This window comes from Neophocaena asiaeorientalis, unplaced genomic scaffold, assembly GCF_003031525.2.
Source record: "Neophocaena asiaeorientalis asiaeorientalis breed wild unplaced genomic scaffold, Neophocaena_asiaeorientalis_V1.1 scaffold703, whole genome shotgun sequence".
Lineage (NCBI taxonomy): Eukaryota > Metazoa > Chordata > Mammalia > Artiodactyla > Phocoenidae > Neophocaena > Neophocaena asiaeorientalis.
In genome coordinates this window covers 1,917,562-2,061,740 of record NW_020174434.1, presented here as the reverse complement: position 1 = coordinate 2,061,740, position 144,179 = coordinate 1,917,562, and positions in this window count along the sequence as shown.

Genomic DNA, 144,179 nt, shown 5'->3' with positions numbered 1-144,179 from the left:
CATAATCTCAGACACCAACTGGTATAACGTTGGCCTGACTTCCTGTGTAATAAATGCAGGACCATACTTTTACCAAAATGGCCCTAAATGCTGTCTACACTCCTCAACGTGCTGACATTCTGCTAATTCTTTTAGCTGTAGATCTCACATCACAATCTCATGGTACGTAAACCCTTTGGTCAGTGTATTAACATTAATATCTGGGTTTTTCTTTCCTTTTTGTTAGCATCTCTCAAGAACCTCAGCAAGAATAAGAAAGTGGTTCCGTTTCCCGGTAAGAGAGCAATTATCGTGACCGTTTATGGGGTGTGTGTGAGACAGGCACACGCCTGCTGTGCTCACTCTGTCCTTGTCAGTTACCCCCGAAAACATGTGCAGCGCCTCCACTGGGCCACCACCGGAACTTCCATTTTGGGGGCAGATGGCTACGCGGACTGTCTGGCTTTGAACAAGAGCTTACCCTTTCATAACTGTGCCCTGACATCTGCAAACACTCTTGTGTGGCACTGTTTTTAGGTGGGTTGACAAAGGAAGGCTTTTACTCGGCACAGGTGGCACTGTCCGTCAGCCAGCAGTTCAGTCCAGGCAGAATTTACATTGTTCAACTATACAAGTATTTTAAGATTTTACTGCATTTGTCTTTATTAACATTTTGTAAGAAAAAAGGGGAGAAGAGAAAAAAAACCCTTGAACTTGGGGTAAGAGGGTGCAGGTTTCAGACAGGAGACTTCAGACAAATATGGTAATTCTTAGGTGCCTTGAAGTGACACATTTTTAGCCATATTTAGGGGCTTATTGGATTATGGGTTCAATTCTGAAAGGAAACAATACAGAACAAGTATACAATGCCAGAGACGTCTCATCGGCCATTGCATTTAAAAGGCAAAGTGAACTCAGGGATGTTTGAAATACACTTTATTACATACCAATGCAGCAATATATTATTTTATATTAGTGTTTAATGCAATTTTATATTAAATAGTAGGGTGGTCTATTATTCATATAAACACACTTTAATATCTTAATACCATTTTTAATTTTGCAGTCTAATTTTGTATGTCTTTAGGGATGCTTTATGTGTGGGACTAGGGACTGCTGGTCCATTTATTATTTATTCCCTTTGTTTCACTTATCGGACATTTTCTGAGTACCTTCCACGTGCCAGGCTGAGCTGGGTGCTTGGGAAACAAAGATGAGTAAGACACAGCCCCTGCCCTCAAGCAGCTCGAGGTCTAGTAGGCGAGACAGACTAAGCAGAGGGTCAGCCTGCGTGTGGAGGGAGCCTGTAGGGGGCGCTAGGCCGGCACGTGAGCGGTGAGCAGCTTCAGATCTTCCTGGGGGTTTGCAAAGGGCAGTTTCAACCCCTCTTTTGCCTCTCACCATCTCGGCCTTTCATTTTCATATAATCGTATAATACCCTGTGACAGTTCTCAGTTTTTCTTCTATGATCCCCTTTTTGGGCTCTTTAAACTTTTTGTGATAATAATAAGTGTCATACCATGTGCACAGTTTGCCTTCTGTATTGATGGATTCAAACGACGGCGGATCAACAATATTTGAAAAGACATTCCAGAAATTTCCAAAAAGAAAAACTTTAACCTGCCATGTGCAGATGACCATTCACATAGTATCTAACTGTATCTACAAGTGTTCACGTAGCATTTACATTGTCTTAGGTATCGTAAGTAGTCTAGAGGTGACTTCACGTTTACAGGCGAATGTGCCTAGGTTGTATGCAAACACTACGTTATTTTATATAAGGCACTTGCTGTCCGTGGGGCTCCTGGAACCGGTACCCGCAGACAGTGTGGGACAACAGTGCATCAGTTTTTTCAGTTCGCCGTAATCCTACATTTCTGAAGATCCACACTTTCACCCGTATTTTTCGAGAAAGAAATAACTGAAACCCAGGAAGGGAAGGTGATTTGTCCACGATTATTCCGAAAGTAGGTATGACACTCAAGTGTCATTTTACCGTTCTTTAAAAATGAAACAAAATGGTATGGAGCTGCCGACTCTGAGCTCGGCCTTGATTGTGGAGAGAATACATATGAGTTAGACTCAGTTTTGTTGTTCTCAAGAAGCTTATTTCTATCGGGGCTGGGCCCCAGGTGTATAAACGGACAGAGGTTTGTATTGGATACCCTGGAAATGTCCCGAAGAGAGAATGGCTGAGTGTCCGGGGCCAGGAGAGAGGCTGCAGGGAGTGATAGAAGGTGTTACGAAGGAGAGGGTTGCTCCAATGACTCGTGCCTTCACAACTCGGGAGGAGTTTGCCAAGGAGGCAGTGCTGAGAAGGGATGCGGGGCAAGGGGTCTGCATGTGCAAATGTGTGGAAGAGCGATGGCACGTTGGGGGTTGAGGCTGGAACAAAAAGAGGGTGTCAGGGAACAGTGCGAGGGGAAGATGGAGACACAGATGAGGCTTGGCGCCCAAGGTCTGCTGTATCAGTGACAGGAGGTGAGGCCAAGTTGTAGTAAAGGTGTCCACCCCAAGTCTCATTGACTCGACACAATAAATGTTTATTTCTCGACCACACAAAGGCTGCTTCGGGGTGGAGGCTGTCCTGGGTGTCTCCCCTCCCAGCGGTGACTCAGGGATCTGGATCCTTTGTGATGCTGCCATCTTCCAGAGGAGAGGAGAGACAGGAGGTTCCATCAGACACTTACCAGCTCAGCCCAGAGGAGGACTTCACGTTCACAGCCCTGTGGTCCGGCGAGACATTTGGCCCTGCCTGGGTGCTAGTTGGCTGGGAGCTGTCTGGCAGCTCGACATTAGGGCAGGGGGCACAGTCTTGGTCTGCTTGTCATCGCTGCCACGCCCTTGTGTGTCACTCTAAAGGTCTGGTCTTTATCGTGTAGATAATGTTAAAGCAGGGAGGTGATGTGATCAAACTTATGTTTTAAAAATCATCATTCTGACAGCGGGACGGGGAAGGGAGAGGTAAGAGCGATATGTGCACCCGCCATTCCACCTATTAGATGGTGGCGTCGGGACCATGGCAGTGGGGCTGCGTAGGGAGAGACAGTTTTCTAGAAGTAGACTCAATTGACCAGACTTAGCCACAAAAGGGATGTGAGAGATGAGGAGGAAATTGGAGCCGGGGTTTCTGGATTGGGGTCTGGTGTTACTCCTGAGAACAAGAGGAAGAGCAGATTTGGAGTGAAGGGAAGAACCTTCTCTCAGGTTCTGTGACGCTCCAGCCGAGGATGTCTTTCCATGTGTTGTTTCAGACAGCGGTGTTTTCAGTTTTTAGGAGTATCCTCTGATTTCCTACGACAAATGGCATTTATCTCTGTAGGAATCGTGTGGGCATTGGCGAACATGGTTTGGCTGGTGGAAGGTTCATAAGTACACGATAATCTTCCTGCACTTGATGGGTTGTTCTTCATCTTGTTGGTGCCTCTTCTGGAAAACAGTGGCTCTGGATTCTCTTGCACTGATTCTTTTTTATTTTAATAAAAGTGCCTTCCCTATCTCAGTGACTCATAGCAAAAGTTTCCAGTGGTTTTTAAATATGTAAACAACGAACGGACTGTATTTCTAAATGAGAGTAAAAGTGATAAGACAAGTAAAAGCACATCGTAAGTGTAATATCCTATGTGAAAACTATTTTATTAATATTATTACTGTCATTTTGAAATCAATGATACAGTAGCAATGCTTGTCATTTTATGATTGATTTCACCTGGTTTAGATGGCTACTATGTTTATTGGTGATTTTGGTTTATTTTGTTTACTGAAAACAAGAAAAAGAACCATATGATATTCTAGAGGAAAAAAATACACCTGTACTACTAGACAGCCCAGTAAAAATAGAAGACCAAAGAGAACCACCAGTGGGACAGCAATCACAGGAAGAGTCATCACCAAGTCAACCGGAAGTAAAACCTCACAAACAAGAATTGCTGAAACAGTCATACTTGGGACAGTCATCTGATGGACAGATACCTGAGAAGCAAGAATCATTTGAACAGCCATCCCTGGGACAAGCATCCCAAGAACAGATACCTGACAAACAAGGACCCCCTGCACAGCCATCCTGGGGAGAAGCATCCCAAGAACAGATACCTGACAAACAAGGACCCCCTGCACAGCCATCCTGGGGACAAGCATCTCAAAAACAGATGACTCCGGGAGAACACAAAGAACAACAAATACCATGAAAACAAAATATCAGCCATGGTTGTGAAGAGCAACAGTCTGAAGCTAGAAAGGATTATAAGGCAAATGAAAATGAAATTAAGCCGATTTTTCTCATTATACTGAAGAGGTAATGCTAGTAGAATATTAAGATGAATGGATTTCATATTTTGGTGGCCAGACATAAAGTTTATAACAGTGATTAAGGCTAAATGTACCTGGAATTCCTTCTGTTCCCTGAGTGTAAAGCTGGAAGTGGAGGGGTGTGGTTGATGAGATTTAATGGACATTGTCCCGGGACCCAGATCTTCCCTTTTTCTTAGAACATCACCCATATCTGGCATTCCAGAGTGACTCAGCCATCCTGAAAATTATACGTATTTACATAGTTATCTGTAACTAATGATTCCTATTTAAAAGTGAATTAAGACATAATTATTATACATATTATATATAAATCCCCACACAAACACATCTACTTTATATATACATATACATACACATACATGTCAGAAATAGACAGTAGAACCCCAGGGAATGGTGCATTTTTGGTGATGAAGAGAATGGGCTTCCAAGTCAGACTACACAAGTGTGTGAACTAGGTCTGTGTCTCATCCATAAATTGGGGCTAATAATAGTGCCTAGCTCACAGCTTGTTGGGATAGTTGAACGTGGTAATGTTTATTGCTGGATACATGTGAGGCACACAAAAAAGTTAACTATACTGTTATTTCATTTTGGTGGTTGCCTTTTTCCCATTAAATGAGGGACGACAAGCAGATTATTCTACCCAGAACTTCTGCTAATATTATTGCCAGATTTGACTCTCAGGAGGGTTAACTGTTAAGCTTCTTGACTGCCAGAGCAAAGATGGCCACAGAGATTTCAGGATTGTCAAGGTCTAGTTAAAATCATACCAGTTCTGCACCATCTGTTAATTAGGAATACAGTGTTGGCATATGTGGAAGGAGAAAGGAACGCTATTATTTCACCATATTTATGGTTTCTTGATTTATTGTTAGACTTGACTGGAGCATTTGTTACACCTTACGGAGGACATTGTAATCAAATGGAAACCATCTCCATCTTGTCTTTAGATTTTTTTCAGTTAATTAATACATTTCTGGTGGAGAACCCATCAATTTTGATCTGGCTCCCTTCTTATAACATGTTTTGGTGCGTGAAAAGGAATTTAGAACTGCATTTCTCATTCTTTTTGCCTGAGCCCTCTGTTCCAGTGTCTGGTGCGTGTTATTGTGGGAAAAGGATGGATTCGGGGTAAGAACCTCCGGTCTAGTCCAGATGTCACCCTTTATTGACCCAACAGTCTTGAGCATTCACTGGATATGGTGTCTTCTGTAAAACGAGCAGCATGATATTAGAGATGGGAGCAAATCCAGAGATCACGGTGTTTACAGCAGACGTTGTACCATGAGGTCACCATAGGGGTTAGTTAGTAGGCCCAAAGGCACATGTGACCTGCGGCTTATAGATAACAGGGCAGGACTTGGACTCATGCTTTTCTTTCTTCCTTTCAAATTTACTTTTTTAGTTCCAAATCCACTAAAATACTTAATCTGCCTTAGTGTGGAATTATTGTGTGACAAATGAAATTAAACTCTCTAGAAGTCGTAGTAATATTCTGGTGTAAGATAGATTCTTTTTATTTTAATGGATACATAAATACTGCTTCATTTAAAAGATTGCATCTAGATGATACCCACATTTGGGGCCTAATTTTAGAGTCATCTGGTTTCTGGGGGATGGATTACGTATCAGTATGTAATACTGAATCACTCCCTTAGGGGTTAATTCAGTATTAGTCAAACAAAAAAATTCAGATTCAAGCAATGCCAAAGCATCTCAGCACATTTAAGGATAGGAGCTGGGGGTTGGGAGCAGAGGAGGTGGAGAGGGGGCAGGAGGGACAGAAAGGGGCCTCTTCAGATCAACTGAAATAAGGTGATCACTAACCCTGAACTAATTTCAAAATCAATTTTCAAGGTTGTTTTCTGCATCAGCGCCTGCCTGGCAGCAGACTGCTGCCTGGAAGCGTTGTGATTAGTTTTTATCTAATGCTGTAGATCCTGGACTCTCAACATGACAGAGATTGTGGCCCAGAAAATCGCCCGGAATCCGGACTTTACAGAAATACCAGCTCTTGTGAGAACTGGGAGTAGGATGTGGCCAGATCACAGCTTTAGGAAGTTTTTCCTCCAGCCGGCTTTTTTATGTTTTTTCGGATGGCCTGGGAGTGGAAATGAATAAATTTAAAAAGTCACCCTTATATCCACTTGAAGTCAATCTTTCTTCCATCATGGTGCTTCCATCGCACATATGGACAGTTTAACAGCAAGAAAATCATGTCTGGGGTGAAGCTGAGACCCCCAACCACTAGGGTTTCCTCAAAAGCTAAAGATGAGGGTTTTCCAGTGGATTCCATATTGTTCTGATTCCTTTTCTTGGTGATATTTCTTTTTAGTAAACATTTAAAAGAGTGAAATGTGGTTCTTTATGATTAAGTCTCACAAAGATTGTTCAGAAAACCAGAAGGGTTTGGAATAACCTGTGCACATTTCCCCTAATGACTTTTTTTTCTTGGAATGTGCATTGGAAGGTATGGTTTTATTTTTATGCAACTTGGAAGTTCTCACAAAGAGGTACCTAGAACCTCTTGTATGTGAGGTTCAAAGTATGAAAATATGTTACCTAATGAATGATTAAATCCAAACGAAAAGAAAAAAAATACCAAGGCCACCTGGGAAATGGATTTTAAATTCTATTTGCTTATTTTTATGAGAAAATACCCACGTGGCTAAGTGCAAAGATTTAACAGTTTTCTTTAGCAAAGATTTTAATTTTAGCAAACAATGTATGCTTTCAAATCACTCTGTTCAGAGTTTGGGGATTGTTTTGCTCAGTACACATATAGCTGTTATATGTATTTTGTTTGCATTCTGGTCATATTTAAAGAAGTCGTAGGCTGTTTACCTTTGCATTTTGGTAAAAAAGATCATGTGCTATCAACAAGGTTAAATTTTCACAATTAGAGACTTAAATATCTTCATCTCCAAGATACTGGGCATGTTCGTGTTAAGAATGTAAACATATTTTCTGTAATAAATATTGATAAAATAGTTACAGTCATGGCAGCAGGTTCGACAGTGTCAACTTCTTATATTTATGCTTAGAATGCTTTAGAGGTTGGTCTGCATGACAGTGTGTCAGAACCTCTTGGGGTATACAAGAAAAAGTGAGAAAGTAAGCAAAAGAGGAGAGTTTAAGAAATACCCTGAGAAAACCATAATTCAAAAAGAGTCATGTACCAAAATGTTCATTGCAGCTCTATTTACAATAGCTGGGAGATGGAAGCAACCTAAGTGTCCGTCATCGATGAATGGATAAAGAAGGTGTGGCACATATATACAATGGAATATTACTCAGCCATAAAAAGAAATGAAATTGAGTTATTTGTAGCGAGGTGGATGGACCTAGAGTCTGTCCTACAGACTGAAGTAAGTCAGAAAGAGAAAAACAAATACCGTATGCTAACATATATATATGGAATCTAAGGAAAAAAAAAAAAAGGTCATGAAGCACCTAGGGGTAAGATGGGAATAAAGACACAGACCTACTAGAGAATGGACTTGAGGATATGGGGAGGGGGAAGGGTAAGCTGTGACAAAGTGAGAGAGTGGCATGGACATATATACACTACCAAACGTAAAATAGATAGCTAGTGGGAAGCAGCCGCATAGCACAGGGAGATCAGCTCGGTGCTTTGTGACCACCTAAAGGGGTGGGATGGGAGCGTGGGAGGGAGGGAGACACAAGAGGGAAGAGATATGGGAACATATGTGTATGTACAGCTGATTCACTTTGTTATAAAGCAGAAACTAACACACCACTGTAAAGCAATTATACTCCAATAAAGATGTTAAAAAAGAAAAAAAAAGAATGTCTACTGAGCCTTCTGAACTGAGTGGTGGAAACCAGAAGGAAAACGAACAGTGGAAACATATTTCCCTTTTACAGAAAAAAAATATGGAAAAAGAAACTATTTCTGATTCCATTGAGGTAGCACAGGTTACTTTGTACATGAGGAGTTGCTTTTTTCTTACACTTTTAAGATTCTCTCTTTGCCTTTTGATAGTTCAATTATGATGTGTCTAGGTGCATAAATTTTTGAGTTTATCCACCTTGGAGTTTGTTGAGTTTAGTGTTCAGCTACTAATTGGACAGAGATTCTCTTAAACACCTTGATTCAATAAATCCCCAGCCTTTACTGAGGGGCTTCATATGTGCATTGGGTATACCTTCAATACTCCAGCAGGGAATTTACAACTCTGCTGTAACCTTCACTTCCTGACCAGAGCCTCAAGGTCAGAAAGAGGTGAGGGTTTAGGGTCTTCTCAGGTCTTTCCTGGGCATGCACACAGCTCTGCACATGTATGTGGCATTCTAGATTCTCAGGGGTATGTCAGAGCTTTACAAAGCCCACTATAGATGTCTCATTCCCTAGTGTTTTCTTAAAACTAGAACTTAAAATGTAAAGATTTTTTGGCCAGCCTCTTGTTAGTCCCAGTTAGTGTTGCCACGCCAGGCAGCTGTGATGTTAAACAATTGCCACTGATTGTTTTTGACAAATGCCCAGAGATAGGGCTGTTTATACAGAGTGAGCTCCGAGTCAGGTCAGACAAAGAGAAGCCTTGAGAATGGAGCTTTTTGCAGAGCTGCCAGAACAGTCAGATAATGACAGATTTCTGGGTATGAGTTTTGGGGAGCTCCAGACCCTTTCTGCCTTCTCCAGTGGGTGCTAAGCTGTAGTTTTCAAAACTACCAAGAAACAGTTGTGAGGTGATTCTGTTTCAAGGCTCTTGTTGAGCTGGAGAGAGGGAACTAGGAATAGGTCAAGTTAAAACGTCACAGAGTTTGCTGTTCCTACTGAATACATGCTCCTTGGATAGCTACAACCCTTTGATTAATTTCTAGAGTCGCGAAAAAGTTGACTTTGACCCTTTTTGCTGGTGTTCTCCTTACTTTTATGAAGAAGTGGACTTTTGATGGTCCTTACTCTGCTATTTCAGAAGTGCTTATCTTGAGGCATTTTTTTTTTTCTTTTTTTGAGGTATGCGGGCCTCTCACTGTCGTGGCCTCTCCCGTTGTGGAGCATAGGCTTCGGACGCGCAGGCTCAACGGCCACGGCTCATGGGCCCAGCCGCTCTGCGGCATGTGGGATCTTCCCGGACCGGGGCACGAACCCGTGTTCCCTGCATCGGCAGGCGGACTCTCAACCACTGCGCCACCAGGGAAGCCCTTGAGGCATTCTTGACATGGCAACTGGTGGGAACGCAGATCGTTCCATTTCTGCACCTGCCATATGTTTTAAATTCTGTTCTCTCGGTTTATACAAAAACAGAGAAGCAGATCAGCAATCCCATACGGCCACTGGACTGGGGAATGGCATGTCAAGTTCTCTCTCTTGGAAGTCCTCAATCTCTGTGATTGGTACATATGACAGTCTCCTTTATTTGACTTTGGGTAGATGTGGGGAGAGGAATTATTCTTCCTCCACCGAAAGGGAAGCAGGGAAGGAAAAGCTGAAGCATTCTCCTTTGAGCCAGTGATTAAGATGACCATATAATTCATTATCTGAACTAGGGTACTTTTGATAGTGAGAAGGACTATTAAAAATGATTATCGGCAGGCGGACCCTCAACCACTGCGCCACCAGGGAAGCCCTGAACTAGGGTACTTTTGATAGTGAGAAGGGCTATTAAAAATGACTTAATATATGTATGTGTAAGTAAAGCGAGAGAGAGACACACACACACACACCCAGGCTCACATGTGCACACACGCACATACAGATTTATTGACCACCAGGTTAATATTATCACACTGGTGCGTCTGAAGATGGTTTTATTAAAAAACAAGTTTTGAAACTTTTGAAAGCAAGTTTTTATATAAAATAAATAAGATATGTCCATGTGCATTAAGACAAAATAGGGTTTTTTTGATATTGATGATCTGACCTTAAAAAAAAGCAGAATAACCACTCTTGGTACATATTCATGTGTGTTAATTGCATTCCTAAAGTTATACTTATTTAATACTATGTCCCTGGAATTTTTCAAAAAATATTTACTTTTAATATGGTGTAATTATTGTAAATTTCTTATAAAATTTCCTTTAATATTCTTCAAAGTAATATTTTGTGGTTAATAAATTTGAAATTTCTGACACCTCCAATTTAATCTTCTCTATATACTGTTATATTTTTAATTCAGAAAATACTCTCTCTAGAGGTGCTGAGGGACCTGGTAATCTCATAGCAAGTTTTGCTAAGGTGAAAATTCTCAATGCTATTTTAAAAATATTAAAATTGTAAATATTTCAGGCAAATATTTTTGTAGTTATTGTCTGTTGCTTCCACTCAGGATGTCTTTTGTTGACAAGTATTTTTACAAAACAACTCAGCAAAGGGTTGTTTCTATTGATGATCCTTTTAACGTTTTGTTAAATTTATATGCTGCAAAATCACAGAGGCTCTTAATTTTATGTTATTGTGATAAAAATACAAATTAATCCAATTAAAAATAGGTTCTTCATAAACTTCCTACCGGTTGAGATACTTCCAGGCAAAATTATAGAATTTCCAAATCAAGCTGTCCACTTGAACTCTCATCATTCAATGTGTTGAATGCCTCCTTTGCTTTTTCTTGTTTTTTTTTAAATTTTTTTTGGCTTTGCAGCGTGGCATGGCCTGTGGGATCTTAGTTCCCTGACCAGGGATCTAATCAAACCTGTGCCCCCTGCATTGGAAGTGTGGAGTCTTAACCACTGGACCGCCAGGGAAGTCCCGTCTTTTGCTTTTTTTTAGGATACATTTCGATGCCCTGCTGGTTTTAAGCTTTTCCTCCCAAAACTGCAAACTTGCAATTCTATAAAATATAGTTGCAGTTGTATAAAATAAGATTGAAGGCTTTATTTGGCTCTATTTGTTGGATAATCTGATCAAAGCTTACAAATGAATGCTGGGGCTCTTATCTGTGGAAAATGCATGAGTTTGAAGCACAGACGTTGTGTAGGTGACCCTGGCTTCAAGCTTCTCCTGCTTGCTTCCTGGATCTCGGATGTGTCTGGGTAGGGTAGAGAAGTGGCCCATCTTCCCTCATTCTGAAATAGGCAGCTCCCTTTAGTTGGCTCCCTGGCCATTTCCTGCAGCCCTTCTGGGGCTGTCCAAAGGGGTACCTTGTCATCTAATGAAGTATTAGTGATGTGGCAATCAATTCGAACAGGTGGGCAAAAGTTGTATCCAGAAATGGCATCTTGGCTGGAAGAATGCTGCCTATCACCAAGATGATGGATTTCTTTTAAGCGGTATCCTTGCTTATTATTTATAAGGTGTATCTAGTATAAGTCACTGCTTGTAACTCAACTAAACAATTGAAAAGAAAACTCAGGGAAGGCCCAGCTTTAACTGTACATCATGGACTCATTGGATGTTGTGTTTGTCCCTCAAATTCTGCACTTTAAATGCTAAAATAAAAAAATAATAATAATATTTAAAAAAAGCTAAAATAAAATGCTTATAAAAGAATATGAGACTTAACTGTGAACTTCGAGGTTTAGAATGGTCTACAGAGAGAATTTTTAAAAAGTTAAGTGTAGTGTGTTGTTGGCATTGCTCACTGGTGATACCAACAGACATTAGTTTGAATAAAGTTTGCATCTCGTATTTCTCAGTGGGAAAACAAGCTCACATGCCAATGAGGCTGAATTCTTTCCTGAAAAAATACACATAGGATATTCAAAATTTTAAGAATTTGAAAATCGGCGAGCTTAAATTTTTTTTCTTAATCCTCGAGTGACATATTCTGACGTATTTCTGGAACTCTGCATAGTGGGCAAATTCCAGATTTTAATGGAAGAAGAATCAGGGGACACGCACCTCCCTGGGGCACACGTGCTGGTGAGCTCGCTGGAAAACTGCAGCACCTAGATGCAATTCCTTTTATTTTTATTTTAAAAAATCTGACCAGTGAAAACTTAGAATTTTTCATGCATCGCTGATTTGGGGCATGTTTTCATCACCCCCCCCCTTTTTTAAATACAAGATGTCATTGTGTGATTCTTTCAGCAGATCAGAGCACAGCAAGGAAACGGGCCTCTGGCACCCTTTCCGGGGGCAGGATCCATTGCTTCGTGCTCTCTGAGAGGAAGGATGCGGCAAACTAATCACCTAAACGCTCGTGAAACTCAGGTCCGCCTGCTCCGGAGGACATCCCTCTCTGCACCTTCATGGCACTCAGGTGTGCCTCTTTGAGGACACAGGGCAGAATGTGAGGTGGGCTTCCCTGGTGGAAAGGGTGTCGGGCAGGAGAGCAGCCGCTGGGCTGTGCCAGACCCTGCAGGACTGGACCTCCATGTGGTCTGATCTGCTGATTTTCCGTGGGTTTGTTCTTGGCCAGGGCCACAGGTAAGCCCGCCCCCCCTTACAGGAATGTGAGTTAATTCTAATTTTAGGTGACTTTTTTTCTATCTAGTTTACCGCCTAAGATTGCTAATTCTGACTTTCAATCTGCCATTTGACACCAGTGGTGTTAGTTGTTAATACAAACAATAAATTGACGGCAGGAGGAGGGGCTGGCCCTGGCTGGCTGGCTAACGGCTCTGGAGAAATTTCTCAGACTCCGCTTGCTGTATAGATCAGCACCGAGACCAAACAGCAGGAGACCATAAATCCCGTCATTCCATTTAACCTTTTCTACCTTAGTGCAGTAATTTCAGAAGGCTCCAGAGAGGCAGGCTAAGACTATTTCTAGAGGAAATAACTTACCGGAACAGCTCCCAAGATCTCCTAGATGGAATTTGGAATTATGAGTCTCCCTGGCTTACTCAAGTATTGATGGCTCTGAGGCTGTCTTGTGGTATCGAGCCTCATACGGTATTTCCATGGACACTGTAGTCAAACTGCAGCAAGCAAGAAGCCAACAGGATTTCCCTGGTAGTGGCAAACCAGCCCTTTATTATTGCTGATATTCTGAAATATCACAACATACAAACAGTTAATCTTTTGAGACCCTTAGAAATGTCAGATCAGAAAGTCAAAGATAGAAGTCTACATATACGTCCAGCCTGTGAGCTGCTCTGCACACGTGCCTAGTTGTGCTAATGGAAAAGATTTTAAAAACATTTGCTCTCAAGGTGCCAGCAGTGGTACGAAGTAGGTCATTTACGTCCATTTGCCCCCTGCTCTTTCTTCCTTTGGATGTTCACTGCGTTTCTAACGTCCAGTGAGGGGATGTATTACGCTGCTCTTGTTTTAATGCCAACAGGGTTGCCTCAGCTCGGCCAGAAACAACATTGCTGAGAGCAGTCCAGAGTGCTAGCTGGCTTGTGTTTTGCATTTTCATGAGGTTAGAGTCCTGTGGGCAGAGGCTACATCCAACTATATGTAGCAGGTAATCCAAGAATATCCATTCTCGCCGGCAGATATCCCCCGGTCCCTTGTCAGCTGACTCAGGCAGTGGACAGATTCTCTGGGTTGGTCTTCCGAGGCCCGTGAGTGCCATTCCTCATGGCGGCCCCTGCAGGGGAAGGTGAGCTGCGGTCGTGGTGAAGGAAGGCTGTAGATGACCCACCATGGGATAGATTAACAGGAGAAAATCAAATTTAATTTCATACGTACGGGAACCTCACATCCACGAGAGGGTCTGAGACATTAAGGTAAAATGGGGTCCACACACCATCCTGAGCTAAGGACTGGGATGGGGCCTGGGGCTGCCAGGTCAGGAGGCTCGTTCACAGCACAGTGCGCAGAAGATGTCGGGTCATTAGAGCTTGTCCTGCCACACAGCTGGGGCCACGTGGACAGAATTTCTCTCCAGTAGTAACTCTTTTCTGGGAAAATATCCCCAATTTAAATTCTTCTAGGTAGTTGAGGGAGGGGCAGTAGTTTCTCTTGAACCTGCAGGTCTTGATTGCCTTTAGGTCAAAATAACCCTCATGCCAGAGGGACACATCTTGGGGAGGCCTGTTCTGAACCCTTACAACCTTCCTCACCCAACTGAAGTCTGTGAGCCAACACTTACTCGCTTGAAAAATGAAGACGTTATTTTTCTCTAAGGTTCTTCTGCCGATTAGTAAATCTGTTAACAAAGGCAGGCACCAAACAACCCCTGATTTACATGCAAGACGAAGGCGGTACATTACACACAGAATAATAAATACCTGGTACCCAGGAGGCATCCGCTGTGCCCAGGGCCCGTGCTTCTCCCAGAGTCGCAGAAGCTCAGGCGCCGTCCAGCTCTGTCTGTTCTCTTGAGCGTGGCCTTGTAGGGCACAGAAAGGGCTGCGTCCACACGGATTCATCTTGGGATGGGGTTTGAACTGGATCAAAGGTGAGGTGCTGTGTGCCCGTAAGCTGGAAATGCCAGTAAACTTGGCATGGTCCCTGCTTTTGCTATGGTGTGGCAGCAGCAGGAAGTGATTCCCGGGTGGGGTGTGCAAGGCGGCCGTCTAGGGTCAGTGACAAGGATCCAGAAATTCTGTGACATCTGAGGAAGTCAGTGGGGATTCCTACATTGTGCTTTTTAAGAATCCCTTTGAATTCTAGATAGAGAAAAATCACGGTCACACATGGAAGATGAAAATAATGACTCCAAACATTCAAGAGCCCCGAACCCTCATTTACGGACGCACTTTGTGTGCACGGGATAAAAAGAGAGCCCTGAGTTCCCCATGTGCTGGCTCGTCGGGGGATTACCACTCGGCCCTGTTTGGGGCTGTGGTCCCCTCATGTGTACAGGTCCCTCTCTGTTGAGGAGGTTGACCGGGGTCACCCATGGACACTGAAATTGGACCCTGCTTAGATGAGAACAGCACAGGCTAAGTCCTTTCAGTTCTGAGGTGGAAGAAACTTCTTTTAAATCTGAAGACTGTGTCCTCCTCCACCTGCCTCCCCCTCTCTGGTCCTCACGGTCTGGGTGGCTAGGAGCATCCCCTCCTGAGGCCTTTGATCTGAACTCCTGGTTTCTCGGAGTCTGTGGCAGCTGCCTTGGTGCAGCTGAGGCTGCTCCTGGGGCCCTGATGAGAGAACAGAGGGAAAGCCGAATACGCAGACCTATTTATCTTTTGAGACCTACCCCTGCCATGTTTGCTGTGAGCAAAGTTGATCAAAGGAAAAGTGATTGAAGGAGAGGCTGTAAGCTAAACACTTTTTTCAAATATAGCATTTCACAGAAAAGTCCATTAACTTTTGAAAAATGGTTCAACTGACACAGTTTTTATTTGTAAAACACCTGGCTACACTTGTTTAGAAGTGCGAATACTTTCTAAACGTTTTCCACATTACAGTACCAAGACCAAAAGGTACACTTTTAAAATTTGAATTTTACGTACAAAATCAGTAACTTTGTCTCACAACCACAAAATGTGAAGGTCCTCTGTTTCACTTTACGGCTACTGAGTAATGTAAGTCAATATTAATGTTTATGTGGGAAATGGCCCATTCACTCAAACTTCTGAATTAAAGAATGCCAGAATATAAGGCGAAATGAGAATTGTATTATGGGGAGTCGGATTTGAATCACCAGGCACTTTTCCAGGTTTCAAAGTGGTCAAGTTAATTCAGTACCTGGTGGGGAGCCTTGGGTGTGGAGGGGGTTTTCATCTGTAAGATTATAAAAGTCATTTGCATGTAGTTTGGTTTCCAGGGGATGAATTAGGCACCTGCTTTTGCTCTTGGCATAACTGTAACCTAGGCTGCAGGCACCGCGTGTCCGTTCGACTTCGTCGGGGTCCGGCCTTGGCTGCGGGGCGCCCACGCGGAGCCCTTCCTCCTGGCTCGGTGGTCTCCCCGCCGGGCCCACCGCACCCGCTCCGTGTCTGTTTCAATCCTCCTGGGCTCGGATGACTGGGACCCCTTCCTGGTTTTACAATGTAGCGCTTCCCTTCGACCTCAGCTGCAGCTTTTTATGGCTCCGCTGCTGTCGGCTGCCCTGGGGAAAGTGCCGCGCTGCTCTTTACCTAGAGGGCGGGGGTCGTGAGCAAAGGGCAGATGCTCTGACAGACGACAGGTTTGCCATTTTCTTCAGGTTCAACCACTCCTGGCCAGTTTGGCACGCCACCTAAGCTCTCTGCATCTGAGTGGGGATAAGAAACCGGCTTAGGAGCTTCCCTGGTGGCGCAGTGGTTAAGAATCCGCCTGCCAACGAAGGGGGCACGGGTTCGAGCCCTGGTCCGGGAAGATGCCACAGGCCGTGGAGCAGCCAAGCCCGTGTGCCACAACTACTAAGTCTGCACTCCAGAGCCTGCGTGACACAACCACTGAAGCCCATGCGCCTCGAGCCCGTGCTCTGCAACGAGAGAAGCCACAAAGAGAAGCCACAACAAGGAGAAGCCCGCGCACCCCAAGGAAGAGTTGCCCCTGCCCACCGCAACCAGAGAAAGCCTGCGGGCAGCAACGAAGACCCGACGCAGCCAAAAATAAATAAACAAATAAATACTAAATAAATAAAAGAAACCGGCTTAGTCGCATTGCTAATGATGAATGGCAGGTGCCAGCAGAGCTCCTGCTGCTGCTGGGAGGGTAGCAGCTATTTAATTGTGTTGTTCGCTGCTGCCTCCAGGGCTGAGGACCACGGCCAGCACGTGTGAGCCCTCCAGACATACTTGTTGAATCAAACCCTCCCGGCAACATCCCAGTTCCGTGACAAGACCTAGCTAGAGTCTGTTGCGTGACGTGTTTGCATCTCCCGAGCCCACATCAGTTGAGGGTGAAGAAGGGATACCAGAACCTTGCGGTGTTGCTGCCAGAGATCACGGTCAGCAGGAAGTTTGGAACCATCTTTTTTTTTTTTTTTTTTCGCGTGGTCTCTTCCGTTGCGGAGCACAGGCTCCGGACGCGCAGGCTCAGCGGCCATGGCTCACGGGCCCAGCCGCTCCGCGGCACGTGGGATCCTCCCGGACCGGGGCACGAACCCGCGTCCCCTGCATCGGCAGGCGGACCCCCAACCACTGCGCCACCAGGGAAGCCCCTGGAACCATCTTTTTGGTTGGTAATCCACCACACTGGGTGAGTTATATGTGGAACTAGCCAGGTGTGCATAACTAATAACCAGCACCATGGGACGTTAGGAATTCCTGGAAACGACTCTCTTTCCGTTTAAAACAATAGACTGTTCGCTCACGATTATATTGATGCATCCTGCTTCTCCGCAAGACAGGCACGGGCTAATTGGCCTTGTGACAATTACTCAACAGAGAGATCCCGCTTCTTAAATGGTACCTAGCCCCGAGGAGGGGCTGGGGGGAGGGGCGGCGGCTCCCTCTGTTCTCGCACGCGACCCCCCAGGGACAATCTCCTTTGGCTGGTGTCCTCCGGCTTTTCAAGGAGGTTGGTTTTCCTAAATAAAGTAGGGAACACATGTTTCTTCCCAATTATATTTCATCTCCAGCCAGTTTCTGACAAGACAACTGTTCACCTTCATTCTTCCTCAGTGTAGTGACCTAGTGATGGGAAGAAAACGCCACATTTGATAGTAGTGACTGTGATTCAGATCGCGTTCATTCAAGGGGCTTGGCCTGAGCGACAAGGTAGATGGTCATTTACCAGGATGGATAAAAGCAAAAGGAGATAAAAGATAAAAGGAGGGAAGAGCAGGTTTGGGAGGGGGGAAAGGGAGAATTAAGAGCTCCATACATGTGGACAACACCAGCATACAGATGCTGAATCTCTTCCCTGACCATTTTTCACGTCTACATTGACCTTGACAGAGAAATTTCATTTAATGGTCCCTGTTCTGTTACTCTTCATACAGTGAGGGAATAAAAAAAAGAAGACTGAGCTTACTTTTCTCTCCACCAGACACTGAAACAACGATCTTTTCTGTCACCATCTCGATTGTGATCTTGTTTGTTTTTTATTTTGAAAGATATTAGACGTATCGGAAACGATGCAGCGTCTGAGAGTCGGGCAGCCTCTGCGCGTGGGAGGATCTTTGTGCTCCTGAGCATGAGTTATTTTCTTGCCGTGAAGGGTTAAGATAAAAGCATCAGAGCAGCTCTGTTCAGCCCAAGGATTTCCTTTTGCTTAGATTCTGAAGAACTGCAGGTCACTGAGAGAGGTCTGTCCTTCAGATTCTCTAAGCTGACAGGTGGATGTCTCTAGCCATGCTCAGAAGTCCTGTGAAATGAATATCAGCAGAGGTACAATCCTGGAAAAAGGCTCTCACTCATCTGAAGGAAAGTCTGTGTGGTTCGCAGAGTGAAGTGGGTAACCTGTCTGTTAAGAACTGTTTATCAGAGCCAAAGCTGGGTTAGGTTGGTCCTAGGTACTCAGGTCAGCAAACTGCAGAGGATTTGGCCACTCCTGCCCCGTGGTCTGTAGGCGGGGGTGGGTTGAGAATTTCACTAGTCCTGGTTTCATGGCCAATGTAATGCACTTAAAAACCCAGTATGATATTACTAACACATAGTTTTACTTGAAAGAGCTCAACCTTGTCTGAATTATCTTGAACATCTGACTACAGTATTATACTGCTGACGTACACTTTGTTCAGCATTGGACTTGTACGGCAATAGAATAGGTAAAGTTTCATGTTGACGTGCGTCATCTGTAATTCTGACAGTTTATGGGGCAAACCATCATTCTATCAACTGCCAAGTAACAATTAAGTCCCACCTTCTCCCAGTCTCTAGTTGCAAGATGAAGGGGTGGGGTGTGGAAGAAAAAACAAAGAGAAGCGTGTACAGAATATCATTATTGATCTTGATGGTCACCAGATGTACCCTTTTTGTCCAGACGTTTTCTATTTTTTTCAAAGAACCTCTTTACAGTATTTCTAACTCCGTGCTCACCGGAATTCCTGGATTATGGTGATGTATATGTATCGATGGTGAGTTAGCCCCCAGGCCCTTGTGGAACTCCTTGAGAATGCTTCCATCTTTGACAGCTTTTCTTTTGTCTGAAAGGGGTCAGAATTCTTTTGGCAACAACAAAGGCACGCCCACTACCTGGTAACTCTTTTGTGTATGTGGTCACTTTTTAGCCAAAAGGATGCAAAATCTTTCTGGGGTTTTACGTTAATGATGGATGATGCCATAGTCTCAAGGTACAAGAAAATTGAAACTCTCTTGGGTCATTGAATTTTTATCAAGTTCCGATGATATTTAAAATATTTTCACATCATTTGCTTAATCTATTGCTATGCCAAGAACATTTACGATTAGCCTCTGATTTTTAGCAGTTTTTTTTGGGTGAAGTATTGTGGTTCATTCTTTTCCATAGTGTATCTTAAATAGATATGACCTATCTAGCCAAGATTTTAAAGACTCCTACATTTGATGGTTTGTTTGCATTGCTTATTTCCACCTGCTATTTCAAATGGCTGAAAATCAAATGTGGAAAAATGCTTAGAAAGTGTAAAAGAAATGTTAAGTGGCCTACAGGAATCATTTAATGCGTCGTGTGAAATATTTAAAGGGTGAAAAAAAAGATAACCATAAATATGCTAAAAATGAAACTCTGACCTGAATGCAATTGTTAAAAATGTGTTTTTTGTTAACATTAATCTTTTAATTCCTTTTACTGTGTCTACAGCGCAAAAATATTTCCTTAAATTAAAAATGATAAAATCTCTTATACATTGTGGGCATGACAACTCGGCATGGAACCCAGTTTGAGCAGCTGAACCAGTGGAAGTGGTGTGACTGTTCAACTTTGCTGATGCCAAACCTGGATAAAGATTATTCCATTGGCTTAAAATTTATGGAATAATATCTAGGTTTATTATAATGCCATCTTTTAACTGTTTTCTGTCAACTTGAGTGACACACACAAGGAATTGCATCCATTTGAAGAAGTTTGAAACACAGACCCATGAGCTGGCCACCGATTCCAAGTGCAGACCATTTCCATTAGCCCCCAGAGTTTCCTGGTGCCCTCAGTGGTCCATCTCCATGTGGTCCACGCCTGGCCCCAGGTAACCACTGATGAGGTTTCGGTCACTAGATTGTGTTTTTATAAATGAACTGTACATCATGTATTCTTTATGTTTTGTTTTAGATGTTAAGTTTTACAATTGCTAATAAAATGTGTACTTTTTCAAAAAACAGCTATTTGGTTATGAATCTGCAAAAAGAACTCTCTTCATTAGATGGGAGAACGTGTTTGCTCTGCATGGGGGTCCCTCTCCCGTCAATATGTTCATTTCCTAGGGCTGCTGTCACAAAATACCACAAACTGGGTGGCTTAAAACAACAGAAAATCATCCTCTCACCGTTATGGAGGCCAGAGTCTAAAATCAAGGTGTTGACAGGGCCATGCTCTCTCTGAGACGCTGGAGAGAATCCTTCATTGCTTCGTCCAGCTTCTGACGGTGGCCTCCAATACTTGGAGTCCCTTGTTTGCGTCACTTCAGTCTCTGTCTCATGGAGTCCTCTCCTGTGTGTCTCTGTCTTTACTTGGCAACTCCTCTTCTTACAAGGACACCAGGCATTGGATTTAAGGTCCACTCTAATCCAGCATGGCCTCACTGTAAGTGATCACATCTGCAAAGACCCTGTTTCCAAATAAGGTCACGTGCATAAGTACTGGACGTTAGGACTTGACCATATAATTTTTGGGGGGACACAGCTGAACCCACAAGAACCAGTTATGTCATTGGTCCTAGGATTAGACATATCTTTGGGAATGCCCATTTTAAATGATACCATGTGGAAAGCCTGAAGGTTGACAGCAGAAGTTTCAAGGACAAAAGGCAAGAAAGGCTATAGATTGAGTTCTTGCTGATATGTAAAGATTCCAGTAACAGTAAGACTGAGGCCAGGAGTTCAGCTCTCTGGACAAGCCGCCTCTTCCTCCTGGCCCACTGCCTCACAGTGGGCACTGCTAATCCAGAGCAAATCCCCCACGACCCAGAGGCTGGCCAGGCAGGGGATTAGCACAGACCCATCTGAGGGGAAGACAATGTGGGAGCCACACGTGCAATTTCAGATTTTCTAGCCGCCACATTAAATGACGTGAAATGAAGCAGGTACAATTAATTTTAATAATATGTATATTTAACCTCATAGACCAAAATATTCTCACTTTCATGTCCAATCAATATAAAATACGAGCGAGAAAGTTGACTTCAAGTCCAGTGTGTATTTTACGTTTACAGCACATCTCAGTTTGGAGGAGCCACGTTTCAAGTGCCCAGTAGTGACGTGTGGCAGTGGCTGCCATGCTGGCAGTGTGGTGTTACAACGGCCATCAAAGTCTTGCTCTTTTGAGGTGAGTGACTCGTGCCATCTTTGGATGTCAGTGGCAGGATGCCTCAGTGTTGTGAAGGTTGAGCGGCTGAGCCAGCCTCTAACAGAGTGATGTATGGTGTAACCGTCTCCATCCTGGCAGTGCGCCTGTCAGAAAGGAGGTACCGTGCTTCCCTGGTGGCGCAGTGGTTGGGAGTCCACCTGCCGATGCAGGGGACGAGGGTTCGTGCCCTGGTCCGGGAGGATCCCACGTGCCACGGAGCGGCTGGGCCCGTGAGCCATGGCCGCTGAGCCTGCGCGTCCGGAGCCTGTGCTCCGCAACGGGAGAGGCCACAACAGTGAGAGGCCGCGTACTGCAAAAAAAAAAAAAAAAGAGGAAGGAGGTATACCATGATGGTTATGAGGAGGAGGGTGAGGGTTTTGCAAATAAGAAAATAGTCTGGGAGCGTGTTTATTGCTCACCAAAGTCATGCCTTTCAGAGATGGGGGAGTCTGGCCAAGGCTCATGCTTTCTTGGTCCCCGCCTACATCCTGCTGCCCTCTTCACCTGGGAAGTGAGGGGGAGGCCTGGATGACCCCTGACGTTCCTTGCAGCGCTAGGACTGCACAGTGATAAGTGTTTACACCATCTTTGGCCCAAAGGCTGCACGAGCAAACATGCTGTTCGGCAGTAAGTCTTCCATGCTCACAACAGCTGGGAGTTTGGGATCTCTGCATTTCCATAGCTTCAGTGTTTGGCTGGAGGAATGATTAATGATAAAAGCAGAAAACAAATGGTCTGAAATCCAGATACCTCAGCCAAGTCTCAGATGGCTAGGTCCCAGTAGTTATAAATAATAAAATAATGACATCACTCTTCTCTGTGATCCAATATGGTGTGAAAGGAAAATAATTGCTTATCATTTGCGAGTCCCAGCTATATTTTACGTTGTTTTATTTCTTCTCCGTGTGTTTTTCTCAGTTGCTTCAACACGATGAGCTGTATTCCTGTCAGTTTTACCCCAGCATTCAGCCTAGAAAACGTTCTTTGCCTCACTTACCGATACATTTAATTCACTTTTTCAATTGCTGCAAAAGCTCAGAACACAGTCGGGACTTAATGACCCTGATCCCCCCATGCTGGTGACAGAAGAGTGTGGGTGCCTTGGGGTTTAGGTACTGGGCCCCTGAGCCCTAAAAATAGAAACTTTGAAAAGTAAGCCTGGTGATGACACGGCTTAGGTAGAGAAATGCGGTTAAATGCACTACATTTCGCCATTTACTTGAGTCTGGTTGAAATAGTTAATCAGACACAGGAGTTGTTGGTTTTAAAAAGGCCCTAATGTCCTGTGGATTACTGAGTACAAGGCTCAGTCACTCACCTATTCATTGGCACAACTGCATTCAATAAATCCACCAAGTGCCAGGCGTGGGGCAGGTTTGGGGGAATCAGACCCGAATCAGAAAGTGTTTGTGACTGTCATACAGAGTGAAGTAAGTCAGAAAGAGAAAAACAATTATCGTATATTAACGCATATATGTGGAATCTAGAAAAATGGTACAGATGAACCGGCTTGCAAGGCAGAAATAGAGACACAGATGTAGAGAACAAACGTATGGACACCAAGGGGGGGAAAGTGGCGGGGGGATGTGGTGGGATGAATTGGGAGATTGGGATTGACATATATACACTAGTATGTATAAAATGGATAACTAATAAGAACCTGCTGTATAAAAAAGAAATAAAATAAAATTCAAAATTTCAAAAAAAAAGTGATTTTGTCTTTAAAGACTAATTTTTCTGTCGGTTGGAATGCACATCAACAAATACAGCTGCCCTTTTGAACAATGAGGGGCTGGGGTGCCGATTCTCTGCTCAGTCAAAAAATGTGTATAACTTATAGTCACTGGCCGGTCTAAGTACCCGAGGTTCTGCACCCGTGGATGCAACCAGCTGCGGTTCCGATGCTGTAGACCCGTATGTATTCACTGTTGAAAAGAAGTCGCGTGTGGACGGACCCGTGCCATTAAACCCATTTTATTCAAGGGTCAACTGTGCATATTTTTGGAGCTGACAGCTAAGGTGGGTGGGAAATGTGTGTGGCACAGCTGCAGTATTCCCTGCACGTGGACTCTTGTTACCTGCGCGTCAGCCGAACCTCCCCTGCTCTCACCTCTTCTCTCCCTGAGATGCTGGAGGAGGAGCTGCGTGTCCACCCGACACCCGGGCGGGGGCCCCTCCTCCTGGGCGCCTTCGCCACCGCTGTGCGTGTCACGGATGGAAAACACCCGGTCTCGGGCAGCTTTTCAAGGCAATGAGAGGACACGTTAAGGGTACAAAGGGGAGGTGACTTTCTGGGCTATAAGAACACCTTTCTGATATTTTTTATGAACCCCCAGTGTCCTCATCCTAACACCGGGGCACTTAAAGCACCGGCCTCCCAGGCTTTGCGAGGATCGTGTGAGCCCGTCGGACAAGCACAGGCCCACGACCTGCGGCGGGCGGATGTCCATTTCCAGGATTCCCGTCACCCGTGGCGCCCACCAGCGCCTTGGTCCTTTGTTGGAGAACAAATACGCTTTGCGGGCATAGGGAGAACCCTGAGAAGTTCCCAAACTGGAGGCAACTTTCCCAACCTTTTTTTTAGTGGGACCGCTGGTCTGATGGAAGATGCAGAGAATCAGAGAAGAATTTCTTCGGTAGAGGTAAAGATTGGTGATTCCTTCGTTGGTGAACTATTTTGAAATGAAACGCTCATCATTGTTCATGACACTCACTTCACCTGCCCTCTGGGCTCGATGGTGGGTCTTAAGGTGCCTCAGACTAGGGCACTTTAGTGCAAGACTGTTTGCGTCTGGGACTTCCCTGCAGGATTTTGGATATTCTATTAAAGGGAAATCTGATGCTTCCCTTCCTCCTGCTAATTCTGCTCATTGATAAACTAGAGAAACTGGCTTCTGTAGGGACGCATTATCCTGAGACCTCTGACCAACTCTGGGCTCATGGTTTCAATTTTGTATTGGTTTTAAGGACGTACATGAAAACACATACATAAGAAAGCCATAAATAATATGGAAATTACTAACATAAACTGTTGAAAATCTTCTGAGTTCAGCCTCCTTTGCTACTTCACACAACTCCCTGGTGTCAAACTGGGCAGCTGTTTTCAGAAGTGGGCCTCATTGCAAGTAAGGTGCACCTTTCCTCCTTGGGTTCCTCCAGAGAAACAGGTATTTGGATGGTTTTGGTAACTGTGAGAAGTCTATTCAGCTATTGGACCCCTATATGTTGGGTAATCACGTTCTTCACCCACCTTGTACCTGACCTTTAACTCACAAATACTTAAGTATGTATTTTGACTTGCGTTTGCTTGATGACGAATCTTTCACTGAGCTGGAAAACAGCAATGGTAGGTAATAGAGAATCAGTTCCATGTCCTGGTTACAGATCCTAGACCACGGCCGTAATTGGTCTTACTGTTTTTAGAATGATTGCGCTGAGTCGATGGTGACTATAAATTCACCTAAGGGCTGCGAGAAACTACAGCTAATGGCGTTGAAAGAGATTAGCAAACTGAAGGAGAAGGTGCAACAGGGTTAGTCTAATGACTGCGCAGCTAAATTAAGAAACGTCCTCTCTTAACCACACTCCTTCTGTCATTTTCACCAAATGAGGCGAGAATAAGGAAGCCGGATGCCGAGGTTCTTAGAATTAACAGGTTCAAGAAGGAGCAGTGCAGGTCCCGCCTAGTGTGAGAAACTGGGATGGGATTTGTTTCTCAGAGATTTGGGATTCATCGCTGAGTCCTCGCTGGCCCCGGGATACGCCCTGTGCTTTGCTCCCTCTCCGCCGTTCTCTCTGTTGGGAAGATCCTCTCCCCCTTCCTCTGATCGAAACCCACGTACCTTCTGGGGACTCTTGTTTGTGCTCCGCGGGTCTTCACAGAGCCTGTCTGAGCAGGAGTGCGAACATCTTCCCCTGCCCCCGAAGTCTTTCTCTCTTATTTCCACCCTGCCCGGTGGAGACAGGCTTAGAGCTGGTGTGAAGATGGGCGTCCTTGGCAGGAGGTATGAGTCACTTGCTCCTTGAGTGACCCCTCGCGGTGCTCACACAAAGGAAGAGCCCTCAAGGTGCATCCACTCCCATCACGCCCCCCTTTCCACAGTCCTCCTTATCTATCAGAGTCACTAGGACAGAAGGGGTCACCCATCCACCAGAACCCTATGACCTGACGATTGGTAGCTGATTCTGTTTCTGAAGTCCTTCTGAGTTCTTCTGTTTCTAGACTAAATGAAGGGTGATTATGGAATAAAGAAATGGCAAGAAATCAAGGGAAATTCCTTTTTTTTTACCATCATGCTAGCCAGATAGTCTTAGAATAATTGTTCCCATTTGGTGGGATGTAAACTCCGCAACCTTGTGACAGGTTCACGTGGGGTAAATTTCACCAGAATTTTATACTTAGAGACCGACCTGCCACTGTTGTTTGTTTTTAGCAAAGATTACAATCACATATATCTCACCTCAGGACTTTGCCCGTAGGATCTTATTATTTTTGAAGCATGTTGAGTATAAATATTTTAAACTCAATTGTAGATAATATCCTGGACGGAGAAAGTATTTCTTCATTAAATGGCCCTAAAATGACTAATGATCACATGGAGGGAAATCTATCACCTAAAAAAAGCTCTAAGGTTATTTTGGAAAGATATGTAAAAAATTAAGATGTAGAAACATAAGAGGTATAATAAGATGACATTAATAAAACATTTTTAAAAATCTTGGATTTTTATCTTGTTTTGAAGCCTCATAGCCTGTTTTCCTGGGATGCAGAGCACGCAACAGGAAATAAATAAGGTACAAATAGATATATTTGGAAGGATGAAGAATTAGAGATGGTAATCTACAGTTTTCTAATAATTTCCATAGACTTTTAGAATTGAAATTACATACGCAGGAAGTAACTCATAGTAAATATTCCTTCTTTTCCTGTTTAAAGTAAGAAAGTGGGTTTGGGATCTGTTTTTGAGCCCAGGGAAAATTTAGCATTGACTAAAAATGGGAATACAGAAAGCCGGGTATCATCAGAAGCAGACTATTAAGTAAAATCATGGATAAGTTGATGCAAAATGAGACGGAATCAGAGGAAACGGCATTGTTGGGCAGGAAGTAGCCAATCTCTGTTACTAGTTGGACCACCTAGGGAACAACGTTAAAAACTGGGGAAGGGAAATAGAAACCAACAAGGACCTACTGTATAGCCCAGGGAAATATACTCAATATTTTGCAATAACCTATAAGGAAAAGAATCTGAAAAAAATTGTGTAACTGAATCACTTTGCTGTATACCTGAAACGAACACAATATTGTAAATCAACTATACTCCAATAAAAAAATAAATTAATTTAAAAAACTGGGGAGGAGAAAACCTGCTTCAGAGAGCAGTGGTGTGATGGTGCAGAGATGCCCTGGGAGCCTGGCTAGATCACCACACCGCAAGCCCCAGGGCTGGGTGGATGGTGACTGCGCCCTGGGGATCCCAGGTGCCACCCGCTGCTGGACGAAAAAGTTCCAGGTGACTCGGCTCCAGGGGCCGAGCTGGCCAGAGGAGATGTTGCTTCCCTCATTCTGCAGCTCCAGGAGATGCTCAGACAGTGAACAGGGCCCTCAGGTTCACACAGCCCTGGGAAAGCCACTTCTAGCTCTGCCTTGTGCACGTCCTCCGGGGCCTTCATCTGTGCAGAGACATCACGCTGGCCTGCTGTCCTCGGGCCCAGTGGGGTGAAAGTGGTGGGTGAGGCTCTGTACTGGCAGTTATGGGTTCCCAGAAGAGGCTGCTTTTGTGGCTGAGAGGAGAGGGGGGCAGGACAAGCTGTGTGCATTCAGTGACTTGCTGTCATTGTCTGACACGTCCTCATGGAAGGTCGGGGACAGTTGCAAGTCAGTCTTCTGGAGCCCAAGTCCCTTTGTGCCTGTCGTGTTCTGTTCAACCCACAGGGGGAGGACCTGGCAGGCCTGTGGTCCAGGCTCTGTGCATCTTCCTGAAGAGCTCGCTGTTGGCACCTGCTGTAGCCCGGCCATTTGCCTGGGGTGACAGAGTGCAGTGATGACAGCCACTTAGATCCCGTTCAGATAAGCCTCAATTTGGTGGAGTCAGAGCCACCCTGGCGCGGCGAGCCCCCAGCCCTCCCCTGGGCTGACGGCTGGTGTGGCAGCTAGTGTAGTGAGGGCTCCAGCCCCAGGTTTTACCTGGACCCACCTGAGAACAAGCCGCAGTCACGCTGGCCCTCTGTCCCCACTCTGGTCCACGTGCTACCCTTCCTGGATGTGATTTCTGGAGTCGCCTCCTTCCCCGAGCTGAGACAGCACCAGTCACCTGCTTCCGAGTCCCATCCCCCGCCTTGCCTCTCTCATGGCCCTTACCTGTGGGATGTTCAGGAGTTAAAAGGCTGTATGTGAGCAAGTTGAGGTAATTTGGGGCCCCAAACACCAGCATCAATGCCTGAACTCTATTCCTGGGGGTGGGGGGGCTGGTATTCATCATCCTTTTAATTAAAGCCCCTACCCAGAAATCTGGAGAGTATTCTATAGCTCTGGGGCCTTCAGTTGCAAACAAGCTATGCACAGTATATCAGGAGGGTGTTTTATTTTAAAAAAAAAGGCAAATCCTCCAACATTTCATGTGTAACTTATAAGTAGGTTAAACTACCCAAGTCCCATAGTGTCCCCTAATTTCTCATCACCCACAAAGAGCATTCTCTTGGCTGAAGAATATTCTCATCCTGGGAGTGCATCTCTGTGTCCCTGCAGGCTTTGACCTCTGCTGATGGGCAGGTTCTACTGCGTCTTGATGCCCCTAGAACTGGCTTGTCCTCCAGGCTGGAACTTAGGGGAGGCTGTCTCCGTTTTATTGCAAGCAGGGCTGGAAGGACAGCGGGACGGTCGTGAGGCAGGTCCCTTTGTGTAGAGGGTCCCGGCCCTATGCGAGTAGCCAGGTGGAGACCACCTCTGGGAGGGATGGGGGACACATCTAGGGCGTGAAGGCCTGGAAGGTCCTTTATTGCTTTTACTTCTTGTCACATACGTTTTAAGAAGTAGTTTGTTCGGTGACTGCTACATGGTCCTCTACGAAGCAACCACTAACAGACGTTGTGCTTGGGTTTTAGGGCGAAGGTCGTATTTAAATGCTTGCTGGGAGGGTGTGGCAGCATGTCTGCTATCAGTGGGTGTTTGCACGCACATGCACGTGCACCGCATGGTACTCTCACCATCAGAACAGATCTTTCTCTGGACTGATTAGCAGTTTTAAACAAGGGCAGTGGTTCCAGAGTGGGCGGGCTTCAATAGGCAATATTTTATTGCTGAAGAACAAACTCTGGCCTAAACCTGCCCTAAAAGTCAAGGAAACTACAGCGAACACCTTTAGTTAATGACTTAAAAGGACCCCAAAAGACTATGGTAGGACATAGCTTCCTCACACCCACCCTGTACCTTGCCCCACGTGGCATTTATAATAACGCCGTGAGAATATAACGCTAAGGAAGGTCACAAATGGATTAAAGTAAAACACTAGTTCCTGTCTCACGTTCAGGGTCTGAAAGGGGGTGCATTTGAGCAGAGGTTCGTTACAGATAGTGTACAAGGCCCCTTGGATGGGGGCTCTCATAGGTTTGTTGAATGAATATTACATGCGAGGAGATGTGCATCACTGAGCTACAGACCTGATTCTTTTGAGAAATGCGTAGAAATTATTATCCAGGAGCTGCCATAGAAAACCATGTGGGTTATATTATTACAATGAATAAGCGAAGTGTAAACACAGTGAAGGGTCATGTCATCCTCTGTGCCCTTAATAGACCTTGACCTCTGGATTCTCAAGGTTGACACTCCTGCGGAAAGAAGCTGACTGCAGTGAGGGGTTCAAACACAGTTTTACACCCTGTCTGACTCAGTTCGGCCACCAGTGGGAGAGGTCTGCTGTGTACATGCCACGTGCTGCTTGCTCGCGACCTGGGAGTGGAGCAGAATGGCTAGCTTTTTACATAAAGAGTTGGAAATTCTAGAAGTTGTTATTTGATTTCTCCCCAATATTGTATTTCTTCAACATAAGACTGTCCTTAGATACAGCTTGCAGCGACTACTTCTGCAGTATAACTGGCAGAGGTCCCCTCCTCCTTTCTCAGAGTCATTTAATTAATAAAGAAAGCACCCAGAGATTTCTGTGCATTAATTTTGTATTTTGCAACTTTAGCAAATTCATTGATGACCTCTTGTAGTTTTCTGGTGGCATCTTTAGGATTCTCTATGTATAGTATCATGTCATTTACAAACAGTGACAGTTTTACTTCTTTTCCAATTTAGATTCCTTTTATTTCTTTTTCTTCTCTGATTGCTGTGGCTAGGACTTCCAAAACTATGTTGAATAAAAGTGGTGAGAGTGGACATCCTTGTCTTGTTCCTGATCTTAGAGGAAATGCTTTCAGTTTCTCACCATTGAGAATGATGTTGACTGTGGGTTTGTCATGTATGGCCTTTATTATGTTGAAGTAGGGTCCCTCTCTGCCCACTTCCCGGAGAATTTTTCTTTTTTTTACCATAAAGCGGTGTTGAATTTTGTCAAAAGCTTTTTCTGCATCTATTGAGATGACCATATGGTTTTTATCCTTCAGTTTGTTAATATGGTCTATCACACTGGGTGCTTTGCAGATGTTTTGAAGAATCCTTGCACCCTTGGGATAAACCCCACTTGATCACGGCGCGTGACCCTTTTACCGTGCTGCTGGATTTGGTTCGCTAGTATTTTGTAGAGGGTGGGTAAGACTTACAGCCTGAAGCGGGATGGCTGCGGTGTGCTCGGCTGATCAGGGATAACTCCAGCTCCCTTGTCGTTTATATTTGCCATCTCCTTTCAAACTGAAGTATCCGAAGGCCCTGTTGATGTTGAGGTTAAGACTCCCCTCTCTGTCTGTCAGAACTTGTCTGCAGGCTGCCTGCACAGAGCTCCCAGCCACAAAGCCTGAAGTTCAGTTAATCTTAATAGAGCTTTAAGTTCTTTGATCAGAGCCATTACTGTTGGAATTTAGGATATAGTGTCATTATTTCAGTGAGGTTTTTAGCGCAAGTGCTTCACACTGTTTGCGTGAGGCAGAGAGAAAGCCGTGTGGGACTTACTGGCTTTCTTAGAAAAAAGGAAGATAAATGAAATTCCTGAGGACCAGAAGGCCTGGGGACTCTGTCCTGCTGCAAGGCCAGCCTGGGAAGACAAAAGCCCCTGCAACCAGCACGCGTGTCCCTCACAGGCCCTTGAGGAGACACAGATACTAATGAAATCAGTGAGGAGGAAAGATAAATAAAACAGCCCCCCATTACCGAGACATGCCGTGAAGAAGCAGAGAAGAGCTGAAAGGGATCTCACAGGTGCGTCTCACCCCAGAGCATCAGGGGTCACTCTTGAGAGGTGGTGGGCTGCAGCGGAGCCCGTCAGACTCCCGGTGTCACGGTGACACGTCACCTCGGAGGCTCAGGCACAGGGCTGACTTTAGTGATAGCCCTGTTGCCGTGTGGTTAGGGAGAGAAGCAGCCTTTCATGTTGCTAGTAAGATCTGGGATCCAGTCCAAACAGAGCCAATATTATAGATTCAGGAAAAAGGATTTTGTTCAAGAAAGAGACTCTGGCCCAGCCCAGAGGCAGTGCCTGGGTTTTACTTAAAATGCCACGATTCTACGGGGGTTTGCTTGCTGAGAGACCACGGTGCACTGTCGCCTGGTTCTCTGAGAGCGTGAACGTGGCTCGTCCTGGGGGGCCGCGAGTGTGGAACTGCGTCGGAGTCCATGACGCGGTGGGAAAGGAAAGGACGGCAACACAATACTGACTTCGTGTTTACATGATGCTATTTCTGTCTATGTCGGGTTAGATAAACTATATCATTAAAATGAGCTGCGTCTCTTACGCTCTACTTTCCGAAATGTGGCTCCTGGGACATTTAGGATTGTACCTGTGGCTCATGGGGTGTCTCTACTGCTGGCAGCGCTCCAGGGGCACTTGCTTATTTGGATCGAACTCAGAGGCTATGGAGGAGGCCGTCCTGGAGGCTCTCCCTCCTCCTTCCCTTCCTTCCATCCTCCTCCCCTCTCTTTCTCTCTCTCTCTCCCACCTCTACCCTCCCTCACTTTTTTCCCTTCTCCCCCCTGTTTTCCTAGGATCACCCTGGTTCCTAACCCAGGCTAAGTGCACAGAATTTAATCAATGTGGTCGTTTATAAATCTCAGCATTTCCCAGCAAGGGTGTTGCTGGGAGGGCCTTCTCAGCCCTGGGGTTCAGCCTGGTCTGACGGGAGAGTCACCAAGGCTGTTGCAGGGCTGGGAGGGGGGTGACCAGAGGGAGACCCCCCGTCCTCACTGCCCACTTACCCCCCTGATTCACGGATCGTGTGCTCTCACTGAACCCCACATCAGACTTCCTTGTTGCATACCCATTACAGAAGTTGTAGGAACTTCAAGGCAAAAATGAGAGTGTTAGCTGCATGCCTGAGTTTCCTGGACCAGCTGTTAGCATTTTGCCTTAGAATTCAAGGTCAAAGAAAACAAAACACGAGCAGAAAGAATTGTGATTGAATGGGGAGGTGGGTGTTCCTCTGCTGGTCAGTTGACTTTATTTTGTGTATCAAACTTTCTGAAGTTTACCCAGCCTTTCAGTTGGGGTTTCGATATTCTGGACTCCCCAAAGCTGCTTGGGGTCCAGGACTTACTGGTCCAGAAAACGGTGAACTCCTTATAGGCAAAGAGAATATACTTTCCCAGTGATGTTTGCAGCTCTTAGCAACATTCCTGGTGTACACTAGGTGCTGGGTAAATGTTGGCTGAAAGGAAGCTGTAGTTAAGATCTGAGTAGTCGTTACAGTCGCACACACGTAGGTCTCTTTTAGTGTAAACTTCTCTAAAAGAGTCAGGGGTGACATGCTGTGGTTGAGGGACACCGTTTAAACGGCCACACAGAGTAGAAGCCGGCAGATTTGCATGTGATATTCGATGTGATGCCTTTGTAACTTTTCTTACCAGTTTTATCTGAACATATGCCCCCAGCAGAGGAGCGACTGAAAACAGGCTTTTACCTCCTCCTCATACTGCAGGGCACAGGCATGAGATCCCAGGGGCCATCAGTAAGCAAGATGGATCGGGGAAATGAACCATGAGATGAAAATGGAAACCCGGAGCCTCCTCTCACAGTAGGAATTTGCTATTTAATGTAAACACCTAGATCCCAAAGCAAGGGGCAAGCCCTAGTAAACAGATTCCACCTCTGAGCATGCCAGCTTTGGGAAAGCAACCCCTGGAAGGCGGCTTAATGTGGGCGAGCGAGTCACTGCTCTGCCCGGGGAGCCCTGGGCCCTCTCCGCCTGTTCCCCCGGCGGCCCCGCCAGGAACACCCGCTCGCTGCGCCGTGACCCCGCACGTTGGCGGCAGTGACCTGCCCCCCTTGCCTTCCGGAGCCCCATTCCTCGTAGGCCATCGGCCCAATTACATTTTCCAAAATATAAATGAGTTTCCATTCTTTTCACTCCATACCACGGCTATTTTCAAATGGAGGAAGTTCTTCCAAAGGTCATGACCTCCCCGGTAGACTGTGTGACCTTTGGCTTTCTGCTGTCATTCCAATGTTAAGACCCCGTGGGAGTTCAGTGCCCTTTAAAGCACAGTGACTTTCTAATCCCTAGAGAACGCTTGGCTCCTTTCTTTCCCTTTTCTTTTCCCCTTCCTTTCAGGCAGGATCACAGCATTGTAAGGGATGCCGTGCTTTCAGAGTACCGTTCTCTTTTTCTCCACATGAACTGATTTTGTTTTTCTCTCCCTCCTTAGATTGATGTTCCATCTGCCAAAGACATTTCTTAAAAGCGTTAAGGTGCATCTGTGGAGTGTTAACTTTTGAAAATGCTTTGCCTTCTGGAACGCCCTTTCCTGCTCTATCGATAGGACGACCTTGGCTCAGAGGCTTGGAATAGTTATTTCTTTGGGGTCTTTGTAGAGTCCATCCCGTTACATGAGCACTTTGAAATTCAGTGTCATAGTTTACTCTCATGACATGAGGTCCGTCCTGAGTTTCAAGATGCATCAGGACAGTGGATGCCAGCTCATGATTTTTATAAGCATTTCTAAATTGTAGCTGAAAGAAAAATTTGATACTAAAACATATTTTAACTTACTTTTTACCAGTTACATTGGGATTGTGGTAGAACCTGGATGATAATTGTAGGGTTGGTACTGAATTACTTTTTTCTTTGGTCTGATTTTCCTGATATATTCCTTGTTTGTGAACGAGGTAATTCCTTGTTTGTGAATTCCTTGTTTGTGAACGAGGGGGAAATACTTTTTTCTCCACCATTTCTCAGAGAGCTGTTTTCCAGTCTGGTCAAGTGAATTAATGAGGGTCTGACCTCCATCAAGTCTGAATTTATGTGCACTCAAATGTGAAGATGCTGGAAAAAGACACAACAGCAAATCCGCATGCCAAGGCATGCCAGAAACTCTAGGGCTTGGTTTATTACTTCTAAAAAAGATAGATCGGGACTCTGAAAGTTAATCGTGTACAAACAGAGCATGACGCTAAATTCCCCTTTCTCTGCTTTTCCTGACTCAGCGGTTCCCAAAATCATGGATCACAAATAGATTTTAGGTTGATTTCATCTGTATCTCTGCTTCCATCAAATTAAAATGTGGCACCTTCAGTGCCGACGTTTCATCCTCTTTGGGGACCGAATCATGCACTGTCATCAGGGTCTCAGCTGAGAGCCAAAGGGCAGGAAGTTCCTATAAAGCATGGTGTAGATGAAGGGTGAAGTGGTTTAGCACTGGGAATTATTTTGTAATCCAATCATTCTGGTTATTGGAAGGGTGGATCAAAAATATGCCCGTGAAACGAGCCCCTTCTTAATATCTAGGCATTAAAACAACAGTTGAAAAGTCAGTTAAAAAACCTGTTATATACTTTAATTTCCTGTTTGAAATGGTGTGAAAAATGAATCAGTCGGTGGTTGGCGTGGGTGCAGCCTGCAGGCGGGGTGCACGGTTATGAACTTGGTACACGGGTGTGAACACGGCACATGGCGCTTCACCCTTTCCCTCCCGTCTCTCAGACTTCCCTTCGTATTTCACTTCTGGAACTAAAAATGTTCTTTGTTCTACATTAGCTCCTTATAGTTTTATAAGCATAATTACCAAGGCAGTTAGTGAAATTTTAGAGAAATGGAAATATTCAACTGTAGCAAATCTATTCTGCAATTTGCTTATGTAGGAGTGTGTGTGTGTGTCTGTAGTTTTACATTTATATGTTTCTGAACAGGTTTCCCTGCAGCTTTTATAACCAAATGGCACAATTCTGAGAAAAAAATAGGATTCTTTTCCTTTGCATAATTTTCATCATCCTAGGCACTTAGGGGCCTACACCTTTAATAGAAATGGCCATGAGCTTGTGAATGCAGGTGACATTCGTGATGACAAACATCACTTCATATAACCAATCCTGGTCACGCTTGCCATTTATATCAACCAGTAGTTTCTTCGTTATTTCTGTTGTTTCTTGATGAAACTGAGATGGTCTCATTGCTGAGGGCTTCCATAGTAATTAGGGTGGGGAAGAAGGAGCCTGGCCATGTCCCAGATTCACAACAAGGGTGTTTGCAATTATCTGCTGTTTCTTTACTCGCTGAGACCACACACCTGGGGGCAGGTGCGCCACGCCAGGCAGTGCGTGGCACGGACGTGGCCAGGCCTGGCCTGAGCTCCCGGGGCCACATGCTGGCTTGGCAGGACCAGGAGGGCTGCTCTTGGAGAAATAGACACAGAATGTAAAACTTGGTCCACGCTCTTACTTTTTGCTTACGTAGCTGTGTTCTGACTACTGATCTGTGAATACCATTTTGTGCGTTCTTAAAGGCCAGTTATGTGCCAGGCCTGTGCTGAGCGTTGGAACCAACTCTGTAAAGTGGCAGTGAGGACACAGTATGGGCACAGGTTTAGCTCAGGGTCTCAGAGTCTGCCTGCCTGGGTTCGGATCTCAGCTTCACTGAGCTAAGACCCGTGCACCTTGGGCAAGTGGTTTCACCTTCCTGCCCCGCGTCCACCAGTGAGATGGAAGTGACAGCTGTTCTTTCCTCACTTTTTTTAGTTACACTAAATGTAGCTCACTGCTAAGATTAAATGAAAATAGTGTCTGGCCTAAGTGAGGGCTTCGAGCACGTTCTGTGCAGTTAGAGAAGATGGTGACGACTCACAGAGGAGCGGCCTTTGCACGCCCTGGGGCCCATCCTCAGCATCTCGGCCTGTGCTGGGCACACAGCAGGGACTCGCAACTGTCTGTTGAAGGAAGACACAGTCCTGCTCTTGAAGAGTCAGGATCTGTGGAGACGTCCAAGCCCGGCCTTTACAATGACCCGTGAAAATGACTCTTATTGCCGTCTTTTAGATGAGAAAATGCAGGCCTACCCCTCCTAGAATGTAAACTGAATGTAAATGGCAAGGATCTTGTCTGCTTTTTTTTAAGCTCACAGATCCCAAGTGCTGACACAGAACAGTGTAGACAGTGGGTGCAGGTTCTGCTCCCTGACTTGGCGGGGACTCTTGCCACGATCTCTGGACTCTGAATCCACATCTCCTCCCGTGACGCTAAGTCCCTGACCGAACAGCAGTGGCGTGCAGGGTCAATGATGGTGAAATACAAGCACTGTGACCTGCGGTCATGTTGCAATTTCCTCTTTCGACTTAGCCTTTTCCTGGGAAGAGTCAGGTGTCCTGACCTGCTCCTCAATCCCCATCCTCCCTCCCCGCACACACCCTCCTCAAATCAACGGACAAGATGTGATTGCCAGGTTCCTACGTACACCTTCCGCATCCTGCCCTGCCCGTCCTCCCTCCCTCCCTCTGTCTTTCTTGCTCCCTTCTTTCCTCCTTCTCGCTGCCTCTTCCTCCCCTCGTCCTCCCTGCCTCATCCTTCCTGATCTCTTTCTCCCTCCCTCCCTCGTCCCCTCCCCTCTCTTTCCCTGCCCAGGAGCTGAGCCCTGGAGATTGTTGGCTAGCAGCTTCCTGGTAACTGTTTTTTCCTGGGAGCTGTTTCCCTGGCCTGGGGCATCTCTCCCCACACAGTGCTTGCAGGTTGGTACTTGGCCAAACCCTCTAGGGGCCTCTATGTAGGTTTCTGGAGCTCAGCCTCTGCCCAGCGCTGTCCTCCCAGGCTCCCTCTGCCTCCTTGCCTGTGGTCTGTATTCTTATTTGTCTGAGAGCCCTGGGGCCGGAGCAAGTGCTGGGGCTCCTGGAGGGGAAAACTCCTCTCTGTGTCTTTTCTATACTGAAGATTTTTTAGAGCAAATCATATGACCACAAAAAATTATTTTTCACATACAGGGATTCTACACCTTCACGCTACGAAAACTTAGAAAGACTTGAAAAATTTGCAGAAGGAATAGTAAGCAAATTGCTGAATGCTAGAATCCGAAGGCACATGGGTGACCCTCTGAGTCACAAGCAGGCTGGGGTCCAGAGAGGAATTTTCAAAACACAGCTTGCCAGCAATACCCATCTCAGATGTCAGTGTCTCAGCGTGTCTAAAATGAGAGAATAATTAGGAAACATCACCAAATAAGTGACATTTAAGCATTGGTTATAAAATAATGCAAATTCTAGCTTTGAGTTGTTACCGTGATTCCTTCTGCAATTAAGAAAATTGCTAATAGCTTTTACTTAATGTAGAGATTATTGTAATTCTTTACAAACTTGGCAAATTAAAAATGGTTTTTAATAGGAAAAATAATTATCAAATGGAAATATGATACTTATTAGTGATAGGTTCTTGTTAAATGAAAATGTTAGTTATCACCAGTGGACGTACGTAAGATGAAATGAGTTCCACAGATAAGGATGAGAACGAGCCACTTCATTTTGGGCAACACCAACAAAACTTCCAACACCCTGGGAGAAAGGCTAGACATGAACAAAAGTATCATGTTTGATTTTGAAGGGAAGGCAGTGAAAGGGAAAACTGTGTCCCTGTGGGAAGAGCCCCAGAGAGTAAATTATGGTTGCTATAAAAGTTAGAATGGAGACATGTTTCTTAATCAATATATTTATGTTTCCTTGCTTTACGGGAAAGTTTGGTGGTTTTGTTTTTTTGTTTTTTTTTTTTTTTTTAAATTTTATTTATTTATTTTTGGCTGTGTTGGGTCTTCATTTCTGTGCGAGGGCTTTCTCCAGTTGCGGTGAACGGGGGCCACTCTTCATCGCGGTGCGCGGGCCTCTCACTGTCGCGGCCTCTCCCGCTGCGGAGCGCAGGCTCCAGACGCGCAGGCTCAGTAGTTGTGGCGCATGGGCTTAGCTGCTCCGTGGCATGTGGGACCTTCCCAGACCAGGGCTCGAACCCGTGTCCCCTGCATTGGCAGGCAGATTCTCAACCACTGCACCACCAGGGAAGCCCTGGTGGTTTTGTTTTTAAAATGTCCTATGATATTGGGATGAAAGTGGCCAAAATCAGGTTGACTTTTGATGGTTAAACCTTAAGACCAAAACAGAATGGAGCGGATCAGAGATGGGCCCAGACATAGAAGAGCTACCCAGAGAAACTTCTGCCTCAGCTCCCACCCTGCTCATGGGGCTGGTGGTAGGACACCGCTGACCCTCAGCTCCCGCTTTGTGGGCTGGTTCCTAGCAATCCTCCTCCAGCATCTCCTCTGGTCTCCTGCCCAACTTTGGGTCTGCCTTTCACACCTCATCTGTCACCTTGAGCTTGGTCCTCAGGTGGACTCATCCTTCTTGCACTGGCTGAAGCCGGTACCACGGTTCCAGACCCCCGGTTCCTGAGATGGTGACCCTGAGCCCCAGGCCAGAGTGTTTAGACTGTGGCCACATTGAAATAGGCTGATAAACAGGTGGCTGGTCACCATGGAAACAGTGAAATGGAGAGCTACAGGCACCCCGTCTGCCGCAAAGTTTCTCCTCTCTGTCTTCCAACTCTGTCACTGAACTTAAAAAATTCCTGCTTTCCTAGTATTAACTTTCAAGAGCTATTATTGTTCTCAAAATATTTGTTTTCCAAATCTCTCATTCTCCACATATTCCTTTTAAGAAATTTCTTTAATGGTCTGTTGTATGGATGCGCTATCTTTTCATGTTCTCTGATACTGTTAATAAAACCGTAGGGGATGTTTCCATATTAAAATATTTCTTTCATATTAAAATATTTCTCAAATGGCAGAGTGTCACTGCAATGATGATGGACAGCTCAGTGCTCCTGGGTGGCTTCACTGCAGGGTGGTCTTGATGGCCAGTTTGGAGGGAACCCGCGCTGCAGTCTTGTGAGGTCCCTCTCGGCTGGTCAGAGTGTTCAGGCAGGTGTCTTGTCTCCAGTCTGCTGCCCCGGCTCGGGGAGCCAGCCGCGGGTGTTGTAGGTGCTATGCTGGGGAGAAAGTGGAGACTGAACATCCAACAGGCCAGCTTTCCCTTCACCTGCTCCCTGTTTTCTGTTTGATATTTTCACCCTCAAGTCCGCTTGGTGCTTCTATCCCAAAGACATTCTCTTCCCCTCCGGAGAATAAAACTTCTGATGTCTGCCGGGGAGGGAGAGGTTGCACGCGTGTGGGGTTGTCTAATCACTACCGTCCGAGTAGATTGTCTGGGATCTTCAGATACACAGCAGATGTCACCTCTGTTTCTTTGCCGATGATCGACTTTGCTGATTGATTAAAATCCCCCTTCTGGCAGAACTCTGGTAAGATCTTACAGCCTTCTTTTTTTTTTTTCTTGTTATTTTATGCCCCAAACATTTATTCTGAAAAACCTTAGAACCACCCTCTGCCTCCCCAAGAAAGTTGCTGGTATAATGAACACCTACATTCCTTTCACTGAGATGGATTGTTATTATCATAGCATGTGTGTGTCTGAGCCCCCTCTTTTTGTTGTTGAGCCACGTGTGAGATAGTTGCAGAGAGCATGGCATTTTAGTCCTAAATTCTTCCATGTATATTTCCCAAGGACAAGAACGGTCTCCTACCTAATCTCAAAATTATCTCACTTGGTGTATTAGTTTCTGTTGCTGTTATAACAAATAGTCTCATCCTTGGGGGCTTAACACAAATTTATTATTTTTCGCTTCTGGATGTCAGAAGTCTGAAGTGGGTCTCACTGGGCTCAAATCAAGGTGCCGTCTGGGCTGTGCTCCTTCTGAAGGCTCCTGCACCCCTTGGCTCATGGCCCCTTCCGTCCTCAAGCCCAGTAACGGCCTACGGAGCCCTTCCCACATCACTCTGCCCTGACGCTGGCTCTCCTACCTCCTTCTTCACCGTTTAAGGACCCTGGTGATGACATCAGGCCCACCTGGATAGTACAGGAAACCAGCCCTGTCTTAAGGTCAGTTGATTTAGCATCTGCAAGCTTGACTACACGGTCCATGCAACCCGACACATCCACAGCTTCCGAGGATTAGATTTGAACGTCTTTGGAAGGGTGAGGGTAGAGAGCATTGTTCCACCACACTCGGAAAATTTAGCATTATTATAATACAACTATTCAATATGTTTTCCCAGTTAGTCCAATAATGTCCTTGAAGGCTGACTTTAAAAAATCCAACCAAGGACCAAGCACTGCACTTAGTTATCGTGTCTCTTTAGTTTCTTTTAAGCTAGATAGCGTGTCTTTCATGATGGACATCTTGAAGAGTGGGGGTTGGCTGCTTTGCAGAGTTCCCAACTCAGTTTGAAAGTTTTATGCTTTTCTTTGTAATGGATCCCATGATCTGGACTTAAGTCACGAAGCTGCTGGCATTTCTTTAAGTTTCAAAAAAGGAAATGCCTTGTCCTAGAGGAACAGAACCAGGCAGCATGCATAGCTCCCCCCAGCTAATAGATGTGAGCTCAAGTGCAGACGGGAGCTGAGGAAGGAGGGCGACAGCAGATTGAGTCACAGCTTTGGTGCTTTTTCCATTGTGGCTGAAATGTCCCCTTTGCCCCCTGAAATATTACGTTGTCAAACAGTACACAAATATTTTCCAGATCTGCTCCCCTGCCGCTACGCATTTTCACTGACAAACTAGTAATTTCTCCAAACTCCCATGAAAAGCCAAGGAACCCATAAATTGACGGTTTCCTCAATAATATCATATTTTCTTTATCTCTCTATTTCCCCATCTCATTTTGTTGACAGCTTTTCCTGTTTTGAGGACTATTGGAGAGGCTCATTCCCTCTGTCGCATTTTCATTTTTGCATACGGCTAAAAATATCATCCATGAATTCTTCATCTGGTTCCTTTAACTGGATATATGTGTATATGTATCTCCATAATTTTTTGGTATGGGAAAATTATTTGTCCTCTTATGGTTGTTTTTAATTTGCATTTCTGGGGGGCAAAGAAAGTGGACTTTTTCCATATTTTCCTTTCAAGGCTATTTAGCTTAATAGACAATAAATGGTGAAGTAAATTATTTAGGGTGAAAACTCACTAGCAAGTATAAATAATAGCTAACCTTCATTGCATCCCTATTATGAACCAAGCACTGTGCTGGAATTTCACACATTATTTCCAATCCTTAGACTCTAAGAGGCCCCTGGTGTTTCCCACAAATGACTCGTTTAGCGAGTGATAGAGCTGGCTTTCTCATCAGCATGCTCATTTGCAGGATTAATAATAACTAGCCCCTTCTCTATGTGTAGAGGACCTTTGATCAGGTGTCCTGCACAGTCATATGTGTTGTTGAGGGTGACTCTTCCCAGACCCGGGGACAGGAGTTCTCACTGGGGTCCAGGAGCGCACTGGCTAGAGTCATAAGTCACATTTTCTGTGCATGTAGGTTCATGTATGCATTTGCTAGGGAGAGGATCCATAGCTCCCCCAAATCAGTAAAAGGTACTGGGACCCTGAAAAGTTTAATGATACTTCATTTGAAGATACTGTGCTCTTAAACAGATTCAATCAAGTTTATTACATGCTTTATACCAAGGCAGGACGGTGGAGTCACACATTTTATGGGTGAAGCCAAGTATTTTTTTGTGGTAACCTTTTCATCAGAATATAACTCATCCCCATCATCTATCAACAAACATTTATTTATTTATCCAAAAATTTTATTTAACAGATATTTATTTAAAACAAGTATTTATTTTAAGCGGTGGGGATATAGCAGGCTCTGTTTGAACGTGCCCATGGCCGAGTGGGGTAGGAAGACATCAACCAAATGATGACCTTAATAGATGCCTGGTTGCATCTGTAATTAATACAATGGAGTGAGACAAAGGTGGTGTAATGTATATACGGTCAAGAAGGAAGTTCATGGAGGAAGTGACCTTCAAGTTGAGATCTGATGGATGAGGGTGAAGGTGAGTTTCCAAAGTGGAAGGCGTGAGCAGAGAGAATTCTGACAGAAGGAAGGGAGGACGGTGCCCTGGAGCAACTGAAAATTCAAAGGATTTTTATCTTTACCCTAAAAGCAATTATGGTCTATTAGAGAGATGGGGGACATATAACTTTGGAAAAGTTTCCTCTAATTGACTATTTCTCTCTCTCTCTCTCTACATATATATATATATGTATATGTATTCATATATATGTATATTCATATATAAACTGCATTGTTCAGGTGATAGATGATGGCAGGTTGGATGGACTGGGGATGCAGGAAGGAAATACAGACAAGTTGATGGCTTATTTTAGGAAGTAAAGCTGTAAGTCTTGGTGGTGAATGTTATTTACGGCCTGAAGTAGAGGGAGGTACCTGGGATGGTGTCTCGGTTTCTGGCGTGTGTGCATGCCATTGGGTGAGGCTGGGAAGATGGGGAGGGAGCGTCTGGTGTGGGAGGCGCTGGTGTCTGGGTGACTTGGATGTGGGAGGGGACGGGTCAGACCATCCTAACTCATGTCTGGGGAGCCAGGCATCCAGTTTCAGAGGAGAGTGAGCTCTCGGGTAGAGATGGACATTGGCATTGTGTGTGTGTCAGGTGTGTAGATGGTGAGCAAAGCTGTAGGTCTGGATGAAAGCACCAGGGAGAAGAGATGCGGACCCAGAGTCCAGATGTGGCATGGAGGAGGCCGGGCCCTGGAGGAGATGGGAGGAGGGTGGGTCACGGAGCCAAAGGAAGGGGGGCTTCAGGGAGGAGGCATTACTGCCTGGTCACACACGGCGAGGAGGGAAAACCCTCCATCGAGTTCAGTGAGCAGAAGCCACTGGAGGTGGACCGAGCGGGTGGGAGTGAGGGGGATGGAAGAAAATGCTGATGGCCTGTCTGTGAGGATGAGGAAGGAGAGGGCTCCCTGCCAGAGGGCTGTGAGCCTAAGGCATCTTGCCTCCTTCCTTTTGTGGTTGGGAGACAGCACGCCTGGTCAGACCCTGATGGAAGCTGTGTGTAAAGGAGAGAGGAGGGATAACTGAGTGCAAAGTTTAACTCTCCACAATTCTCACAGTTTGCTGGTGGATTTTCGAATATTGCTGCTTTTGGCAAACTTATTCCAGTGATTAGATGACAATGTTCACTTATGGATCTTCCTAATACAATGTCTTATTTATAAGATTAAAATAATCATGGTGTTTGTCTCCCGGTGTGCATGTTCCTTCCAGTTTAGTGCCGGGCGCTCTGTGGGTCTCACTGGGTACCTGAGGAGAACAGCGCACAAGTGCAGGCTGTGAAATAGTGGTGTGTCATGGAACACAAGTTTGTGTGCCTGACGCACACCAAAACGTTGGAGTCGGGAGCAGAGAAAGGTTCGTCGCAGGGCCACGCAAGGAGATGGGTGGCTCGTGCCGGACAAACCTGAGTGGCTCGTGCCGGACAAACCTGAACTCCCTGACGCGGTTCAGCAAAGCGTTTTAAAGGCCAGGTGAGGGAGCGGTGTAATTGATCGTTGCAGGCTTCTTGGTGTTGGATCCTTTGTTCTTGCAGCTGTCCACGTAGGTCAGGTCACCATGTTCCTGTAAATCTCCAGCAAGACAAATGTTATTCTCTGTTCTGCAACTTTTTATCTCTATATGAATGGACTCGTAAAGGTCAGAGCCCTGATAATAGGCTCTCCTGTACATTTCAGGCTGTAGGCAACATACTTCTACAAAAGGTGCAGAGCCAGCATAACTAAGTACAGGCAATAGAGCACAGGTGTTAAAAGGAAAAGGAACAGGTCTAATATGGGATCAGATTTGTTCTTCCCTATTACAGTTAGTCCTGGGCCAGGACCCGTTTTCTGGTGATTAAGTGCTGCTGAATTCTAAACTCTAGAGAGTGTTTTCATTGAACAGATAATAACGCAAGGTATGTTTAACACCACCACCGGCCCTGCTGAGTGTGTTTCCGTGAAAAAAAAAAAGTAAAACGTAAAACAAAACAAACAAAATACTCCTAGGCACTGAAATGGATGTTCCTTCCTCTGTCTTGGGGGAGGCTCGTGAGGCCATCAGAGCTTCATTCTCGTCAGGACAAGAGAGTTCCTTAAAATAGAGTTCCATTTGATTTTTCTCAAGGGATGTATCTTCCATGGTAAGTAAAAGGCAGTCAGAGTGGGAACCAAGCTACAATCTTTACTTGCTGGTCTAGTTAAGGCATTTCTTTAATGCATGCCGATAATTAATTTCTTAGAGAACTTCATGCTTTGATTATCTTTCCCTTTAAGCTAATCAGGAAAATCATGTACTTTAGCAATGCTTCGGAGATTTTTAAAAAACATTCAGGCTATTTCCTTAATAGACTGGGTCATCATTTAATTGCATGCTGTATCCATGGTGGCTGGTCTCCAAAGATGACTCCCAACAACCCTGGCCTTGACATCCTTTCAGCAGTGCCCTTCCATGCTGAGTCAGAGACTCACATTAACAAACATCATGTGTGTCACTGTGCTGGTCCCAGGGCTAGGCCTTAAGAAGTCTGGGCGGCTCTGCTTTCGGGCTATTGGAAGCCTCGAGTCATCATCTAAGAAACGTAGCTACCCAACAGGACCACATGGAAAGCCCACATGGAGAGGGAGGCCCTGGGATTCCATGGGGAGAGGAAGAGGCCCAGCTCTCCCGGTGTGCTAGCGGAGGCTCCAGGGGGGGTGATGGGTCCATCTCAGAGGTGCCAGCCCAGCTGAGCCCCCAGGTGCCTGCAACCACAGCCGAGCTCACCCGACACGACAGGGCCTCCTGGCTGTGCCCAGTCGACCCACAAACTGGACAATAACAAGATGGTTATGGTTTGAGACTCCTGAGTTTTAAGGGGAGTTATTACACAGAAATAGGTCACTTTATAAATGTATATGCACGTGTGCATATATGTGCCAGGACCTATATTATTGGCTATTTTAGCATGTTGATCTTTTCAAAGGTGGCCACGCTGGAAACCACAGAAGATACCACACGATCACATAATTTTATACTTTCTTGGACTTGTCTTCATCAGGAAGAGCTCATAGCAAAATAGTGACGGGATAGTTGAAATTTTTAATACCTTCCCATTTTCTCCTTTATAGATGATTTTAAAGAATCCCTTTGAAGTCTCCGATCTTTTCATTGAACAGGGAGTGGCTATGCTCCACTGAGGCTTGGTGGGTGGACCTGGCCTTGGTCAGCGATGGAGCCTACAAAGGAGATGCCATCTGTCTGCCTCTCATGTCCTGGGTTTTAGTGCTGTTATTTACTGAAGTACATCACACTTAATATTTCTCAATGAAGGTTTAAAGAATATAATTTCTTCAGAGAAAGTATCTACATTTCCCCAGAATACTAACAGCACAGTTCTGTCTAAAAAGAGATCATTTGACACCTGTTCCGTTGCCGCTAAGGTCAGACGGATAGTCACGTGCTCATTCACAATGAAGTTCTGACAAGGGCACCCATCTGTTTGTTACACTGGGCTTACTGTATGATGCTTTACTTTTTCATTAGCAAATTACAGTGAATAGGTAATAATGCACATTGTCATATGCGTTATATTGGCGTCCGTAACAAAGGAGGCTTGGGAACGTCATTCCAGACATTGCCACCTCCTCCAAAGGGACCCTGGTTCTTCAAATGAGAGGACTGATACAAAAACAGGTGAGATTTTCTGTTTCTTGCCACAGGTTGAGTAAAAACCATCTAGAGGCCGAGGACTGAGATGGCCAGAGTCTGTGTTTTATTCCTGTCTGTGTTCTGGGGGGCCTGGGGCTGGGATTTCCATGGGTGTCAGTAGCCCCTTGGACCCCACAACAGAGCTGCCCTAAGGGTTGACACCCCTGAGCCCCCGACGTGGACTCGTCTTGTGTTCCCGCATCCCACACTCTCTGCTTTCTGAGGTGGGTTCGGTTTTTAGCTCCGATTTACCAACGACCAAAGTGAGACTCAGAGTGATTAACTTCTTCAGAGGCACACAGCAGGTCAACGGTGCCACTGGGTTATTCTGCCCCCAGGGTGGTACCGAAGCTCTGCTGCATGGGCTAAGGCAGCCGATCCAGAGCCCATGTATCACACGAAGCAGGTGAGGCTGTGAAACGCCCAAGCCCTAGTGGAAGAGCCCAGGACCTGATGCTCCTTCTAACAAAACGCTGAAGTGCCAGCGCCGCCCTTGTCGCTTCCGACCCAGACGTTCTCCAGGACGGCAGGAGGTCTGGTCAGATACTGTCACAGGCTGTGCTCCGGGCTCCACGGCTTCAGAAAGACAACTCTGGAATCTGATTTCTGAAAACAAAACCATGGAAAAGAAAACATGGTTCTTCTTTACACGGAAGTAGGAATATAGAAATATGTACATGGGTTTTTACCTTTAGAAGATTTACTTCAGCATAAAATACCTGACAGCATCGCTTCACCTGTGCCTTAAGAAACTCCAAGCCAAGGAATCAGCCAGACAACCCCAAAGAGCTGCTTACTTTTATGTGTGGTGAGGGTGGGAGGAGTTATTCCCTCCCCTCCGCACAGCCACACACAACGTATACACACTCACACCACACACACCTACACGCTCACACACCACACATACCTAACCTACACACACACGTATACACCCTACATACTCACACACCACACACACCTACATGTATACACTCTACACCACACACACCACACCCTTACACCCCCCTACATGTATACACACACACCACAGACACCTACACACTCACACACACCCGTATACACCCTACACACTCACACACCTACTCACACACACTCACACACAACAGCCCTTAGCTGGGGACTCTTCAGAGCTCACCTTCCAAGGAGAGGACCACCCCTCTATCTTCCCTTTCCTCCCTGAGTCCTCCGGTGCTACCAGGCAAAGAGGGCAAAACACCCACACAGCTCACCCTCCTCCAGGAAGTGAGCTGTCCTCTGAGAGGGGATTCTGAAGAGGAAGATTAAATTGGCCGGTTAAGCAAATGTCACAGTAACTGCTCCAGAAAGGGAAGCAGAATTGAGCCATTGCCAATGATCATGACAAAGGCTGGTCCATTTTGTCTGAGCCCATTTTCATGCTGCCGTTACTGCTGTGTCTTTCAAAGGAGCGAAGGCTAAGTGTTGATTTACAGGGACAAGCAGAATAGACCAGGAGGGCTCAAAGGAACTGTTTTGCTCAACTGGACACATAATACACATTTTAAGAAAAGATCCGAACCTCCATGTGCACATGACAGATGGCAGTAATTTCAAGAGCGCTGTTGCAGCCAGGCCATCAGGTAGCTAGTCTGCATTTTCAAAGTTTTCTACGTATGTCTGACGATGGATGGCACCTGACGTGTAAATAATCTGTTATGAAAGCCCTTAAATGCACGACGTAAACTTGATGTTTATTGTTTAGCGTTCTGGAGCCAGCCGTGGTCTCATCGTGACTCCTTTGCGCTGGAAGAATGGCACTGCTCACGTGGCGTCAGATCTGCGGGTGGGTGCTGCGGTGTATTACGCGCTGGTTCAGGACCTGCTTTTCAGAACAACCACGCCACCCTCCTTTGCCTTAGAATGCTGGCTCGATGCTTCTATAAGCAAAGAACACATATCCAAATATTGTCCCTGTCAAATCAAATTGTCCAATATGGAGATGTGCGCATTGTAACAGTAGATCCCAGAGGGCTGGCTGATAAATAGGGAAAGGTTTTGACAACTCTGGAAAGAAAATGAAACTGTCCAATGTGGAAACAGCCAACGGGAATAGTAATCAGGATGCATTTTATTGTAAATGCATTTTCTTTTCTTGTTCAAGACACACACCAGCCTCTCAGCATAGCTCGCCTAAAGGTGCCCTCGGCGTATGGAAAGCAGCTTACTGACATGTCACCCACAGGGCACACTCTCTTAATGACAATGTGATTGCAATAATGCCTCATCCATGGTACATTATGGCTAATTTCATCTTTCCAGTATTATGCTCATCACACCACGCCTCTGCCTAAAAGCCTCAATGCAGATTTCGCACAAAAGATGAAGCTCATATTCCTTCACTTGGCCTTCAAGACTTTTCAGAATTGGAATTTGAAATTCGGAATTTCATTGAAATTCAGAATCAAATTTGAATTTGATTTTTCAAGCTCATCTCCTATTTCCCGAGCAGTTTCACAGTTATACCCACCTGAGCACTGGAAGAGAACTTGTGTTTCCAGCATCTAGTCTGGTCTCAAAGCTGGATGTCCTGCCTCTTTTTCGTCTTTTCTACATCCTCCAAGGGCTTGCCCAAATTCGTTTTTTTTTTTTTTTTTTTGGGATACGCGGGCCTCTCACTGTTACGGCCTCTCCCGTTGCGGAGCACAGGCTCCGGACGTGCAGGCTCAGCGGCCATGGCTCACGGGCCCAGCCGCTCCGCGGGATCCTCCCGGACTGGGGCACGAACCCGCGTCCCGTGCATCGGCAGGGGGACTCTCAACCACTGCGCCACCAGGGAGGCCCCCCAAATTCGTTTTTGACCAGTATTCATGTTTGAATACATGGAACATCTATAATGTACCCAGCTATGCTGCATGTATGGAAGAAACATGTACAAGCACACACACACATATACACACCTCCATAGGGTTGTAAAGGAGGCAAATACAACCCTTGCAGTTTAAATACGAGAGATGCTAATGGCCTGGTGCTCCCTCAGGGAGGAAGTGTGGCAGTCTGTTTTCAAAGCTAAGGAAGATTTTAGAGAGGGTCTGAGGGATGAATAAAAGTTTATGCGGAAGACCAGGGTGAGGAAGAAGGGTACACTAGGCAAGGGAAGAGCGTATGCAGAAACACAGACAGCTGAACGGGGTGGGGTGGAATGACAGAGGGTTCCTTTGAAAGCTGGGCGGGGCAGGCCCTTGGTCAGGCTAAGTAGCTTGTCTCTGTACACAGCAGAAAATGATGCAAGGGTTTGAGGCAGAAAAATGACCAGTTGGAAAGTCAATTTATGTGGCAGTGGGAGGGAGGAATTGGAAGGGGGTGGGGTTGGAAGCAGGGGGTGGATGACGTCTTCCCAGTGACGTGGGTCTTCCCCCCAGCTCTCCACACTTCCGTTTTCCTTTCCTAAGTCCTAAGATCCTAGTGGTAGTACCATTCACTTGGTAATTAATACTGCGTTCTCTCTTTTCCTGTCTATATAGTTGTGAGATAATAAAGAATAGATATTGGTCTCTGCCCCTGACTCCCGCACAAGGCTCCTGAAACCCTTGTAATTTCCTGGGTGATAGGAGTGTCTTTTGTTCTGATGAGCTGACTCCGGGTTGCTCCTGGATGGGGGCTGGTCACAGGAAAGACCTTCCCATAATTAGAAGCTTGGGATTTTCAGCCCCGCCCTCCATCTTCTTTTGAGAAGGGAGAGGGGCTGAAAATGGAGTTTATGATGGATCATACCTACGTGATGAAGCTTCCAAAAACCCCCAAAGTACAGGGTTTGGAGAGCTTCTGGTCTGGTGACCACGTGGATGTGCTGGGAGAATGGCCTGCCTGACAGCGCAGGGAAGCTCTGCCTCTTCCCCAGACCTCTCCCTAAGCATCTCTTCCATCTGGATGTTCATCTGTATCCTTTACCGTATCCTTTAATAAACTTGTAAACATAAGCGAGTGTTTCCCTGTGACCCGTGAGTCACTCTGGCAAATTAATGAAACCCATGGAGGGGGTCTGGGAACCTCTGATCTATAGCCAGTTGGTCAGAAGTACAGGTAACAACCTGGACTTGCACACACACAGTAGGGAAGACTGGGTTTTTCCCTATGTAGGAAGGAAAAAGTTGAGTTTTTCCTTTTTAGAGCTTTTTATTGTTTTTGCCCAGTTAGCTCACAGTTATTAGTGGCAACAAAGACAGCACTGAGTATAAATTCCATGAGGTCAGAGCTCTGCTTACTTTTTCTTTGTATGGCGTCTTACACAGTTCTATGGGAACAGCTGATTCTAAAAATTATTTGTGGTTGAAACTAAAGTCAGGCTACTTTGGAAAACTCCCCGCCAGGATAAAATAATATGGGATTGTATTCAATACTAAGGATTCTTTAAACATGTATGCTATTTGGAAATCTACCAGTTCATCATAAGGCATCAGTCACACCTAAAAAGAATGTAAAATAAAAATGTAAACGTAGGACTCCCCTGCTGGCACAGTGGTTAAGAATCCACCTGCCAATGCAGGGGACACGGGTTCGAGCACTTGTCTGGGAAGATCCCACAAGCTGTGGAGCAACTAAGGCCGTGTGCCACAACTACTGAGCCTGTGCTCTAGGGCCCACAAGCCACAACTACTGAGCCCACATGCCATAACTACTGAAGCCCATGCGCCTAGAGCCTGTGCTCGCAACGAGAGAAGCCACCGCAAGGAGAAGACTGCACACCGCAACGAAGAGCAGCCCCCGCTCGCCTCAACTACAGAAAGCCTGTGCACAGCAACGAAGGCACAACACAGACAAAAATAAAATATAAATAGATAAACAAATTAAAAAAAATGTAAACATAAAAAATAGATATTGTTAAGATTCTTATGAGAGGTGGTGATGCAGGGAGATATGTCATTATATCCTTGCGTTTTGACATTTTAAACGATTTGAAGGTCTCTAAATCTCTCAAATTTTATATATCAGTATGAATTAAACAAAAACAGCAGTGGAAATTCCAGTGCTGTGACATTCTGAATTGTTTCGTAAGCTAAGAAGCTGGAGCTGAGCTTTTCCTGGTGCCGATGCCATTGCTGCCTTTCTCTTCCTCACATCTTACAATTCTTAGGAGGAGAATGTGTCATGAACTCAAAGGACTAAGGTAGTTTGCAAAGAAACAATAGAATAGGATTTGGTCCTGCATGCTGGGTGGCAGAGAAACATGGAAATGACGTCATTTGGAAGAGGATGTGTTGAAGTTGGAGCTCTAAGACCCCAGGGTGGCTGCTTTTCCAGTGTTGAGTCAAGGCTGATGGACGTTTTCTGACCTCAGTTCTATTGATATCCATGTGTCATGTGTGTGGGTTTTGCTGGTGTTGTTTTAAAAGATGGTTCCACTGGTCACTCACACTTCTTTGGTCCTGGGTCCCTCTTAGATGCTCCCACTCAGAATTTTTCCAGTTGACTGAGGTGTCAAAGCCTTAATTTTAGGTGAGCATTTTCTTCCTCTCTCCAGAGGCTGTGCTTTACTTTGTTCCCAAGTATGTTCGGTTTTTTAAAGAATTTCCCTGAGGAGTGTCACATGCTCTGATGTATTTTGTGTTCACAGTGAGGTCAAGAAGCCAGGAAACTGTAGCCTGTTCCCAGGTAGGCATTTGTTGGAAACTGCATTTCCATCTGCCTTTATCACATTCCCATATGTCTGGGCATGTATGGCTTAATGATACTATCCTGTTTCCTCCAGACCTGGCTGTAGAGTTCTTTATTTAGCTGATGAGACACTGTATTTAGCTTCTTTCCCTTTAAATTGTTTGTGAAGCCTCTGTTCTCTATGTATTCTGGCATGTTTCCTCTTTTCTTCTGCCAGCTGAGATACACAGTCCTCCGCTCATTTTTTATCTTTCAGACAGAGGAAGATAACAATGTGATATAGCCTGACACTCATGAGGAAATGTATCCTGTAACAAGAATGAAGTTTAGCAACAAAACGGAAAACGAAAAGAAACATATTTGATCTTTGGATTTTGAAGAGAGAAATAATAAAAGAACCCTCCCAACACCACTCTGACTGCACAACCTTGAGTGTACCTGTCCCGAGCCTCAGTTTTCTCATCTGTGAAGTGGTAATAATAATACCTACTCCATAGGGTTGCCATGAGAATTAAATAAGGTAAGTTAAAATGCTTTCACATTTGTGGGCATACAGTGAGGGCTCAAGAAAGAGCTGATGTTAGATTGAAATGTTTTCAAGGGGGGAAAAATAGGAAGACAAAAATTCACCTTCAATGCTTTTGCATAATTACAAGTGAAAGTTTTCAAACATACGCTTAGGTACCATTTCCACTAATATCTAAGAGGCCCACATGTCAGTACAATAGTGATGGGGAAAGTGTGGTGTGATGTCCACACTATCAGAATCATTCGGAATGCTTGGCGGAAAGACGCATTCCTCGGTTCTACCCCAGGTCTACTAAATCAGAGTTGCTGATTAACAGCAAAGTAACGTAAACACTAATGTTTGAAAACCAGTGCAAGTCAAGGATTGATTAAAAAAAACTCATATAAAAAATAAACAGTTCCATCTCATTAACTAGTGTTCAGTGTAGATTTTTTAGGGAGGCACTGAATCTCTTGCTAGTATCCCTCAGCTGACATGAAGACCCCCAAGGAGGGTGACAGGGAGATCCCCACAAAAGAATGCTACAGCCCATCAGATGACGTCAAGACCCTCAGGAGGCGAACGCAATGCTGTTTTGCCATACGCATACATGGTTGAAACGCCACTTCTCATAGGTTGTCCATTTTATTGATGTATAACTGTTCTTAGTAATCTCTTATGATCCTATGTATTTCTGTGGTGTTGGTTGTAACTTCTCCTTTTTCATTTCTGGCTCTATTTATATGGGTCCTCTATCTTTTTTTTTTCTTGATGCATCTGGCTAAATGTTTATCAATTTTGTTTATCTTTTCGAAGAACCAGCTCTTAGTTTCATCGATCTTTTCTATTATTTTTGTCTCTATTTTATTTATTGCTGTTCTAATCTTTATGATTTCTTTTCTTCCACTAACTTTGGATTTTGTTTCTTCTTCTTCTGATTTCTCTGGGTGTAAGGTTAGGTTGTCTATTTGAGATTTCTCTTGTTTCCTGAGGTAGGCTTGTATTGCTATAAACGTCCCTCTTAGAACTGCTTTTGCTGTGTCCCAGAGATTTTGGATCATTGTGTTTTCATTTTCATTTGTCTCCAGGTATTTTTCGATTTCCTCTTTGATTTCTTCAATGACCCATTTGTTGCTTAGTATAGAACATGTTTTTTTAAACTCCACAGGTTTGTGTTTTTCTGCAGTTTTTTCCCTTGCAGTTAATTTCTAGTCTCATAAGTTTGTGGTCAAAAAATATGATTAATGTGATTTCAATTTTCTTGAATTTACTGAGGCTTGTTTTTGTGGCCCAGCATGTAATCTAACCTGGAGAATGTTCCACGTGCACCTGAAAAGAATGTGTATTCTGCTGCTTTGAGATGGAATGTTCTATATAAATCTATTAGTCCAACTGGTCTAATGTGTCACATAAGGCCAGTGTTTCCTTATTGGTTTTCTGTCTGGATGATCTGCTCTTTGATGTAAATGAGGTGTTAATGTCCCCTACTATTATTGTGTTACTGCCAGTGTCTCCCTTTATGTATGTTAATATTTGCTTTATGTATCTAGGAGCTCCTATGTTGGGTGTGTATATATTTGCAATGCTTATATTTTCTTCTTGGATTGATACCTTTATCTTTGTGTGATGTCTTTCTTTGTCTTTTGTTCCAATCTTTGTTTAAAGTCTATTTTGTTTGACAAGACTATCAGTACTCCAGCTTTCTTTTCATTTCCATTTTCATGGAATGCCTTTTTCCATCTCCTCACTTTCAGACTCTGTGTGTCTTTCAATCAGAAGTGTTCCTTGTAGGCAGCGTAATATGGGTCTTGATTTTGTATCTATTCACCCACTATATGTCTTTTAATTAGAGCTCATTACATATAAAATAATTATTGATATGTGTGTACTTATTGCCATTTTGTTGTTTTCTTGTTTTTGTTCCTTTATTCTTCTTTTGCTCTCTTCCCTTGTGAGTTGATGACTATCTTAGTGTTATGTTTGAATTCCTTTCTCTTTTTTCGTGTATATCTATTACAGATTTTTGGTTTGTGGTTACCATCAGGTTTATCTCTCTCTCTCTCTCTATCTATCTATCATCTATATCTATCTATCTATCTATCTATCTATCTATCTATCTATCTATCTCGTTGCTCTCTTAAGTTGAAATGAATTTAATGATGCTGAATTTTTAACACCCCACCATGTTTAATGCTTTTGACCTCATGTTTTACATCTTTCTGATTTGTGTATCCCTTAACTACTTATTGTCGATATAGATGATTTTGTCTTTTAACTTTCCTAGTAGCTTTACAAGTAGTTAATATACGACCTTTATATTTGCCTTTACCTATCATATCTTTCCTTTCATAATTTTCATATTTCTGGTTGTGGTCTTTTCTGCTTGAAGAAGTCCCTTTAACATTTCTGGTAAAGCTGGTTTTGTGGTGCTGAACTCTTCTAGCTTTTTCTTATCTGTAAAACTCTTGATCTTGCTTTCACATTTGAATGAAAGTTTTGCTGGGTAGAGTATTCATAGTGGTAGGTTTTTCTTTTCATCACTTTAAATATATCATGCCATCCCCTTCTGACCTACAGAGTTTCTGCTGAAGAGTCAGTTGATAGCCTTATGGGACTTTGGAAGTGGCTTCTTGGGCTTAGTGCACACTCGTTGACCAGGAGAAGAGATGGGTTTTCCCTTTTCTGTATGAGGCCCTGACCCTGCGAGCTTTATTTCATTAACCGTGGGCTGCAGTCTCTCAGCGCTGTTTTGCTCTGGGAGCCCCTGCTGGAGCTTGACACTGTTGCTTGGACCACAGCCTGCATTGACCTTGCAGTTTCATTTAGAGGAGGACAGATATGCTCAGAGTGGCTCCTGTGCTTCTCCACATGGGAGTTGGATTCAAGAAAGATTTTGTAGCAGAAGTTGTCAGTTGGCACTGGTCCAGTCTGCACCCTGATAATGAGATGGAGATGAGGGTGAGGAATGTGATGACGCAGAGACGTGGGATGTGCATCCGTGTGGCTCTGTGTCAGCCCCAGCTGGTGTGGCATTCACTTCATTCTCTACAGAGCATTGCATGATTGGAGCTTTAGGGAACTTTCAGATCAGCTGGTCCACTTTCCAGAACAGGAAACTGAGGCCTAGACAAGGAAGTGACTGAGCCAGCTTAGCTGTAAAGCTGATTGCAACCTCTGAAGGGTTTCCTTCCCTAATCCAGTCATTTCCCCACTGCAAGTCATTTTGAGTTTTTCATGGAGTACTTGCCCTTGGTGGTAGGCATAACTTTAAAATCCCTGTCGGTTGGCATCTCTCACGTTCCTCTTTATATTATTTCCTCTCATTGACTTTGTGCATGAGGTCTAAAAATAAAGTGTGTATTAATAATTATAAGTATAAATAAGACTATATTAAAAATTATCATTCCCTTTCTACCTGTCTTGTGAACATGGAATTAGGGCCCATGTGATACTCATTGAAGTATTGCTATTCTTTTTTTAAATTGAAGTATAGTTGATTTACAATGCTATTCTTGTTACTGTAGTAAAAAAAATTTATACATTTAGTTTACAAAATGTATAAAATATTTCTCTCATTTTTCCTTCTGAACCCCCTCTTTCTACCTTATTCACATTCATACACAACGTTTACTTCCCTACCTTAGAACTTATTAATCTCTCCAATGAGCGAATTGGGTTGAGAGCACAGATTTATTTAAATATTTGTACATCAGTATTGCTGCTTTTTAAAAATTTTAAATGTTTTGTAAGGTGTTTGTTAGTTCATCATATGGCATGATCCCTTACAAATAAGCACTTGAAAGAAAACTAGCTGTTCCAATTTTATATTTTCTCTATATATGTAAACATGATTTGGTTGATATATATATCTTGTAGTGGAAAGAGAATGATAATTTTTAACACAGTCTTATTTATATTTATAATGTTAATATATATTTTATTTTTAGACATATATATATCTTATATATCTATATCTTATGTGTATGTATCTATATCTTATATATATATATATATATATATATATAATTTTAAAGTCTCTATATATTAGAAAACAGGTTCATCCACTATGTTCTAAGCACCCGGCAACTAAATTTACAGAAAACATTTTTCTCCATGACACTACAGAGCCACGTTATTACTGGATAAGGCATCCCAGGGCTTCCCTCTTTAATGTCCTAATTCTGTTTTAGAGTCAGGCAAGAAATATTTCTGAACTTCCTGGGTTTATTATAAGAACACAGAAGAATTCTTTTACCCACCTCTTAATTCTTGGGACAATGGTTCATGATAATTTCAAACACTTTAACGTTAACCATTTTGAAGCGTCCTGTCGAGGAGCTGTAAACACGTCCACTGAAGCTGTGTCCATGGCATTAGCCAGTCACCTTTCATAGGGAGGGCGGGGGTTGTCCAGAGCTGGTGCTGGTCTTTGTGAGACAGCATTTGCAGAGCCCTTTGCCAAAGTCCCGGAAATGACTCACTGATATAGTCAATTCAGAAAGATATACCATTCAGGAAATAGTAGTAAATTTGGAGAATTAAATAGGCCCCATTCATAATTAAAAACCTGAATTACTGTACTGATGAATTTCCTTCCTGAAACCTGGAGGCCGATGCCCTGAGCCACGGGCTGCATCTCCTCCCATTTTGTCTGTTACTTTTCTTGTTATGCAGCATGTTCCCGTTTTCTCAAACTGAGGTTACTCCAGCTCCTTCCCTTTCGTTTCCGTGTACACCTTTTGATTGTTCTCCTACAAAAATATATTTTCACCTATTGGCTAGGGAGGAATTTTTACTGTACTTCCATGGGCTTTTTGTCAATTAGATTAGAAAACAACAAGGAGAGAGTGAGCAAAGGTTTTTGTCTTGCATTTCACATGTCACAGATAACGACCCCAGCACCCATTCCATGGCTGTATTCAGCTACAGGTGACATTGAACATTTACTCAGCATTCAGTCCTTGCCTGGAGAAGCTCCCTGGATTTCTCAACTCTGCCTGGCTGAGGCCAGTCCACCCAGTGCTTTGAAGTGCTGCAGTTTACAGCTGGTGGGCAGGGCGCTGGGTGCCAAGTTCTTTGAAAGTGGGCACAGGGTGCTTTTGATTAAATATATAGAAACGCTAGCTAGAAGCCTTGGAATGAAATTTGAAAGGAGACCTCCAAGAATTTTTCAACTCTCTAGTGCTTTAACGTCTTGAACAGGTTGAAATTAATGCAAAACCTGAAATGAGAAAACGAAGGAGCGTGAGGATTCCATGGAACCGCGAGGAACATGCTGTAGCCTCAAGAAGCAAATGGACAGCCTTCACCTTTTCTCTGTTGTGAACACTCACACCCGCCTTGATCTGGGCCGAGAGCCTGGTTTGGGGGATGTGGTCACTCTTATTCCCCGGAACTTCTTCTGATCATGCCAGCAAGAGGGCTCTTTCCCTTGATTTCCTATAAAACGTATCATCTTCTTTGCTCAGAATGGTGGGCTCTTCCTCACCTGGCCACGTGTCCACTGTCACTCAGAAACCATCCTCTCGGGTCTGCATGTGCTTTGACTTCCACTCTAAACTGTTTTCATCTCCTTTTCTGTTTCTCCCCATCTTTCTCGTCTTCCAGGCTCTGGACCACAAGCACATGAGTCAGATTCCTGCTTTCCCTGCTCAAGCATCATCCCTACAAGCCCCAGGGATGCTTGCCTGGCTGGGCAAGGAAGCAGAGCCGTCTACCCTCAGGGCAGGGCTGGCCAGTCTAACTCCTTCAGCCCTCAGCATAGGTATCTTACGGCACTTTTCCATTTTTTTAAAAAAATTTTTTACTTTTCCATTTTTTATGTGTGAAATGGTTTAAGTACTTAGTGCCAGTCAGATCCCAGAAGACAGAGCAACTGTCTCCTACTTACTCTTACGACTCCCTGAGCCTCTATTTTCTCTTGTTTTTGGAATACCAGGCCCAAGTCCACTCAAAGTATTTGCTCTGGAATCATATTGAAAAAATGATCAAGAGATTCCCTTGAGAGGATTTTCTGTTTCAGAAAATAAGTATCAGAGTTTCGAGAATATTCTCTGTTAACTACATTTTTTGAGGGCTCACAAAAAAGACACAAAGTAGAAATATGCTGATTCCCTAAAATACTTACAGAATGGTATATTCTAATTTACCTGATTTCTGGCTAACTGGCCAATGGAGAATCCCTTTCTTTGAACCTTATTCTTAAAGATGTAAAGCCCTCAGCTGATTTTTTAAATTGGAGTAAGTATAATATATAACATGAATCTTTAATGCTTCTCATCTAAGATGAAGAATTGCTTTATTTAAAAGTATTAACTGCTTCTCCTGCGGCCATACTCCATATTTAATGAAAAGATGTTGGTTGAAATCCAACGACTATGGGGTCTCAACTCTGATCATTTGTAACTTCTCTTTTTTTTAAGGTGGAGTTTTGTTTTATAATGTTTTTATTTAGAGTGAGGACACATTACAATGAAATGTCACACATACTACTTTCGTGTTCCCTTTACCTCCCAACTGGAATAAGCAAATCACCCTCTTATTTCTGGAGGGCAGGCTCAGTGTGGTGAGGGGAAGGGACCCCAGTGTTGCAAATGCCATAAACTCATTCTGCACAATGAGTCTGGTCAAACCTTTGGTTAATTAAATCAGAAAAAAGAGCAAAATTTATTTTGTTTTGACTTGGTTACTATTTTGGGTAAAGTCATTAAGGAATAAATTTTGGAATAGTTGGTTCTTTGGCCCAATAGTCTTCAACCAGGCATGCCTTAAGATTTGGAAGAATTTGATTTAAAATGAAAATAATAAAGTTCTGTGTAACACCAAGTTCATAAAGGCATTGAGTCAAAAAGACTCAATGCCTTCGTCATGGGTACGATTTATACATTTGAAACACAGGTTTTCTAATTTAATGGTAAATACTGGAAGCGACTTGTTATTTATGGCCTCTTTGCTCCTGCTTGAGCTGCGGGGAATTCTGTAGAAGCATACCTGGTCGAATTGGAGGAAGGTATACAGGGATGCTGACTCTTAGACAGTAAACTGGGGCATGGAGCGGAAGAGAAGGCTTCGTTTGCTGAGTGATGACGGGGCCGAAGCTCGAAGCCGGGCGGGCACAGAGTTCAGGTCACTGAGGATGCTAAGAAAAAGAGAGACAACTTCATCCAGTCCTCACAGCGAGGACTTATAACGAAGACCTTCAGCCTCACCGAGGTCAACATCTTGCCTGACCGAGGATGCCAAGGTTACAGCCCACAGGGGAAAACCAAGTCTTTCAGCTTCTTTTAGGGTTGGTTTCTTATAGCTGATTTCTCCAAATCATCTGTAACGGAATTATGAAAGTGCTAGTTTACTCATCACAAAAGTGGAAGATAACGCAGCTCGACCAAGTTATGGAAAGATTGGCCAGGGGAAATCAGAACTAAGTACACTTTGCTGTGTCCTGAGATTAATTGTGGATGTGTGCAAACAGCTATTATTTGAATCAACGTGCACAGGGCAGGACTTCGTGATTTGCACTCAGCTGGTCACCTGGGCCCTGGACGGGGTGGTGAACCCAGGCAGAGTCTTTTAATTCCCTTGTAATTCACTGACATCTGGCTAGGTGACCTCGGGCATTTGGAAGAAGACTCAGGGCCCCAGATATTTTTTCTTTTTTAGGTGTTGGTTTTGGTGCGGGAGTTTCAGTAGGTCTGAAGGGTGTTATATAACGTCTATCGTAACATCTAGTATTTTCTAGTTATTCAGTAAAAATCTGTCAAATAATAAAATACATGCTCTTAAATTTTTTTTCTGTGTAGATAGTTGAATTGAGAGACTGCGATTGGTAAATGTAACTGGCCACTGGATGTCGCTGTTTACCCACCTACAGAGGATCAGCTCTTTCCATTCCCCCCCACCCCCTCCCCCGCCAAAAACCTGGTCAGGACAAAAGCCTCTGGAAGCTGCTCCACGTGCAGAGATTTCAAGCTTGTTTCTCATAAGTAACTTGTTTTCTCTTGGGAAAAGAGTGAGTCCTGAGTTATTCAATTCAGGATATTTTCTTCTCACAGCAATTTAGATGGAGAGCTGATGTGTTTTCTTTTCTTCTTTTATCCCCCCTAAAGAAGTTTTCTTTTGCTAACACAAACAAGAGTTATCTTGCAACTCATCTTGGAAACAGCGGCTTTAGTTCATACAAGACTGTGAAATTTCATATATAACTTTCATATGAAACTATTGAAGGCACTTGGAATAAATTCCCACCTGGTTAGTCTCAGCCAATCCCCATCATTGGTGCAGCGAGGGTCCCTGGAAACTTGGGGTCATTCTTACTTTCTGGGGCAGTAAAAAAAAAAGATTTGCATTCCACTGCTGCCACCACCATTTGTGATCTGTGTGACCTTGGAGGTGTTACTCAATGTCTCTGATCCCCAGTACCCCTTGCCCTTGGGCAGGCCTTCCAATCCTACCTCCTAGGGTTTGGGGGCAGAGCCAAGTTCAAACTGAAAATTCCTTAAACTTCCTTCTTTCTCTGGGGCCCTCTGTTAAAGTCTGGGTTGATTGGATGGATTATCTAAGAAATATCACATTCCCTTCACTCTTCCCTAAAATGGTCTCACATAACCCACCATGTCTTTATAACACAATCTAGTATGGGTTGGTCCAAATAGCTGGAATTCCCAAGTCAGAACCTCACTGTGAAAGGCATGTAATGGACTGACTTATTTGTATTATCTTTGTGGATCTCACTGCTGTAGCACAGAACCTAGAAAAGGACAGTCTTGGGAAGGAGCCTGGCGTATATGTAATTGAGCCCCTTCCTTAATGCTCTACTCTTACTCCAGCATTCCTTGGAGAGCCACAAAATGGGAGGTTTTTCTTGAAATTTCCCTAAACTGTTAAGACCAAGGATGTGAATGAGAAAGACCTGTGGAAAACAAGAAGCCCACTATGACAGTTTCTGGTTACTGCGTCCCCTGCCCGCTTTCCTCCCTACTCCTTCTCTGTAAGACTTGTGCTCGTCCCCTCCGTCCACATGGTCCGCAAGAGCCACACCGTCCACACCATCCACTCCACCCAAACTGTCCTTGCCAACCACACCATTCACATCATCCATACCATACCCTCGACTTTAAAGTGAGGAGAAAAAGGTCACTTCTGTTTCCTGAATCAATGTATTCCAGATAGATTAACGACAGTAGGCACCATTAATTGAATCCTCTCTCTGTGCAGGGCCTATGTCAAGTCTTGTAGTTCCACAATTTCATCTGACCCTTATTGCAGCCCCATGAGCTACTCTGAATGATCTCTAATTTACAGGTGAGAAAACTGGGGCACAGAGAGGTTAAAGGTCTCGCACAAATCACTTGGCTAGTTACGTGGCACAACCTGGTTGAACTGCTGGCTCTGACGCCTTTGCTTTTAGCCACTCAACTACTCACAGGTATGATGGTTACAGTTTTATTAGAACCGCCTGATGGAGCTTGGTTAAACTTGTGAAAAATAAAAGACGCAACAACGGGGGCCTGCGCAGTGAACTTGTGTTTAACCAAAGCCTCCGATGAGTGGCGGGCCGGGCGTATTCGTGTTAGGGGTGTTGAGAGTGGTTACCTCTGCGAATGAATATATAGGAAGAGAGCAATCCTACTCACACGCTTGAAAGCTTAGCTCGCGTCAAGGAAGAGAGTTTGTGAATATCTGGGTTCAGTGGAGGTTGGGGGGTTGCTGCCATTTGTAGCGGACGCTGTATGTTGATTGCCTGAGGGCTTCCATTGATATTGATTTAGGAAATGCCTGCGGGTTGACGCTGCTGATACTCATCGTCATTGGAAATATGTCAGTATATACTGAGGTGAGGGCAGCGCTGGGATTTCAGGGACTTGGGGACAGGCAGGCTTAGCGTCACCTTGAACTTTCCGCTCGAGTCTTGATTGCTTCTGGCAGGCCATCAGACATTCACTTAACCTCCTCTTTCCAGGAACTTTTAGATTCTTCTGGACTCCGCTATCTTTTGAACGGCCGGGGGGAGGGAATTTTCACAAGGCTTAGGAGCTTGGTGCACAGGTTAGAAGCACTGGAATTGCACCCGGAGGAGAGAATTCGTTTCTGCATTTATCCCCAAGGACTCATTGACACCTTTAAAATGGAATAGTTGGCCACGTCCAGAGTGAGGGAAAGAGCCTTAGAATACTGTTCAAGAACACTCTTGGGAGCATAACCTTCAGGCAGACACATTCGACCCCATCCTTCTCTGGGATGGGCAGCAGGAAGGTGGGCCTTTGGGGGCACAAGTTCTAGTTTCTTTGCAGGCCAGGTGCAGGGAACCTGAGTGCTGTTGCGCCCCTGACGGTAGAGAACCTGCGGTCTGGCTCTACCATGCAATACTGGGGTGGAGCCAGCCTAGGCACTTGAACCTCTTGGCCCCAATTTCTTTCTTTCTTTTTATGAATTAAGGAGGCAACTTTAGTGAAGAAGGACATCAGCTCAGCTTTTACTTATTTATTTATTTATGGCTGTGTTGGGTCTTCATTTCTGTGCGAGGGCTTTCTCTAGTTGTAGCGAGCGGGGGCCACTCTTCATCGCGGTGCACGGGTCTCTCACTATCGCGGCCTCTCTTGCTGCGGAGCACAGGCTCCAGATGTGCAGGCTCAGTAGTTGTGGCTCACGGGCCCAGTTGCTCCGCGGCATGTGGGATCTTCCCAGACGAGGGCTCGAACCCGTGTCCCCTGCATTGGCAGGCAGATTCTCAACCAGTGCGCCACCAGGGAAGCCCCGGCCCCAATTTCTTTACTTCCAAAATGGGCAGATTCCTATTTTAACTACTGCTCACAGTTAGTGGAGGAATGAGATATTATAAAAATGTGAAGAACCTAGAACATTTGCATACATTTAATGGGCATCACAGAGTCTTTTGAAGGGAAACACTTGTAGTTGGATGGAACGTTGATGCCTTCTTACAACTTTGTGACATTGGCCAGTCACTTATTTCTGAGCTTCAGTAAAATGAGTCTCATCTATAAAATAAGAATAACAAAACCTACTCTTTAGAGTTACTAGATGTGGAATACTGTACACACAGTCACTTGGTACACAGTGTGTACTCACATCACAGTATCTTCCTTCCTTCCTTCTCCCTCCTCTGTCCTTCTTATTAATTGATCTGTCTCTGGAGGGGGAATTAGAGAATCTGATGAAGCGTGGGAGTGTGGTTCCTATTTATAGATCATTAATTCATTGGCCTTTGGGAAAATTGTTAATACTGCTTGCCAAATCGCTTGTCTTTTCTCAATCTGCAATTGTAATCCTATTTTCCCAATATAATTGGTTAGATATGTTTAGTTCATGTGTTTTGACGTGATCTGAAGAAACGATGGAACGTATCACAACGTTTGGATATGCAGCACAGTTTTTCTTGCCCAGGAGCTCTAAGATAATTCAAATATTTGTTCTGTTTTGATGACTAATTATTTACCGTTATTGTCAAAAAGGACTTGCGGTTATTTCCAATGAATGCCAGTAGAGAATACAGGAAAAGAGAAGGAAGGGGACTTCCCTGGTGGCGCAGTGGGTAAGGCTCCGCACTCCCAACGCAGGGGGCCCGGGTTTGATCCCTGGTTGGGGAACTAGATCCCACATGCATGCTGCAACTAAGAGTTTGCATGCCACAACTAAAGAGCCCGCCTGCCACAACTAAGGAGCCCGCCTGCCGCAACTAAGACCCGGCATAGCCAAATAAATAAATATTTTAAAAAGAGAAGTAAGGAAATAAATAACAGAAAAGTGGCAATAATGCACCAAGAATTGGCTAGCAGAGGATCACCTCTCTTGGAAATTATGTTCAGCTCTAAGCTTCCTAGCACTGTGGGCAAAACTGGGTAAAAATAGTCAATAGGTTTTATGTTTTTCATTGTCAAATGAAACACCCCTAACTATGCTTTTCATGAAAGTCAACATTTTCCTGGCATAAATTCTAACATGATTTGTGGAGAAACTGATGATAATAATGGGTAATGGCAGCTTTTTTAAAAAAATAATTTTTAAACTCTTCTTTTTTTTAATTTATTTTTTTTGTCCCCACCCCTGCAAGGCATGTGGGATCTTAGTTCCCTGACCAGGGATTGAACTTGTGTCCCCTGCACTGGCAGCACGGAGTCCTAACCACTGGACTGCCAGGGAAGTCCCCAATGGCAGCTTTTTGAAAGAGCCAGGATCCACCATCATTTGACTTCCCGTTAGCCTAGAGCATCTTGTGTAAAGAGGAGCTGGGTGAGGGAGGCTGGCCTAATGGGTCCAGGTGCACCGTCCCTCCATCCAGGTGTGGGGCTTTAACACTTCCTGGGTGGGAAGATGGTGTGGACAGGCAACATTGTTTGCTCAGTTTGTGGATGATTCCAGCCCTGAACATCTTCTAATCCATTCGATCCTGCCTGCACGTTGGTTGGCCTGGGGCACTTCATCTGCGTGGAGGCTGAAGAGGAGAAAATTTGGATGTACTTACTTAGCTTCTGAGATGGAAATCCACAGACATCAGAGCACTACGTGTAAACCATTTCTGTTCGATTCGGTTCAATTCAGTTTAATTCCACACTGCTGAGTTTCAGTCAGTTCAACTGACCTCAGCGAGCTCCTGCTGTGTGAAGGTAGCTGGGCCGTAGTGGGGATGCCAAGGTGATGGAGGCTTGGTTCTTGTCCTTGAGGCACAGCCTTCTGGCTAAGGAGACGGATGCACGCACAACTGCCTATGTGGAGGAGAGAATGAATACAGGGCTTTACGTGGACCCAGGGCAAGTGTCGCTGGAGCAGCTCAGAGGAAGCAACAACTCTGTGGAAAACATTCTTTTCAAATTTATAGCGATAGGGTACCCTTTGGTGTAACGATCCCTGCTCTGTTATATATTATTGTGGAGTTTCCAATTATGCTATAGTTTAAAAAATATTTTTTCCTGAGGGTTAATGTTTACATTCACAAATGTGTACATCTTAACTAACAGTTTAAATGGAAATTTTAATGTATTCTATGAATTGTTGGCTCATTTGCATATTTTATCAATTCGCCGTCATCCTGGGTTGTATATAGGGCACTAATTAGAAATAGAAAGGACTGTGCATTTTACAATTTTCATTTCAGGATGCAGAACACTAGTTGTTTACTTGCTGCCTTCTCAGTAGCATGTTGTGCTGTGTGTGTGGTTGGGGCGAGATGTTTTGGAGACTTTAAATAAACATATACATGTACCATAAGGATGCATGAAGTCTAGGACCAGCTGGCACTGCAGAGAACACGCCAGCTGCAGGGTCAGGGCTGCTGTGCTCTGTCTGCTCTCTGCTCGCTTTCCTTGCTGTTCTCATCGGCATTCACTCTTCCCCGTGTCTTGGTTCAAACTCAGAAGTGCAGGCCAAACAGCCGTGTAGCATGGAAGCTGCCCTGAAAACCTTAAGCGTGGCTGCGTGAACGCTCCGTCCAGGTAGACAGTTGCATTCCCAGCGAAGGTGCGCTCAGGACCCAGTGTGCTCTGTGTACAGGAGATGACCCATTCGGAGGAATGTCTCCAGACTGCATGCAAGAACTGAGTGTCCTGCCTGCTCTGGGTCACTATTCTCCTCTTTGTAGATGGACTGGCCAGTGCACATGGCGTCCACACACGTCAACAGTCCCCTCCGTGAATGTGTGGCGTGCTGTCTGAGTAGCGTGACACCGAGAGGAGGCCAGGTTCTCTCTGCTGGCCGCACGTGGATGCAGACTCCTGACCCCAACGCACCACAGCCCAGCATCTTGGGCTGTCCCATCCTACCTCCTTCAGCTCCTCAGCTGTCTTCCTGAAAGGCCTCGGTGCTGGTTTCTCACCAAGTGGGCCTTGCTTCTCTCCAACAGCAGCTGCCCTGACCAGCTGCATCTCCTGAGCCTAGAACTGTACCTGGCACTTGGAAGATGCTCAGTGTATCAGCCAGGACAGTCTGGACTATGCTGTGTAGCAACCCTCACCCCCCGCCTCAGAGGTGAATTTCTTGCTCAAGCATATATCCCAACCTGGTGGGCAGTGGCTCTGGAACACCACCTGCCATGAGGCCAAGGGGAAGGGGAAATGGTGAATCCTGTCTTAGTTTTTAAAGGCATCTGTCTGGAAGAAACACAGCTACCTCTGCCCATACCTTGACGGCCAAAGTGAGTCAGGTGACCTTGTCCGTGCTTCAGAGCACGATCCTACATTTGCAGAATGGGGAGAATCGGACGTATTCGTGGGCGGTGTTGATTTATAACACACTCAACCTGGCTATCGAGCTGGACAGACTGTGAAATAAATGTTTGCCGACGATTATGCTGATACTTGCTCCTACGTCATGTAAAGATAATAACATCTCATTAGATGAAGCTCTCTCGATATAAAGTATAAGCCCCTAAAGACCTAATAGGAACCTTAAAAAGTAACATAAAGCTTGTCTAGCATGATTCCACTGTAGTCATGAGAGTGAGTGACTTGCCCAGAATCTCCAGGCCTGGCATCCTGGCCGACGCCCAGCAGGGGCTTGTTGTCACCTTCCTCTGTGCCCCTGGGAAAGCAGAGGGGGGTCTGATTCAAACACTGTCCTGTTCACGCACCTCCCCTCGGGAAGCCAAGCGCTGGAGGCACCCATCAGGGCACCCCTGTCCTTGGGCTCACCCAGGCCAGCTTCTCCACTGTGAGGGTGAAGGAAGATAATTCACAGAGTGCTTTGTTTAGCACTGGAATAGTTAGTGTGTAAAACCGTTGGGTTATTGTCACTCCTGTGCCTGTTGTTAGCGATGGGACTGGGTTCCGTACTGAGGCCGCTCTGGCCTGGTGGGGAGGGGCTGGGGGCTGAGTGACACTTTTCTGCAGGTATTGCACTGAGTCACCGACAGGTCATGATTCATCTTCTTTACTGTTTGAATTTTAGTCTCTTGTGTTTTCCAACAGTGACACTTTGGAGTAGAGAAGGAAAGAGAGGGCTCAATGGAGTTGGAGAGAGCCAGGTGGTGGAGAGGGGTCGGGGCCCAGGTGGGGTGAGAGGACAGGGGGACAGGGAAAAGCTAGAGGCTTGAAGGGGTCTTGGAACCAAAGACACTGAGTGGCTGAATGGCTTTCGGTCACATGGGGATGCGTAGAGCCCAGGAGGAGGCAGACACAAGGGAGGGAAGGCGCTCAGACAGACCTCACCATCGCGTGTTGGTGGCAGGTGCCTCCCTTCTCAACAAACTGAAGCTGGATGGCCGTTTCTGCTGCATCCCCCAGTGTGTTCAGCGGATGGGTTTGGGGCTTCTGGGACCCGTGCTGTCCTGCCGTCTGGGCCCAGCCTGGTCAGGAGGCATCCTTACCTCCCTCAATTTGGACTGATCTCCCGAAAGAAAGATGCCCCTCGGAGAGAAATGATACCAGGTTACAAAGGAAATCACACACTACTGTACGTAAAATAGGTAATCAACAAGGCCCTACCGTACAGCACAGGGGCCTCTACTCAATACTCTGTGATGACCTACATGGGGAAATAATCTGAAAGAGAATAGGTACATGTATGTGTATGACTGAATCACTTTGCTGGACAGCAGATACTAACACAATGTTGTAAATCAACTCTACTCCAATATAAAATAAGAATTAAATTAAGAAAAAGGAAATCCCAGCTTCCAGACAGCCTGGGGCGGGATTCCCGGGAGCGCGAAGGCAGTGTCAACGCAAGAGAAGCAACAACCGCACTTAGCAAACACCTGCTGGTCCCGGAGTCGAGCTCAGTGTGCTTTTCCTTCTTCATGTCTTAATTGTTTGAGTTTTTAATCCTCATCATCATGGTAGTAATGAAGATGCCAAGAAAACAACAACAGCCACTGAATGAACTCTTCCTCCTCTGTGTTTTGTCTTCTGTCTTCATAGCGATGAGGTAGGACGGGGAGGTGTTATTCAGAAGGGGAGAGCGAGGCTCAGAAAGGTCCCTTGAGTTGCCCACAGGTGCGTGTCTGGCAAGTCTCCTGATCCCCAACGTAAATTGTATTTATTCAGTCTTCATTCTGAAGGAAAACAAAATTTCCAAAAAAGAAATTTTGTTAAATCCAAAGTAACCAAAGTCATGGCTTTATTTCATTTATTTTTTTAATAGCAGACACATATAGCTGTTTCTTGCTTTAATCCCTTGAACTTCCGTGAACATTTCCTAGGTCAATCAGTCAATCCGTTTTCTGAGCAAAAAAAATGTATGGCAATTCAGACATGAAAATGCCTTCTCTCTTTCCTCCAAATAAAACTAATGCAATGTAGCGAGTACTCCCTAGCAAAAACATCTCTCTTACTTACTTAGTCACAATGAATAGATTTCTGTTGGAGCCAGGCTGAGCTCCACAAGATATGAAAGCTCTTTATATAAGTACATCATGACCAATAAGCAACCTAATATATCTTAGAACCATTGGAAAGAAACAAATAGAAAAAAATAAGAAAAATATTACAAAATGTTACGGAACAGTTTGTGCATTTCCTCTCTGTCTTCAACCTAGCGGAGTGTTCTTGATCTAAAGGAAATATCACCTTTCAAGTTTCCGCGTTGTCAGATTATTTCGAACTCCACAGCTGGGAATCCAGAATTGTGTGTAGGGTGAGGGGTAGATTTTTCTGTTCAAGCCCAGCGAAATGAGCTCGTGGGTGGATCGCCAGTACCATGTTTGGATTATCTTTAGGCCTGTGAGATACGCAAAAGCAAAGGGCAAACCTGTCTTTGTCTGCATAAATCAAATGACAACCAGAGGACATAGGATGTGAGTGTTCAAAATAAGATGCTCTTCTTCCTTCATAAATGTTTTCTCGGGGCAGCCACGTGGCAGGCGCAGGCCTGGTGGTGGTGAGGACAGGACCAGAGCCTGCGGTCTTGGACAGAGAGATGGAGAGACTCAGGTTGGATGCTATTTTCACGTGCAGATGGCCTGTTCATGGTTGGAAACTGTATTGATGGGCATAGAAACAGAGGCATTTCTGCTGATTGACAAGCCAGAATGCAGACAGGCTTACTTTTCCAAGCATCTGACCATCTCTGCTGCAGCAGCTTTGCAGAGACTCTGGCCAGGACGTGGGGGACTCAGTTCTGCCCTCAGCAACCCAGCTCTCGCAGGGACGAGGCAGGAGCAGTTCCGGCCACCTCGCGGCCAGTCCGGGGACCATTAGATGTCGCAGGACACGCTTGCTGAGAGTTGCTGTGGTGGGCAGTGATTTCGGAGGCCAACACCTACACAAATTGCCGCTCTCCAGCCTCCAAGTTGTAACTCCTCCCTTCTGTGTCCACCACCTGCTTCCTTAACTTCCCTGCACTACACTGGGCTCCTCCCAGGTGTGGCCAGGAGAGCGCCGGCGGCACTTCTGTCACATCTGCCGGGTCCTCCCTGTGTGCGGCCCCAGCTCATCTTGTACCTACACACGAGGTGGGCTCGTTTAAATCTGACGACAGTCTCATTGGGGCGCGGTGTTTATCTTCCCCTTTTGCAGATGAGCAAACCGAGGCTCTGAGAAAAATGAAGTGACATGTTGGGTCCATGGCAGATCAGGACCAGAATCCAGGTCTGGAATCTGGCCCAGAGGACGGAGTCACTGGAGGAGCCAGAGCTGTGGGTCTGGACTTGCATCCCAGCTCCGTCACCTCCCACCAGCTCTGGGTCAGCGTCTCAGCCTCTCCAAGCTTTGCTGCATTGTCTGTGGAGCAGGATGGACGACCCCCGCCCCCACCACCACGGGGTGCTGCTGCCCTGTGGTCCAGTCTGCATCAAAGCCAGAGCCCAGGATGGGGAAGGGCATGAGGCCTTTGTCTGACAAACGCCAGTTCCCGTCTCCCCTTCACATTCCTCGTTCTGGTGCCCACACAGGCAGAGGTGGAGCAAACAAGTCACACTTACTGGTAGAATATTGAATCCATGTTGGCATTTTACCCAACGAATTATTTACCCACCGGGATAACAATTTTTCGAGAGCTTATTCTGGACATGGTCCCAAACCTGGAAGAAGCCAGAGGGATTCAGGGCAAAAGCAGGTGCCCCTCCAGCCTGTGGTCACAGACGACATCATCCCTGCACTGGATGGGGCTCCGTGTGGTGCTCAGCGTGACATCCACCTGTGTTTCGGCCAGTCGCGTCCACAGACCCACCGAGGGCGCGCAGGCCTGCAGGGGCACACGGGTGGGTGCACATCAGCGGGCGCTCCCCCATCAGTCCCCCTCAGTCCTTCCCCCAGGGACCCGGAGCAGCAAGTGCCACCACAGCCTCCAGGACAGTGGGTGAGGGGTCAGGGAAGAGGGGGAAGTGCAAGAAGGGAAGGAGGACCAGAGGGGTGAGTTGAGTGAGGGCATTTGTGACCGGCAGGCGTGAGACCTGTGTGTGCGTGTGTGAGTGACATCGGGAGGGGAACCAAAAAATAAAGATCCCAAACAACTTTTTAAAGGAAAGCCATTGCTTTCGAGAACCTGTTTATTTGGAATTGCCAGCCCTGGCAGATGTAAAGAAAATCCGTCCAGTTTACACCTGGGATCGCGGGTTGACGCTGGCTGGTAAGAGGCAGCCCTGTGTGCCAGGATGAGTGCCATCTGCTGGAGCTGGGCAGCACTGCCTGGGACAGTGCCCGAGCCCGGGACTTGATTTGGGGCTTTGAGGAGCATGTGCAGTTGAACTCAGATGTCAAATGTATCCACGGCTCTGAGGCTTTTGACACTGTGACATCTATCACAGTTGGTGATGGGTGCTCGTGTGTATATCAGGATACATGCTCAACAAGGGCTGCAGAGATGGCAGTTTAGGAAAGCAGAGATGCGTTTTCCCTTTAGAGATATCAACAGCCCATGTTGCCACAGGAAAAATTATCTGGGGTAATATTACTGGACCTGATGCCCCTGGTTCCTGCTCACGCAGAGACACCACAAACGGTGATGGAGTAGGCTGTCTGGTACAGACAAACACAAGGGGTTGTTTCTTCAAAGTCACTTCTTTAATTTGGAACTAAGGACTGAAAGCAAACTGCAAAATTTTAATTGCAAAAACGAGTACGTACATGTGGATTTGATCATGATAAAATAGGGGTGTGATTTTATTTACTCAGTTCCATTCCAAAAACCCTTGGGGTGCTTCCGAACGTGCTGGGTCCTGTGATATTCAGGGGGGATAAAAAGAAGGTCATAGATGTGACAATAGGGAGGACCACTTGCAATCCTAGTCGTGGGTAGATGTGCAATCATTACACTATTCTTCCAACTTTTCTGGACGTTTGAAAAAATTTTAAATCGAAGACTAGAAAATAAAGGAACATTGTTTTTCTTGATCTAGGTTTGGGGAGGGATGGAAACAAAATTTCTGTGGAGATGTTTTAATCATAGGCCTTATATAGGTTTGAGCTTTGAATTTATTCTCTCCATGATGTGGGAATCTGGACTGAGAAATGAACATGAAAAGTAATACAGGCTGGCCAGGCTGGTGAAACGCCTGGCAGAAGGAAGCATAAACCATCTGGAGACACACCTCAATCAGGGTGCACAGTGTATCAGGGTGAAGCCACATACAACAGGCTCACAATCCACAATTACAAAACACGTCAGCATGACCAGTGTCAAGGAGGGTCTGCTTCTCAAGATGATTAAAATAAAAAAGTCAAAGGGAGCTTCAAAAACACAGTGAAACATAATAAGTGAAAAAACCATTATGAAGCTGGCATAGCAGATATGCAAAATAAACCACATAACTTTCAGAAATAAAACATAAGCTTAGTAAAACAAAAAAACGGATCGGGTTGATTACAGTGAAATGAAACAATAAATCCGTGACCTGAAATGTGAAGCTGAGAAAATTGCAGAGTGCATTGTAGAGCAAAGAAGAGATGGAAAATACAAGAGAGGCCGGGACACTGAGGGACCGTGAAAGGGTCAAATACACATACGATGAAATTCAAAACAGAGACAAATGGAAGGAATATTGACGAGTATACAGTATAAAAAGAACCGTGACAACTCAGATTCAATGATTTCCAATAAGCCCAAAGCAGCCCATAAATCTGCATGTAGAAACATTGATAATGAAACAGCAGAACACCAAAGACAAAGAGAATTTTAGAAGACAGAAAAGACCGGTCACCTACATAAAAGCTACAGTTAGGAGGACAGCAGAGTGTCAACTGAAACAACAGAAGATACGACAAAGAAAATATCTTCAAAGTGCTAAGATAAAATAATGATCAACTTAGAGCTTTATACAAGGGTAAACTATTATTCAAGAATGGAAAAGATAAAATATTTTAGTTTACTTCTTAGAAAACATAAAATTTACCTGAACTGAGACAAGAACAAATAGGCAATTTAAATATACTTTTAACATTAAAGGTATTGTAGCAGTAATTTAAATGTATCCTAAAACAAACCACCTGCCCCAAATACTAAGCCTAAGGACAATTCTCTGAAGGTTGCAGCAAACGTTCAAGGGATACGCATTCCAATTGTGAGAGCAGAATAAGACAAAAGTGCCGGTTCATTTTACATGCTCAATATTACCTTGATGTCCTATCAAAAAAATTATATACTAATCTCTTATGAACATAGACTGAACTTTCTTAAGTAAAATATTAGCAAACCAATTCCAAAAGTGTATATAAAAGTACATTCTGACAAAGTGGGGTTATCATAGGAATGCAAAGACATTTATCATTAGGAAAAAAATATATGTAACTCAGCACATTTCAATGACTAAGTGGGAGGAAAGCATATATCACTTCAAGAGATACAGAGAAAAGGATTTGGCGTGGTGTACATTGTGATGGAAAGACTCAGCATTGGAAAGATGTCCACATTTATTCCCAATTCAAAGCAATTCTATTAAGTGTTCTGCAAAGTTGTTTTTTTTTTTTTTCCCCCAGAATGTGCCAAGCTGATGAAAGCAAAGGGCTGAGAATGTCGTTCTTGTTATGATGGTTGTGTTACAAACCACCCCAAAGCTTGGTGGCTGCAAGTCTTTATTTTACCCACTGATCTGCGGTCTGGATGGGGTCTGGTGGGGGTGGCTCATCTCCCCTTTCCTTGGTGGCAGCTCCAGGGCTCAGAACTCACGTTGGGCACCTGGGCTGGGCAGATGCAAACTGCTGAGCGCTGCCCCAGGTGGGGCTCCCGAACACTTCCCTCTCCATAATCTTTCCACATGGTCTCCCCACCATCGGGGTAGCTGGACCATCTATATGTTGGCTCAGGGCTCCAAAGCATGTGTCCCAAGAGATCCAGGCTGAAGCTTCATCCTTTCACCATCTAACCTTGGAAGCCACAAAAGCATCATTTCCACCATTCTCTGTGGTGGGGCCCATCACAGGATGCCTCTTAGATTCAAGGGAAGGGAATGTACACTCACCTGTTGGTGGGAGTGGTGTCAGTAACGTGTGGAGTGTGTGTTATACTGTCAAGCTTTCCTATCCATGAATGTGGGCATTCTCCTCTAGTTATTAGGTGTTTTATGTGTTAGAATATATCATTTCAAAAAAGATATAATTCTCAGTGGTCACAAAAAGACCACAGAAAAGATGACCAATGTCTTTCAATGCCATTTAATATTCTCCATAAAGAACTTATACATCTTTTGCTAGATTTTCTTCTTTAGGTGTTTTTGTTATTGTTGCTGTGGAGAATTATAGGTTTATATTTTCTAACATTTATTGCTGGTTACAAAAATGTCGCTGACATTTACATATTGATTTCTTGTCCAGCAAACTTGCTAAACTCCCTTAAATCCTAATAAATTAACTATTTATTCTTTTAGCTTTTCTATGCGCAATGTTTTTCCTTTCCCATCCTTTTATCTTTTCAGTTTTTTCTTCTCTTCTTGTTGGCTTTTCTTCCAAGCAATTGTTTTCAACATCCTCTATTAGTTTATTCCTTGTTTGCTAAGAATATTTATCTTGAATGGCTATCGAACTTTATTGAATTATTTCATCACATCTATTGGCTAATCATTAGTGTTTGTCATTTGTTTCGTTATGACTCTATTAATCTCATTAATTACATTAATAGCTTTTTAAATGGTAGAGGAATGTTGTATTCCTGGGATAAGCTGATTTGGTCATAGTTTATTTTTATTTTCCTTCATTTCTTAATTTCCTTTTATTGTCTTTTTGCACTAGTTAGGACTTCCAGCATGATGTTAAATAGGAGTGGTGAGAGGGAATATCCTTGCTTTGCTCCTAAACTTAAGGGGAAAGTGTCCAGTTTCTCACCATTAAACATGATGCTAAGTGTATTTTTTTTCTGTAGATGTTTTAACAAGTTAAGAAAATTCCCTGGTAATTTTGTCGAGAAGCTGAATGGTGGTTGGATTTTTGTCAAATGCTTTTTCTACATGAGTTGATATATGGTCATATGATTTTTCTTTTTTAGCCAGTTGCTATGGTGTGTTCCAATGATTTACTTTCAAAAGTTGATCCAGCCTTGCATACCTCGAGCAAATTCATTGGTCTCAGTGCATAATTCTTTTTATACTTTATTGGATTTGACTTGCTGGTATTTTATGGAGGCTTTTTCATCTTTCTTCATAAGGATCTTGGTCTGTAATTTTCCTTTCTTGTAACATCTTTATCAGGTTTTGGTATTTGGGTAGTGCCAGCCTCATGGACGGGGTTATGAATGTTTCCCTCTGCTTCTGTTTTCTGGAAGATATTGTGGAGACTTGGTACAATTTCTTCCATAAATAGTTGGTAGAATTTACCAGTGAATTTATTTAGTAGATAATAGACTTATCCAGATGATCTGTTTCACCTTTGTGGACTTAAGGACAGCTTGTATCTATCAATTAATTGGTCTGTTTCACCCAAGTTCACAAATTTGGGGGTGTAGAGTTGCTCATAGTATTTCTCTGTTATTCTTTTAATGTCCATAGAATCTGTAGTGATGGCCCCTTTTTCATTTCTGGTATTGGTAATTTATGTCTTCTCTCACTTTTTTTGTTAGTCTGACTAGAGTTTTTTCTTTTTTTAAAGATTTAATTTTATTTATTTTTGGCTGTGTTGGGTCTTCATTGCTGCACGTGGGCTTTCTCTAGTTGTGGCGAGCAGGGGCTACTCTTTGTTGCGGTGCACGGGCTTCTCCTTGTGGTGGCTTCTCTTGCTGCAGAGCACAGGCTCTAGGCGAGTGGGCTTTAGTAATTGCAGCACGTGGGCTCAGTAGTTGTGGCTCACGGGCTCTAGAGCACAGGCTCAGTAGTTGTGGTTCACAGGCCTAGTTGCTCTGCAGCACGTGGGATCTTCCCGGACCAGGGATCGAACCCATGTCCCCTGCATTGGCAGGCGGATTCTTATCTACTGCGCCATCAGGAAAGTCCCTGACTAGAGTTTTATCGATTTTATTGATCTTTTCAAGGAACCAGCTTTTGATTTTGTTGACTATTTTTCCTGTTTCATATTTCATTGATTTATGCTCCAATTTTTATGACTTCTTTTTTTTCTGCTTAAACTGCTCTTCTTCCTCTAGTTTCCTAAGGTAGAATCTTAGGTTATTGATTTTGAACTTCCTTTTTTCCTAATATATGTGCTTAATGCTATAAAATTTCCTCTAACCCTTGATTTACTGCATTATAGAAGTTTTGATAATTTCTATAATCGGTTTTGTTTAGTTCAAAATGCTTTAAGATTTCTCTTGAGACTTCTTTTTTGACCTGTGTGTTATTTAGAAGTGTGTTGTTTAATTTCCAAATATGTGAGGATTTCCCAGCTATCTCTCTGTTACTGATTTCTAACTTAAGTCCATTGTGATCTCTGGACATATTTTGTATGATTTCTATTTGTTAGTGTGTATTCTACAGCTCACAACGTGGCCTGTCTTGGTGAATATTCCAAACTGAGCTTGAGAAGAATGTGTGTTCTGTTTTTTTTTTTTGTTGTTGTTTGTTTGTTTGTTTTGCAGTACACGGACCTCTCACTGTTGTGGCCTCTCCCGTTGCGGAGCACAGGCTCCGGATGCGCAGGCTCAGCGGCCATGGCTCACGGGCCCAGCCGCTCCGCGGCATGTGGGATCTTCCCGGACCGGGGCACGAACCCGTGTCCCCTGCATCGGCAGGCGGACTCTCAACCACTGCGCCACCAGGGAAGCCCGTGTGTTCTGTTTTGAATAGAGGATTTTATACATGTCAGTTGCTTCAAGGAGATTGGTAGTGTTGTTTACGTCAGCTCTAAATTTACTGATCTTCTGTGGCGTTGGTAGATCAATCACTGAACAAGTGGTGTTGAAATCTCCAGCTAGACTTGTGGATTTGTCTCGTTTCCTTGTTCTATCAGTTTTTACCTTGCATATTTCCATGCTGTCTTGTTTTGTGCCCATTTCTTTGGGATTGTTATGTCTTTTGGAGAATTTTTTGCTTTATCATTATTCAGTGCTGCCTTTGATTCCTTAGAGTTTTCCTTCCCCTGAAGGCTACTTGCAACTTCTGTGTGACCTTCTAACTTGATGAACATCATCTAAAACGTAAATGTGTTTTTATTCATTGGTTACTGGGGAAGTTCAGAACTGCTCCATTTTAGTAATTGTGAAGCGTCCTAAGCATACATTTTAGTACATCATTTTTTCCCTCTAAACTGACTATGGTAAAAATACGTGCAGTTAGCAGATTTTTTGCCAAATAGAATCTCATCATTTTGTATTTCTTAAGCTATTTCTAATAGCTTCTACGGAACAGGTAGGGATTTAAACAAAAGCCAACCAACAAACAATGAAAAAAGTAAAAGACACCCATATATAATCCTATCTGTTTGAATCATCTCAATGCTCTTATATTCCTTTTCTGTTTAAATTTGTGGCCTTGGGCACTGCCTTAGTCTGTTCAGTCTGATATAACAAATACCACAGACCAGGTGGCTTAAACAACAGAGATTTATTCCTCACAGTTCTGGAGTCTGAAGCCCAAGATGAAGGTGCCAGTATATGCAGTGTCAGGGGCGGAGGCCAGTCTCTCTTCTTGGTTTACCGATGGCAGCCTTCTTGTTGTGTCCTTACATCATGGAGAGAGAGAGAGAGACAGAGTGAGAGAGAGAGAGAGAGATCTTGTGTCTCTTCCTCTTTTACAGGGGCACCAATTCCATCATTGGGGCTCCTCCTTCATGACCTAATCACCTCCCAAAGACTCCACCTCCTAGTACCATCACATCGGGGATAACGCTTTCAACCTACGAATTCTGGGGGGGGGGCGGGGACGCAAGTACTCAGCCCATAGCTGACACCTATAAATAGTCTCTCATATCAACACATCAGGTTACTTCCTTGCTGTCTCTTCAAACCCTAACTCTCTCCCTCCGTGTGGATTCACCTCCACTCGGCTTCTCCCTCCTGTCACCTGCTTGGTTTCCTTGGCACCTTGCCTTCTGTCCCAACGTTCCAGGCCAACTGGATTAGGAAAATATTTCTTAGTTTAAACACGATGACTTTGTTTACAGGCAGAAGTCTATGAACATATTGACTATGAATAATCCTTATGATGACAAATGCTGAAATGCAAGCGTATTTGGGAATGCAAACAAATAATTAACACTCACCAGGGTAAATAAACAGGACTCTGTAACATTTCTGATTGGTTTTCCTGCCTGTGGACATGAAGCTCCATTTACCTTTTGCTGCTCACTTGTACACATTTGTACACAAGCAGGTAGAGTGGTCCCCTGGTGGTCTGCAGCGCTTATGAGTGCGGTACTCCAAATAAGTGCTTTTGCTAGATGATTAAAACCTAACTTTTTGGTACTATGCTCTGTATCTGCTTTTTTTTCTAAGCTTTCTGCTGTCATTTCTATTTTCTCTGTGATTCTTTTCCTCTTATTACCCTCTCTGGGAGCCATATAATCGGGTTTACAAGAATTTTTAAACATTGTCTCTGATTCAGTTTTGATATTTGAAGTCTGCTTCTTTTCAATCCTTATTAGGACAATTTTCTGGTTAACTGACTCAGCAGAAAAGGAAATGGATCTCATATTTAGAAGGTGAATGAAACCACCTCATAGAAAAGGTGGATCCTTGATTGGGCTTTGTTGACCTTTATTTCTTATTCTCTGGCAGAAATAACTCAGCCCCCTGGGCTTTGGGAAGACGGGGCATCAGAATTTCATGGTTCTAATACTTGCCTTCTCACTGGATTCCTGTGATTTCAGATAAGTCACTCTTTTTCAAAAGATGGCTAATCATGCTGCATTCACCTTATATGAAAGTTAAGTAAAAGTACCAGGCAAAGAATTGTTAGTTTAAAACTTAGAAATATCAGTTGTGTTCACATTAGGCGGTGGTTGGTAGTTAAGAGTCTTGACCCGGGGGCTTCATGTATTTTTGTCCATGTACACTCAAAAATAATTTAGAAAAATTGTGCATCTATACATTTTTAGGTTGAAATCTAAAATTTTTCATTCATCATAATTCAAAATATTTACAAAGGAATTAGTTTCCAGGGTCTGTAAATATCAACATTTGAAAATATAACTATTATATAATACTTTTCTTTAATGGAATCTGAATACATAGAGATTTGATACCACCAGCTGATTTAAAAATCACATGAACAGTTCTCTTCTTTAATTAGAAATATTGCATAGTTTTTCCTCCTTGAGCTCATAATTCCATTCTATTTTCCCCCTTAATGTAATACTTTAAAGAACCAAAGTGTTGTATTGATCATGCTCTCCTATTTCTTTACGACAAATATATGTATATGGACCGATTTTAAAAAATTTCCTTTGACTCTAAAGCTGAAAGTATTAAATTTTTTTCTGAAATTAAATTATCATCATAACAATTATTAGTGCAAAATTGCTAAAATATCTAAATATATTAATTTAGTCACTTATTAAATATAAAGAGTCAAGTATAGGAAATGCTTCTATTAACTGATGGGTGTGTTTTATTTTTCCCACTTTAGTTCATGTATTCATATATAATATAAATTATTGCTAGAAGACAAGAAAGACCATCAATTCTATTCTTATTTACTCTTATTATAAATGTGAATAGTGATAAATGTTGTTCTCAGAAATAAATTGATGAAAATAGGAGTTTTTTTTCACAGTAATGCTATTCCCCTCTCTGAACTCCTTTTCAGTAAGAAGCCAAAAAATTACTAATTGATGTATTATGAAAGATATATTATAACAATGTATCAACTAACGTCAATCAAATCCTCCTTTAATTTTGATGAAAACAAAGACTTGGAAAACATCTGACTTGAGGTGGGATTCCTTGCCTGATGATTAGAACCATTCACTTTCCTGGGCCTTACGTCGATATTTAGGACTGCCCTCTGTCGGACCCTGGAAGGTTTTCCATCTCAGTGGGAGAGTCATGCTTTTCTTCCATAGGTGGGATAAGAGTATTGTGAAAGGTCTGATGGAAAACAGAGCCACGGGCTTGATCTCAAGTTGATACATATTAAGAAAACCCATGTTCAGAAGTTGAGGGTTTGAGAATGGAGTTCCTCAAGTGCATCCATGCCTGTACACCCTAAGGAAAGTCTTTAGGTCACCTTGGTTGTACATTCAAATATCTCAAAGTGTTTTCAAAAATACCAGTGCCTAGGTTGCAACCATAGGAAAACTGATTTCATTGCAATGGGGTGGTGCTGGATGTATTTTTTTATTGAAGTAGTTGATTTACAATATTGTGTTAGTTTCGGGTGTACAGCATAGTGATTCAGGGTTTTTTTTTTGCAGATTATATCCCATTATAGGTTATTACAAGATATTGGGTATAATTTTCTGTGCTGTACCATAGATCTGTGTTGCTTATCTGTTTTATGTAGAGTAGTTCAGGATGTCTTTTAAGACCTCTGGGAGGTCAAGAACCTGGACCCACTGCTCAGGCGTGCACCTTTGCTGATTTGCCTGGTGTCTGGTTAATAAACAATGGTGAATAAAATCACCAACATCAAAACACAGGCAGGTACTAAGGATTCACATGTAAAGCACAGGCTGTTTACGGCTAAATGGTCAGGTGTCAGGAGACTTCAGGAAGGTAGGGAGGTAAGTGTGGTAAGCAGGAGTGAAGACCCGTCCTGGTTGCCGAGACCTGGGGCTGATGCCGGAGACACACCAGCCTTGCTTGCCCTCAAGTACTTCTCGGAGGAAACCATCTGTACCTACCCGACCTGCAAAGATTGGGACAAGAAGGACCACACAGTTTCACCGGCAGAAGCATTGCTCAGAAGATTGCCAGCTAGGAGTTCACCCTTTCATCTGTCAGTCACAGGAAGGGACTTTGTTCTGGACTGTGAGAGACATGTTATCTGTGATGTCAACCTTAGGCCTCAGATTTTCTGGGGTTTCAAATATCCTATCTCATTGATTCCAAAGGACACTTTTCACTAATTAACTAAGCAAACGTTTGTTGTCTACTCTGGGCCTGATGCTGGGTAAACCATCCGTAGGCGACATGCTCCTCTCACCTTGGCTTGGAAGAGTCCTCTCTTGTGTAGTTATACACACAGAGAAGTTCCTTTTCCACAGGAGCACTTCTCCTGGCTGCAGGGGGACCCGGAGACGGGGGAGGCATGGAGTAAGGGCGCTTCCTTCATCCTCATCAGGCATCCCAGCTCTCTGCATCCTCAGCCAGACTCCACGCCTATCACTTGGACCACCTCCTCCCAGACCTTCTCCACCTCTTTATGCCTCTTTTGCTTGGCTTCACTGCACACATCTCTCCATAAGGTTATATTATGCATCTGCTATTTATTTATCTATTTACTTTTAAGTATCTCTCCAGCTAAAACGTAAGTGTCACAAGGCGAGGACTTTGTTTTGTTCATTGCCGAGCATCAGATGTATGTTGGGTGCTCAGATGTACAGGGAAGGGAGGGAAGGTGGGAGGGGAGGAAAGGAGGGAGGTGGGGAGAGGGGTGCGGGGGCCCCTGTGGGGCTGGACCTCTGCCCTGGGCAGCTCTGCTGGCAGCGAGACCACTTCAGGGGAACTTCTAGGAACGGCCTTAGTTTTTTTTAGGACTCCCGCCCCCTCCTGGACTCCTGGAATCAAGCCCATTCAATGCTGGCCTTTCAGAGCGGGAGCTGCTGGGAGCAGATGCGGCCCTAATGCCTTCCTGAGGTGAGGTCTCCTTGCCTCCTGGCACTTCTGTTCCTCAGTCCCCTCCTCTCACCAACCTCCCCTCCCCACCAGGCAACATGAGTGCTAAAGCTCTGGAATCAGCCACAGGACCCACTGAAATCGGCTAGATAACGTTCTGTCGTGTGGCAGGGACTCTGTGAGTTTGTCACCATCATATCCGTGAAACCCACTGCGAAATCTGGTTCTAGAAGAACGACTTGCTATGACTTAACAACCAAGAGAGAAAGGTCAGTTTGCAAAAATTAGCAGACTAGTGATCCCATGCTAGGTGTCCCATGGTTGAAGGGGCCTCCATCGATTTGCTGTCTCACAGGCTTCGATTACTTGCACGTGCAAATCATCATCCCCGTGGTTGATGATGCCGGCGCACATCTGGAACCCGCTGAGCAGAGGGCCAGGGATCATGGGTCTGTGCAAGCTGCTTCATTCACTTTCAGTCTCGTGCCCACAGATGGTCCTGCCGCGGAGTGAGCATCTGTCCATGCCAAGAGGCTGCTCTTTCAGGTCACAGAAAATGAAACTACCTGGCATCCCAAGGTCACGACCACTAAGGCTTTGTGAAAGCTTGGAAGTAATCAAATCAGAGAGCTAAGCTAGCCGCGGAATCAGGTCGTCTGGGAGTTCAGCCTCTACTCTGCTTTCTTGTAGGAAGAACTTTCAGTCTGGGACTCTCTAACTTCCTTAGGCTGTCTCGGCACTTTCAAATTTATTTTCCTCATACTTTGATTTCTGTGCTTTTCTTCGTATTTTCTTTCTTTGCGTGAACTCTGAGGATGAGGGAGCCTGCAATGATCCAGTACTAATCTTACTAACTTATTTAGGGGTATTCACCATCCCAGGTGACTCTACCTGGATTATCTGGGAAAGAATTTCTGAAAAATGTTTTCTTCTAATGAATCGATGGATGACTCACATAATCACTAGTAACACTTACTCTTAGAGTAAGTGTTACTAGTAGCTGTTACTCCTTACTAGTAACAGTTTCTCTCAGGATCAGCATGACGCTTGGTGAGCACCTCTAGGGCCTGTGGAACGTTCTTACGAGTGGGAGTAAGCATCCACATAGGGGCTGCCTGGAGCACTCACCTCTCCTGTGAGATGCTCACCAGCCCCAAAAGCAAGTGTGACGTATAATTATATTTGCAAACTAGTAATTGCATCTTGTAGGGACATGCTCATTACCTTTCAAGCAAACATGGTATTTTTATACCCCAAACCCAGAACACTAGGCAAAGGGTTAATGACCATATTTCATGCTGATCCCCAAGAATCAGCCTTCCTTTTCTCCTTAGCAGCTGGTCTGCTTAGAGATGCAATGAGATGAATGCACATACCTCACAATTCACCCTGTAATGTGTTCAGTTCAATGCTTTCAGTATATCATAGTATTCATTTTTAAACACTATGTAAAATTAATATAATTTTGCCATTTTCACTGTTTTTAAGTAGCATTAATCACATTCACAGGGCTGTGCTGCCATCACTGATACCTCTTTTCAGAACATTTTCATCCCCCCAAACGAAAACTCTGCCCCCATTAAACAACACCTCCACTTTACCTTCTCCCTGCCCGCCTGGTAACTTATAATCTGTTTCCTGTCTCTATGAATCTGCCTATACCAGGCATTCACATTTGTGGAATCACACAATATGTGTCCTTTTGTGTCGGCTTGTCTGACTTAGCATCATGTCTGCAAGGTCCATCAGAACTTCACTCCTTCTTATGACTGAATAACACTCCAGGGTATGCACAGACCAGACTTTGTTCATCTCTTCATCTGTTGATGAAACAAACCAAGAGGTTTGTTTCCACCTTTTGGCTATTGTGTATAACACAATATTGCAATGAACAGGGGTATACAAGTCGGCCTTAATTTTAAGGTCAATAGTCATCAGCACGAGAAGAAGGATGTAAGTTTCCCCTTACATCCTCGTGCTGTTGGCTGAGGGTCTCGCACTTGTGCCCCCATCACCGACACCCCCATCCAATGCTGTTATAAACACTGTTGGTGAAGCACAGTCTCGGCCCTCCCGCTACCCACCGAATGAGCTCACAGCCTCAGAGTCCTGTCAGTGCGGCTCTCCAGGCAGCAGTGGAAACCAGCTAGCACCAACGTGCAGGATGGAACTTATTTCCACATGGAGTTTAGAGAAATTCTAAAAATATAGAAGGAACATCCAAATATCATGGGCTTCCTGATAAGTTTCTTCAAAGAAAATCATTTCTACCTTCAATTCCTGATATTACATAGATTCCAACTTTGTACAACCTCAGTTTCTAAATTTCCTGGTGCTTAGGGGTACATCAGATAGTTGTAGTATGCTATGTAGCTCTTCACGTATACTGCAAAGACTTCACCAAACCAGTGATTTCCAAACCATATCGCTAACTGAATAGCTCTTAATATATGTGATTGTTAGGCAAGGGGACAAGATGAATAGGCAGAGTACAGAGAACTTTCAGGGCACTGAAAACATTCTGTAAGATACTATTGTGGCGGATACATGTCTGTCATTATAAATTTGCCCAAAGCCATAGAATGTACCACACTAAGAGTGAGCCCTAAAGTAAACTATGGACTTCTGGTGGTAATGCTGGGATCATATAGATTCATCACCCGTAGCAAAGGTACCATCTGGTGGGGATGCTGATAACGACGGAGGCTGTGTGTGTGAGGTCAGGGGGTTTATAAGAACTCTGTCTTCTGCTCAGTTTTGCTGTGAACCTAAAACTGGTCTAAAAAATAAAGTCTATTTTTTTTTTTTGGTACGCGGGCCTCTCACTGTTGTGGCCTCTCCTGTTGCGGAGCACAGGCTCCGGACGCGCAGGCTCAGCGGCCATGGCGCACGGGCCCAGCCGCTCTGCGGCATGTGGGATCTTCCCTGACTGGGGCACGAACCCGTGTCCCCTGCATTGGCAGGCGGACTCTCAACCACTGCGCCACCAGGGAAGCCCCTAAAGTCTATTTTTAAAAAAAATCCAAAGATATATATTGCACAGAAAAAAATATATAGCTGTCCAGAAATATGGACTAATATATATATATAGCACCCAGGAATCTGTATGTATATATCATATATATATCTTTATAATTATTATATATTCCTTTTTCAATTATACATATATGACATAGAATATATTGTTATATACGAATAAAAATTTTATACACGCACACACAAACACATACGCTCATAAAAACTAAATTCCTCAATCCACCAGGCAATGGAATAGACCCCAGGGAATAAATGGGTTTTCAGCACCAAGAAGCCCATTGGGGGTGTTTGCAGTAAGCTGAGAATTTGGAGAGGAAGTTCTATCTCACTCGGTCTCTTCTCTCCCACTTGCCTCCTATTGGTTCTGAGGCAAATGGCCCTTCAGTGCGCACTATTCAGGTGATTCATCCAGGTTATTCAGGTGAGCGCTGTGTGTGCCCAGCCCAGTGGGGAGAGTTGCAGGAACCCAGAGCTAAGTCTGTGACCGCCTCTCCCTCAAAAAATGTGCACACACGGCAGGCGGTGGCTGATGCCTCCTGCCAACTTCCAGACAACAGGCTACTTGTCAGGAAAACAGAGGCACTGTTTGGAGAGGTTCACGGTCATGCTTTCTAGAGGTTGAATATGGTCCCAGGGATTGAATGAGGGTCCTGGGATGTGGCTTAAGAGTCAGCAGCCACCAAACATCCTGTTGGCTATTATTACTTTCTTTCGAGATCAAAGATTATGTTCTGGGGACAGCAAAATAAGGAAACATTTGGAAATTAGCATTTGAAAAAGTATGGGAGTTAAGGTAAGAAGTTCTAGATTTGAACCAAATTTCTGACACAAAATAGCTTCTCCAATTTACCTTCATGTATTGATTCTGACTATTGCTCTGAGTATACTTTTATCTTCTTTTAAAAATAAAAAAATCATTTATTTATTTATTTTTTAACATCTTTATTGGAGCATAACTGCTTTATCATGCTGGGTTAGTTTCTGCTGTATAACAAAGTGATTCAGCTATACATATACATACATCCCCATATCTCCTCCTTCTTGCGTCTCCCTTGCACTCTCCCTATCCCACCCCTCTAGGTGGTCACAAAGCACCGAGCTGTGTGGCTGCTTTCCACTAGCTATCTATTTTACATTTGGTAGTGTATATATGTCCATGCCACTCTCTCACTTCGTCCCAGCTTACCCTTCCCACTCCCCATGTCCTCAAGTCCATTCTCTATGTCTGTGTCTTTATTTCTGTCCTGCCCCTAGGTTCTTCAGCACCTTCTTCCCCCCTCTTTTTAGATTCCATATATATGTTAGCATACAGTATTTGTTTTTCTCTTTCTGGCTTACTCCACTCTGTATGACAGACTCTAGGTCCATCCACCTCACTACAAATAACTCAATTTTGTTTCTTTTTATGGCTGAGTAATATTCCATTGTATATATGTACCACATCTTCTTTATCCATTCATCTGTCGATGGACACTTAGGTTGCTTCCATGTCCTGGCTATTGTAAATAGAGCTACAATGTACATTGTGGTACATGACTCTTTTTTTTACATTTGGTAGTGTATATACGTCCATGCCACTCTCTCACTTCGTCCCAGCTTACCCTTCCCACTCCCCATGTCCTCAAGTCCATTCTCTATGTCTGTGTCTTTATTTCTGTCCTGCCCCTAGGTTCTTCAGCACCTTCTTCCCCCCTCTTTTTAGATTCCATATATATGTTAGCATACATGCCTATGATTTCCTCCAACAGTTTTATTGTGTCTGGCCTTACATTTAAGTCTTTAATCCATTTTGAGTTTATTTTTGTGTATGGTGTTAGGGAGTGTTCTAATTTCATTCTTTTACATGTAGCCGTCCAGTTTTCCCAGCACCACTTATTGAAGAGGGTATCTTTTCTCCATCATATATTCTTGCCTCCTTTATCAAAGATAAGGTGACCATATGTGTGAGTGTTTATCTCTGGGCTTTCTATCCTGTTCCATTGATCTATATTTCTGTTTTTGTGCCAGTACTGTACTGTCTTGATTACTTTAGCTTTGTGGTATAGTCTGAAGTCAGGGAGCCTGATTCCTCCAGCTCAGTTTTTCTTTCTCAAGATTGCTTTATCTATTCAGGATCTTTTGTGTTTCCATATAAATTGTAAAATTTCTTGTTCTAATTCTGTGAAAAATGGCATTGGTAGTTTGATAGGGATTGCATTGAATCTGTAGATTACTTTGGGTAGTATAGTCATTTTCACAATGTTGATTCTTCCAATCCAAGAACATGGTATATCTCCATCTGTTTGTATCATCTTTAATTTCTTTCATCAGTGTCTTATAGTTTTCTGCATACAGGTCTTTTGTTTCCTTAGGTAGGTTTATTCTTAGTTATATTATTCTTTTTGTTGCAATGGTAAATGGCAGTGTTTCCTTAATTTCTCTTTCAGATTTTTCATCATTAGTGTGTAGGAATGCAAGAGATTTCTGTGCATTAATTTTGTATTCTGCTACTTTACCAAATTCATTGATTAGTTCTAGTAGTTGATCCTGGTAGCATCTTTAGGATTCTCTATGTATAGTATCATGTCATCTGCAAACAGTGACAGCTTTACTTCTTCTTTTCTGATTTGGATTCCTTTTATTTCTTTTTCTTCACTGATTGCTGTGGCTAAAAATTCCAAAACTATGTTGAATAATAGTGGTGAAAGTGGGCAACCTTGTCTTGTTCCTGTTCTTAGAAGAAATGGTTTCAATTTTTCACCATTGAGAATGATTGTTGGCTGTGGATTTGTAATATATGGTCTTTATTATGTTGAGGTAACTTCCCTCTATGCCTGTTTTCTGTAGGGTTTTTATCATAAATGGGTGTTGAATTTTGTCAAAAGCTTTTTCTGCATCTATTGAGATGATCATATATGGTTTTTATCCTTCAATTTGTTAATATGGTGTATCACACTGATTGATTTGTGTGTATTGAAAAATCCTTGCATTCCTGGGATAAACCCCACTTGATCATGGTGTATGATCCTCTTAATGTGCTGTTGGATTCTGTTTGCTTGTATTTTGTTGACGATTTTTGGATCTATGTTCATCAGTAATATTGGCCTGTAGTTTTCTTTCTTTGTGACATCTTTGTCTGCTTTTGGTATGAGGGTGATGGTGGCCTCATAGAATGAGTTTGGGAGTGTTCCTCCCTCTGCTATATTTTGGAAGAGTTTGAGAAGGATAGGTGTTAGTTCTTCTCTAAATGTTTGGTAGAATTCGCCTGTGAAGCCATCTGGTCCTGGGCTTTTGTTTGCTGGAAGATTTTAAATCACAGTCTCAATTTCAGTGCTTGTGACTGGTCTGTTTATAGTTTCTCTTCCTTTCTGGTTCAGTCTCGGAAGGCTGTGCTTTTCTAAGAATTTTTCCATTTCTTTGTGGTTGTGCATTTTATTGGCATATATTTGCTTGTAGTAATCTCTCGTGATCCATTGTATTTCTGCAGTGTCAGTTGTTACTTCTCCTTTTTCATTTCTAAATATGTTGATTTGAGTCTTTTCCCTTTTTTTCTTGATGAGTCTGGCTAATGGTTTATCAATTTTGTTTATGTTCTCAAAGAATCAGCTTTTAGTTTTATTGATCTTTGCTATTGTTTCCTTCATTTCTTTTTCATTTATTTCTGATCTGATCTTTATGATTTCTTTCCTTCTGCTAACTTTGGTTTTTTTTTGTTCTTTCTCTAATTGCTTTAGGTGTAAGGTTAGGTTGTTTATTTGAGTTGTTTCTTACTTCTTGAGGTAGGATTGTATTGCTATAAACTTCTTATGTAGAACTGCTTTTGCTGCATCCCATAGGTTTTGGGTAGTTGTGTTTTCATTGTCATTTGTTTCTAAGTATTTTTTGATTTCCTCTTTGATTACTTCAGTGATCTCTTGGTTATTTAGTAGTGTATTGTTTAGCCTCTATGTGTTTGTATTTTTTACACACTTTTTCCTGTAATTGATATCTAGTCTCATAGTGTTGTGGTCAGAAAAGATACTTGATACAATTTCAATTTTTCTTAAATTTATCGAGGCTTGATTTGTGATCCAAGATATGATCTATCCTGGAGAATATTCATGAGCATTTGAGAAGAAAGTGTATCCTGTTGTTTTTGGAAGGAATGTCCTATAAATATCAATTAAGTCCATCTTGTTTAATGTATCATTTAAAGGTTTTGTTTCCTTATTTATTTACATTTTGGATGATCTGTCCATTGGTGAAAGTGGGTTGTTAAAGTCCCCTACTATGATTGTGTTACTGTGTTACTGATTTCCCCTTTTACAGCTGTTAGCATTTGTCTTATATATTGAGGTGCTCCTATGTTGGATGCAGAAATATTTACAATTGTTATATCTTCTTCTTGAATTGATCCCTTGATCATTATGTAGTGTCCTTCTTTGTCTCTTGTAATAATCTTTATTTTAAAGTCTGTTTTGTCTAATACTATAATTGCTACTCCAGCTTTCTTTTGATTTCCATTTGCAGGGAATACCCTTTTCCACCCCTCACTTTCAGTCTGTATTTGTCCCTAGGTCTGAAGTGGGTCTCTTGTACACAGCATATATATAGGTCTTGTTTTTGTATCCATTCAGCCAGTCTATTGGTTAGAGCATTTAATCCACTTACATTTAAGGTAATTATCAATATGTATGTTCCTATTACCATTTTCTTAATTGTTTTGGGCTCATTATTGTAGGTCTTTTTCTCCTCCTGTGTTTCCTGCCTAGAGAAGTTCCTTTAGCATTTGTTGTAAACCTGGTTTTGTAGTGCTGAATTCCTTTAGCTTTCGCTTGTCTGTAAAGGTTTTAATTTCTCTGTCGAATCTGAATGAGATCCTTGCTGGATACAGTAATCTTGGTTGTAGGTTGTTCCTTTTCATCAGTTTAAATATATCCTGTCACTCCTTTCTGGCTTGCAGAGTTTCTTCTGAAAGATCAGCTGTTAACCTTATGGCAATTCCCTTGTATGTTATTTGTTGTTTTTCCCTTGCTGCTTTTAATATTTTTTCTTTGTATTTAATTTTTGATAGTTTGATTAACATGTGTCTTGGCGTGTTTCTCCTTGGATTTATCCTGTATGGGACTCTCTGTACTTCCTGGACTTGATTGACTATTTCCTTTCCCATATTGGGGAAGTTTTCAACTGCAATCTCTTCAAATATTTTCTCAGTCCCTTTCTTTTTCTCTTCTTCTTCTGGGACCCTTATAATTCGAATGTTGGTGCGCTTAACGTTGTCCCAGATGTCTCTGACACGGTCCTCAATTCTTTTCATTCTTTTTTCTTTATTCTGCTCTGCAGTAGTTATTTCCACTATTTTATCTTCCAGGTTGCTTATCTGTTCTTCTGCCTCATTTATTCTGCTATAGACTCCTTCTAGAGGATTTTAAATTTCATTTATTATGTTGTTCATCATCGTTTGTTTGCTCTTAAGTTCTTCTAGGTCGTTTTAAACGTTTCTTGTATTTTCTCCATTCTATTTCCAAGATTTTGGATCATCTTTACTATCATTACTCTGAATTCTTTTTCAGGTAGACTGCATATTTCCTCTTCATTTGTTTGTTCTGGTGAGTTTTTACCTTACCCCTTCATCTGCTGCATATTTCTCTGTCTTCTCATTTTGCTTAACTTAATTGTGTTTGGGCTCTCCTTTTCTCAGGCTGCAGGTTCATATTTCCCATTGTTTTTGGTGTCTGCCTCCAGTGCCTAAGGTTGGTTCAGTGGGTTGTGTAGGCTTCCTGGTGGAGGGGACTGGTGTCTGTGTTCTAGTGGATGAGACTGGATCTTGTCTTTCTGGTGGGCAGGACCACATCTGGTGGTATGTTTTGGGGTGCCTATGACCTTATTATGATTTTAGGCAGCCTCTCTGCTAATGGGTGGGGTTGTCTTTCTGTCTTGCTAGTTGTTTGGCATAGGGTGTCCAGCACTGTAGCTTGCTGGTCGTTGAGTGGAGCTGGGTCTTAGCATTGGGATGGAGATCTCTGGGAGAGCTTTTGCCATTTGATATTATGTGGAGCTGGGAGGTCTCTGGTGGACCAATGTCCTGAATTGGCTATCCCACCTCAGAGGCACAGACCTGACACCTGGCCAGAGCACCAGTACTCTGTCAGCCACACGGCTCGCCTGGATTAGCAACCATGGACTTTAGTTTCCATGTGCTCCCTCCTCTTTGTAGTCCTCAAAGGCAAGCCTTGACTAAGCCCAGCTCCCATCTTCCTTCTGGCTCCCTATCTGGAAGCCCCTACGCTCCTGCTAATTCCTTTAGAGTCTTTGAAATCCCTATATTTTTATCTTTTTGAGTCTCAGTTTTTCTTATCTGTAAAACTGGCATAATTATATCTGCTTCAAACCACCTATGAGGATATGGTAAAAGCCAAAGAGATAAGCTTTGTTACAGTTCTTATAAGGTAAAATAAGGGGCTGTTTTTGTTGCTGGTTGTACAAATGAGTGCTGTTTTCTAGGTGGCACAGACGAGCTGTCTTGTATTTTCCTCTGTGCCCAATTATTTTTAAGTGTGTGGAAGCCTGTTCCCAGGTAGTTGTTTAGCAACCCTTGAACCATAAATATTTCTTGTCTTGGAGTCAATCATCTGTGCCCTCAATCAGACCATAACAAGAGAACTGGGTACCAAAACCTCTGGTCTGTTTTTCAAGATCATCAAGCCCCTTGTTAGAGGGAGCTTCTGCATTCTTTGTAGTCTTTGGGTTTAAATCAGTGCGTTTTCACTGATTATCAGTCCATTTTCACACAGCCATTATAGGCATTCTTGTGATGTGCAATTAGACCCTTAGGGAATTCATTTGTACAAGATTTAAATTATGCAACAATGCTTATTTTTTGCTTTAAATTTATTGTGCTTAAAAATATTATATAAATAATGTGGGACAGTTCTAACAATACTGAAACTGAGAGAAGAAAGTAACTATCCCATCAAGTGAGATTACCCTTATTAATATTTCAGTGACTACCTTTTATACATTTCTTTACATACATATTATAATTTTACATCAATGAGATCATATAATCATACATTATTTAAAAGAATCTTGGACACTTTGTGAGGGTTTATTTTGGTTTGATGTTGCTTCTTTCAAATGAAAGGAAGAGTACTAAGTATTGGCCAATCATTATCTTAAAAATACCAAAGATCATTATGATTGCAATGTTAGTCTGACCCTATCTCTTCCCTCCTGGGAGGTCTACTGGGCCATCTGCTGGAGTAGCTTGCAGCTGAGGTTTAGTCCAAACTCTTGCTCAGCAGCTGTGCAATATTTGGAGAATCATTGAGTGTTTCTGGACTTCAGATCTTTAGTCTAAACATTAGGGGGTTGGGAAAAGTAATCTCTGCGCTCCCTTCTAGCACTATTCTTCTGAGAAAGTCTGTTTTGGTTGCTTCACTTGTATAAAGCTCACTTTGGGTATATGGATGTATGACTGAATGGGTGGCCGGAGGGGAGGATGGTAGATATATGGATCGATGGTTGAGTGGATGGTTGCATGGATGGTGGAAGGATGGATGGATGGGTGAGTGGATGGATGAATTGATGGGTGGTTAGAGGGATGGGTGAATGGATGGATAGTTGGTTGGATGAATGGATAGTTGAATGGATGTATGTGTGCATGAATGGAGAGGTGGATAAATGGATGAATGGGTGGGTGGGTGGATGGATGGATGGATGGATGAGTGCAAGGATGGATAGGTGGGTGGATGGATTGATGGTTGGGTGGATGGGTGGGTGGATGGGTAGGTGGATGGATAATTGAATGGATGTATGCATGCATGGATGGATGGGTAGATAGATGGATGGATGACACTGGCTAGTCCTGATGATGTCAGTGGGCTCTGGTGACTACCTGTCCATGGATCCTTTTTCCTGTGGAGGGTGAGTACTGATCTGCCTTGTCTCAGTGCTTGTACCTCAGTGTCACACCAGAACGCAGCACCATAGATGATGATGATTATGGCTACTATTCAGCCTCTGTGCTCTGGCACTGACTCTTATTTTTCCAGGGAGGTGATATGGTGGCAGAACATAAAGTCTGGTGCCAGAACAGTCTCAGGCCTCCTCCGTGCACCCTAATGTTACACTGGACAGACTACTCTGACCCTCAGTCTCTTCATTTTTAAAACAGGAATACTAATCTCCTCCAGGATTTTTGTAGAAGGATAAATAAAATAGCATTTGGAAAGTGCCTGAAAAATGTTCAAAAATGATCAGTGGTTTTCCTCTCTCTGTTCTTCGGAATAGGATGTATATTCTGGTCTCCAGCTCTGTTGGTCTCCCAATGGATGTATTCAAGAATCTCCTTTTCTTTAGAGAAGATGAAGCAAATAACAGCAGTCACACTTCTTCTTTACCAAAAGTCATTTAAATTGGATAAGAAATGTTTACAAGTTCTTCTTGATATTGAAATGTCATTTTGATTAGATCAAATATGCTTAGTCTGGTCTCCTTGGAGTAGCATTTACTAAAAGAAGCCTTAACTATTAAACATTAGTCTTTGAATTTGCCTCTTGGTTGGATGTTTTCAACTCAGCATAGTTTTGGCCTATGATTAAGACTTAGAGTTCAGTCTGATTATTACTTCCTTATTCTTAATTTGAGAATATTGCTTATTCTCAAACTATTTTGCCTCTGATGCTCCCTAGTAATTTTCATGAAACCCAGCAGATCCCTAAAAGAAGACTCATATTATTCTCAGAAGATGTCTAGCTGTCTTTCATGTAGCCATCCTGAATCACTTTTTGTAGAAAGGAAGTTGGATTGGATGAATAAAGGTAGCTTTAGTTTTCAGATTCTTCCAAGGTCTGACTGGCTCCTTTCCCAGCCTCTTCTCCCACCATATTTTCTCTACACCCTATGTCCCAGAAACAACAGTCTGCTTCATCTTCCTTGAGTCCTTTTGAAACTTCATGTCGTCAGCTTGGAGACCCTTCTCTCTGTTCTCTCCTCTTCCCAAATTCTTATCTGTCAAGAACCAGCTGGTTAGCACACCCTTGTTGCAATTTCCCTGACCACCAGTAACAGTTTGTCACATATTCCCCATTTTTTTCTTTCATTGACTTTTAAACTAGTGTGTGCTTCAGTCTCCACTGCACACTCGCGAGCTCCTCACTCACAATGGGGGTCATGTCCATGTCTCTCTATATTCCTGCCACTGTCCAGAATGATGGTGATATGGCAGGTAGTCTTCAAAAGTGTTTGCATTAAACTGAGGGGAAAGATACATAAGGTCCTGTGATATGCAGAATAACAGTTCCCAAAAGATACCCACATGCAATGCCAGGACTCAGAGTCCACATTAAACTAAGACTCAATGTCAAAGCACACATCCCAGCATGTGCACTGAAAAAAATTATTTTAAATATTTTGATTTAAAGTTATTTTTGAATATAAACAAAATTGTGTGTGTGTGTGAAGCACAGGCTCTAAAAATAAAGCCAAGAGATTTTTCTTAGCTAGCGAGCATGTATAGAACCCCACCCTCCCTAAGAGGGTGCTCTGGGTTTTGTGTGAGATTTTAGTTTATGAAAAGGAATAATAGATTAAGATTATTATTATTATTTGGGAAAAATGTCGTGAAGCCTAGAACCCCTGCTACAGAACAAACTATTTGGGGTCATAGGGTTCAGAATAGGCCTTCCCAAGATGTGTCCCTCTTGGCATGAGGATTATTTTGACCTAAAGGCAATCAAGACCCTGCAGCTTCAAAAGAAAGTATTGCCCCTCCCTCAACTACCTAGAAGAATTTAAATTGTAGATATTTTCCCAGAAAAGAGTTACTACTGGAGAGAAATTCTGTCCACGTGGCCCCAGCTGTGTGGCAGGACAAGCTCTAATGACCCGACATCTGCTCTTCTGCTCACTGTGCTGTGAACGAGCCTCCTGACCTGGCAGCCCCAGGCCCCATCCCAGTCCTTAGCTCAGGATGGTGTGTGGACCCCATTTTACCTTAATGTCTCAGACCCTCTCGTGGATGTGAGGTTCCCGTACGTATGAAATTAAATTTGATTTTCTCCTGTTAATCTGTCTCATGTCAACTGAATTGTTAGACCAGCCAGAAGAATCTAGAGGGGTAGAGGAAAGTTTTCTCTCTCCCCAACTGTTTGAAGATAAAAAGTTATTTTAGGCTGCTCAGATGTGGAAGGAAATGATGGCTTTGAGAGTTTAGAAAATAAGGAGTGTTACACCAAGGAAAACGGACAGACGTGGGCTGGGTTGGGGGTCTTTTAAGTTCCAGTGCAGCTGCAGCCTCACCTGTGCAAGACGCTGAGAGGATCTTGGACTGAGACGGTGTGGGAGGTGACCTGTGGAGACAGGCTGCACCCTCATTATGACGCCCCATGGAGAGACCGGAGTCAAGTCCAGTGACATGGATGGCTCCGTCCATCAGAGCACAGTGTCTCCCCATCTGTGAGAAGCTCACTGTGACGGGCGTCTCGGCCCACCTGTGAGTGTGACAGAGGGTGCCCTCAGAAACACTGGGGCCTCGGTCCACCCTCACGCAGATACTCATCACTGGAGCCCAGGCTGGGCAGCTCCTTCTTCTGCCCATGACAGTGCAGGAGGGATGCAAAGAAGAAGAGCAATTTCTACTCTTTACAGAGATGGAGGGGAGAGAGTCCGGGTTCCTCCTACTGCCCCCATACCCAGAGCTTTGAGGTGGGTGATGCCACGTGTGCTTTCCAGGGGCACAGGGACACGGGTGAGACAGCTCAGAGCTCAGAGACTTCAGACAGGAGGAAGATGTGTCTTCAGGTGTGTTCATCAGGGTTCTCCAAGAAGCAGAACCGATAGAAGACATCTGTCTATCTGTCTATCTATCTATCTATCTGTCTATCTATCTATCAATCTATCTATCTACCCATCTATCATAAATATAAAGAGCTAATCACAGCATTTGCTCCTGTGATTACAGAGGCTGAGACATCCCAGATCTGCTATCTGTAAGTTGGAAAACGAGGAGATGGTGAAGTAATTGAGTCCAAGGGCAGGGGAAGGCCTATGTCCCAGCTGCACAGACAGGGGAACCCCTCTCTCAGCTTCTGCTCCCCACCAGGCCCTCACTGGGCTGGATGAAGCCCCCATCTTGGGGAGGGTCGTCTACTTTACTGAGTCCATCAATTCAAATGCAAATCTCATCTGGAGCTACCCTCACAGACACACCCTAAAGTAATGTTTAATCTGGGCATCTTGTGGATAAATTTAACCATCACACTATTTCAGACTTAAAGTGAAGTCAGGGGCCATTGTTCTTCAGGAGACGAGGATAATTATCAAGTTTATTTCATTCCCGGGATTCATGATCCGGAGCCACATGGGAAGAGTGCCCCTCACTTAGAACACACGCTCATGTCAGACTTGAGCTTCGAATGAAGAATTAATTTGAGTCTCATGACAGCTGGAGTAGGAGGTAGTATTGCCTCCAATTTCCAGATGAGGAAACCAAAGGTGAGAAGTGAAGTGACTTACAAGGTCTCATTGGCCCTGAGGGGCAGGGCAGGCATGTAAACCCAGGGTTCTTGACTCCAAACTCTGTGTTCTTTCCCCACCCACTACAACCTCTCCTTTCCATCTCATTGATGACGTAGAAAGCAAAGAAACAAAGAATCCCGACCGTGGGCCTTTATGCGTGTTTTGCTCGGGTGTGTTCGGGTTACCTCACTCTGCTGGGTCAAGGATGCCCTCCTGAAGGAGGTGGGTCACAATGGGTAGGTTTTACTGTGAAAACAACGTTTTGTTTTTCTTAACATCTTTATTGGAGTATAATTGCTTTACAAGGGTGTGTTAGTTTCTGCTTTATAACAAAGTGAATCACCTATACACATACATATATCCCCATATCTCCTCCCCCTTGCGTCTCCCTCCCACCCTCATCCAAGCCCATACTGCACTGGAGACAGTAATTACATTTGCCAGTTTAGTTTTCAGTCAAAATCCATTTTTCTCTCTAATTTTCATATTATGCACGTTGTCATAAATGGAAGGGAAAAAAAGACTGCCTTGTCAGAATCACTGAATCTTCCATAAAAATAAAGTCCTTACCTGAGACAGTGTCCACTCATAGGACAAAGAATGGGCAGAATACTTTAGCCACCAGCCTTGGAAACGTGGGTAGGCTTGCCCTCAAAATGATGGCAATGGGAACACTTTTACCAATCCGTATGTTTCCTTATTTTTAAAAATTGCATGGATAATTTAAGACTGATGAAAATTTCTTGCAAATCTATTACACTCTGATGAATTTCTGTTCCAGTGTGATATTGGGAACCAGAGAATCCCAAATATTCTACCTAGAATTTATATGATCAAAGCCATTTGACAAACAAATTCTCAACTTGCCATTTGGAAACTAATAAAAATAATTTTTAATGTATGTATTACTTTGAGCTCTACTTTTTCTGTTTTTTAAAACTTAAAAATGCTATTTTCTCTTGGCAGTGATGTGAACAGGTCAAATATTTAAATACTTGATTGCTTTCTATTAAGTATCTGGCATGCAGTATTCACTTGGATACTTAAAATAATAGAATGATGAATAATTTAGTCATGGAATGTGTATATCAGCATTTAACTAATACAGAGCACATTGAATTTCCTTTTGATGAGTGTCAACTGATAAAAATAACCACATTTACAACCATAATTTTGGAAGCTGCCAGGTGATCATTAGAATCTATTCTGGTAGCGTGAAACCATTTGGACACCTTCCCCCAGCCTCCCATGCTTCGCTTCAAGGGAGTAATTCAAAACTCATACTGTCATTTCAGCATATGTAGCCCTAAAATTGTGTTTTACCGTGGTTGCCTCTTACCTGTATCATCAATCCAAACTCTTCTTCATGCAGATATCCTGCAGATCTGGCCCTTTTATATAATCTCAAAATTATAGAATGCAGACTCTGGAAGGATCTTTACATCTAACCTACACCAGTAATTTTGAAAGCACATCATAAACAATCAGCTCCAGGTCATACACTGGTTGGTAAAGATGATAATGTGGAGGGAAGCTGGGAGTCAGCTGCTCAGCTGAACCTGTCTTTTCCAGATGTGCCCTGAACGAGGTCTGCGAAGAACATGCTTTCAGAACCACTTCCTTAGACACACTCCCTGAGGCCCAGAAAGAGGAGGTGAATATTTTTTATGTATTACACAAGAGAGTGTATTTAGTTTTAATGATGTGATTCAACCTGGTAGACTTGGAGAAGAGAAGTTATAAGGTTCTTTTTATTGAAATACAGTTGAAATATAAGTTTCAGGTGATTTGACATTTGCTTACATCATGAATTGATCACCATGATAAGTTTAGTAACCATCTGTCCCTGTACAAAATTATTACAATATTATCAACCATTTTCCTTATGCTGTATATTGCATACTCTTGACTTATTTATTCTGTAACTGAAGGTTTGTACCTCTTAATCCCTTACACCTATTTTACCCACCCCCACTTCCCTCTTTTCTGGCAATCACTCATTTTTTTCTCTTTATTTATGAGTCTGTTTTCATTTTGTTTTGTTTGTTCTTTAGATTCCTCTTATAAGTGAGCTTATGAGGTATTTGTATTTTTCTGTCTGACTTATTTCACTTAACATAATGACCTCTAGATCCATCATGTTGTTGTCACTGGCAATATTTCATTTTTTATGGCTGAGTAATATTCTATTGTACATATATACCATGTCTTCTTTATCCATTCATTTATTGATGGAAACAGGTTGTTTCCATATTTTGGCTATTGTAAATAATGTTGCAATGAACATTGGTGTGCATGTATCTTTTTGAATTGGTGTTTTTATTTTCTTTGGGTAAATACCCAAAGTGTAATTCTGTCTGCATGATCCTTTGATGTAAGTGGGGTGTTGAAGTCCCCTACTATTATTGTGTTACTGTCAGTTTCTCTGTTTATTCATGTTAGTGTTTGCTTTATGTGTTTAGGTGCTCCTATGTTGGGTGCATATGTATTTACAATGGTTATATTTTCTTTTGGATTGATCCCTTTATCACTGTGCAGTGTCCTTCTTTGTCTCTTGTCAGAGTCTTTGTTTAAAGTCTATTTTGTTTGATAAGAGCATGCTGCTCCAGCTTTCTTTTTGTTTCCACTTGCATGGAATACCTTTTTCCATCTCCTCACTTTCAGTCTGTGTGTGTCTTTCAGTCAGAAATGAATTTCTTGTAGGCAGCATAATATGTGTCTCATTTTTGTATCTATTCAGCCACTCTGTCTTTTGATTGGAGCATTTTGTCCATTTACATTGAAAGTAATTATTGATATGTATGTACTCATTGTCATTTTGTTTATTTTTTTCTTGTTTTTGTAGTTCTTTTTTTCCTTTCTTCTTCTTTTGCTCTCTTCCCTGGTGATTTGATGACTATCTTTAGGGTTATGTTTGAATTCCCTCCTCTTTTTCTGATATCTATTATATAGTTTTGGTTACCATGAGGCTTATATCTATCTATCTCTCTATCTCTGTCATCTATCGATCTATCTATGATTATATAAAATAATCATATACATGATAATTTTAATTTGTTTATCTCTTAAGTTCAAATGCATTTAACAACCCTGCATTTTTACCTCTCTCCCATGTTTAATGTGTTTCACATCATATTTTACATCTTCTGTTTTGTGTATCTCGTAACTAACTACTTACTGAGACTATAGATGATTTTACTACTTTGTCTTTTAACCTTCCTACTAGCTTTATAAGTGGCTGATCTACTACATTTACTGTTGTTTGCCTTTGCCAATGAGATTTTTCCTTTTGTAATTTTCACATTTTTAGCTGTGATCTTTTCTTTTCCACTTAGAGAAGTCCCTTTAACATTTCTTGTAAAATGTTTTGTGGCACTGAACTCTTAGCTTTTGCTTGCTGGTAAAACTATTTATCTCTCCTTTTAATCTGAATGATAGCTTTGTGGGGCAGAGTATTTTCAGTGGTAGATTATTTCCTTTCAACACGTTGAATATATCATGACACTCCCTTCTGGCCTGCAAGGTTTCTTCTGAAAACGCAGCTGAAAGTTTTATGGGAGTTCTCATGTAAGTAGCCAGTTACTTTTCTCTTGCTGCTTTTAAGATTCTGTCCTTATCACTTTTCCCATTTTAACTATAATGTGTTTTGGTGTGAAACTCTTTGGCTTCATCTTGTTGGGGACTCTCTCTGCTTCCTGGACTTGGTTGAATGTGTCCTTCCCCAGGTTAGGAAAGTTTTCACCTATCATTTCTCCAAGCAATTTCTCTGCCCCTTTCTCTCTCTCTTCTCCTCATGGGTCCCCTGTAATGTGAATGTTAATATACTTGATGTTATCCCAGAAGTCTCTTACACTATCTTTACTTTAAAAAATATTCTTTTTTCTGTTCATCTTGGTTGTAGGGTTCTTAAGAGAGGAATAATACTTTTATTTTTGTATTCCCAGCATTTTGTTAAATTTCTACCCAACAAGAGGCATTTGATGAGATGGAAGTGTGAGGGAGGGGGCAGTGAATTAGTGGATTGAAGGAAGTCTTAGGACCATGAACAAGCTCATAAAGAACTAGTGTAGACAGACTGAACGTAAAAGTTTCAGAGGGAAAAAAGCATTGATTTGGAGATGGAAGCTTGTATATATTTTGTAAGGGAGGGGGTGGTTTCTAATCCCCATAATTTAATGACCCAGGACCCATAGACAGGGCTAAGGAATATAACCTTGTCCAAGAGTTGTGTGAAAATGTCTTCCTAATGTCAGTTTTTCTGGACTATAAGGCAAGAAAGCACATAGCAGCAAGCACATAGGCATTTTTAGATATGTATCCTCTCACATTTTCAGACTCATTCATTCCCAACCTGTTGATGTTGAGGACACTGTGTTTTGAAATTGGCAGGTTAGATGCTGGGGGATTCAGGAGAGCACACAGGAAGAGCAGGGTCATCCAGGAGGGGTAAGGAAGTGGGTTGGACCCAGAGTTTTCTCTACTCCTAAATGTGGAGGGTTCTTGAGAAAGAATTTTAGGAAGGTATGAAACCTGGCTTACCAATTTTGCTTTCCCTGTTGAGTGTGGATAAACATGCCAGGTGCCATCTATAATGAGATCCTTTCACTTGAAGACTGGAGAATCTGGAGAAGAAGTACCCATAGCTCATCACCAGAAGTACTTGGGAGGCAGGCCCTTCAAACAGATTCATGAGCTTTACCTCCAGGAATTCTACTGAGCTGGGGCCTGGGGATCTGATGTTTAAGAAGCTTCCCAGGGTGTCCGAATGACTAGCCAGGTTTTTGTAATGGAGGAGTGCATTCTACTGAATATTCCTTTTTTTCTCCCTATGCCCATTTGTCGTCCTGCACCATGGTTCTTTAGCAGATCAGGTGTTGGAAGAGCATTAGCTGCTCAAGTGTCCCAGAATGTCACTGGGGTACTTAGGGGTTGCTGGTCTCAGCAGAACGCCCATTGCCAAAGAGCACATTTCCTTAGGAAATTGCTCTAAAATGCCCTCCATCACTCTGCCACCTGAAATTATTCCTCTCCCCCATCCTGGGACACATTGATTTGCCAAGGCCCTTTGCTTTGTAAGCAGCAGACTGTGACATTCAAGGGTTCTTTAGTACATGGCGGGGCCCACCCTGGCCTTACCAGGCTGGTTGCCCTACTGGCCTCTGAGGACCACTAGTTCCTCCTTTACTGTCCACCACGGAAACCAGACAGTACCCTTGCCTGTCACCAAGAGCTCCACTCCACATGGCATTTAAAATCCCTCCAGATAAACCTCAGTTAAAGGTTTGCATGTCTGTTTGTGGCCTATTTACTCAGTCTGTTATAAGTATTCATTTGGAATCCTATACATTTAGACTAGAAAGAAGCTCAGGCATTACGGCGTCCAATTCCTCTTTTATAGGAAAACAACCCAGAAAGAAGAAGTCTCGACCAAGGAGACCTGTGTGTTAGAGCAGAGCCTAGAATCATGACCAGCCTACCACTCTCACTGCTTGGCTGCAGACTCAGGTAATAAGCTGTTAGTAGATTTAATATGATCACCTATGAGAAGAGCCTTCTTTCCTCCGTGTCTGTGAAAATCTGGAGGCTGGGCTGATCAAAACTGCTGCAGCCTCAGGCAAAAGTTCTCCTCAATTCTGACAGCAGATATCATGCTCTGTGATGTATCCACCGGCAATATCTTCACCACCTGAATTGGTTTTTGGCAGAACATTTTATCCCATTTGCATTTTATCCCATTTCTGGTCTGGAGCATCTTTTCAGAAGAAATTCAGCTTGTTCTACTTGCTTTGAAGGACATGAGCTCTGGTGAACTGAACAGGGATGGGAAGAGTGGATGTGTGCCAGTCCTTCCCTGGATGTGTCCTCGTCATTGAGGGGAATTCACGTGGCTCCTGTGTGTGGAGCCACCACCAGCGGGTCTCAAATGAGGGAGTGAAAACAACACTGTGCTAAAGGCTACCTTAAATCCCGCAGGTGCAGAGAAAAGGGGCGAGGCAGCCAGGGGCTCTGAGGACTCATGGCATGTAATTTACTTCACAGCCTCAGTATTTTTGCCATTTCAGTAGATGAGGTAACTAGGGCTTCGTGAGTATAAGTGATGCGCTGGTGAAAGCACCTGTTTCAGAACCAGACAGAGGGCTCTGTCACTGATCAGCACCCTTTGCATCGTTTACTTCATTCAACACTTGGTTTCATCGCCTGTCAAATGGTGTCATTTACGGAATTAAGTGAGGTAATATATGCAGATCCCTTAGTACAGTGCCTGACATACAGCAAGAACTCAACAAATCATAGCAATGGGTATTATAACAGTTGTAGACCAAGGGTAGATCCCTAACAAGTGACATCTGCTTGGTTTCAAGTAAAAATAGTTCACATTTCTAGAGCATTTACTCCATCAGGTACCATGATGATTATTATTTATGAATGGTTTTGACCTTTTTCAGTGCAACACCACAGAGAGTTAAAACCCATATTTTGCATCTTTTGCATCTACCAAACCCATCCCTCAAAATTCCATATTTGTCTTTGAATTGTAGCTCATTCTCAGTGGCCTCTTCTACATTAAAAGGTGAGATGAATTTTCAGTCTTTTGACATGTTTTATACCCATGAGTCAGTCTCTTCTTATTTCTCCAAGCAACTGTGTGAGATTGACTTAGGGAACACACTCTCTGGGTGGGGAATGGAAATGGTGTGTGGTACACATACAATGTAACATGCACATGTCACATGTGGGAGAGTGATGGTGAGCACGTCTGTGAGGTGTTATTAAGAAAATCCCACCAGCTCTTGTTTCCTGGGGACTGGTGAGGGCTGCCTTGGTTTGCAATAGTTCTGTTTGTTGGAAAGTTCTTCTTTACACTATGTTGAATTGCCTTGTGACAATTTTTACCCACTACTTCTGGTCCTGCCTTTTGACACAATATGGAAAATATTGAACCCTTTTTATCTGACAGCTTATAGTTTTTTGATGATAGGTTTCCCCTGAGTCTTTTCTTTCCAGCGAAATGGCTTTGGTTTGCTTAACTATCTTTCAACGTGCGCCCTGGTTTTCCTGTGTGTCATGGTCTCATTCTGTGTCACATTGTGGATATAATTGAAATCCCTGATATTCCCTGGTTCAGTCCTGAATAGGACTGTTCCCCTAGGTTATTTAACAATAAAAAAGCCTCTAAATTTTCAGGGGCTCACAACAACACACCTTTCTCATTCATGTTAAATAAAAATATTCATTAATATTTTGTTCTAATAGTTTCAGTTTCTTTCCATTTATAGTTCATTCGGCCATTGAGAAGTTATTTCATTGTATAATGTGAAGTTGGTATTTAATTTTATTAGTAGTATATTTTTTACCTGTGGGTAATTATTATGCTAACACTGTTTCCCAAAGATTCGTAATACTTCCTCTATTGAACTCCAAGAAACCACATGAGTTAGTCTGGGACCTTGTTTTTTGTACCAGTGATCCATTTGTCTATCTCAATTATTCTTAATATCTGAAGGGAAAGCTTCGACCTCATTTTTCCTATTCAGAATTTTCAGAGCTATTCTTGAACTTTTTATATTTGATCTCACCTTTAGAATCAATTTGTCAAGTTCCATGAAAAATACTATTAGAACAACCTTGTTAATTTCATTTTTTCCCCACGTCTTACAGATCCTTACTTATTTTCTTCAAGTCTGCTTTATTTATCAATTTTGGATAGAGATGTGTCAAATTTTGTCATGATTATTTTTTTTTTTGTTATTCTTTGTAATTCTGTCAGTTTTTCCTTGATATATTTTGAAGTTGCTGTTAGGGGCATAAATGCTATATCTTATTGTTCTATTGTTTTATCATGTTTTTTTCATGACTTTCCATGATTTTTTACTTAAATTTTAATTTTGATGCTTAATTTTACTACATGGGCTTTCTCTTGGTATATTATTTGCCTGGTTAATCTTCATCCATTTCCTACATTTTCTTCCTTTTTTGCGGGTTTATTATCTTTGTGTCTTTTGTAAACATCTTAGTCCTGAGTTATAAAGTAAATCCAAGTTGATGATGGCTTTTTAAAAATTTGAATTTTTTATGATTAATGACAAATTAATTACTTCTAACATCTTATTTTACATAAATATATTTTAACCAAACTACTGTAATTTTTCTCTCCTTTGCTAATTTTTTATTGTTGTTGCTATAGTTTTTAAACAATTATTTTAATTTTATTTATTTTCTTAAAACCTATCAGCTGTATTTCTATCTTTTTAGGGTACCTTTGCATTTTAACAGCATACTTAATTTTTAAAACCTCTTAGCCTGATTTATCTATCAAATATATTTTCCCATCTTCTTTGTTGCTGTTATTTGTAAGTTGTTCCATATTCTTAACACAAAATTTAGTTTTTAAATGATTGGTTTTCATCTAATAATTAAATGGATACTAATATACTCTTCCAAGCCATGCACTCACCGTGGTATCTTATATCCCACTTCCTCCCTCTGTGTCCACTTTTCTTCTCGTTAAATGTCTGTTTAGGAAATCTTTCAGCAAGAATGTGTAAGTAGCCACTCATCTTGACTTCTGCATACTGAAAGTGCCTTTTTTTGCTCTTTATATTAAAAATAGTTTAACTAGTTATAGAATTTTATGTTGAAACTATTTTCCCTCAACCCTCTGAAGATTTTAGGCATCTATTTTTTACTGATGACATTTCTGCTGACAATCTGATTGTCATTGTTTGGAAGGCAGCCTGTCTTCCCTGGAAGATTTCATGATTTTCTCACCCTTAATTTTCTGAGGTTTCACTTGAATATACCTTGATATGAATTTATTTTATCTTATAATGCTCAATAGCTGGTGGTTTTTCAATCTGAAGATTCTCATCTTCGATTCTGAAAAAAAAAAGCACTTGCTTTTGTCTTTTCAAATATCCTTCTTGCAGATTCTGTCTTATTTCTTCTTCCGAAACTTCTTATCAGATGAGTTTTGGAACCCTTTAAACTTTCATCCACATCTCCTAATTGTGCTTTCATTTTTTTTATCCCATATTTAGGTGAATTACTCAAAGGTAGCTTTAACTTTTACTTGTTATTTCTCTGACATATCCAGTCTAGAGGGTATGCTACTTTCACAAAATTTTATTTTAATGAATATGTTTTACATTCTCAATATTTCCAGTTGGTTCTTTTTCATATCTGCTTGTTTTTATCTTAGTTGTTTCTTAAATTCTTATTCTACTTTTATGGCTGTTATGCCTTCCTTTACTTCCTCAGGATCTCAAATATACTTATTTTACATTCTCTTTTGTATTGCGCTTTTATTTGCATTTTGTTTACAATACTCACAGCCTAAGTATTGATATTTGTGGCTATCTTTCTTAGTATTCTTTTGTTTTGTTTTTTGTCTTGAAATTCTAGTTTCCTACTGTCTCTTTCCCCATCTCCATCTGTGCTTACCCCTCCCTAGATGTTTTGTGGTTCTTTCTAATCAGACATTAGAACTGAAGGGACACAGAAAGTGGCCAGCTTCATGTTCTAGTCAGAGCAATCATTGAATGAACCAGGTACATGGCTCAGGACCTCATGCCTCAGCTGTATCTATTCTCCCTTTCACCTCTCAGGTATGAATTATCATGTAAATTACAGCCACAGGCAGTACTTGCGGCCTTTTCTCCTTTTGTTTCCAGAGTGAAGCAGCCCCATCCCAGGAGCCAAAGCATCCACGTTGGTTCTGGCCCTTCAGTTCATGTCAGGCAGTGCTGGTGCCTGTTTGGTACCTGCTTTTTCATGTGTCTGGATGGACAGCCCAGCAGATTCATGGCTTTAACCCTCTTCATCACCCGATGTCTTCTTTCCTTTCTAAACTATGGGCATGTTTCTCTTAGGGTTGAGTATGGATAAGTCTTTATCATAAAAAAAAATTTTTGCCTTGGTGAATAGCCATTTTAAAGATTGAACTCAGTGTCATCTTGAAAACAAGCACAACTTTATTTTTATTTATTTTTTTAGGAGTCATGTCATGCTGCTGGCTCTTGCCAAATTTACAGTTGAGAGAAATCCCTAGATCTTTCACAAATTAAATGCTGTCAACACCAAATTTCTTCTAATCCTGCACGTTGTCCTGTGATGTTGGAACTAAATGTGCTATGTCATTTGTCCTTGTTCCAGCTTGATACTGTGTTTGGAAATCCCATGAGTTTTTTTTTTTTTTTGCAGTATGCGGGCCTCTCACTGTTGTGGCCTCTCCTGTTGTGGAGCACAGGCTCCGGACGCGCAGGCTCAGCGGCCATGGCTCACGGGCCCAGCCACTCTGCGGCATGTGGGATCTTCTCAGACCGGGGCATGAACCCGTGTCCCCAGCATCGGCAGGTGGACTCTCAACCACTGCACCACCAGGGAAGCCCTCCCATGAGTTTTTTAGCAGACACTCCAAGCTCTTTGAACCACAGGCTCTGTGTCTTTGTAGGACTTACAACTTGCACAAGGGCAGGGCATGAGACAGCGCCCTGTGACAGGTCCCCCAGAGACTGCTTCCCTGGTCCACACCAGTTGGCACCTCGGCACTGTTTGAGTGTGTTTTTTCTGTGGACTATGAGTTCACTCACAGTGGAAATTTGCTAAATAACTGAGTTGCAGACGCAGGCAGTGTATTTGCTATAAGGATATGAATTTCAAACTTGATTGTGCCACTTATTAAGGATTTGACCTTAAACAAGTTGCATCATTTTCTTCAGCTTTCGATTTTATCTTGTAGCAAATGCAACTTACAAAACAGAGGCTCGTGAAGTCCCAGTGGAGTCATGGGTAAAGCTCCTGGCACACAGCGGTGGTGAAAAGAACTGCCCTCCCTTCCTTCCCTTCCCTTAATCAGCCCCCACTGCTTTCACCACATTTATTCATTTTGTCTCCATGCCTTGACTCAGCCAAGGACTTGTTTGGAATCAAGGCTTCTACATCCCTGGAGTGATGCTGATCTGCTCATCTCTTAGTTTCTAGTGATAGGTCAGGGTCCACCTAGATCTCCAACCTGCACAAAGGAAGCAGCATTAGCAAAGGAGCAGAGAAGTGATGTATGTAGGGGATGCTGTGTTGTAACGCGGCTGGAACACAGTAGGGTGGTAAGGGAAGCTGGTGTCCAAGACGGAAGGGCCTCTCAGGCCAGGCTAAGAAAGTATAACTATCCTTTGGACCATGAGGGACCAGCGCACATTTTTAAAAAGGGAGTGATGAAGTGTCATCAAGTTGGTGTCAGTGTGGGTTTGAGGGGGAAGGAATGAGAGCATGAGGACCTCTAGGTAAAAGCACATGACGGCTGAATTAAGCCAGGGTCAGTGGAGATGGAGAGAAGGGTCGAGAGGTGATCAGGATGTACTTTCCTGGGTTAGCATCCATAGGACTTGGTGACCAAGCGAGCACGTGGTGGGTGAGCGACAAAGTGTAGTCAAGAATGACCTCGAAGCTTCTTGCTTGGGAAGCTTGTTGATGGATAAGATGATGGATAAGACAAGGGTTCTCGAGTGTGGTCCTTGGACCAGTGGCAACAGGGTCACTGAGCACCTGCTGGAAATGCCAATGCTCTGGTCCACTCCAGGGCTACCTAATCAGACACTTTGGGGAGGGGACACAGAGATTTGTTTTAACAAGTCCTCAAGGTGATTCTGATGCAAGCGAAAGTCTAAGAACCAGTGAGATAGGTAATGCAGGGGAAAGAGCAGGTTTGGGAGAAAATAATAAGTTGTTTGATCGTATATTTTGGGCTTTGAGAAAACTGTGACGCATCCAGACCATGCCTGGCATGCAGTTATTACATGACTAGTGATTAAAAGAAATATTACATTTTTAGATAGAAATTTGCTAGGCCCAGTGTTTACGTTTTAAGGATTGGTTCATTTTTCTAGGATTTCTAATCATTTTATTTTCTCAACTGAAATAATGTGGGATGATCAGTTGAATAATTTTGATATATTGCAAAGTTTCTTACCTTGAACTTCAGTTAGAAAAGATATAAAAAGAAGAGAAAATAGAGCTTTTTATTTCCTTAAGCATAATTGAAGTGCTTGATTCAAATAATATTTGAATTTCCAACCTGGGAAAAAAAAATATGTGAAACTGAACTTTAAAAACTACCTCTTGAGCAAACAGGGGATATTTCTTCCTTACATTTCAGAAGGATATTTACACCCTGATGCCATTACACATTGTAATTATGTCCTTGCACATTCTAATTACATGATCACACATGTTATGCTAATTATGTAATTAGACTTAATGATAGCAATTGTGCAAGTACATAGTATCAGAATCAAAATGAATGAATTAAAAAACTAGGGTACACATGAGAATTATAACTTTGTAGTATAATCCTCAAACAATTTAAAGCAGCTAATGGTCATTTCAAACAATGTATGAATGGAAACCACCTCCTTTGTTGGTTATGCTAACTTCTAAAATTTTGCTAAAATTTGATAAAAATTAATGTAAATTGTAAAATTTGCAAGGAGAATGAAAAAGAGAAAGATGGAGAAAGAAGCAATTGTAAGAGTAAATAAGATTTTAAACAGAGCAGAAACAGTTCCATTTTTATCCTTATTCATATTTTCCCTCCTGCTCTGACAGCCATCAAGATTTTAATCATATCGGAATTCCTGGGCTTTTGTCATTTAACTGCCAACTTTAAAATTCGGTGAATGGGACATTCACTGTAATTGCTGTTCTCTGGAACTCCCTCAGGATTGCAAATCTTTAGATGGTATCTCGGAAATGTTGGAATGCTTATTTTCAAGAGTTTCCGCTGATCTCCATCCTGGGAAAATAAGAGTTTGCTAATAGCTGTTCCTTTAATGTAGTGATGTGATCACTTTTGCTTGTTTTTTAAGCCAAGCAAAGGGTCTTAATGGAGAGAGAAACCATACAGGCTTTCTCCTTCCCACTGAGGGCTATGATTCCCCGGTTACGAAATGACTGGAAAAGGAGGTACATCTGCCTCCAGGGTTTTTCCAGCTGCCAGCTACAGAGCACAGAGATGGAAACTTCATTTCAAAAAAAGGTAATTTTAATTGCATGTTCTCCTGAAGATTCACCAAAATGGCTGGTTTAATTTCCCAAGGGAACCTATTTCCTCCCGTCACAGAGTATGGAGACTGTCTGCTGGCTGACAGAGAGCGTGGGTTTATTCTCTCTCCTTTGGGTGTGCAGGAGGAGCCTGGTGCTGGTAGTTACTGCCTGGGAAATGAACGCACGAGGTTCCTCCTATGATTTATCCTTTCCTCATTAGGTTCCCCAGAATCTCTCACGCCTTCTGTCTTAGCCCCTCATTTGTCCTGAGTAGATGACGGTCCCTGCAGCTGGCAGGCTGGAAGGGGGACCAGCATCCCCTCTGCAGGCTGATCATTATGCTGCTCTCCGCTTTCCGGCTTGCTTTGGAAGGTCTGCAAGCTCCTGATGGCAGCCTTGGCCTCTGTTGCTTCCAGGGGTGGCTGAGCCCAGGCTTCTGGGAAACCTCACAGATGTAGCAGAAGCGTGACCCTCAAGCATCCCTCCCCGTCCATCCCCCGGCCCCCAGTGAGGTGCACCCTAGGGTCACGTGCTGGCTTGTGATAAATGGCACACTGCCTGGAAATGGAATGTCAGGCTGCATGTCGTTTCCCACCCCCTGGACGTGGACAATGTTGCTCTCTGTGCTTTGGGTACGTCTGTGTCTGGGTGCTATCGTCATGATTTGATGATCAGAATATACGAATCCTGGGATTGTCACATGCTTTGGGGATTTCCTGGCCTCATAGATTTTATACATCTATGGAGTCATATTCATTTTCTTCCTGTAATTCAGAGTGATTAAACCCACCTTGTAAAAAATGTTGAAATAGGTTGTTGTGAGACCAACTTCCAATTATCTGGAGTATTTGCTGCATGTGAATTTGAAAATGTTCGAAGACTAGAACCTTAGAGAATATATATTACAGAGACTACACTTTATGCGAGAGGGGCTGCTTCTTAGAACTGATTAAGTGACTGTTCAAGGAAGGGAGAGCCATGAGCCATGTCTTCCTAATTCTAATTCTGTGCCGTCTCTGCGAATCCACCAGTCTGTCTCCCTTGAATCACGTTGGTTCATTCATTCATGTACAAAGCGCTTATCGAATATCTGATACTATGCTGAGCCTCGAAGGAGAACAAAGGTGAGTGAAGTGTGCTCAACGCTCTGGATCTTGTGACTGATCAGGGATACGTAGGCTGCATTTGAGTCGGACGAGGGCCAGGACGAGGTTAGAGAAACGTGGAGTGGGGCTGGGAAGAAGGACGGGCTCCCAGAGGCTTAGGAAGCATCAGTTATTTGAACTTGGTCAAGAGGAGGGATAGGGTTTCAGGGTCGGCTCAGGGGACATTGCGGGAGTGGGGGCGGGGGTGGAGGTGGGAGAAGTGAGAGCAAGAGTCCCGGCCGTGGAAAGTGAAATCAGTCAGTACCCAGCGTGACCTGAGCCGGAGTCGTTGTCAGAGGTGAGCTTTGCCGAATTACGGAAGTCTCGCTTTGGGGTTGAGCACTTTTAATTTGGTCTGGAGGCGAAGGGGAGCCACTGAAGATTCTTGAGCAGGAGACAGAAAGCATCAGAGGTATTATTTGGAAAGGTGGGTCAATCTCTGGAGCATGGATTGGGATGGTGTGAGTCAGGAAGATGGGTTCCCATCACACCCGGTTCCCTGTTATACTCCTTCCCCACGGTTCGTGATCTCACAGGTCACCGACAGGCTCCTTCTCTGAAAACTTCCCTCTCTCCCCCGCCTCTTTCCCTTCCTTCTCCTTCCTCTCTGTCTCTCTTATCTGTCTATCCCACAGTTTCCTACAGAATCCCCACCCCAAATGTTTGCTGCACTGATCCAGGTGCAGATGACGTTGACAGTGGGTGGTGAGTGGAGCACAGAAGGGCCTCCAGTGCAGATCCCCCTGAGAAGGGGTGGGAAGGCTTCTTGGGAGACCTGCCTGTCCTCCTGAGTCTTGAAGGAAGAGAGCTAGCTAGTTAGATAGATGGGGTTTGGGGCAGGATGACACTCCAGGCAAGGGAGCCTGGGTTACAGCCAACAGCAGCAAGGGTGCCCACCCCAGACACACACAGTTCAGAGCGGGGGTTTCCTTGCCCAGAACGACGTCTCCTCCAACCTCTGCAGGGGCACAGAACAGCCCAGAGCTCAGCCTCATAACCTGCAGGACTTGACGCAAAAGGCACCTGCCCAGAAAGTCCCATCCAGACCACCTTTTCCAAAATTCCAAAATGACCCACATCCGGGTTATTTATTTTTACCTGCTCATTTATTTTACATGTAACATTTCACCTTCTAACATATTATAGAAGCTACTTTGTTTGTTTGTTTAACATTTTTATTGGAGTATAACTGCTTTAAAATGGTGTGTTAGTTTCTGCTTTATAACAAAGTGAATCAGTTATACATCTACATATATCCCCATGTCTTTTCCCTCTTGTGTCTCCCTCCCTCCCACCCTCCGTATCCCACCCCTCTAGGTGGTCACAAAGCACCGAGCTGATCTCCCTGTGCTATGCGGCTGCTTCCCATTAGCTATCTATTTTACATTTGGTAGCGTATATATGTCCATGCCACTCTCTCACTTCATCCCAGCTTACCCTTCCCCCTCCCCGTGTCCTCAAGTCCATTCTCTACATCTGCATCTTTGTTCCTCTCCTGCCCTTAGGTTCTTCAGAGCCATTTTTTTTCTCTCAGATTGAATGTATATGTGTTAGCATACGGTATTTGCTTTTCTCTTTCTGACTTACTTCCCTCTGTATGAAGGACTCTAGGTCCATCCACCTCACTACAAGTATATGGTAGTTCTATTTTTAGTTTTTTAAGGAACCTCCATATTGTTCTCCACAGTGGCTGTGTCAGTGTTTACATTCCCACCAACAGTGCAGGAGGGTTCCCTTCTCTCCACACCCTCTCCAGCATTTATTGTTCGTAGATTTTTGATGATGGCCATTCTGACCGGTGTGAGGCGATACTGCATTGTAGTTTTGATTTGCATTTCTCTAATGATTAATGATGCTGAGCATTCGCTACTTCGGTTTAAAATGTGCCTGTCTTCACCCACCTCCTTCCTACCCCCTCCTCAGCCCCCCATCAGTAGAACATAAGCTCCAGGAGGGAGCGGTTTTTGTTTTGTTCGCAGTTGTGTGTGTGGTGCCTGGAGGGAGATGGGATGCCCCGCTTGGGCCGGATGGCATTTGTGAAGGGAAGAGGGGACTGCCGCTCGCGCTGCTGGTGTGCCCTGCGTCACCTCAGCCGACTCACTCCCACGTCTGTCCCTCTCTCTCCTCCTGTCCTGGGCGGAACTCGCGTCCTCTGAGCCACCCTCCAGCAGACCTCCCTCCGCCAACACGTGCTTCTCTTCCACATCTCCAGCTCCTGCACACTTTTTCTTGGGTCCTTCCCTTCAACTCACCATTTAAAGTAATTCATATCAAAATTCCAGTAAGCTTTTCTGCAGAACTGACAAACTAATACTAAAATTCATATGGAAATGCCAGGGACTCAAAATATCCAAAATAATCAACACAGTTTTAAAATTATGCTTTTTGTGAAGCTCTTTTTCAAGTGAATTAGGAGAAGAAAATGGTAACAGAGTATATCTATGCCAACTGTTGGATTTATCTATTTAGTCACCTTTACAGGTGGGTTTTTTTTTTTTTGGTAACTTTTTTTTTATTGAAGGGAAGATTCTTTAAATTCTATAGTGCTTCACAGTTTTCAAGTTTCACATACGTGATTTCATATAATCCCACAATAACGCTTTTCTTTAATACGCTACCCTTATACTGCCCCTCCTCCCTTCCCTCTCCCCACCAGTAACCACTAGTTTGTTCTCTATGGGTCTTCTCACACCCTCTCCTGAGCCTTGTTCATGACCGTGAGCCCAGCGTAAACTAGAATCAGGAGGTTGGAAGGCTTCCCCCTCCTGGATCCCCACTTTGGGACCTCATCCAAGCCCCTTGGCCTCGTTTCCCTCATCTAGTGGATCAGAGCCCTGGACCAGAATGACGGCCAGCCCATGACACTGGTTCCGTGGCTCTGAGGGTCCCAGACACATGCAAGCTGGCCGGAGACCCACAGAGGTTTTGCCAGAGGAGACAGCGGTCCCAGCCCTGGGGCTGGAGCAGGTGCACATGCCCCCGGGTTTAAGGACGTTCTCCAGAGCACTTCCTAAATGTCACTGTGAATACACATCACCCGGGTCTTGTGAAAGCAGACTGTTTCAGTGAGTCTGAGGTGCGGCCCCAGGGTCGGCTTTTCTGCGGTGGGATGCTGTCCCAGTAGCCACACTTGGAGCAGCGAGGGTGACAAAGAACCAGGGAGTGATTACGGTGGAGTATATGGGTGAAGGTGGATGAGCTTGGCGTTTGTGCAACAGGTCATCGAGGGGCATGCGTGCCAAGCTTAGAGCCAAGGCTTTGGGTGGGAAGATGACAATAAAGCAACCTGTTCCTTGTCCACCTTTCCGTATGTGGAGTGACCTCTGGTTCTCTTTTCTCTGCGACATCTTCCTTCGCTGTGGGCCTGTGCTTGCTTTTCCCGAGCGTTTATGCTCCAGTTGGAGCCTCTCTTGGCTCTCATTTTCTGGAGCAGCGAGCGCAGGGCACTTACAAGTTCTGGCCCGTGCTCCGCAACAGGAGAGGCCGTGACAGTGAGAGGTCCGCGCACCGCGATGAAGAGTGGCCCCAGCTCGCCGCAACTGGGGAAAGTCCTCACAGAGAAGCCAAGACCCAACACAGCCAAAAATATAAATAAATAAATTTATTAAAAAAAAAAAAAGAAACCACTGCCTTGCTACCATTTCCTCAGTAAAGCTTACTTTGTCATATGAATCCCGTTTAAAAAAAAAAAAAAGAGTCATGATACTCCAATAAAGATGTTAAAAAAATTAAATTAAATTAAAAAATAAATCATTCTAAATAAGTGTGTTGGATACATGTGTTATCCTGGGATCAAACATACACACACACACGCACATGTTTACACATGACAAATACATACTTTATTCTACTCCCACCCCCCCAAGTCCTTGTACCTAATGTCTCATTAATGCCATGAGCCAGACTAAAATAAGTACTTTCCCTTCCTAAAGTTGTCTAATTGTTCAGGATTTGAAATGAGTGTTTTGTTCTAGCAGAAGATACTACTTGCCGTTAGAGGTAAACCTGCCAGTAGTATTCCTGTTTTCTGTTATTTCTTTTGGTTTTCGTTGAATGCTGCTGTTTAAAAAAAAAAAAAAAAAACTTTGACGGCTGATTTGCACTATTTCGGCAGAATTTAACCAGCCAGAGGAAAAATAACTCATGTGCAAACTTTCTCAGTCCAAAGAAAACGTGAAGGCACCAGCTTTGGGCACTTGAATTGGGAAAGCAAACCGAAAGCTATTTAGTCTGACATGGGTGCGGCAGGGCGGCGAGATGGGATTAATGGAACGCTCAAATGGATTATAAAAAGCAAGGCATTCAGTATTGTTAAGGTCTAGCAATTGGTGTTCAAAAGTAAATGGTGAGGTCGTTTCCTTCAAAGCAGGCATGAGACCACCCAGGAGAAGCAGGCTGGCGTGCTGAGCCGCACTGCGCAGGCGCAAGGGCTGGCGTCAGGCTCTGCGCTCTCAGAGATGGAGACGCAGGTTCGAGGTCAGGTTCGTCCATGAGACACGCCCTAAGAGAAGCCTTTGTATTTTGGTTTGTCCCATTGTAACCATTCCCACCCCAGCCAGGAACTTGACAAGGATTCTGAGAGGGTGTATGAAATAAGGTGGAAAAGTTCCATTTGACTTTTCAAAGAGAGAGTACCGCACTAATCATTATCCGTATTATTATTAATCATATTGATATTTTTCAGAAACACTAATTTATTATTGTAATTAACTATTCATTATTTAATATGCTGTTGATAGTATGTTGATATTACATGTCCTATATTAATGTTCTATAATGCATTACTATACACAATTATTGTGTATAAATATTTATATAATGCATTGTATGTATTGGTATTATACATACCTCTAATATATAATATAATACTGCTTAGTATTACCTATGTTAATGTATGTCATATTAACATATATTGTAATTAATTATATTTAATTGTTAATTATTATCAGTATCTTATTACTGATCATATTAATTATAGGTATGTCCCTATTTAAGAAACCCTGATAAAGACTGATTAAAGAGAGGAAGTTGGACTTGAGATGATTCTTTAAACCCGATCTTTTTCCTTTACTTACAGACCCTGAATGCTTACAAAAGTGGCTGGGAAGACAGAAAGGGCAACACAGCTGAAATAATGACTCCAATAGTACAGAACAAACATGCACTAAGATAAATCATCTCTGAAATAAAAAAATCAATTTGAACATATAATTTAATTTAGGAAAAAGATTTACACACATTTGTATTGACTCTGTATTTTGTGAGGCCGGGTGATATGGGGGAAAGGACACAGGGTTAAGCATTCAGAAATCTTAACTCCAGTCCTGGCTTTCCTGCTGCCGGACATTCAAAGCCTTCAAGCTCTGCTTGCTTCCCAGGACGGTTTTAGGCACCAAATGCTGGTAGGGATGTGCCCTGATGCTGTCTGCATAGCGTTGTTTCATGCTCACCTGGGAAATGAGCACACGTCAGCACAGCGCCGCAGTTGTTACGGGATCACTGTTAAGGGATTCCCGGAAGCACAGGTGAAAATGCCTCCTTTTTGTTTAACCCTGACAAGTCTCTTTTTTTCTAACAAAAGTAATGCCTATTTTATCCCTATATAAAAGTTATTTTTTTTTCTTTTTGCGGTACGCGGGCCTCTCACTGTTGTGGCCCCTCCCGTTGCGGAGCACAGGCTCCGGACGCGCAGGCTCAGCAGCCATGGCTCACGGGCCCAGCCGCTCCGCGGCATGTGGGATCCTCCCGGACCGGGGCACGAACCCGTGTCCCCTGCATCGGCAGATGGACTCTCTACCACTCTTCCCCACCAGGGAAGCCCTAAAAGTTATTTTTGATTAGGAATTAATTTATATTTTAAATTGCAATGTCAAATCTATATAGATTCCTCAGCACCAACCTGAGGTCAGCGTCCTAAGGGTCCATTTATAACTATAAATCCACACGAGACTGGCTTGGAGGCTGTGGCTTTGACAGCATTAGAAACCTCTCAAGATGCATCTTTGGTGCTAAATGGGATCTGCTTTGATTATTATATGGAATAATATATGTTATTCAAAATTTATCTGGAAACTATTACAGGATTAAAAATTGTGGGTGGAACCAACATCTTTATCTACATATGGCAAATGAAATGATTATTTAAGTACTTTCAGGCCCAAAGCCACTTCACATAGAAAGGACAAGGCAGAAGTGATCTCATAACTCAAATATTCAAGAAAAGAAAATGACCCTCAAATCCCCTTGTCAACTTGTAGACTGATTAGGTGGAGGTTTTGTAATTTAGTGAAAATATGTTTTCCTTCCACATGAACTAGAAAGAGAAATTAGGTATAAAATTGCTGATGTTCGGTGAACGCTTCCAGGTTCCAGGCACCGCGCTGACCACTGAACACCCACTATGGCATTCACTCAGGATCCGGCCTCGTGAACCCACGGAAGGCAGCCTTGGTCTCTTTGACCTCTGAGCATCGCTCTCCTGACCCCAAGGGCATGTGGACCTTAACTGGTCACTCCCCACGTGAGAACTTTAGATTCCGTGGTCGAAATCTGCCAAGTGAGGCTTCAGTCTCCCATTTAAATTATTCTCGTTTCTAATAAAAACAATCATAATGCAATTTTACATGCAGGGCTTTGCACCCACAATGGATAGAATCTAGCAGAAGCATTTCTATCCTCACAGAACCATTTATTAACAACTGAATTACATCCCACAGGGCCGAGGACCTCTCCTTTCCACTGTACAAAGTATTTTAATGATTACTCCAAGATTGCTACAGGAAAAGAGAACAAATGAAGTGCTGGTGCTAACTGAATAAAGAATGTGTATGAGAATTTTAAAAGGAAAACTTGGCAATCTAACTCCCCAAATGTTAATTGAGCGTCTCTGGGACAATAACCCACCCCTGTAAGACAACAGAAAAGAACACTGTCAGGTATAGAAAGCGGGTTTCTATCCAAAGTAACGTGTACAAACCATGCGGCAGCTTGGCATAAAAAGTATGTGCATCTGTTAAGAACCCAGTTGTCACATAATATAAAAATCTTTTAAAGTTTTATATCATTTTATTGGTAATAAATTATTGCCTCCTAAATCTATGTGCATACACGATAATCTTTAAACATGTAATTAAAACCTGTCCTTGTTTTAATTCTATTTCCTGTACATACAGTATTCTCTTTGAAGAAGAGAAGCCATTCCAACTGTATAATATTTGTTGAAAATTCAAATTACTTAAAAACTTACAAAATATGAACACATTAGAGTCAAATTGGGTTGGCCAAAAAGTTCATTTGGTTAAGTAAAAATAAAAGACACACTTTTCATTTTCACCAAGAACTTTATTGAACAATGCATTCCTTAGCCGAACGAACTTTTTGGCCAACTCAATGCACCTTCCTCCAATGGGCCCGTGTACCAAACGGATGGATAAAGTTTGGACTAACCAAGCTAGGCTGGGGCCAGCTGACAAAGGATCAGCAGGGGCCAGCAGAGCATCATTGGATGTTTTCCAGTTGGGATGCGGTATGACCAGATTTATCCCTGGAACTTAACTTTAAAGACCTGGCAACTGTGTGGACAGCTGGATTAAATGGAGAGGAGTGAAAACAAGAAGACACCACAGGCCGTTCCCCAGTGGGGACTGAAGCCGCTGACTGGGCCCTGGCCATGAGGCTGGAGGAAGGACCATGGTGCCAGCGTTAACTGGGTTGGTGATCAGGGGACAGGGGTCAGAGGGAAGCCCAGGGTGAGTTTCGAGGCATCTGACTCGGGCAGCTGTCAGCTCACAGGGGGCTGGAGCGAGGCTGGGCTGAAGAGGACACAGCCTACTTCCCGTCGGCAGCCTGGAATATTCCCTGCCATGCACCAGCATCCTTGCCTCTGAGCTTCACTTCCTTCCACCTAAGCCTAAAACAATCTCGAACAGGGAAGGGATGTCCTGTTATCATGCTTTCAGATCAGTCTTCCATTAAGAATAAAAGACAAACGAATCCATAACTTCTGAACAAGTTGAATATGCAAATATTTGAAATGGTGGTTATTAGAACTCATAACTCAGTCTCTGCAACCTGCCATGGTCTTTATTAAGGAAGTTTCTCAATTCCTCAGCTGGTATATGCATAATGTGAGGTAGGGGGTGATGATATTCATTTCAAGCTCAGAACATTCCCCTTCATCTGAAGGGTATAAACACTGAATACATGTATTTTAAAGAAAAGGATGAGTTATGCTGTATTACTTTTTAATAATTTTATATGAATTCAATAAAGAGATTATGAATATCATAAATTTCAGTTTATTAAAGTAATGATATCTCCTGGGTAAAGTGACAGGTTATTCAATCAAATAAGGAAAATACCAATGTTGGATATATTGTATAAGATCTTTTTCATGAGTTTCCATTTGTGTTGGTGTCTATGGGCCTAATTTTTTGATCTTCCATCTGAAACACTAAGACACATAGGGAGTCAAATGAACTTATCTATGAAACACAAATAGACTCACAGGCACAGAGAACAGACTTGTTGCCAAGGAGAAGGGGGTGGCAGAGGGATGGAGTGGGAGTTTGGGACTAGCAGGTAGAAATTATTATATATAGGATGGATAAACAACAAGTTCCTACTGTATAGCACAGGGAGTTACCTTCAATATCGTGTGGTAAACCATAATGGAAAAGAATATGAAAAATATTGTATATATATATGTATAACTGAATCACTTTGCTGTACAACATTGTAAATCAACTATACTTCAACAAAATAAATTAAAAAAAAAGACACATAGGGAGAAAAGCAATCAAGCAAGCATCAGGCAGCTCACAGACATGCCTGGTCAGGAGATAAGTTAACACGGAAATAGGAACCTTTTTCGTAGGCTGAATTCTGTATCTACGGGTCTAGAGCTAATATGTTTACACTTCTCAGGCCTGAATTTCATCTCACACACAATTTCATACTTTCAGGAATCTGTTTTTAGGAAGGCCCTGCATTGTAGTATATCTCTATTTCCGACAGGCCGTCTCCACGCAGGTACTGGGGTTACTGGGGGTTAAGGCTCTGACATAGGAATTTGTGGAGGGCATGCTATTGGACCCATGAAACTTCTATTAAACATTTCTCACCTCAGAGCGGGTTCAAGATGGCTTTTCAGTCTTTCAAATGTCCTTATATACTTAACAAAATAGATAACCTCCTTGATTTTGTTACTTTTTAAAAAGTTTATTTTATTGTACTAAGAACAATTATTATGATTTTTAATTGTAAGGAACGGTACTCTTAATTACAGGCACATCAGATCTCAAGAACTTGTTTATCTGGCTCAGATGAAACTTCATACCCGTTGAACCACTGCCCAATTCTTTCTCCCCTGGCACCCATCCTTTATTCTCAGCTCCTATGAATCTGACAATTCTAGTGACCTCACATGCAGTATTTGTCCTTCTGAGACGACTTATTCCATTGAGCTTAATGTCCTCAAGGTGCATCCAGGTTGTCACATGTTGTAGGACTCCCTTCTTTTTTAAGGCTGAATAATATTCCATTGTTTGTACAACATTTCTTTTTTTAACATCTTTATTGGAGTATAATTGCTTTACAGTGTTGTGTTAGTTTCTGCTGTATAACAAAGTGAATCAGCTATATGTATACATATATCCCCATATCCCCTCCCTCTTGTGTCTCCCTCCCACCCTCCTTACAGCACCCCTCTAGGTGGTCACAAAGCACTGAGCTGATCACCCTGTGCTACGCAGCTGCTTACCACTAGTTACCTATTTTACACTTGGTAGTATATATAAGTCCATGCCACTCTCTCACTTCGTCCCAGCTTACCCTTCCACCCCCATGTCCTCAAGTCCATTCTCTACATCTGCACCTTTATTCCTGTCCTTCCCCTAGGTTCTTCATGTGTTTGTATATTTTACAGTTTTTTTCCTGTAATTGATATCTAGTCTCATAGCGTTGTGGTCAGAAAAGATACTTGATATGATTTCAATTTTCTTAAATTTACCAAGGCTTGATTTGTGACCCAAGATATGATCTATCCTGGAGAATGTTCCATGAGCACTTGAGAAGAATGTGTATTCTGTTGTTTTTGGATGGAATGTCCTATAAATATCAATTAAGTCCAACTAGTCTAATATGTCATTTAAAGCTTGTGTGTCCTTATTTATTTTCATTTTGGTTGATCTGTCCATTGGTGAAAGTGGGGTGTTAAAGTCCCCCACTATTATTGTATTACTGTTGATTTCTCCTTTTATGGCTGTTAGCATTTGCCTTATGTATTGAGGTGCCCTTATGTTGGGTGCATAAATATTTACAATTGTTATATCTTCTTCTTGGATTGATCCCTTGAACATTATGTAGTGTCCTTCTTTGTCTCTTGTAATAGTCTTTATTTTAAACTCCATTTTTTCTGATATGAGTATTGCTACTCCAGCTTTCATTTGATTTCCTTTTGCATTGCATATCTTTTTCCATCCCCTCACTTTCAGTCTGTATGTGTCCCTAGGTCAGAAGTGGGTCTCTTGTAGATAGATATATACAGGTCTTGTTTTTGTATCCATTCAGCCAGTCTGTGTTTTTTGGTTGGAACATTTAATCCATTTACATTTAAGGTAATTATCAATATGTATGTTCCTATTACCATTTTCTTAATTGTTTTGCGTTTGTTTTTGTAGGTCTTTTCCTTCTCTTGTGTTTCCTGCCTAGAGAAGTTCCTTTAGCATTTGTTGTAAAGCTGGTTTGGTGGTGCTGAATTCTCTTAACTTTTGCTTGTCTGTAAAGGTTTTAATTTCTCCATTGAATCCAAATGAGATCCTTGCTGGGTAGAGTAATCTTGGTTGTAGGTTTTTCTCTTTCATCACTTTAAATATGTCCTGCCACTCCCTTCTGGCTTGCAGAGTTTCTGCTGAACGATCAGCTGTTAACCTTATGGGGATTCCCTTGTATGCTATTTGTTGTTTTTCCCTTGTACTTAATTTTTGATACTTTGATTAATAAGTGTCTTGGGGCGTTTCTCCTTGGATTTATCCTACATGGGACTCTCTGTATTTCCTGGAGTTGATTGATTCTTTACCTTCCAATGTTAGGGAAGTTTTCAACTATAATCTCTTCAAATATTTTGACCCTTTCTTTTTCTCTTCTTCTTCTGGGACCCCTATAATTCGAATGTTGGTGTGTTTAATTTCCCAGAGATCTCTGAGACTGTCCTTAATTCTTTTCATTCTTTTTTCTTTATTCTGCTCTGCAGTAGTTATTTCCACTATTTTATCTTCCAAGTCTCTTATCTGTTCTTCTGCCTCAGTTATTCTGCTATTGATTCCTTCCAGAGAATTTTGAATTTCATTTACTGTGTTGTTTATCATTGTTTGTTTTGCTCTTTAGTTCTTCTAGGTCCTTGTTAAACATTTGTTGTATTTTCTCCATTCTATTTCCAAGATGTTGGATCATCTTTACTATCATTACTCTGAATTCTTTTTCAGGTAGACTGCCTGTTTCCTCTCATTTGTTTGGTCTGGTGGGTTTTTACCTTGCCCCTTCATCTGCTGTGTATTTCTCTATCTTCTCATTTTGCTTAACTTACTGTGTTTGGGTCTCCTTTTCTCAGGCTGCAGGTTCATAGTTCCCGTTGTTTTTGGTGTCTGCCCCCAGTGGCTAAGGTTGGTTCAGTGGGGTGTGTAGGCTTCCTGGTGGAGGGGACTGGTGCCTGTGTTCTGGTGGATGAGACTGGATCTTGTCTTTCTGGTGGGCAGGACCATGTCTGGTGGTATGTTTTGGGGTGTCTGTGACCTTATTATGATTTTAGGAAGCCTCTCTGCTAATGGGTGGGGTTGTCTTCCTGTCTTTCTAGTTGTTTGGCATGGGGTGTACAGCACTGGAGCTTGCTGGCCGTTGGGTGGAAGTAGGTCTTAGTTTTGAGACAGAGATCTCTGGGAGAGCTCTCACCAATTGATATTATGTGGGGCTGGGAGGTCTCTGGTGGTTCAATATCCTGGACTCAGCTCTCCTACCTCAGAGGCTCAGGCCTGACACCTGGCCAGAGCACCAAAACCCTGCCAGCCACATGGCTGGGAAGAAAGAAAAAAAAGGAAAATAAAAACCCAACGAACTGATAGAACCCCAAGCCAAATGGTAAAAGAAAAACTGAACAGACGAAATCACACAAAGAAACATACGCACACACACTCATAAAAAGAAAACAAACAAATGAACAGTCAGAACCCTAGGACAAATGGTAAAAGCAAACCTAAATAGATAAAATCACAAAAGAAACATACACACTCACAAAAAGAGAAAAAAAATAAATATATAAAAAATAATTTAAAAAAAAGGAAGAGCAACCAAATGGATAAACAAATCCACCAATGATAACAAATCTAAATAGACAAAATCACAAAAGAAACATACACATACACACTCACAAAAAGAGAAAAAAATAAATGTATAAAAAATAATTTAAAAAAAAGGAAGAGCAACCAAACAAATAAACAAATCCACCAATGATAACAAGCACTAAAACCTAAAGTAAGATACGAAATCACACAAAGAAACATACACACACACACTCATAAAAAGAAAACAAACAAATGAACAGTTAGAACCCTAGGACAAATGGTAAAAGCAAACCTAAATAGATAAAATCACAAAAGAAACATACACACTCACAAAAAGAGAAAAAAAATAAATATATAAAAAATAATTTAAAAAAAAGGAAGAGCAACCAAATGGATAAACAAATCCACCAATGATAACAAACACTAAAACCTAAAGTAAGATAAACATAAAAACCAGAAACATATCAGGGCAGAAAGCAAACCCCAAGTCTACAGTTGCTCCCAAAGTCCACCTCCTCAATTTGGGATGATTCGTTGTATTCAGGTATTCCACAGATGCAGGTACATCAAGTTGATGGTGGAGATTTAATCCGCTGCTCCTGAGGCTGCTGGGAGAAATTTCCCTTTCTCTTCTTTGTTCGCACAGCTCCTGGGGTTCAGCTTTGGATTTGGACGGGTCTCTGCATGTTGGTCGCCCTCAGGCATCTGTTCCCACCCAGACAGGAGGTGGTTAAAGCAGCGGCTGATTAGGCCTTTCTTGCTCACTCAGGGTGGGGGGCAGGAGGGATATGGTCATAATTTCAATTTGGGATGATTCGTTGTATTCAGGTATTCCACAGATGCAGGTACATCAAGTTGATGGTGGAGATTTAATCCGCTGCTCCTGAGGCTGCTGGGAGAAATTTCCCTTTCTCTTCTTTGTTCGCACAGCTCCTGGGGTTCAGCTTTGGATTTGGACGCGTCTCTGCATGTTGGTCGCCCTCAGTCATCTGTCCCCACCCAGACAGGAGGGGGTTAAAGCAGCGGCTGATTAGGCCTTTCTTGCTCACTTAGGATGGGGGGCAGGAGGGATATGGTCATAGTTGGAATGCAGGGCTGGCCTGCGGCGGCAGAGGCCAGCGTGACGTTGCAGCAGCCTGAGGCGCGCCGTGCGTTCTCCCGGGGAAGTTGTCCCTGGATCCTGGGGCCCTGGCAGTGGCGGGTGGCACAGGCTCCCCGGAAGGAGGGTGTGGATAGTGACCTGTGCTTGCACACAGGCTTCTTGGTGGTGGCAGCAGCAGCCTTAGCATTTCATGCCCGTCTCTGGGGTCTGTGCTGGTAGCCGCGGCTCGTGTCCGTCTCTGGAGCTCATGTAGGTGGTGCTCTGAATACCCTTTCCTCTTGCACCCGGAAACAATGGTCTCTTGCCTCTTAGGCAGTTCCAGACTTTTTCCCAGCCTCCCTCCTGGCTAGCCGTGGTGCACTAGCCCCCTTCAGGCTGTGTTCACGCAGCCAACCCCAGTCTTCTCCCTGGGGTCTGGCCTCCGAAGCCCGAACCTCAGTTCCCAGCCCCCGCCCACCCTGGCGGGTGATCAGACAAGCCTCTCGGGCTGGTGAGTGCTGGTCGACACCGATGCTCTATGCGGGAATCTCTCTGCTTTGCCCTCCGCACCTCTGTGGCTGCGCTCTCCTCTGTGGCTCTGAAGCTTCCCCTCCGCCACCCACAGTCTCCGCCTGCTAAGGGGCTCCTAGTGTGTGGAAACTTTTCCTCCTTCACAGCTCCCTCCCACTGGTGCAGGTCCCATCCCTATTCTTTTGTCTCTGTTTTTCCTTTTTTCTTTTGCCCTACCCAGGTACGAGGGGAGATTCTTGCCTTTTGGGAGGTCTGAGGTCTTCTGCCAGCGTTGAGTAGGTGTTCTGTAGGAGTGGTTCCACGTGTAGATGTATTTCTGGTGTATTTATGGGGAGGAAGGTGATCTCCATGTCTCAGTCCTCCGCCATCTTGTAGGTCTCCCTGTACAACGTTTTCTTTATTCATGTGTCCGTTAGTTTGTTTCCACACCTTGGCTGTTGTGGGTAGTGCTGCAGTGAACATAAGAATGCTAATATTTCTTCAACATCCTGATTTTGATTATTTTGGATAAATGCCAGAAGTGGGATTGCTGGGTCATGTGGTAGTTTTATTTTTAGTTTTCTGAGGGATCTCCATACTGTTTTCCATTGTGGCTACACCATTTTACATTCCTACCAATAGTGGACAAGAATTCTAGTTTCTTCACATCCTTACCAATACGTGTTGCCTTTTTATTTCTGATGATCGCAATTCTAACAGGTAGGATGTGATATCTCATTGTAGTTTTGCTTTATGTTTCCCTGAGGATTAGTGATATAGAGCACATTTTCATATGTCTGTTGGCCGTCTGTAAGTCTTCTTTGAAGAAATGTCTATTTGAGCTGTTAGCCCATTAAAAAAATCCTGTCATTAGGTTTTTTGCTAATGAATTGTAGGAGTTCCTTGTATACTTTGGAAATTAACCCATTGTCACACATATATATGGTTTGCACATATTTTCTCTCATTCCGTAGGTTGCCTTTTCACTCTGTTGATTGTCTCCTCTGCTGAGCAGAAGCTTTTTAATTTGATGGATATGACACCAGAAGCAGAGGCAATAAAAGTAAAAATAGACAAGTGGGAATACATTAAACTATAGCCTCCTTTATGCTTACAAAACCTGCTGAATTCCCAGAAGGTCCAGTATGTTTTGTGGTTCTTACTTTTTAATGATTCTGTGTTCATACAAAGTGTGGACACAGGAGACGGCCTTCCTGCTTTGTGAAGTTAATCTGCTTTCTGGAGAAAGGCTACACCCAGATGCAATGCAACAGCTAAGAGAAGTAGGGAAAGGGGTTTCAATTTTGCTACTCAGTACACAGATGAAAATTAAGCCAGTAGTGTTAGCATATTTAACTTACAATATTGGGAAATGGAAAGTAATAATCTCCAGCATAGGGACATGAACACTCCCTTCAAGGAGGTTGTGTTGAGTTGGTGGGAGGGAGGGAGTTGGTGCAGTTTTCCTGGTGGAAAATTTGTCTGTCAGAGGTATTAGCCATGTATCTACAAAGTCTGTGACTTGGCACTATCCTGAGGAAGTACTTGAGGCTTAAAGAAAAAAGACTTTTAATTTTACATTGTTTATTATATTTGAAACTAAAGATTGTCTAATGATATGGAACTGATTAAATAGATATGGTCCACCTGTACACTGAAATACTATCTAGCCGTCTAAAATTCCATCTAAAATTTTATAGATGAACATATATTGATATAGAATGTTGTTCACAAAGTTGTAAGTTAAAAAAAGGTAATGTGGGTTATAAAATATTATGTGTGTTACAATCCCATTCTTGTAAGGATATGTATGTGTGATAATAAAAATCTGTCTGGAAAGATATATACTGGGGTGCCAACAGTGGTTGTATCCTGTGTTGTATTTTTAAATTTTCTTTTTACTTCTATTTTTTTTTTTTTACAATGAGACTATATTGTTTTGTAATAAGAAAAAGAGTTATAAATATGTGGTCTCCTCTCACCTTTAGCCACTCCTTTCTGGATCTGAGACCTCAAGTACAATGAGATTTCTGTTAGCTATTTATAACCTGGCAACAGAGTTTATGTCCTATTTGTTGTTTTAGGCTGGGAGGTGCCTTAAAATGCTGTTTTCTTAGCATTTCTTGATTCTGCATGAATTATAGTATGTAGCTTGTGGCCTGATAACTGGGTGGCCTAATCATGTTGATGCTGTAATGATAACCCTTAGGAAGTCAGAGTTTGAACTCACTTGACCAAATGCAGTTCTTCTTCTTTAAGAAAACGCTACTTAGGTTGATAGGCATATTTCTTCAGCAAAGACAGAACACGACGTAAGAGAGTGCTCTGGAGTGGCTTGGGAGTAGCGTCACCTTATAAATCTGGTTTAACTGAATAGAATTTGAAAACATTAAACAAACAACACTTTCTCCTGGAGCTTTGCCTGAATTAAAGAGTGTAAGGAGTATCGACTGCCAGAGCTCAACAGAGCTATTATTTGTGAGCGAATTGCCAATGCAGTGATGAGAACAGCCAAATCCATAGACAACAGGAGTCACAGAGATCTCCCTTCCACCGTCTGTTTCCTTCAGGTCCGGGTGAATGTCGCCGTGTCTTATTGCCCTTCATTTCTTACTTTTTGAGATGCAACCAGCCAGTCTCCCCTGTTTGACTCATTGAGAGAAACTACACTATCCTCAGAATTCTGCATTTAAAAAATGAAGTAGCTCACGGGTCTGCAAAGACTGACCCTCTGGCTTCCTCTTTTTCTGATTCCCCATCTCATCATGAGGTCTAAGGAATATCTTGCTCAGTTATTCCTCCCTCTCTGAGGGCCAGGCTGCAAGGATTGGAGAAGAGTCCATCGTTAGCAAAAACTAAGCAGGGACCCAATGCTAGGGACCATTTCTTTTTATAATTCTGATGACAGCATACACCTTATCTTGCATTCAGAAACAATTTTGTAGAGCATAGAAAATGCTCTTCTACATGCTTTTCTCTGAAAACTTAAATATTTTTCCATTTGATTCTGTCCATGGTAAGTAACTATCGTTGCGAGATTAGAAATATTCCTGGAGTGCTTTATAGTTTGCTAAGTAAATTTAATGTTTGTTCTCTAATTTAATTCGAACAGCAACCCTTATTTTATCATTGACAGCTAAGTTTTCCCACTTTACTTATAGGAAAAGTAGGATACGTACTGTTAGAGATATTATAAAAGATTACATTTCAGCTTTCCAACTTTTATAACTTAACAACCCTAGTTCTCAAAAACTGCTGGCTCTTACTTCAGAGTCTAGGAAACTGTGGTAAAGTAGTCACACATCTCAGGGTTTAGGCTAGAACTCAAAACTTCAAAATCTGTTTTCTAAGTGATCTCAACTATAGCAGGAACTCTTTATGGGGGATGCTGAAACCAAACAAGCAAGAATGGCTTAGTCTAGACATGCAAATTATAATTACAAATTGAATCAGAAACATAGCTTTCAACAGCAACTTTCTTATTGAACCAACCTTCATGTTATTTGTTTCAGTTTTGGGGAATTTATATCACTCTTACTTAAAATTTCCTGGTAACTATATTTATTTATTCCTTGGGTTTTGATGAGGGAACTCAGTCCAGCCCCAGTGGCAGCCACATTGGAGAACCTCTGGGCAGGAGGGACCGAGTGTCTCAAATCCCTTGGCAAAGTGGTAGGAGGTTAGATGGGACCATCACTTCCTGGTGTTGAAAATCTCATCAAGATGCTCCACATAAATGCTGAACAGCCTGGGAGATAAGAGATGCCTGGGGTGTCTCCTTGTCAATGACAACCATTTATTGATATGTGTGAAATGGAGAGAGCTGTGACCCTGTCAAGTCTTATAAAGTTCTGTGAGGACTCTTCCAGGACATGTGCAGGAACATTTGTTTTCTGTGACATATATATATATTTTTTTTTTGGGGGGGATGTGGACCATTTTTAAAGTCTTTATTAAATTTGTTACAATATTGCTTCTGAAGCCCCAACTAATATATTTTTAATAACTTTTCAAAACTCCCCTAAATAAGGAAAATATTATTATTGCTTAGCAAAAGCATTTGGGAACAACTTCCCATGAGCCAGCTGTGTCATTTCAGGAACTTGAGAAATGTGTATCTCATGCAGAGCGAGGGCTCAGCTGGCCTTGTGTATTTTACTCATTGAATCAGGCAAAAGCTTTATTTGTCAGCTAAGGTATAATTTGGAATCGGCCATTATTTTCCCAGGAGAGTGGCCTGGTTCTCTCTCCCCAGGAGTTGGCTCCAGTGAACTGGTTCTCTTTTTCTATCATCTTCTTGGTTTGGCTTTTAAGAAAGCTTGTCGTCCCAGCTGCACCCCATTTGCAATACAAGAGCATCCATTCTGGATCTTTTTACTCCTTGCCCGGAGCTCCCCAACTGGGCCATGCAGTGCCCCAAGTCCAGGACTGGAGATGGGCTTCCCACTGGAAGGGTGGGCCCTTAAACCCTCGGTGTTTGGCCTCTTCAATGCACCCACCTTTCTGATCTCGAAGTGAAGACAGGGTGCAATGACGGCTGGTCTGTAATGAGTACATAGTCTTTGCCAGAAGTCTTGCAAACGTGATCTCATTTAGCCTAGGGGGGCAAGCAGTAGACTAACAACTGCATCATGGCTCAAGCCCAGTAGAAGTTTATTTCGCACTCACTCACCTCCTCTGTGTGGTCATCCAGGAACCCAGGTGATGGATGTCCTGCCGTCTTCCACATGTGCTTCCCAGTTTTCTCTGGGCCATCGTCCTTCCTCCTTCCCCAGAGCGGACACAGGGGAGTGTGTGGGCTGCTCTGTCTCATGGGCCAGGTCTGGAGAGGCACGCATCACTTCCACGAACACTCTGTGTCATGAAGCCATGGCCTCCCTAGCATGTAGGGAGATGGGGACAGAGTGCCTGTGTACCCAGAGAGGGGAAGGACGTGGTCTGGGTGGCCGTCAGATGTCCCACCACTCCCCAGGCTTGTCTGGAACATTAAGGCGTCCATAGATGGAACATGGAGAAAGCGCTCTGCTAAATAGTAAGCAGTCTGTAAGTGTTAGCTCTCACTACTTGTTATTATTAATAGTAAACCCAATATTTAGGGATTATAATTCTCTTCTAGCCAATGAGGAACAGAGGTTCTGGAAGACTAAAATCCTAATGTCAGGCCACTGATAAGAGATGAATGTGGGACTGAAGCCGGGTTTGCTAAAGCCCATAATTTTTTTCACTAAGCATTACTCCTTGGAGTTCATATTTCAATATTGTTTACTGTGAAATCCATTCCTTTTAGGGCTCGGAAGACCACGAAGGAAAAAAGAACCCAGCTAAGCCATTAACTGATGTTGTGGAGAGTAAGTCTTTTCAAAACATTTTTATCTACTTTCCTAAGAAAAGGAGAAGATATTTAATTTGGTGAAAAGTAAAGCGGGTGTAGACATCGATTACACTCAAGGCTTAAAATCCCTTGCCAAGTTTGTGATACACTTAGCACGTCCCCCAGCACATGGTGAGAGCTCCATAACCCCCGAGTTCCCAGCCCTGTCATCTCATAATTCATGAGGTACTGACATAAAGCATGTCAACACAAATAATGTTGGAAGCCTTTGCCCAGAGGCAGTGAAGTTCTCACTGATCCGAAGCACACATGCTCCCACTGTCAGTCAGCTCGAGCTGTGCTTCTCCAGGTCCCCCTGCTCGGTTCCTCGCTGCCTTTGTAGAGCTCTCCTTGCACTTCCAGGTGGAAGCAAACAGTAAATATGATGTCTAGGAGTGTGTTCCTCTCCATCAGTCTCTCCTATAAGCTCCTCTGTATACTCTGGCTTTTGTCTGAGACTTTTACAGGAGTGACGGTCTTTATTGCATTTCCCGTCTGTATTATCATATCAGATTCTTGGGATGTATTTCTGTTGACAAGGAAATATGTGTGATTGTGACTGGAGTTGACAACTGTGTGAAAACGTGCTTTTCTTTGTCTCTTGGGCAGGTTTTAAGTGTTCTGTTTTTGTAGGAGTGCTTTCTCCTTGTCATGGCAAACATGGTAAATGATGGTGTTGATTTTTAAGGCCCATTGGTGTAACTAGAAGGTCTGCTTTGGCCTAGGGTCCTGGGTGCCCAGTGAGCTGAAGGAAGCGTATCTACCACCCATCATGGGACACTGGGGCACCCCCAACACTAGTCAGAAGCTCTGTTTGGGGGTCTTCATTCATAGCATCTCACCCTGGAATTTGCGTGGGAGCTCAGTGCCCTAGAAGGGACTCCTCGGCTGAGGTTATTGGGGTCAGAAATCAGCAGCGTCCCCTATGTCACTCTGTGAGATCAGAGACTAGGCTTCTTTATGTAGATTATATTTATACGCAATTATTTATATTCGGTGGGATCATGAATTATGAACCCTCCTAGAAAGCATTGTTTTATTTTTAGGAGTTAATTTTAAAGAAACATGGCTACTTGTCGTTGAAGGTAAGAGTTAATAGCATGGCTTTTGGTGTTTGCCAACATGAAGAAACAGATGTAGATCGGATCCCTGGAGAGTCATGAATTCCTGTGATCCATTCCTTTTGCTGAACGTTCAAGAATGTGAAGGATTATGACACAGGATGGCAAGCCATCTTCCACTCTGGTGGAAACAAGTACACGAGACGATAGTCGTGAAAGTGTGTTTTGTGAAGATGATAATCGCATCCCATACGTTGTTGAATTGCACGAGTGTTTTTATTTGACACACAAACCTTCCAAGAGAGGCAAGGCTTCTCTCCAGTGCAAAATTTGAGGCCAAAAGATGTGAAGTGGAAGCATGTTGCTGCTACACTAGCTCTCATATCCCCACCTTCGTATCCAGAATTCTAACCGGCACCAAAGTGTGTGGCCCTAATAGTTATTAAGCTTCCGGATGTGAGTGTAAAGGAGATCTCAATATTATCTGCTCCAAAGAACACTGTAAGTAACTTAGGTATGTTTGCAAATACTGTTAAAAAGGGGGAAATCTCCATGGCCTTTTGAGACAGTTTAAAATAATATTTATAACATTTAATAATTCAAATGAATTATTTGAAGCATGTTATGTGATTTTCTGATTATACACACAAATATAACATATATTCACTCTTCAGCTGCTGACAGAACTGTGATCAGTATTATATAAATTTAATCAGAATAGAAATTGGCCTTACCCTTAAATATACTTATGTAAGAAAAAAGGGGCAGAAATGAAAAAATGAGTTCCTACTATAGGCAAGTAAGCTGCATTGTGGGGAAGTTATACCCTCTTTACAAATGAGGAAATTGAAGCTCCACACAGGTAACCTGGACGAGATCTCACAGTCGGAGGAGCTGGCCCCAAACACGTGCTCCTCTGAACCCCAAGTTTGTTCTCCCCCAGGCTGTGTCCTCCTCTTCTGCTCCCAAGCCCGTGGTGATGCCGTATCACCTCTGCCTCGTGCTCTCAGCCAGGCGCTCAGCTCTCTCAGGCTTGCTTTCTGGGGGCTAAATTAGACAGAGACTGACTTAGCAGACTGTTTCTTCAGTGATGTAATTGACTTTTATAGCCTGAGGGCTAACCGAAAGCCAGAGAATAAACCATTTTAGGATTGCTCAAAGATGTAGGTGTTTGACCAATATATCGTATAAGAAATCCCTTTTCCCCGTAGGGTATAATACAATAGGTATTCTCAATGTATATAATGTATAATATATATGTAGGCAACCCTCTAATTTCAGTTTCTCTTTACCATAGCACCAAAAATTACTGTCTACATTATACCTACATCTAAGCCTATGTATGTATGTATGTGTATATGTAAGCATGCATCCATCACCTCTCTCTCTCATCCGTCATTATCTATCTATCGATCGATCGATCGATCGATCTACCTATCTACCTATCCATCCATCCGTCTATCTTCCATCAGGTATCTATCTATCCTCCTGTTCATCTATCACGTCTCTGATGGGGTCTGTGTACCCTCAGGGCAAAAGGGCAGGGGAGATGGGGTGAGCCTGCTGTCACTGCCAGCTGCCTGCTTCGCTCAGGGTGTTGCACCTGTCTTTATACCAGTTCTGGCCCTGATGCCCTGAGTTCACTGTTGATCAGATTCTAAGTGCTTCAGGGTCTGGGCTTCACTCAACATCAGCTCTTGGGTCCCTCCTCCAGGTCCCCACGAATAAGAACAAATGGAATGGAAAATGTTCTAAGACGAGTTGTTGGGCTTTAAAACTGCTTATTCAAGGAGATGCTCCAGTAACTCTGGACCTCGGGGGATGAGGGGAGAAGGCCCCAACTGGTCCCCAATTCCAGCTGGATCCAACCTAACACAGTAAGGCCAGACTCCTCTTACTGGTTTTCATGGCCTTGAGCTTTACGGTCTCAAGCTTCCTGTCAGCTCGATTTCTCAGCCTCCCCTAAGGATCCCATTCATTCAGTGGACACTTCGTGCAGCTCTGTGAGAGCCTTGGCCATGCTCGCCCCTCCCGTCCCGTGGGCCGGACTAACACGCATGCTCATCAGCGAGGGCGACGCTGACACCCAGGGGCCTCCCCTTTAACTCCTGGAGGCCCCGGTTCCCCAGGTGAGGGAGCCCCGCTGAGGAGCCCGGGAGACACAGGCGCCTTACCAAAGGGTCCGCGAGGTCTGAAAGACCGCAGGAAGAATGGAGCCACAGGAGCTGTCTGGGGGAGTCGGGCCTCAGGGAAGATGACTTGAACTGGGGCTAAAGGATGGAAGAGGGCCAGGCGGTGGGCCAGTGAGCTGCAGACCGCGGATGCAGCCGCGTCCAGGCTGCGGCCCAGCACGTGCTTCTGGTGTGCGAGGCCGGCTCCGGAGGCCGTGAGGGGCCGCGAGCCAGGAGGCTGGTGGAGGCTGAGACCACGGAGGCCCGCTGTCTCCTTCAGGGCTGCGGCGCTTGGGTCTGTTCTGTGCGTGACAGGGAATTAGGAGTCTTTAAGAGTGTGGTGAAGCGACGCGAAAAAATGTGTTTTGAAAGGCATTTCTGGCATCAGTTTGAGGATGAATTAAGAGACGGAAGGTTTTACAATTAAAATGTGGAGAGAAGAACTGAGACTGCAACGTGGCCATGGCATCGGCGGGGGCGGGGGGCACCCAGAGACTTCCCTGAAGGACCGTGACCAGGCTGTGGATGGTGTGGATGTGCGGGGTGAACTAGGAGTGCCTGAGGGTGACGGGGACAGTAGGGTGCGATGACTTCGAAAGGAAAGGATGAAGAGGAGGCGGTATGGGCATATGCGCAGAGGCGACTTTGTTTTTTACGTGTTGCGTCTGAGACACCTGCGAGGTCTTCTCGTAAAGGTGCCCTTAGCAGTCAGGTGTGCACGATGGGTGCCCAGGTCAACCGGCAGGCAGATGGATTATGTCAACAACGTGAGAGAGCCATAGATGGGCACACAGACCTCTTCTTCCACGTGCCTGTCAGAGCTGCCCCACTCAGACCCCATGCTCACCTTCTCTGCCCCCAGCTGCCTGTCACCTCACCCCACCTGGCCTGCCAGGGATGTCCATGCTCCTGTCCGTGCTCTGGTCTCCATTCTCCCAGGACACCCTCTCCGACTCCAAGCCGTGCTGATGGCCCCCCAGTTTCACCTATTGATAATGCTAACCTGTAATACCATGTTTGGCACTGTTCATTCTCTCTTGAAAAGCTTAGTGATTTAGAACCAGACCTTAAAGTCACAGCCTGGGTTTCTTTTCCTTGTTTGCCTCCAGTTTTATGATTTACTGCCTGGATGACTACCGGCAGGTTACTGACCTCTTCCACCTCAAGTTTGCTCATCAGCAAAATGGGACAAATAGTACTTTCTCAGGGGTGTTATGTGAATCAAGGGAAGCAATGAGTCAAACACTTTGCCCCACGTCGAGTATATATAAGGTCTCAATTCGTATTAGCTATTAGTTTTATTTTCCCCAATACTTAGTAGATCCCAAGGTTAAAAAGGACATAACCCAGATGATTAATTGAAGGTCTCATGGTGCATTTTATGTTACGTCTTCTTCATAAAGACAAGTGTTTACTGAATTCTTTCTGTGTGCTAGGGTCTTAATTGGGGATCAAAGGACATGTAGTCACATTGGGTGCTTTCCTTTGTCCTCTAAAAGATTTATCATCATTGGGGATTTAGGATATGCAGACCCAACACTGCAACAATATGACAGCCAATGATGGGAAAAGTGGCCGTGTGTCTGAATTAGTAGTTTTCCTGCCAGAGGGAAAGGCAGTGCTACTCTACCTTGTTGGTGATTCTCATGGGCGCAGCACAGCTTGGCCACGATGATCTGTGCATTCTCACTCATTTCTAGCTTTAGGAGGATGGGAGGTACATAAGGAAATCTGTGAACCTTGAAATATGTGAATCAATGGTTTCATTTATGACGGTTTGAAGCAGTGGGTTGGGAAGAACTCTTTGCATTCTTCAATCCCTTCAAGTCTTGTGTTGCATGTAAACAAGGCTTCTTGTTGCTTGAGCCACATAATGTCTCAAGGGATTCTGTCATTTGCTCAGGGCCCAGGGAGGCAAGGTCAGGCCCCGAACGGTGGTGAGTGAGAGCGGGTGATGGAGTGCAGGGAGCCTGGACACCTGGAGTCCACAGGGTACCCCACGCTGTGGTCATGGGTTATTACAACTGCAAGATCAGCCCACATCGGTACAGTTTATTTCGCGGAGGCTGCACTTTTATCCGGCGACATTAATGTCTTCACAAAGAGGCATTCGCTTAAGAGGTGCAGCAGCCCGCATTGAAAATTAGGGACTTATTCTGACACTTATGCATGGTATTATCTCGAACTGAATTTAAAAAATCAATGCAATTTGTGCTTAGGCTAGCCGATCCCTCCTGTTGTCATGGCTACACCTTAAGGTATCGATTCATCCTGAGAGATTCCAGGCTTGGAAGGGGCTGGGCAAAGGTAGGAGTATTTTGTTCAGCAGAAACTGAACAGACCCAGGTGCCAGCTGACCCTAAGAACAGAATAACTTCTCCTGTGCACATGGCATCACCCCTCGCCCCCTCCCCCGCCAATGCTACTGAGTACTTCCTCAGAGGTCTGGAGGCTACTCGAGTGTGTGTCAGACCGCATCAGGCCACAGGAGCCTGTGACAGGCTCAGTCACATGAGAGCAGGATGAGGTGAAAGGCTTGGGAGTCAGTGAGAGGAAAATGCATGAATGAAATCCCAGTCACTGTCAGCCATTAAGGTCCCAGGCCAACATCCTGTCTTACCCTCAAAGGCACGAAGCCATCAGTTCAAAAGCAGGTTAGGGGACACAAAGATTTTTAGAGTTTTTTTAAATACATGAAGTACTACTTTTGGGGATCTGTGACCACTAGTTTATTTTTAATGTGTATGTCCTTAAAAGTGATGCTTCCTGCAGAAAAGATTTTCAACTGGTTGAACAAAATACATAACATCCAGTTCACCAGAGGCGCAGCTGCTCTGATCATCTGGATTCTAGGACGACATCGATATCAGCTGTTTCTAATCTATTATTTTTAAGTCTGTTTCTGGAATGGATTAGGACTGAGGTCACCCCCTGCAAACTCAAGACAAAAGGGAAAACACCTACAAGTTCAGGGGAGACTGCTCTTGACTGATATAAATAGGAAAACTGGTCAGCTAGTGGGGAAGTTGGCTGATAGCCGGTTTCCAGCTGGGCTCTGCCCCAGGGTCCTGACATATCTGTGTGCACATCCCTCAACATCTAGAGCTTTCTGTGCCTTCTAGAAGTGGCTTCTGCTCTGTGGTTTGAATGATACCACTGATATTTTAAAAGAATAAAAGTGAGTAGAATTTTAAGGGAACAACAGAAAAGACAGAAGACAGACTTTTTATTTCACTTCATTTAAAATAAAGAATAGGGCTTATTTTGAGTTTTAAAAAAATGTTGCCTAACTTTTCTCAATTGAGGTAAGTTAACATAAACTTGTAGTAGCGCTACTGCTGGGTTTGGTTGCATGCGGTGAAAAGTCTTAGTTTTCAGGGAGAAACATTTATGCAGAATCAGTTTCAAATCCAACTTTGGGCTTAAATAAAAAATAATAATAACATAGTCAATACATTTTGGGCTTTTCTATGTGCTAGCAATGTGCTCAGTGCTTTACACTTAGTTTTTTTGCACAGAACAAGGAGGAGGATATTATGTTTCCATTTCGTAGATGTGGTGCTATGGAGGGAATGTGTTGCCCCCAAATTCATGTGTTGAAACTCTAACCCCCAATGGGGTGGTATCAGGAGGTGGGGCCTTTGGGAAGTGATTAGGTTTAGAAGAGGTCATGAGGGTGGGGCCCCCAGTAGGGGATTAGTGTCCTTATAGGAAGAGATGAGAGATCTCTCTCTCTCTGCATATAAGAGATGAGAGATCTCTCTCTCTCCACACAGTGAGAAGGCTGCTTCTGCAAGCCAAGAAGAGGGCCCTCCCCAAGAACTGAATCTGCCAGCACCTTCATCTTGGACTTTTATTCTCCAGAATTGTGAGAAATAAATGTCTGAACATCTAGCCCTTCTGATGGGCTTCATGATGATTCAGAAAGGATGTCCAGGAGAACTACTTTTTTTGCCTGGTCACGGGCCTCCAGTCTGCTAACCTGGTTCTTGCTAAATGCCACTGAGTTGACATTATTTCATGATGATTGCAAACATCCTTGCAGATATCAGGAATCATCCCAGTTATTAATTGTGAAGCTAATATTGTCTATTTCATATCAACCAAATAGATACACAAGTGGAAGTGGATAGGATGCCACATTTATTTCTCTGTGGTCCAGGAGAACAGAGGAGAATCATAAATCCAGATGAACTGCCTTGTGGTTGAGTGGTCTGTGTTCACTGAGAGATGTTGACAATTAGAATTCTACCCGTTGCAGAGATTCACAGGAAAGTGTACTGCTGGTACTGCAAAGGCCACATGTTCCATAGAAGAAAATGTATTACTTTAGCTCAGGCTCCCTTTTAGAGAAATTTAAATGGAGTCTAGAATATTAATGTGGCTGCTATGACCAGAGCTGCTAGTTGAGTGACACGCAGAGAGCTACCCTTTGTTTTTATTCATGAGCATAAATAAAAATCACTCTTTGAAACCAGGTGGCTAACACAGTCTGGTTCCTAAAAGCAGAATGTTTTTTCCAGTGGCTCCAACATTTACTTGCTGGGAGTGAATAGTTTATATTTGGTTTCAGTTTAAAAAAAAAATGCTGCCCCAAACATTTACAGTTAGCTTCCTTAAAATTCAGATAGCAAGCAAACAAGAAGTCCAGCTTAGAATGGTTCCCCATGTACTGTGCATGGCATGAACGGGGGCAGAGCAAGTTCTGTGCACTGACAGTTACAGAACGTGCAAGGAAAGATGCTCCAAATTACGTGGGGAAACCCTCGGAGAGGGGGATTTAAGTATCAGTGTGGAATGCATTAAATATATTCTTGTTACCTGAGAGAGTCCATTTGACTTTGTTTTGTTTTTTTCCTCTCTGTGCATTTTATTGTTTCTATCTTTCTAGATTCCTGCAGGGAAAATATGCTTCTCCTTGTCCAAGGGAAGCACTGGAGGGCTATTCACGCTCTCTCAGGCAAGGCAGTCATCATCACTCTTATGTTGTGACAACACTGGCTTACAGTTTTCAAAGACTTTTCCCATTCATGATCTCACTCGAATTTCACTATTTCAAGAGGTGGCAGAATAAGTAGAATTATCATTGTTTCAGTGACTATGGGGCTGGAGCTCAAAAAATTTACATGAATTTGCCCAAGTTAATAGGGGTTAATCCATGTGGATCTAGAATCAGGACCCAACAGACCTGTTTTCCAGACCATTATTTTTACTGCTGTATTCTGCTGCTTCTAATAAGAATTAGGACATCAATTTTGGGTCTACTTTCTATTGGTATCAGTAGAATCTTGCTTGTCCTATAGGCAGCATAAAGGAGTCTACTGTACTGGGTGAGAAGTATGAGATTCAGAGTTGGATAGATCAGGTTGAGGTACTAGTTTTATGTGATTCTTTTTTGGGGAAATCCCCTAATTTCTTTGAGCATAATTTCTCAATCTATAGGAGGTGAATATTTATACCTATTTCATGGGGTTGTAGGAAGGATTGCATGAGAAGAGTCCTGCACTTAGCCTTGTGCTTGGGACATAGTTAATGCTCAGTGTATAGTCAAATGTGTCTTTGACTCTGAACCTGGGACCCAAGCCTTCCTGAGTGTATCTGATTTGTTTTCAGGACAGGCAGCACTGTTACTGAATTCAAATTTGTGTGCCCAATGTGTGGTGAGGTCAAACAAACTGAAATATTGGGATTTGGAGCAGAGAAAGGTTTATTCCAGGGCCAAGCAAGGAGAACAGGTGGCTTGTGCTAAAAATACTCTGAACTCCCTGAAGGTTTTGGCAAAGTAATTTTAAAGGCCAGGTAAGGGAGGGTTGTCCCCGGGTATATGATCAGCTCATGCACAATTCTCTGATTGGTTGACAGAGATCAATCCTTAGGTGCCAGAAGGTCTGAGGGCTATGTGCTCATGATCATTAAGTAGTTAATGTCTCCCATTTGGTGGTGGTTTTAGCATTTGAAAAACTCAAGAAATAGGCATGAGATACTATTATATGGGTACATCAAAGAGGAGCTACAGCAGAGGATATGGGGGAGGGGTCTGTCCTGGGAAGGCCCCATAGGGTCCTGCTTGGTTACAGCACTAGGCACTTGTATGAGGATTTGTTCAGGGTGAAATCTGGGGAAAGAGGTGGACAAGGAAATGACAGCAGAGGCCATTGAGGGCATGTCCCATGGGCTTCTGTCATAAGACTGACATGCTAGCTCTGCTGGGGAGTCTGGAAGAGCATGAGCCACATGACCTTAGTAGCTGGTGGCAGAGGGCAAAAAGTATGGCAGAGCAGAGGGGCATTCCCTTGACTCCTGGTCAGAAATTATCCTGTTTTCCGTGCAAAAAAGGATATGTGTTTACCACCAAACTTTGGCTCCTCCAGAGCCCATAGCTTTGGTTCTCCATCAAGAGAGGACCATTGGTATGGAAACCTGGGTTATCATGAGTGTCTCCAGAGCAGAGTCATGGGGTGGGGGTCCTTGAATGTGGGTCTGTGGGGTTTGGAGTGGAGAGCCCTGAGAAGGCAGTTTGTAATAACGTTGAAACACCAGCCCCTGAAGTAACCCAAGTTGCCTGGTGAGAATTTCGAGGGTTGGGAGGAAGGTCAAGGAGTATTTAGAAGACTTGCATTTTGCAGGAGGGGGGCGTGAGCCACTGAAGGTTGAGAAAATAGTGTCAATGACACCCTGCTGGTACCTGCTGCCTGGCAAGGACTGAGGGACTTTTAGTTGCACAGATGTATGTGAGCATGGACTTGAGTTAGTAATCTTGAGGCACACAATTCACCATAGAAAGTCTGTAATAGGGAAGAACAAATCCAACTCCATAATGGATCTGTTTCTTTCACTTTAACCGTTGTATTCTATTGCTTTTGCTACAAGTTAAGAATGTTGCCTGTAGCCTGAAGTATACAGGAGAGCCCATCTCAAGGCTCTGACATTTAAAGGTATAATACTTTCCATTCATATAGAGATTAAAAAGTTGCAGAACAGAGAATAACATCTGTCTTGTTGGAGGTTTATAAGAACATTGTGAATGGACCTAGGGACCTATGTGGACGGCTGCAAGAACAAAGGATTCCGGCACCAAGAAGTTTGCAGCAACCAACCACACACCCTCCCCTTTAGTATAAAATCCCCGGTTCTTTGGGGCACGAGTCCACCATATTCTCCATCTGCTGGCTTTCCAAATAAAGTCACTATTCCCTGCCCCAGCATCTCTTGATTTATTGACCTGTCATGTGGCAAGCAGTACAAGCTTGGACTCGGTAACAAGATGAAGGAAGATGAAGGGGAACTCACTCCCTTGTGGGGTAGTGAATAGGTGAAAATAGCGTAATGTGGTGAGTGCTATGGAGGAGAAGACAGGAAGTGCTGCTGGGACACAGAGGAGGGAATGATGGTGAGCAGTCTTGCAGAACTTCGGGAAGCAACACTGATCCCCATGGGCAGAGAGGCAAGAGGTGGGCACTCCGAGCAAGTGAATGCAGCAGCAAGATCCTGGAGGTGTAAGAGCAGCCCACGTGTTCTACCAACACGGTACAGCCAGCAGGGAGAAGGAGAAAGCATGGCGGGCACCCACAGAACAGAGGTTGGCCAAGTAGCCAAGACCTCGTCGTGTGGAGCATCAAATACAGAGAGAAGCAAAGGTTATTTCTGCACTGAACCGTCTGAAGTCTGGGCACCTCTGCTTGCACCCTGGCCATCCCACCAGCCCTGCTCCAGGGGCTGTCCCAGCACGTGTGGTGCCTGTGCTGTCCGTTCACTGTCCCAATTTGTGCACAGAGGGCTGGTTCCTGTGAAGATCAGATTCTTGACAAGTTGTCTACTTCTCAGGTAGAAGGTATAGAGCTCACTTTCAGTGGTCTGGTAGCCCCAGTTCCACAAGTGCCAAGAAAACAATTAACTTGCTTTTATTTACCTCAGGTTGAAATCCCTGGTGTGATTCCCTGTGGCTAACGTTTCATTTCTCTATTCTAAATGTTGCCCTAATTAAAGCTTTCTCCAGAACTTTTGCACTTTTCAACAAAATGAGAGGGAACGAATAAAAATGCAGATTCTAATTGGCACTTCCTGCATATTAAAGAAATTACTCTTCCCCTTACTAAAGGAAATGTTACTGGGAAGAGATAAATGATCTCTGAAATATAATTTTTCTTTTCTGGTAATAGTGATAATTCTTGGCAAGAGCATGGCTACAAATAGACATGTCCACAGGCTAACTTGTTCTGGAACAGTCTGAGTGATAGAAGGACCCCTCAGAAGAGTAGCTATACTTACTGAAAGGAAAAGAAATTCTTGCAATAAACATTCTTTATAGGAAGTTAGGCATGGATGCATTTGTTAAATTGTTTTAAATAACTCCAGCACCTAATAAAAACAGGATTTGAAGGAAAGCAAAAGTTTCATGTTAGGATATGGTAACATCTGCATTTGTTGAATGATTTATGTCTGTGACATTAACTCAGCATTATTGAAAAAACCCTGTGTGACCCCAGGCAAGCTGGTATGAGATGTGAGCATGTTCCAGGTTGAAATTTCCCTCTTAAATTTTTCATGAAATTCTCCCAGCAGGGTCACTGTGGGGTTCTGAAAAGATTTTCAACATCAGAATTGCTACAGCTCGGCCACCAGAAATGCATTTATTTCATTAGCACTACCACCCCTTCATTTTAATGCCATATCATAATACAGAATAGGTTTAAGGTCCATCCATTGTAAAATTATCATTTTTCACCAAAGCAACATTATATTAAACATTTAATTATTCATTACTAATGCGTGTCATGGTGAAATATTGGCCTCACTAATTCTGAAAGCACCCAGCTCACCATTTCTTCTCTGAAGGTTAATGGCTGAGCCCCAGTTTCATTAGATTTTCTAAATGCAGCTCACCTCATCTGTCACTGTGTGGCTTCCCCGACCCCAACCCTTATAGCAAGTGAGACCCACACTGTACAGGATGGTCTTCATGACGCTGCTGTCTGTGAGGATGAGAAACTCATTTTAAGAGTCAAAGTGGGGAGAGCAGAATCGGGGACAGTACAGTTTTGTGAAATACTATTAAGTGGAGGATTTATTAAGGGATACATTTTTTAAGGTGCTATCCCTCTTGATTTAAACAAATTATGTGCTTTTATACAAACCTGTTTACTGACTTGGAATTATGAAATTGTCTGCAGTAGTTCCAGCAGGGTTTGCCTGCCTGCATTTGGTCACAAGATTTGAGATTTCAGCCCTGCAGCCTTGAATATTTACAGCCCAGGATTCCTGCTGCGGAATACCTGTGCTGTGTAGGTTGCTAGACAGTTAAAAAAAGAATCCTCACTGGCATCTACACTCCATCCACAATCACCTTCTGAATACTCCACGTGATTTTAATTCTGTTAACAGAGGGAAGTCTTATTCATCTGTCTTCTAGGCAATTGCTGGAAAGCATTATGAAGACTGGAAATGTGATCTGACCCCTACATTGTACACTGGCTCCACCTGTGTCTGTAGAATGGCTTTCCTTTGCCGACCAAGATAATTTTCTCTGATTTGCATGGAGAACTTCTGGAGGAAACCTGTGAATCTGTGAGTAGAGAAGTGGATACCTGCCATTTAAATGAGCTTGGTAATTAAGGAAGGTCACTACCCTGGAAAGACCGCACAGCCATCATTCGGGATGACTCCTGTCCTGGTCATTCCCATAGCCTATGCTGGCTTTCTCTAATTTGATTGAGCAAGTCTTGGTCAGTTTTCACATCTTCCCACAAGTTGCCACAGTCCTTCCCACACTGGCGAATCAGCTCATCACCAGGATAAGGAAGAGCGACGTGGTGTTTGGAAAATTCCTACAGCTTCCAAAATTATCATAAAACAAAACAAAAAGCCCACATAAGGGAAAGTACATGTATTTGGGTTTACTTTAGGAGACTATTTCCCCAATTTCTGCTTAACTTAGGTTGCTTTCTTTTAAGCCATGGATCATAGTGATTTTAGTGAGTATAGTTGGATTATCATGAATTCTTCCTTCTCTGAGTTCTTCCTGGATTATGGATTAGATCCTCTGTGTTTATGGGTTGAACCGTGTCCCCCAAATCCACATGCTGAAGTCATAATCCCCAGAACCTCAGAATGTGGTTGTATTTGGAAATATAATCTTTAAAGAGATAATTAAGGTAAAATGAAGTCATTAATGTGGGTCCTAATCTATGACTAGTGTCCTTTTAAGAAAAGGAGATTAGGACAAAGACATGCACAGAGGGATGGCCACGTGAGGACACAGGGAAAAGATGGCTGTGTGCAAGTCAGAGAGAGAAACCAACCCTACCCACACGTTGATTGTGGACTTCTGGCCTCCAGAACTGGGAAAATAAATTCCTGTTGTTTAACCTGCCCAGTTTGTGGTATTTGTTGCAGTAGCCCTAGGAGACGAATACACTCTGTCACAGTTTATACATAATAACCTCTGTTCTTTTCCTTTTATAAAAATCAAATGTGTACTTTGATGAGTTTTGACAAGTATATATTGATATTCATGGGATCAGATACAAGGTTAGGATATTTCTACTGCCTCAGAAGGTTCTTGCGCGCCCCTGCCAATCTGTTACCACTCCATAGGCAACCTGACCCCTATGATCAGAGACCAGCTTTGTCAGTTCTTGGACGTCGTATAACAGAGGAGTATGTAAACATCAGCTAGGATGCTGATTTTTCTATTTTCCTCTTTGAGTTCAGACACATTTCGCTTCAGGTATTTTGAATCTCTGTTATTAGAAATATTCACATTTGGGAACATCTGCCTCCCTTGAGAATTAAACCTTTATTCCTTATGGATTTTCTTTCTCTCTCTCTGTCTCTTTGCCTTGAAGTCTACTCTGTCTAATATTAATGTATCTCTGTGAGCTTTCTTATGCACACAGTTTGCATTGTATGTATTTTCTAACCTTTTACTTTCAGTCTGTCTGTGTCCTTATATTTCATGCACATCACAGCTGCATATTGCTGGTTATTTATTTACACTGTCTGACAGCTTATGCCTTTTCATGGGAATTTACTATATTTTAGTTAATTATTTATATAGTTTTTGTAAGTCTACAATTTTGCTATTTGTTCTCCTCTTTCCCAAATGCTTTTTGTTTGTGTTTTGTTTCACTTCTCTGTTTGTTTTCTCTCCCTCTTCTTGGGCTATTTATTTATTTCTAGTATTCCATGACAATCCTGCAATTGCAGTTAAGCTACAACTACTTGTGTTGTGTTTTTAGTGTTGTTTCAGGAAATTTTATATTCATCTTTAACTCCTCATGTCTACTCAGCATCTATACTATGCCACAGAGTGGGAGGACTGAGCTACCCAACCTCGTGACTTACTATAAATCTACAGTAATCAAGATACTGTGGTGTTGGTGAAAGCATAGACAGATAGATCAGTGGAACAGAATAGAGAACCCAAAAAATACATAAATATAGGCAACTGATCTTTGACAATGGATCAAAAGCAACATAGTAGAACAAAGACAGTCCTTTCTACAAATGGTGTTGGAACAACTGGACATTCACAAGCAAAAAAACCAATCTTGACACAGACCTTACCTCCTTCATAAGCATGAACTCAAAATAGATTATAGACCTAAATGTTAAATGAAAAAACTATAAAACTCTTAGAAGATAACACAGAGAAATCCTAGAAGATCTTTGGTGTGGGGATGACTTTTTAGATATAACACCAAAGCATGATCTGTGAAAGAAGTAATTGATGAGCTGGTCTTCATTAAAATGAAAAACTTCTGCTCTGAAAAAGCAAGGTCAAGGGAGGAAACAATGAAAAAAGAAAAGTGATGTCAAGCACAGACTGAGAGAAAATATTTGCAAAAGACATGTTTGATAAAGAACTGTTATCCACAATATACAAAGGACACTCAAAAGTCAACAATAAGAAAACAAACAACTCATTTGAAAAATGGGCCAAAAAACCTTTACAGATATCTCACCAGAGAAGATATAAAGATGGAATTTAAGCATATAAAAAGATGCTCCACATTATATATATGACATCAGGGAAATGCAAATTAAAACAACAGTGAGAGACCCCTGCACACCTATTAGAATGGCCATATTCCAGACACTGGTGGTGAGGATGTGGAGCAACAGGAACGCCCACTCATTGTTAACGGGGATGCAACATTGTACAGCTGCTTTGGAAGACAGTTGGGTGATTTCTTACAGAACTAAGCATATTATTACTGCATGATTAACACTCCTTGGTATTTAACAAAAGGGGTTCAAAATGGATGTCCACATAAAAACCTGCACATGGATGTTTATAGCAGCTTTATTCATAATTGCCAAAACTTGAAGGCAACCAAGATGTCCTTCAGTAGGTGAATGGATAAACAAACGTGGTACATTCAGACAATGAAA